Source organism: Lonchura striata, chromosome 6 (genome assembly GCF_050655825.1).
Source record: "Lonchura striata isolate lonStrDom1 chromosome 6, ASM5065582v1, whole genome shotgun sequence".
NCBI classification, from domain to species: Eukaryota; Metazoa; Chordata; class Aves; order Passeriformes; family Estrildidae; genus Lonchura; species Lonchura striata.
Genome location: NC_140708.1, coordinates 24,705,449 through 24,812,734, shown reverse-complemented (window position 1 = coordinate 24,812,734; position 107,286 = coordinate 24,705,449). Strand labels below are relative to the sequence as shown.

At 40.2% G+C, this 107,286-nt stretch overlaps 1 protein-coding gene and 2 long non-coding RNA genes across 3 annotated transcripts; 1 reads left to right on the top strand and 2 right to left on the bottom strand.

Moving 5' to 3' along the window:
• Positions 1 to 16,211: 16,211 nt before the first annotated feature.
• On the bottom strand, positions 16,212 to 38,785 carry LOC146767055 (uncharacterized). Its single transcript, XR_014956143.1, has 4 exons — positions 23,235 to 38,785; positions 19,582 to 19,661; positions 18,607 to 18,642; positions 16,212 to 17,264 (listed from the first exon to the last, which is right to left on the bottom strand). It is a non-coding gene; the product is annotated as an uncharacterized LOC146767055 (long non-coding RNA).
• A 772-nt stretch (positions 38,786 to 39,557) lies between these two features.
• HECTD2 (HECT domain E3 ubiquitin protein ligase 2) lies at positions 39,558 to 72,732 on the bottom strand. Its single transcript, XM_021539523.3, has 21 exons — positions 72,343 to 72,732; positions 68,084 to 68,213; positions 63,400 to 63,538; positions 61,895 to 61,997; positions 60,942 to 61,031; positions 60,321 to 60,385; positions 59,262 to 59,307; positions 58,020 to 58,129; positions 56,469 to 56,617; positions 55,435 to 55,558; positions 54,546 to 54,642; positions 53,898 to 54,005; positions 51,961 to 52,093; positions 49,007 to 49,095; positions 47,817 to 47,975; positions 47,454 to 47,528; positions 46,549 to 46,636; positions 46,193 to 46,299; positions 44,906 to 45,021; positions 44,140 to 44,283; positions 39,558 to 42,097 (listed from the first exon to the last, which is right to left on the bottom strand). The coding sequence occupies exons 1-21, from the start codon at positions 72,568 to 72,570 to the stop codon at positions 41,977 to 41,979; spliced, it is 2,421 nt and encodes an 806-aa protein (XP_021395198.3). The 5' UTR covers positions 72,571 to 72,732; the 3' UTR covers positions 39,558 to 41,976.
• A 9,802-nt stretch (positions 72,733 to 82,534) lies between these two features.
• Positions 82,535 to 85,341, top strand: LOC146767054 (uncharacterized). Its single transcript, XR_014956144.1, has 3 exons — positions 82,535 to 83,402; positions 83,767 to 83,846; positions 84,559 to 85,341. It is a non-coding gene; the product is annotated as an uncharacterized LOC146767054 (long non-coding RNA).
• Positions 85,342 to 107,286: the final 21,945 nt, after the last annotated feature.

Below are 107,286 nucleotides of genomic sequence, written 5' to 3'. Positions count from 1 at the left end.
CTCTCTTCGCGGGATTCCCAGAGAAGCAGCTCTCTCTCGCTCTCTCTTCGGCGGCACTCGCAGCGAAGCAGCCGGCGCGCGCAGAGGCGACGGCAGCGGAGCTCAGAGGCAACCCCGGCGCAGAGGAAGGCCGGCCCCACTGCCACCAGATCTTCAGAGGAAAACCATACCCTTCTAGAGATCACCACTGCAGCTACAATTCACCAGCCACTGCAAGGGAAGCAAATTGTCCCAGTAGAACTGATACTGGCACCCCGCAGGTTCTGGACTTTTTTTCTTTCACTGGTTTTGTTTGTACCGATTGCATTTGCCTTTTTAAATTGTTGTCTAGTTTTCTCCTAGTAAAGAATTGTTACTCCCACTCCCATATCTTTGCCTGAGAGCCTTTTAATTTAAAGATCCTGGTAATTCAGAGGGAGGGGGGTTTGCCGTTCTCCATTGCACAGGAGGCTTTGCCCTCTTTCACAGACTCCTGTCTTGTCGAACCAAGACAGAATTTGGCGCCCAACGTGGGGCCCGAGGGCATTGAGAGGGAAAAAGGATTAACAGTTCTTAAGTAATTTGGTTTTGTTGTGTGTAAAAACATCTTCAGCATCACCATGTGGTCTAGTTTACCTTGGTTTGGGTGGCACGTGATCGTAGCTATACTTTTCCCATTTGCAGACCCTTATCTAAAAATGGGTCCTATAACTAAGGCTACGGTGTCTGTTATCAAGTTTGGCTTCTGGGTTAATTGGGTGAGGAATTCATGGATCTTTAATTTCCTCTGGAAGGCAGGTACATGGATTCATAGCTATCACACGTTAACTGTATGTTTTTGGGGTTACTTTAATAACGGTACCTACTGCGAGGAAATAGCACCTGGGCAAACTTTCTCTCAACCTTTTAACCATCTTTTTGGGTCTGCTCCACCAGTTCTCAAAGGGTTAAGATCCTTTATAAGTGCTAATGATACCATACAATGGGTGGTGTTGCTGATAGTTCTGTTATATTTAGCATTCAGAGATAAGGGAAGGTTAACCTGGATAACTACCCTCACACCTACACCACAGACTCGAGATGCTGCTGCTCCAGAGCCTGACCCTGCCCCACAGCCCACCTCAGAAATGAACCGCCCAGATTGGGTGAGGGTTCTGGTTAAGGAGATACGAGAGATGCTGAAGGAGTGCATTTCCCCAGCTGGTGAGAAACCGGCCCTTTGCCTTGAGGAGGGACAGTCTAATAGTACAGCTGTGGAACCCACTAATGTTACAACTGTCCAGGTTCCAGCTGAACCACAAGGGCAGTCACGGTCAGCAGCAGTGGCCCCGGTAGAAACAAGGAAGTCTAAGGTGAAAGCAGAGCACCCTGCAGATAGGGACAGGAATGGAGGAACCTCACAACCCACAGGGGAGCCAGAGATTGCTATCATCACCGAGTCCCTGACGTACGAAAGTCTTCGCAATCTGCATAAAGACATTGTGCGACGAGGGCGTGAGGCTTATGCTACCTGGCTACTCCGGGTTTGGGATCTTATGGGTACAGGCGTGCAGCTGGACGGTGGTGAGGCAAGGAACTTGGGACCCTTAACCCAGGACTCGGGTATAAATCAGGTTTTTGTAAGGGAACCAGGGTCCCTTTCTCTCTGGGAGCGGCTCTTAATGAGTGTCAGGGAGAGGTTTATCCACAGAGAGAGAATGCAAGAGCACCATCATAGAATGCGCTGGAAGACCCTCGAGGAAGGGATCCAACAGCTGAGAGAAGTGGCAGTATTGGAGGTACTCTTTGGGAGGGATGGACGACACAATAATGATCCTGACAAGGTCAGGTGTACGGGACAAATGCTGTGGAGTCTGGCAAATCTTGGGCCATCTCAATACGCCACCTTCATTGCAACGATCAATGCTGACACCCACCGGGAGACAATAGGTTCTGTTGCCAACAAACTTAGGAATTATGAGAGTATGATTAATGGCCCAATGCAGGCTCATATCTCAGCTGTGATTAAGGAGTTTAAAGAGGAGATGAGGGAGGAGATAAGGAAGGTTAATACAGCACCCGTGAGAGTCACAGGCCCCAGAATCAGCACCCAACAATCCCCAGCTAGAGAGAGAGGGTACACCCCAAGGGCTAATCTGTGGTTCTTCCTGCGTGACCATGGGGAAGACATGGGGAGGTGGGATGGGAAACCCACTTCTGTCCTGGCAGCACGGGTCCGTCAACTCAAGGAGGGAAACTCTAACCGGGGGAGTTCCACCAAAGTGAAGGTAGCCTCAACCTCCCGTGACCAAGCTTGTGGGTACGATCTGTCAGACCCCCTTGAAGGGACCTCTAGTATGTATGCCCAGGGAAGGAATGATAACCAGTGTTAGAGGGGCCCTGTCTCTAGCCAGGGAGAGGCACGGGAAAACCGGATCTTCTGGACAGTGTGGATCCGATGGCCTGGCACATCAGAGCCACAAAAATATGATGCTTTAGTTGATACTGGTGCACAGTGTACTCTGATACCATCGGGACATGTGGGGGCAGAGCCTGTTTCCATTGCTGGTGTGACAGGGGGATCACAACAATTGACTCTGGTGGAAGCTGAGGTGAGCCTGACTGGGAAGGAGTGGAAGAAACACCCTATAGTGACTGGCCCAGATGCTCCGTGTATCCTAGGCATAGACTTCCTCCGGAACGGATATTACAAAGACCCAAAGGGACTCAGGTGGGCTTTTGGAATAGCCGCTGTAGAGGCAGAAGACATTAAGCAATTGAACACCTTGCCTGGACTGTCAGAAAACCCCTCTGCAGTAGGACTCCTAAGGGTGGAAGAACAACGCGTGCCAATTGCGACCTCGACAGTGCACCGCCGGCAGTATCGGACGGATCGAGATGCCGTGATCCCCATCCACAAAATGATTCGGGAGCTGGAGAGCCAAGGGGTGGTCAGCAAAACCCACTCACCCTTCAACAGCCCCATCTGGCCTGTGCGCAAATCTGACAAAGAATGGAGATTGACTGTGGACTATCGTGGCTTAAATGAAGTGACTCCACCGCTGAGCGCTGCTGTGCCGGACATGCTGGAACTCCAGTACGAGCTGGAGTCCAAGGCAGCAAAGTGGTATGCCACCATTGATATTGCTAATGCGTTTTTCTCCATTCCTCTGGCAGCAGAATGCAGGCCTCAGTTTGCTTTCACCTGGAGGGGCGTGCAGTACACCTGGAACCGACTGCCCCAGGGGTGGAAACACAGCCCCACCATCTGCCATGGACTGATCCAGGCTGCACTGGAAAAGGGTGAGGCTCCAGAACACCTGCAATACATTGATGACATCATTGTGTGGGGGAGCACAGCGGCAGAAGTGTTTGAGAAAGGTGAGAGGATCATCCAGATACTACTAGAAGCTGGCTTTGCCATCAAGAAGAGCAAAGTCAAGGGACCTGCCCGAGAGATCCAGTTCCTGGGAGTGAAATGGCAAGATGGACGGCGCCAGATTCCCACTGAGGTCATCAACAAGATCACAGCTATGTCCCCACCAACCAGCAAAAAGGAAACACAAGCTTTCCTGGGTGCCATAGGTTTCTGGAGAATGCACATTCCTGAGTATAGCCAGATTGTGAGCCCTCTTTATCTGGTTACCCGAAAGAAGAATGATTTCCACTGGGGCCCTGAGCAGCAACAAGCCTTCACCCAGATCAAGCAGGAGATCGCTCATGCTGTAGCCCTTGGCCCAGTCAGAACGGGACCAGAGGTCAAGAATGTGCTCTACTCTGCAGCCGGGAACCATGGGTTGTCTTGGAGCCTTTGGCAGAAAGTGCCTGGGGAGACTCGAGGCCGACCACTGGGATTCTGGAGCCGAAGTTACAGAGGGTCTGAAGCCAACTACACTCCCACAGAGAAGGAAATCTTGGCTGCCTTTGAAGGAGTTCAAGCCGCCTCGGAGGTAATTGGCACAGAAACACAACTCCTCCTGGCACCCCGACTACCGGTGCTGGGGTGGATGTTTAAAGGAAAGGTTCCCTCTACCCACCATGCCACTGACGCCACATGGAGCAAATGGATTGCCCTCATCACTCAACGCGCCCGTATTGGAAACCTGAATCGCCCTGGGATTTTGGAGATAATTACGAACTGGCCAGAAGGTGAAAACTTTGGTCTCACTGATGATGAGGAGCAGGTACAAGTGACAAGGGCTGAAGAGGCTCCACCATACAACCAACTACCAGCAGAAGAGACCTGCTACGCTCTTTTCACTGATGGTTCCTGTCGCATTGTAGGGATGAACCGGAAGTGGAAAGCAGCCGTATGGAGCCCCACACGCCAAGTTGCACAAGCTACCGAAGGAGAAGGTGGATCGAGCCAACTCGCCGAACTCAAGGCCGTTCAGCTGGCTCTGGACATTGCTGAAAGGGAGAAGTGGCCAAAGCTCTACCTTTATACTGATTCATGGATGGTAGCCAATGCTCTGTGGGGCTGGCTGGGAAGGTGGAGGAAGGCCAACTGGCAACGTAGAGGAAAGCCAATCTGGGCTGCTGATATATGGAAAGACATTGCCTCTCGGGTGGAAAAGCTGACGGTGAAAGTCCGTCATGTAGATGCCCATGTCCCCAAAAGTCGGGCTAATGAGGAGCACCGAAACAACGAGCAGGTAGATCAGGCAGCAAAAATAGAGGTGTCAAAGATAGACTTAGATTGGCACCATAAGGGGGAGTTGTTCCTGGCTCGATGGGCTCATGATGCCTCAGGTCATCAGGGCAGAGATGCCACCTACAAGTGGGCACGAGACCGAGGGGTGGACCTAACCATGGACAGTGTTTCCCAGGTTATCCATGACTGTGAGACGTGTGCTGCCATCAAACAGGCCAAGAGAGTGAAGCCCCTATGGTATGGTGGGCGGTGGTCCAAGTACAAGTATGGGGAGGCCTGGCAGATTGACTATATCACACTGCCCCAGACACGCCAAGGCAAGCGCTACGTGCTGACCATGGTGGAAGCCACCACTGGATGGCTGGAGACCTTCCCTGTACCTCATGCCACTGCCCGGAACACCATCTTAGGCTTGGAAAAGCAAGTCCTGTGGAGACACGGCACCCCTGAGAGAATTGAGTCTGACAACGGCACCCATTTCAAGAACAGCCTTATCAACACCTGGGCCAGAGAACATGGTATCGAATGGATATATCATATTCCCTATCATGCTCCAGCTGCCGGCAAAGTTGAACGGTGCAACGGACTCCTTAAGACTACCCTGAAGGCACTTGGTGGGGGAACATTTAGAAACTGGGAAATTAACCTGGCAAAAGCAACCTGGATGGTCAACACCCGGGGGTCTGTCAATCGAGCTGGCCCTGCTCAGTCAGAACCCTTACACGCAGTAGATGGAGATAAGGTCCCTGTAGTACATATGAAAGGTATTTTAGGGAAAACTGTTTGGATTAATCCCACCTCAGGCAAAGACCAACCCATTCGTGGGATTGTCTTTGCTCAAGGACCTGGTTACACTTGGTGGGTAATGCAGAAAGATGGGGAGACCCGCTGTGTACCACAGGGAAACTTGGTCTTAAGAGAGAGCTGGGTGTAAGATTTCATGGTGTACAGATGGAAATAGAATAAGGGGTGGATAATGTCCTGGGTTGTAAAATAAGCTTGTATTCTATTTGCCATCCGTCGAAGGCAAAACCTGTCGGACAGGTTTCGTTATCTCTCTCAAAGACAATGGTTTGCACCGTAAAGGCAATGGTTTGTTTATACACTATTGACTGACTCCCTGCCGGGCTGGTAAGTGAGGGGGGTCCCGCCCAGAGGGGGAAGCAAGCACTCTATTAGGGTTTAAAGGGGTAGCTTTTGGGGAGAGAGGCAGCTCGATCGCTCTCTTCGCGGGATTCCCAGAGAAGCAGCTCTCTCTCGCTCTCTCTTCGGCGGCACTCGCAGCGAAGCAGCCGGCGCGCGCAGAGGCGACGGCAGCGGAGCTCAGAGGCAACCCCGGCGCAGAGGAAGGCCGGCCCCACTGCCACCAGATCTTCAGAGGAAAACCATACCCTTCTAGAGATCACCACTGCAGCTACAATTCACCAGCCACTGCAAGGGAAGCAAATTGTCCCAGTAGAACTGATACTGGCACCCCGCAGGTTCTGGACTTTTTTTCTTTCACTGGTTTTGTTTGTACCGATTGCATTTGCCTTTTTAAATTGTTGTCTAGTTTTCTCCTAGTAAAGAATTGTTACTCCCACTCCCATATCTTTGCCTGAGAGCCTTTTAATTTAAAGATCCTGGTAATTCAGAGGGAGGGGGGTTTGCCGTTCTCCATTGCACAGGAGGCTTTGCCCTCTTTCACAGACTCCTGTCTTGTCGAACCAAGACATAAGCTAACAAGCAGATTCGGGGGAAAGGAGTGAGTATAGAACAAGCAATCAAACATAGCATAGCAGAAACTGTAAGGGTGCCAGGCAAAGAAATTGGTCTACAGTTTACTATATTGTAAAAAGAAATAAATGGGGAAGAATTAAATTAAATTATTTGCCTCAAAGGTGTTATTGGCAAAAAACATCTGCTATCGCTTCATATTTCAGGTCATTGTAATATTTTATATGCTTCAATCCTTGCTTTCAGGAGCAACATGAAAGTGGCTGTTGCTACAGACGTGGTGGCAATGACAGTGTAAGGACAATTCCCCTTGCTTGCAAAAATGGGAAAACAAAACAAAAACCTTCACACAGCAGAACTCCTGTCCTAAACAGTCCCCTCATCCCTGAATCACACACACAACAGTAGTTAACCATTAATTCCAATCTGTTATTGTTATACCAAATTCAAATCTGAAATTATTATACCAAAAGCAACTATCTCAATATTTTTTTTCAAAAAGAGTTCCTTACTGAATTCCCTTTGAGAAAACAACATTTTAACAGATAAATTCAGAGTATGCAGCAAGCATCATTAACTGAAATCAGCAGAAGGTCAGGGTGAGGTGTTTTTTTGGTTTTGTTTGTTTGTGTTTTTTTAAAGTGCTTTTCTTCACAGAGCTTTGTCTTTTTCTCCTGCCTTCCCACTCACAATCCCCCTCCAATTTTCCTTGCCTGGAGCTAAATCATTATTGAACCAGGAGACAGATAAATTCTCAAAGTGTCCAGCCTTACTTTGGCCCAAAAGTGAATAGAATTTATAGAGATATACCAACCCTTACAAACAAACCCATACCAACAAAGCTAAAAACCAAACTCACAGTTCAAAGCTAATTACACACTACAGGTCTATCAGGTGAGGTGCCAAGAATGTTTTGGTGCAGCACAGATATCTTTGACTTGGCTCAGAGCACCATAGCAAATCTACTGATCCCAGGAAAATAGATCTGTCCATAAACTCAGAGCTCAGCCAAAACCAGTAGCAGCCACCCCTCTTCTACCCATCAGAAATTCAGGTCACATTCTGACACAGCACGGAAACCCACAGGGGCTGCAGAGTAGGATGGGGAGAGTTAAAGAAGATTTTTGTGTTCAGGTGACACAATCATATGTCAAATATTGATAGCCTTCAAACACTCCATCTAGCAAAGGCAAGTAACGGAAGACCTCCTAATATTTTCTGCTTCACTTTTTTGTTTTCTTGGAAGAGTCATATTCTTCCATAGCCCAAACCAGTCCATGGTCTCTGTGTCTGTAAGTATCAACCCAGCAGCTGCACCACCAAAAGCATTTCCCTTTGCTCTGCATTGGGAAGTTAGGAAAAGTTAACTTCCAAATCACACTCACCAGTGCTAGAGTTTCTTTTCATTTTTTATCAGGCTGTAAAATCCTCCTTTTCTTACCTGCTGTGATCTGAAAGAGCGTGGTTGTCTGAATTTCTGGAAAATATCACTGTCATCATCTTTGTGCAGGAAGGAGGCCAGGCAGGATGTAACTCCAGTACAGAGGAACTGACTGCTTGTGCAAAGGCAACCCCAGCAACTGATAGGTTAAGATCAGTCATAACTCCAAAGAACAGGAACTAAGAGCCACTTCCAGTGGCAGGGGATGGAAAGGATGCTTTAGGGATAGCTGCTATTACTGAAGCAAATTTCCTGCAAGCTTGATGTCATCCTAGAGTGGGGTGGGTGAGTGCTGCACTGGCAGCACCTGGGAAAAATGGGCATAGCAGGTGCTGCTTGTATGGCATACATGGTGATTATTTACTAAATAACAGAATTACATTCCTCCTCCTGCAAATCAAACCTTTATAATGCTGAGGAAAAACAAGAGGGGTGTTTCACAGGCCCCTGTCTCTGCACCTGAGGTGTACTGGGAGCAGTTGCCCAACTCTCTGCATTGAATCATGGTGAAAGCATAAAGTCAGGTCACCAACAGAGAAGCAGCTGGGGCTGTGCTGAATGCAGTGCAGACCCTGCTGGAGTAACAGCTGAGGTACAGAGCATCTCTACTTAGCTGGAAGAGAGCAATCAGGCACTACACCATATGATAAGAGTCTGTTCCTCTATTGCAAAATCCATGAGCAGCTGAATACTAAAGAACTCTGATATTCATTTTATCTAGTAATTAGGGGGGAAAAAAAAGTAATTTTTACTTTTGGTGAACTGCAAATGTCAATTATTGTATTATTATTCTCAAGATCGATTATATAAATAACATTGCATTTTATTGTATACAGTGAAAAATATGCTACCTCAAATATAAAATGTCTTATAAATGCTGCAGGTGTACATCCTGGGCGTGTGCAAGTTAAGGTGTCATGTAGCTACAGCCTCAAGCAGCTAACTAACAGAGAAGGTTGTGCTGGATTTCTCCCAGCATACTTCAGTCATTATTCAGAAGGGAGCAAAAAAGGAGGGATGAAAAGTGTTTCTAAGATCACATCCTGTTAGCTGGTTAATAGAACTCCTATCTTTACTCCTGCCAGCTCCAGGAGAATGCCCAGGGCAGGGTCATGGTGTCTGTGAAGTCATTCACCCTGTAGTCTTTCTTGCCTCTTGTGGTAGTGTGGGAAAGAGTTACTTTCTGTCAGCATGGCAGGGATGAAGAATCACAGAATCAAAGGGAGATGATTCTGTCACAGAATAAAAAAGAGAAGTCTGTGTAATCATTTTATATAATCAGTCACCTTTCCTGGACTAAAAGCTCCTTAGAGCAGGAAAATTTTACCTCTTGGGACCTATGGTTCAGAGGTGTGCACTATATTCTTCAGCCACTGGTGAACATATTGCAATGCCTTTACAAAGAATAATTGGGCAGAGACATATATTTATAGTTAATATAAAGAGCAGAGTGAATTCCAAATGCAAAACTTTGCTTCCCATTCCTTTCCATATGGATTATATTATCCCCTTTGGTGTTTGCTTATTCCCCTTGGGAGTGTTTTCAAAGACTTCTCAGCTCTGAGATTTAATGCCTGGCATTGCTGACATGCAGAATTAAAAATGTAAAGCGTATTTGCTACCTTCTGTTTTTAGATTAGCAATAGAGAAAAGGGTCCTTGACCTGCACATAAAGCCAGAAGGGCCCAAGGGACACAGCTGCAGTGTGAGCACAGTGGGGAGAAGAAAGCCCATTGCAGGCAGCCCAGAGGGGTGGGGGCAGAAATCCCTTTGGAGCTGCAGGAGCAACTGGAGGAGAGGGAAGCTTTGGAGAAAAGCCCTATCAAATGTTCACTGCTGGCATGGAGACCTGTTGAAGTGTTATTTCAGGAGACAAGAGAAGAGTGGCTTTGTCTGTAGGCCAGGGCAAGTATTGCATCACTGTAATTGCATTACTGATATCTGCAGTTAGCGATTAAGTGGTTTGAGGAAAGAGTAAAACCCCATGATTTTTACTGGATGCACAAAACTAAAAATCTTCATTAAAAACAATAAAGAGAATAAGAAGAGTGTTTTTTCCACTTTCAGTGGAACATTATTAACAGCTCTAGTGTTTGCTTTTTGAAGTGGCCTACAGATAGTTTCCAGACACCATTCTACCTATTTTCCAATTTATCTTGTTTACCGAATGATTTTTAAACCCTGGAGGCATAACTATTAAAGCAGTACTTACAAAAAAGTTTCTCATTACATTTTTGAAGGATTTTCTCAGCAAACAGGGTTACCACACCACCCTTGCATCACTAGAAGCTAGAATAAACTCCTAGTATTTTAACTCTATTTTTGTACTGTTCTTTTGGTAAATAGAGCAGTGTCATTCACAGGTACATAACCTGAGGCTTAGGTGCCAGAGGCTTATTTGCCACTGGTTTAAAATAATCTTGGGACAGTGGTGCATTTTTTTCATCTATGGTTTCAATTTTTGTGAGAGCAATTTCCTGCCTTTCCTGGTCTGAGTCACAAGTTTGTGAGAACAGAAAGCAGCTCCTGAAGTAATTTACATAAGGGTTTATTTGTGCGTCTTTCTAGAGACAACTCTGCACAGTGGCTTGGGATGTGTTCTGTCTCAGCTGAAGTTCTGGCCCCTCACAAATAACCTTTCCTGTTACTATGAATTTGTTGGGTTTGGGACTTCTCTGGTGAGGGAGAAGTGTCAGTAGGGCAGCTCCTCTGAAACTCAGGCCAGTCCTGCTGGAAGTGACTTTGGCTCCTTATGTTCAATGGTCTTTTGTTCTCCAAAGGGCATTCCTTTTCAACACCATGAGCCCACATGATTTCTTGGACAGTTTGGATTTTCCTTCACATAATGGTGCAAATTAAGTGCCTCTGGCCTTCAGTAAATTGGGATATGTGTGACTGCCTCTCAAGCTGGCAAGAAGCACAAAAGTGAAAAAGGACAACTCGTGGACTGAAGTCCCTGGATATTTTCCACCATCCGGCCACAGCTCCCCACTTCCCACGCCGGCTGCCAAGCAGAGCCCAGTCACCTCCAAACACGGGGGAAGGGGAAGGCTCAGCAACCACGGGCTGGGCTGCAGCTCAGTGCTTCTAGAGGAAATATTTCTCTGCTCTAAGGAGATGCTGAAATAGTTCTACTTCCAGCATCTGCTTCCTCTTAGACACCTATTTTACTCCTACATTTGACAGATGGACCAGTGAAGGGGAGATGAGTGCTGAGAGCCTCCTGCTAATTTCACTGATTTGGAAACTAAACTGAGGATGTATTTTTATCTCTCACTTCTTTCACAGACATTCTACTCCTTCATTCAGCAAATCAAACTTGCATTTTGTTTAGCAAGGAGTGGAGTAGAAGATGGAGGTGTGGCTGATCTAAACCATTTCACCTGTTTTCACGTTTCTGCAGGCCTGAATATTTCAAACACAATTAAAAATATATTCTTGGTGCAAAGACTCCTTCTGAAGTAGAAGGAGCTATTTTTCAAAATCCAGCTGAATTTCCAACTCTATTCTGAACATGCAGTAAAGAGTTAAGATTTTTCTTGGATAGCTCTCAGTTCTGTAGGTCAGGTGACACAGTAATTCTGCTATTGTGCTTGCCCCTGTTCTTGGGCTTCCTGCAATTTTTCCTGTCATACACCCTCGATTCCCAAAATTGCTGTGGATCTATTCTCACCTCCTGCCCTGCCTGAAATTCACAGGCTGTATGTGCTAGTGTGAGTCAGCAGTAATTACACTTCATCTGTAGGAAAGACAGTGGTGAAAGAGTTGGAGGTGATTCAGCAGAACACTTTATTGGCAGTATCACTCTGGAAATCACCACACCTGAGTCCTCGGGTTGAGGGCTTCAGAGTCATAGATCATTGTGTAGTAGACAGCCATCCTAAAGAATTTCTGCAGCAGTCTGAAATTTGTTATCCCATTATACTTAGACTGCCAATCAGAGCACCATGGTAGGGCAGGGATAGTGGCTAAATGCTGTGAGCAATTTCCCATTTGTTCTTCATGTCAAATGTTCTCTCAATTCTCACAAAACACAGCACTGGAGCTGGAATTCATTTGAGTCTGATGAGTCAGAGCACATAGTATTATTCTGGCACAACGGAGGCACTAGCAATTAAACCTTATTCTCCAGTTGTTCTGCCCTTTTAATCACTGCCATTTCTCATGTGTTTCTGACTTACTGGTTGCTTTGAAGGAGATGGAGACAGCTGATAAAGTATCACAGAGATGTGCCATACTGATGTCAGACTAACTGCAGAGTTAAAATCTATTGTCTGATCAAAAATGATTGGATTTTTATTATGAATCCACCATAGGATTATGTTGCCACATTCATCAAAACAAGAGCAAACCAGCATTGCATACCAATATCATAAAATGAACCAGCATTTAATTGTGTGATTGGCTTAGTTAATTTTTGTTATAAATTACAGTAATTAGCTGTGTAAACCAAAGTCAAAGTAATTTCTTCCAAAATGTAACTATTGTTAATTTCCCCACTGTATGGCTGGGAATAGCTCTTTTTGAGGCTGAGGGTGAGTCCTCACTGGACTGGGCTGCACAGAGCAGGCTGCTCTGGGGGATGTGTAAGTCTGCATGTTCCTCTCCAGCCCTGCCAGCACTCCAGCCCTGGCTGTAGTGTCTTCCTTTCTGCTCTCCCCTTCCAAACAGAGCCTAGGAATTATATGATAATTTGTACAAGACAAATCAATAAAGGGTCAACACAAGAACAAGAAACTCCTAGTTTATGGCTTAAGAAATGCAATGCTTAGCATATTTCCCCTATAAGTATTTTGCAGCAATGACATGCTGTCCTTGCAGTGCTTTATAAGGCCAAGGCAAGATTATCTTTCCTTATCTCCTAAATATGTGTAATACCCTGAACAGCATTTGCAGATGCTAATAAAGACAGTGTATTTTATAGATGTTCTAATTTTACAAAACCACATTTCATTATTCATTTATTTAGTATATTCTCCAAAAATTCTCTTTAAGACTGACTGTATTTTGAACACATGTCAGAACTGAAGTACTGTGTGTTTAATGTCAACAGAAGAGACTGTGTGAAGGCCAAGTAGGGAAAGATGTGAGTGGAATGAGAGCACTGTGGCCATGCAGGGGGGGTTCACATTCAAGAGCAGATGTGAAAGCTGCTAAGCCTGTTATTGGATCTTAAACATACAACAATTTTTCCTTAAATTCAGAACTGAGACTTCTCTTCCAAAGGGGAGTAGAGGCATCTCAGGCATAATTCTGTAAAAGCCACAAGGTTATGGAAACCATTGAAGTTAGCCAATATGAAAGTGTGTGTTAAGTCTTGCTTCTCTCAATAACTTACTTTGCATTTACTAATTTGTGCTTCAAAATTTTCTCTTAATTCACTGCTGCTAAATGCTTTGATGCTTTTAGTTTTCCCTCTTTTTCCTAAAAGTCTGAATTAAAACCTACCCATCTCCTTTCAAGATTCCCATTTCTGTCAAATAAAATAAACAGAAAGAGAGCTATAAAGATAGCAGAGAGAGACTAAGATTAAATGGAAATGGGATTTTGGTAGCTTGGCTCTGATAACTCCATAATTTCCTCCCTCTTTGCCCCTCAGGCACTGAACCACAAAGTCCTTCTGCAAGCACAGAGCTATTGAGCTTCTGCTCAGCACTTTTCCTTCCTGCAGGACTCTGACAGCACTGCAGGCATCCAGTGCTGCAGGGAGCATCCACAGACACAGAGCCACTCAATGCCCTCATCACCCGCTCAGTGCTGCCCTTCACCGAGACCACACGGAATTCAGAGGGCAACAATAATTCAGAGGGCAATAATAATTCAAACTTGCCTCATGGAGAACAGGCTCAGGGACCTCCTGCAGCCACTGATGTCTAACACCCCCACTTTTAGATCCTCACTAGCTTCCTCAACACTAGTACAGGACATCCAGTTTGATTCCTTTTCAAATCTGAGAAAGCAAATAAATATTTTCTAGAAGTATCTCCTGCCCACAAGCTAATGTTCCCTTTGGATCTAAGTGGAAATTATTGGAAACAGCATTTTCAGGGTATTGCGCTATGTGTTATAGTAAAAAAAGCTTCCTTGCATACAATAAAAAAATCTATCTTAACTAGCTTATATTAGTCTATTGTTTAAAGCATTAGACTGGCTTGTCCTTCCCTATGAACACTTAAGTATTTTTAAATTGCCATTGGATAAAATGTACAAGCAATTCCTGAAGCTGTCCAGGGGAAACATATTCCTCCACTTACCTGCAACAGGTGAAAAATGGCAGAATCCCTCTCTCAAATGCATACAGTATTTACCTTTTCCAGCAAAAAAACAGAACAAATTTGTTTATATAGTTTTGCAGAATTCCTATACAGTTCTTAGTTGTGAAAAATTAAATTTTTTTCTAAGTATGTATAGATTAATTGAGCATTTAACAATGGCTAGAAACAGTCAACACTGAAGCATGTGTCTGAGCTCTTTATAAATATCTTGATTAAATGTAGTCGAGATACCACAATAGGAAATAAAACATAGTCATCTGTTTTAATTTCAGTGATACTGATGTAACAAAACAGGTATTTGTCAGTTCACTTTATCAGAGAGTGCCATAAGGACATGACTACCACATTTCCAAGGAGATCCCACAACAGATCACATTTAAACAATGCTTCAGCTTCATTTTTAATAAACAGGATTTTATTTTTAATTTAAAAATGAGATATGATCTGAAATGTACATACCCTTACTCAAGCTGTGGATTAATGAGGCCCTGTCTCCAGCTGATGCCTCTGTTATGGAGTGTTTTATGCTCACCTTGATGCCTCAGCCTCAAGCACAGCTTTGACTACTTTTGGTTAGAGCTCTTTTTAGACAGCTGACAGCAAAGGTGAACACACTCAGTATGTTCTTATAGCCTCATTTGCATATTTTTTATATCACGATTCTTTATCTAGGTTACCACACCTCACCCTTTTTCTGAATAATTGAGCAGTGAGTATACAGCAGAACTGGGTAAAGAAGAAGAAATATCTCAGGAAGAGACTGTACCCCTAGTAACTTCCCAGGGACCTCCAGGAAGACTGAAGGGAGCTAAAAGTGCACTAAGTCAGGTTTGCACCTTCTGGTTCTGGCCACAGGGTAAGAAGAGCTCAGCTCGGAGCTGCCCTCGTTCATTGTGGTTTTGAGGAGCAGGGTGGAATGCCTTAAGTTAGAAGCTGTTGGTCCAAAGAGCACTTTGACCTGATTCTATTCCTGACTCTCCAGCTTATCCTGCAGACCTTTCCTGAGGTCAGTCTGACTCAGGGACTTACACGTGGGACTACAGGGACAATGCAGACCTGCAGGCTCTTGGGCATCACAGCCACATAAGTCTTCACAAACAGAGGAGAAAAAGGGGGTGTGTGTCTTCTGCCAGACCACTTTATTGCACAAAGACTACTAAATCCCCAAAATATGCAGGGTCAGGTTGTGGGTTTAAAAGCATAGATATGAAAAGTATGAGAAGGACCCACAATTTTAACTTAATGCAGAGTCAGAAGATAGATGTATTTATAGCATTAAATCTCAGAAAAACGAAAGGTATGAGGCCTCCTTGTCTGCCCTCTGGACTCCATGTGCTTTTGGGACCTAGCAGTCATATAATATCTCTCAGAATCCAGAACTAAATGAACCTAAAAAAATATACAAGAGCAATTTAAGAGGTGAGGAGAAATGCCAGAAGTGTCAGTGGTAGGCATCCTTTCCTACCCCCAGCCCACCAGCCATGCTCAGTGGGAGGTTTTCCTTGCTGGAGCTGCATTAAAAACACTTTGTCCTGGACTTGATTTCCATGAGAAATATTCCACATGCCCATGCCAGAGCTTGGCCCCAAGCTTACATTCCTACTGTCAGAAGGTATTCTTATGCTCAATACAACTTGATTTCAACCTGCAAACCATAGAGAGTTTTAAACTAAAACAGGATAGATTTAGACAAAATACAAGGAAGAAATTTTTATTACGAGACTGGTGAAACACTGGATCAGGTTCCACAGAGGGGGTAGCTGTCACTGTCCCCAGAGGTATTAAAACGTTGTGTAGATATGTTGTTAAGGGACATGGTTTGGTGGTGGAATAAATAATGTCATGATTATGGTTGGACTCTATGACCTTAATGGTCATTTCCAACCTAAATAATTCTATGATTACTCCTGCAATCCACTGTAGACAGTGAGTCCTGATTGCTCCTTATGCTCCCCTCTCCTTCTAAAAAAATCCCTTGCATATACCTCATCTCAGTGCACACAAGTCCAAACTCTTTCTCCACTCCTTTGGATGCTACAAAACAAACAAACAAAAATTCTAAACAAAGTGTTTATTTTAATAAGGGAGAGAGTTCATGTGAAGACAATATGCTATGCAATAAGAAACAGTCTCTCTACAGAAAATCAAGAAAGGACCAGGGAGACAGTAGCATTCAAGAAGTGCTTTATTACAACCCTATGCTAGCCTCATTGCTTCCTGAGAAGCATCTTTGTGGGTAGTTCTCCAAACTGCTTCTATTATTCCACCCAGTAACTTCAATTTATTCCATATAAAGCCGTTACATTTGGAAAAGTTGCAGTCAAAACCATATGATGCCATCACTGATTTATGTGCACAGCAGCAACAATGAGTAATGAAGTTAAAAAGCAAAAAGAGAGGTCTAGCAGATGGGCAAAACACAAGAATAAACGTTCTGTTAAAAATGCAGATTCAACAAACCACCAAAACCAGCAGAATTTGGCTTTATTTGGGTTAATTAAGTAAATTTGCTCAGAATGTTGTTAAACTATCATGATATTAAGGCACAGAGCATGGCCAAGGACAGTGGAACATAATCTGGATATCAGAGGATGAGGATATCAAAAAGGCAGAATACACTGTAGCTCTGTTGCACTTTGCCTCCGTCATATAAACTTATAAATCCTTCTAGAAGGGCTGCCCTTTCCCACAGTCCATGCTACTAAAACTAGATGCAGCAGTGGTATTTGTGTGCACAAAGCCTCAGCTACTGTTCCCCACATCATACCTTCCCATTTTGTACGAAATTGCTTTTATTTCAGGAAACTGGGCTCAAACTCAGGGAAAAAAAGTACAATAATGTGCATAAAAAAGTGCATAAAATACTGAACTATCTTAATGGGACAGATAAATTTGACAAATAACTTCTCATTAACAAGGTTTTGGGTCAACTGGGTTCCTGTTTTCTGCACCAGGATAGGAAATATTAGTTTCATAATACTTTTGTATTGGGAAATGTGGCTTCATTATCCCTGGGGAATCCAATGCCTTTGCCAGGAGCAGCTTGGGTGAAGACTCTGAAACTCAGCAACTCCCTTACTTCCCATATCCAAGAACTTCGAACCTGATCACAGATGGGTAACCCCTCCTTTTGATCAGAAAATGACAGTCACAGGCTTTACTCTGTGATAATAAAAGATGATTTTTAAGTGGATAGCCCTGCTGCACAATCCACTGCAATCTGAAAATGAAATGGAAAGATTATGAGGAGAGTGGTTTTCTGGTATACACAGCTTCTGTACAGAACTAACATTTAATTATACCTTTTTGTGCTAAAAAGACCTGAAAGTAGCTTCCATCTGCAATTATAACCTGTGGATGGCAGAACATATTTCCAGAGATAATCATCTCTTCTGGGCAGATAATGAGATTTATATGGCCTAAGACCAAGATAGAAGTTTAGAAACACTTAGAGAAATAATTTCTAGCATGATGATTTCTCAACAACTCTAAATCAATCCAGTTGTAAGGCGTATTTGCCCTGCCATCCTCCACTACCTTTATGATTCCTGCTTTCTGCTGGACCTGTGGAATCAGACAGTGACAGGAGCAGGGCACTGTAAAACACAGCTGCAAACCAGGCTCTTCCTCATCTGCATTCAGCAGACCAATGGGTTTGGTTACAGCAGTGCTTTTGAGCCATGTACAATCCCAGTAGTTCTTTGAATGCTGTAAATGAATAACCTGCAGCAGCTCAGGAGGGTGGGGCTGCAGCGTGCCCACCCTCCTGCCCTGTGTGGTCCCTGGTGCCCAGAGCCCTGTGCCCACCGAGGGACCCCCAGCCTGGGCCAGAAACTGGGCACGACTGGACGCAGGGCTGGAGGACCTCTCTGTTTGCTGCCAGCTATAATCTCTGGGCCTGAGCAAACTTTCTAACCTGAAAATTCACAATGAATGCAGTGTTATAAAAAAATATGGCATGCAACTCATGTTAGTAGGTTTAACCAGAAACAAAAGCTGAATACTATATGAATGAGGAAATTTTGGTCACAGGAGACTGTATAGCACTTTTCTCAAATATGCATTTGTTGGCTATGGCTGTCTCAGTCTATCAATGCAACATTTTCTAAATTAGGAGGGATTTATATAAACAGAGTATGGTCTCTAAGGTGCTGTTTATGGTCTGTCTGGTATAAATATTTATGATCATTCTAAAATTAGTGGTTTTTCTAAAGTGTGCTTTTGTTTAATACAGCTCCTGACAGTCTCTGTGGTAAATACGCAGTTTTGTTTTTTATGAGAGAAACAGAAGCAACAGAGAATCCCACTGAAAATACTGCTACAAAGGTGGCTAATCAATGGAGGGCCGTTCTCAGCTGTCAACTGCAGACTCTATGCTGTCTGAGAAGAATTCCCTCCTACACACTTTTCCCCAGGGCATGCAATCCTTTTCCTACGTGCCATGCAAACCTATCCGTGCCATGCAGGAATATATATATAGGAACAGAGGGCTGGGAGGAAGTGCTGGAGCTGCTGCCTCCTCCAATAGAACACGTGTGATCACACGGGGTGCATCTGCTTACTCAGATCTGGTGTCAGAATGAGAATTCATGTCCTCTCTGCAGAAATAAAAATAAACTGGGTTCAGACTGAGTTCAACAACCTAAGGTTGCATATCAGCAGTTACCAAGCTTCCTGGGAGGTGAGGCATTTTTCAAGTTCCCACTAAGAGGAAAGAAACCAGATAAAAGCCTGGTGCAGGATGAGGGGCATGGTGCTCACAGTGACGTGACTCATAGTCATTGGTCGTGACTTCAGTGGGCTTTCGTGAGCCATGACTACAGCATCTTTTAGCAGGATTTCCTTGAGTCACTGGCCTGTCTATTACAGATCTATAGATCTGTGGAACCTTAGCAAGCTTATAGAATAGACTGTTCTGTTCATGTACTGCATTATGAATTGTAAAGTGCAACTGTGGGTAGACTGTCAATTCATTTCTATCTTAATCTCTCTTTTGAATAACAAAGCTGTTCTAAAAAGTTGTAACTATCTCATTGCCAGATCTTGCAAGTAAAATCTGCTCTTGGTCTAGAATCACCAAATAAGAATGACTGAAAATTATGAACTTCCAAGCCTCTCACCACATTCAGTCATTCAAACAGCGTCCCTTCTTCCTCTGCCTCTTTCCATTCTCACTATTCTCCCTTGTTACACTAGGAACATGGATTTCAGAACAAGAGTTCAGCAAGTTTTCTATGGTCCCCCATTTGAACCACTTCAGCAAATCTCAAACACAGAAAAAAGTTTGAATTCATTTATGACAATTTACCAGGAAGATGGAAAACTGGCAAACTGTAAAGAGGACAATTCACTACTATAATTCAACCTGCACAAGCTGACACGATGAATGATTGGTGTACTTTTGCAAATGGGAATGAATTTGTCCAAACTTGGAGAAGTCAGGCAGCAGTCATTGAAAGGGAAAGAAATGAGTTCTAAAAAGAATTTGAGGTCACAGGGAATAATTAACTGAACACTGCATTATTGTTGATACATACCTGACAGTTGTGGTGAGAAGGAAAGAAGAACGAATCAGACTCTCCTCTGCAGTGACAGGACCAGAGGCAATGGACAAAACCTGGAACATAGAAAATTCCCCTTAAACATAAGAGAACACTTTTTCATTGGGGTGTAGTGAAACACTGCAACAGATTACCCAGAGAGATTCTGGAGTATTCACCCTTGAAGATATTCAAAGCTGGACCAGGCAGAGAGCCCTGGACACCAGCCCTGGCTGCAGCTGCTCTGAGCAGAGGAATTGGATTTGACAGCTTCCAGAGGTCCCTGCCAATATCCACCTCTTGTGGTTCTTCAATACCTACACAGAGACCAGAAATATGAGAATAGAAAGACCAGAAATTTATCTGTGGGACAAGATTCAAGAAATAGGAGCTGATTATAAATGCTTGAAGTTAATCGCAAAGTTTTGACCATTTGACTTGCTGCAGCAATTTGATAAGGACTGTTGTGGACATTCCAACAATACCAACTTTAAAATCAAATTAGATTTTATTCTAAATATAGTGATGGGACAAAGGGGGATGGCTTTAAACAGGAGGAGGGTCTTTTAGCTAATGGTTTATTCTATACGAAGCATATTCTTATACTTCACAAAACACATTCCTGAATGGGATCTATGTCCCAGTGAATTTAAGTATCTTGGTGCATCTTTCAGGTCATGATTTTCATTACATTCTTCTGGCCTCAGAAAATGAAAAAAAAATGCAGAATATATTATTTTGCATAGCATTGTCACCAGGTAGAAAAATCCTCCAGTGAGAAGACCAGTGCATATGCTTTTTGAACACCATAAATATATTTTTAAAGAAATAAAAAAATATTTGAAAATGTAAATATAGCAAAAGAAAGCCCTATATGAGCAATATTTCTCCATGGGTTGCCCTGCAGGACTGGTCTTTGCAGGGAGAAAGTATTGGTGTATCTCTTAAGCTGAGGTTTTAAAAAGTTCTTAAGAAAAATTCTCCCAAAGTACAGCTATAACCATGATGCCCAACTTCGGTAATACTTGTAAATTTGTGGAAGATGTGCTTACTTCAGTCTGACTACAGAGGATGGTCAGGATGAAGGGCACAGAACTGGAGCTCAGGAAGACCTTTTGTATTCCAAGCTAGCTCAGAGCACAAGCACCTGAGCAGCACAATTTCTAGCTCACTGTGTCACTGGGACAGCTGCCAGTGCCTGCCGTGTGTGGCACATGAACAGAGTGCCTGAAGAGCCTGCCTCACTTCAGACTTTTATCTTGCTCACTGGGTCCGTGCAGCCTCTTGTCCAGCTGTAGTGTGCTGCAAACATTCAGGTGACAGCACCCATTTTGCTGCATGTTCAGCTTCTGTGAAAAGCAGAAAATCCTTCCCTTCCTTCCCTTTGACTGTGGCAATTTTCAGAAGTGAAGGTGGTACAGCTTGTCAACATTATCTGCAGGATGGCTGGGTAGTGACAGCCAAGGCTCCACACTGATGTGAGACAGACTAAGAGAGAGCTGGGGGCTGGTTCTTGCAGCCTTCTGTCAGGCAGCCAGACCAAATCCTTTTCGACACAAAGAGGGCATTTTTAGAATAACTAATGTTCAGTCAGTGACAAGCTAGACAAAGTGATGTGTTTCAGAAAATTGATGCTCAGGAAGGAAGATTTGAGATATCAGGGAAAGAGGATTCTCAGCTTTACAGAGCCATATTAAATATGTGCTAAATCTTTTCAAAATGAAAAGAAGTAAAAGTAAGTTGGCTAAAACCACCAAGTATGTTTGACCTTTCTTTTCTATAAGAAAAATCTTAGAGTTGAGCTAACTCATATGAAAAGATCTTGCTCCCTCTGGTATGTTACTCCTTTCTATATATGGGGAAGATTCCATTTGTAATTTATGTGATTCCAGATGCCATTTGTAATTTATGTGTGCCTTTGACCCTAATCAAGAGACCTTCCCACGAGATGGGACTGCATGGTAGATCCACCTCCCCACAGAAAGCAAAGCTGTGCCTTGCCAGTGCCTCAGAGCACTCTGGAACAGACCTCTGAATCTGCAATAACCAGGGCTCAGAAATGCCCAAGGCACCTCACCAGCCTTCCCCTCTACCCTTCAACTCAGCTTTGTTTAGCAGAAAACCAAACAAAGATGTCACAGACACACAAAGAGAAATACAAGGAGCGTTTCTGGCAGTTACAATTGCAGGGAGTCCCAGATCCCTTCCTCCCCACCCCCAGGGTCCCCAGCCCCCAGGACAAAGTGCCTGGAGAGGCTGCAGCAGCCCTGGCACAAGAGTGCAGAAAGGGCCCAACTCGCTCTCTCACGTGAGCAAATTTTAAAATACACACTGTGAGTAAATTAAATACCAATATTATTTGCTGGGACAGATGCTTTGTTTAAGTGATTCACTCACAGAGTTCATTTTGTAAAAGAAGTGCAAAGAAACACAGCCATTTCTTTTTTAATCTTAATCTGATGATGGGCAGAGTCTGTACCAGTTTCCTGGATTGATGAACAGTGGGTCACCTGCCCAGCACAGAGTTAAAAGAGTGACTCAAAACTTGTACAAAATGATTGGTTTTGGTGTTCTTTTAAAATTTTTCATTCCTTCGAGGAGAGGAGTGGAGAGGAGATGAAAAAGAAAAATAATTGCTAACTTATAAGGTTTTTCAAAATGTAATTTTTCAAAATGCACCAGCATCTTACAATCCATTAAAGATGAAATCATTCAAATTTTGTACTAAAAATGTTGCATTTAAGCCCTAGGGGAGATGACATTTTTTGATCAGCCTCCATGTGTTTACTAATGTGCAGATGTCTAAAAATATGTATTTACCAATCAGATGTTACCCAAGTTTAATAGATCAGATAGAAACTGTAACATCTGTTAAAATTTAACAGTCTTCTAGCTTGCATGGCTGCAGGCTCTGAAGCCATGGCCAGAATCAAGTAGGAGTTCTCTGGCACTCACCTGATTTGAGCACAGTTAGAGGGTAACTTTTGAAGGACTGCCAATACAAATGATCCTTCCTGATAACATCTGCCTTGAGTATGATGAAATGACTCTTGGATCCAATTCACTAAAAAATTCTGTACTCTGAGCACCTTTCAAGTTAAAAAACCCACAAAAATGATCAACAAAAATTCAATGGAATTTCAATGGAAGTTTACTCTAATGATAGGTCTAGATTAGACCTAAAATGGGATTGCCAAAGCACTTTTCATGTTTTACTAAATAAAGATATTTACTCTATAATGATCCTAATTAATAAATGTCTGATGGGCTGATTTGGAGAATTCATGATGGGACAGAACAATCAACAGCAGAGTCTGTTCTCATTTAGTTTGCAGGTGCTGTTGAAATCAGACCTCTGCCTCAGCTCTTCTAGGATGAATTTAGAGCAATGAAGGCTGTTTGCAAAATCAGTTAGTTTTGCTTGCTGGAGCTGGGATGTAAAGGCACTGGTATTCTCATTCCCTCTTCTCCCTCCTTTCCCCAATACAGTAGTACCATTTATTAATATGCAGCTTATGCTGAAAGTGCTACAGAGCTCAGATGTGGAGAACTACAGCTATGCAATAGAGAACTTTAGTTCACACTGAGCTTCCAAAGTCTCTTCTAGGTAGTACTTTGACAAATGGGAATCTGAAAGTGCCCTGTCATACCTTGCTTTGCATCTGGGAAGGTGAAGGGAAACACTAGGTACACCTTTTTGGTCCATTATTCTTATTGTTTCTTCCAATATGCAGATTTACAAAGGTTTTGTCTGGAAGCTCAGTAAAACCATTTCTCTTCAATTGTGGCAGGATTTCCTAGACTTCTGAAGGCTGATCCTCCTGCTTCAGGACAAAGAGCAAGGTCAGGCACTTGGCAGTTTTCCTGTGTGCCCTGTGTACTTCCTCCCCATCCCCATCCTGACCCTCTTTAGATAAACCTGAGGCATGTCACCATTGCCTTGGGCTTTGTTTTTCAAAAACACCACCTCAGATTGTCCTTCCAAAAAATGACCCCCCTGACAGTTTCTCTTTAATGCCAGTTTTTTTAAGAGGTTTGTTGCCACTGTGAATGTCAGTATTCACCTCGATACACTTTGTTTGACACAGATTTCTCCTGCTATCCTATTAGCAAAGTATTATGACATTTAAATCCAATTATCATTAATTCAAAAGACAGTCAGCAGTGAAAGCTCTTCTGTGGTTTTAGAGGCTGGAAATAAGTGTCACTGGTTCAATTTTATGTTTTTGTTTTTTTTTTTTATAATTAGGTGCTGACTTTATTCCCAGGACGGAAAGCATGAGCTCCTCTAGCTCAGGCACCGGGTCCCTAGGCATCACCAAAATGTTACAGGATCTCTGAAGCCCTGCAGCAAATTTCATACTCTGATGGAGATGCCATTCTGCCATTCCAGCAGAATGAAGAACCTCTGCTTTCAGTAAATTAACAGCTACCACCAAATTGTGTTAACACATACATAGTGCTTCAATTCCATCTGGTTCAAAAGCACATGTAAACTTGGATTTTAGGGTATGGCACTCAAAAAGCTGACGTAGGCATGTAAGTAGGTGGTAATAAAGCTGTAAACATTCCTTGTGACCTCTGCAGCAGAAAGCAGAGACGACTTGTCTGGTTATGGGAGAAATACAACTCCTGACAAAATCCTGTGCCATATATGAAATATTTCTGCATGAAATAGTTCTGAAATGTGACAACCTTCTTTTTCTTAGTATATTAGAGCAGCACTTGAGCACCCTGGCGCCTTGCTTTGACCTAGGAATCAAAGAAGTTGAGGCTGGCTGCAAGTTTGTGGTATTACTGTGCTGTCTCACAGATTCATGACATTATCCTATTTGCCCTCTGCATGAAGAAACATGCAGAGTCCTGAGATTATGTTTGTTGTAGCAAAAACAACCATCATATATAGATGCACTGGCTGCACTTAATCTGCCAGTGCAACACTAATAGTCCTGGAGACTATTTTCCTGGGGAAAACTTTATTTGGAAATATGAGCACCCTTCTGCTTAAATATGGTGAAGATTTTGGTAAATAATGATTCCATGCATAAATGAAGTCTGATGTTTTAATAATACTTTTAAAGGAGATGAATATGGATCAATCTTGGGGGAAGGTGATCAAGAACAACATATTTCTTGTGAGGGAAAGTGGGCTGCTCTAATACTTATTAGCATAATTCTTTATTGATGCTACCAGCTTTCAACAACCGACTAGAAGTCGTGGGTTTAGCACCCCTCAAGCATAAAAGCATCAGTGCCACATTCTTTCAAGAAATTGCAAAGGATGCCCAGAAACACAAAGTTTGTTTCTTAGGCTGCGATGACATTTTTGGGAGTAGGCTGAGCAAGATGCAGAGAAACATGAAACAACCATATAAAGGCAAAGCAAGTCTGTGGTAATCACTGGCTGAGTTAAATATGTGTTTTTAAAAGTGTGTCAACTCAGCCAACAGAAGCTGGCAGCTATGTGTGTGCAGCTAGTTTTTCCAAAGGAAGGCCAAAGCAAAACTAGAGTGTTTATTCTGGCATCAACACAGTCTCACTGAAATCTCATAGCTGAAATCTCAGCTATGTTTGCTCTAAGTTCAGCATTATCTTAATTCTGCTCAGTGTATTATTATTCCTTTCAGATACACAGACATTCTTGAAACAAATAATCATCTCCATCCAGAAGTAATGTTTTTGGGAAGGTTAGCTCTGGTGACCAGTCAGCAAGCAAAAAGGCAGCCAGAGTCTGCTGTCCTTCAGTATTAGAAGCTTTTATAAAAGCCTGCACTGCTCTCACTTTTTTATATGGAAAAACTGAAGCATAGGGAGGTCATCTGGTGTACTGTAGGGTCAATAATTACCAATATTGTTGCACCCTCATTTGAGAAAATTGACAACATACCATAGTTCCCAGGTAAAGGCTATTGGTTTTCAAACCAGAGCAGTAACAAAGCACACCAGTGTTTGCAAAAACCATCTCACACACAAACTATGCAACTCAGGGAATGAGTTGGCTATACCAAACCCAAAAAGCAAAATAATCACATTAACCTTATAGAGAGAGGTCTGTGGCTGCCTCCGGTTACTCAGGCATCATCTGGAGGAGTTGTCCGGGAGCTGCAATGAGATGGGAAGAGCATCACTGGAGCCTTGGAAAGAGCTGTGGAGAGTGAGCGGGACACTGCTGTGGTTGGGCTGAGTTCCTGGGAAAGGGACAGAGCCAAAGGGCCCCCACGCTCTCCTGAAGGTGGGGGTGCTGCTGTGTGCAGGCTCCAGCTGCTGGAGGTGACAGCTGCCCCAGGAGCTGTGGGTCTGCTCCCAGACAAACAGGCCTGTGGGATGCTGGGGACGCTGCCTAAGGCTGGGTGGGCACCAGCTGTGGTCACACCAGGAACAGCATGGTGCCCCAGGCTTGACCAGGACTGCTCCAGCACCTCCTGGCTGGCAGGGAGGGATGGTGTGGAGCCAGCAAGCTCTGCCCAGAGCCAGGCTCCATGGCCAATGTGCCTTGTAAATCCCTTACAGATCTCTGGGGCTTCAGGCCAATTCCTTCATCACAAATCACTTGCACTTACTCTCCAAGGTGTATGACTGTCTGTGAGAAGAAAAAAAGAACAGGAAAAATATTAAAAGAAACCTAAACATGATAATAAATATATGGAAAAATCTCACAGAATACAAAAATTAAGCCTGAATTTTATAGAAAGAGACCCACAGAAATTATAATGTGAAGTCTAAAGAATTTTATCAAGAATTGTTACTTGTTCTTTTTATCTAAACCTGTATTTGGGCTATAGATTTCTGCCACAAGCCTTAGAAGTCTACTTATAAAGCAATACATTATCATTTGGACCTTACATAATGATTTCCAGAGGAATCATTCCTTCTGCAAATCAGCAAATTCATATTTGAATGGGAACTCACCTTGAACATTCATTACTGTTGTTCTAACGGAACAGTTTTACAAAACATTCTTTTGGTATCTTGCAAATGCACTTCAGTGAAGTACTGCAAGATAGGAAAGATAATTACCTTTGTATCTTTATATGGCTACTCATTAAAGACACCTGCAACGGGAATGAACATTGTCATCTAAGTTCCCACAAACATATTTATGCCTAATAGCAGGAAATGAGTTACATTCAGAGCTAGATTTGTATCTTTATTCATAAAATGCGAGCTGAGATGCAAGTATTAGAGACATCAGTAACCAACTGCCAGTCCCAATATAGCAGTGGATGTAACAGCCTACTGTTCCTAGGTGGGAATTTAATGGGCTGCTAGTTTGACATAACCACGTAGAGTGTCTAGCTGGTGGGAAGAAGGACTTTGGTACCTCAGTGGTTCACAAGAGACTCATCTCCCAGTGAAGGCAGACACACAAAATGTATCAGAGCCTGAGTTTAAAATATGATATAATTTTGTAAATTGTATTATCTAGACTTATCACGCATGTATCAGCTTTGAATTTAATCTTGGCATTAGCTGAATATTCCCCAGAGACATACCTTGCCAAGAAGATGGACTTTCATTACTTTCCTATTTGATTTTTATAATACTAATCCTGAGGAAAGCTTGAAAAAGCAGAACAGTGATTAAATCCCCATCTGGTTTTGCAGAAAGTTTGTGGAGGCTGGAAAAGGGCTTACGAAAGGATAATTTACAACAGATACATAGCTTTCAGATCAGATTTAGCAACATGACCAGCCTTAGGGAAACAGGATAGGCCTTGCTGCCGAAATCCTTGCAGATTTATTGCTGTATTCATGACCTTACAGTTTGCATGAGATGCTGCCTCTTGCCATCAGCTGCTCGAGATGCTGATGCTCTGCCCTCAGCAGTAAACTGGCACCAGAGGGGTGAGCAGACTCCTGCGATGTGCTGTGGCTCAGGTGGCAGATGAACCATTTCCATTTGGTAGTTTTGGTGGGGTTTTTTGTTTGTTTGGGCTTTTTTACTTGTTTGGTTGGTTTCCTGGCACCTCATAGATGAATTGGCTTTTGTAATCTTCTGAATCCTGTGATCACTCACTGTCTTACTGAACTGGTAACAACACAGGACTTGGGAATGCATGGGGAAAGAATGGGATACTTTACCTTGTCTGCCATTTCCTTTTCATCTGTCTGTTCATGTTCAGAAGTCTGACTACAGCTGAAAGAAGAGTGTGAGCCTTGAGGAGTGGGCTCAGCCAAATAACCTTTGCTCATGGAGGCTCAGAGGCAGTTGCTGTCACAGACAAGGTCTAGTGCAAACCTAAATTCACTAAGTTAGAAATTTTAGGTAAAAAAACCATAAACTCTGGTTCCTTTTGCTTCATTCCCCATCTCTTCGCAAGCTGCTGTGCTCACCTTTAAGAGAAGTCTGCAATGAGACATGACAGTGAGAGTATTGGAAAGGTGCTCAAGAGTAGTTTGAAACAGCTTTTTGCTTGCCTGAAGCACGCCTGTGATTGCCAAGTCATGCTAGCACACTACCCCAGAGCCTTGTTACTGAGAGGGCAGGCTGATAGCCTTGGCACAAGAAGCTGTTCCTTCAGCTGCAAATCCAGTCCAGCTCACAAACAGGCTTTGGCTCCATCCTGGAGAAGCAATGTTGGGACCCTCCTCTGTGGACTGTTACCAGAAAACTTGAAAGAGCATAATCAAGGGGAATTATCTCCTTCTCAAAATCAGCAATTTCACCCTTGAAGAAGAGAGAGCTCACCTTTAACAAAGCTAAATTAAATAAAGACAAATTAAACTATAGTTCCATTTGAACACTTCTGTGGAACTGTAGGACTGGGACTGAAGGCACAGCCTCTGCCAGGAGAAAGCTCCTGATGATGAACCAGACCACTGGTGGGTCCAGAGCCCACAAAGCCAGCTTTAGAGAGAGAGTGCCAGACACCAGGTTACACTCTAAGTAGTCTGATGTCCCCAATGCACAAATCCCAGCATTAAGTGAAAGCTCTACTGTGCTTCAAGAATGCATTATTATATTTTAAAGGTAGAGGTAATTAGGTGGTGAATTTGAATTAAAGAAAACATTTAACAATGGTTAAAAGATTTATAACACAAGACTGTGTATATTCCTGCAGAGGAAATACTTTCAGAGTTTTAAGAACAGATATTTTTTTTAACATCCTAAAATGTCAGCACTCTTTTGGGCAAACACTCCATCACACTGAAGCAAGGATTTATGTGGAGATAAAGCCTTGGGGGCAGATTCCTGCCTAGTGTGAACTTGCACCTTTAGGATGGAGGATGGCCCTGCTTGTTTGAATAGATGTCTTTCTGCTAATACTCTGAGCCACAGCTCTTGGTGCTGACAATATACATTACTCCAGCAAGCTCTCCACATGAACTCTGTGCCAACTTATCAACAACATTTCTTGCCTTGGATTGACACAAAATTCTTTAACAACTTTAGTGGACAACTGGCAAACACCTCATCTATTGAAACAGAGGGAAAAACAGCAACAGATCAAGTGATTAGGGGACAAACACCCAACTATTTCAGAATAAATAAAAAAAACAGTTAGACTGGAAGAGTAGTCTATTTCTGTTGTTGTCTTTGAAGTATTTCCAAAATGTGATTTTGATGACATTAAAGGTGATGAGTTATACAAACCCATGTTGAGACACCAACACAAACACCTACCTGCAGAAACTGCAAAGGTTAAACATTCTGGACAATGATTTACTTTATTCCTTCACCCTCATCATTCCAAACTAAACATTCAAAAGTGGTCAATAGTTTTGCAAGAGAGTGTTTGTAAGGAAGGCACTGCCTGCAGATCAGTGCCAGGTCTCTACTCCCTGCAGCAGCCACATCCTCAAGGCAACTGCACCAAGTGATGCAGAGTCCTGGAAGGGAATGGAATGGTCAAACTCACCTCTGGCACAATTTCATCTATACCAGGATGGAAAATGAATAGGCACAGTTAAGCCCAAACACAGAATTTGAACAGCTAATTTATGATACTATTAATTCTGAAATAAATAGGATGCATATAATAATTTTTAAATGTATGCTGCATAAATACCCATGGGAAACAGACACGAAAGTGCTCATGATGCTTTTCTTTTTTCTTCATAGTATATTCAGAACCACAGTGTTCCTGCAGCTGATTATGGTCTCTCCCACAGACTGGAGAGTTATAAGCCCATTTCAATCTACTTTCCTTGTCTTGACAAAAATCAGTTCACTAAAAATTGAGAGGTTCCTTGAGAAATATGCATAGTATTTGGTGCAATAGTACTTCAAGGCAGAGAGGAAAACCTAGAGGAATGCTATTTACCTGAAAACAACAACCTCAATTAAAACTGAAAGTACTTGTGTTTCAAGGATTTATAAGAAGTAAATTAATAATAAGGCAATTTAGGAAAATACAGAGGGGATAACAGCTTTCTGTGGTTTTGGTGTGCTCTATGCTTTATATAAACATTTGCAAAACATCCAAGTTTGATAAAATGGAGAAATATTAGAAAATAAAAATTGAAATATGCCTTTTAATTGTGCAGATTTCAATTCTATGCACAAAGTTCTGATTTCCATAAATAAGGAAAGAATGATGAAGTTGTTAAGGTTGGGGAACATATTTTGTAAACCAGTGAGTATATAAATAGTTGTATTAAAGTCTGCCAATCAAGTTGCAAAACTGAAATTTCTACAGTCAAAACTTGAGTTCTGTAATGACAGCATTTTTACAAGTTGGCAAGTATGGGATCCATCCAAAGCCTTCTCAAATCAGTGAACATTTTCATGGGCTTGAATAAATACTTTAACATGATATGCTCCATAATGCAAATGACACAGCATTTTCAACACCTATCTTTGCAAAACTGCTCAAAGCTTTATAATAAAAATGGATTGTTTTCGGCTTAGAATTTTTCAGCATATTAAAAAATCAAAGTCTCATTGAAGGTCCAAATGCATATTTTTCAAGATAGTATTTTTCAAAGCTTTCTGTATTTCACTTACCCACATGAAAAAAGCCCCAGCTAATGAGTAGAACAGAGAACCAAAAGTCATGAAATCTAGGTGGGGTTCAAATCTAAACATGATTTTGTGCAAAACAGTCAAAACAGTTCAGTGATGGAGTTTCAAAGTGCCATAGGCAGGCCCTCTTCCAGCACTTGAAATGCAAAGACTTTTCAACTAACAAAATCTGCAAAAAAACAATCAAAGTTTTTTTTCTCAATTATCTGCAACCGAGTAGAGAGTTTTGCAGAAGAAATGGCCTAGAAAGCATTCATAAATTTTCACTGGCTGTTATGGCTCTTGCAAATACCCACTAAAAAATCATATATACAAATCCCCCCATATTTTATAGAAGTGGAAATTTTAGGACGCTTTAAATCTTGCTTGTTCACACAGAATTACTATGCAGTGTGGGATGTGGGCTTGAATATTAAAAAGTAACAGTAAGAATTGGTGATAAGGCCTCTTTCTCTCACACAAGAAAGCAAACTGGCATGAGGAAATAAATCCCACACCTGATATGAAGGGAGAATGAGTGTGTGAGGCAGAGGTTCCCTGCAGAGGTTCCCTATTGAGCTCGCAGCCTGACCTGACACCAGAGCTCCCCAGAGAGAAGGCAGCAACTCCAGAGAAAAGAATCCTTTCAGTGCTTCAGAGTCCAGGCTTGTTCAGAGGTCAATGAAGGCTTGAAGGCTAAACACAGCCTGGAGATTGTAGTGCTGATATTAGGATAAAACATGTAATTTTCAGAGTTCAATAATAAAAAAAGAAGTTAGTTCTATGTAGTAACTGGACAATTTTCCAGGATGGTTTTCACAGTATTCTCTGTATTTTCAGCAAATAAAGTATTCCTGGCTTGTTATTTTTGCACATTGCTCAGGAAAATTGCATACTGAGACTTACAGAAGAATAGTAATTTAGTTTTTAGATTTCTCAGACTTCCCAGAATACTTTCCCATTCTCATCCCCTTTTTTCCATGGTTCACACCTGGCTTGTGAGTAGGAAGGAAGGCTTCAGGCACGACTCCTGAGCATGATTAATATTTGGTTCGGCTAACAAATCATAAGCTTTACAGGAAACAAAGATTGTTATTAAACCACACAATCATAGAATGGCTTAGGTTGAAAAGGACCTTAAAAATCATCTAGTTCCAAACTCCTTGACATGGGCAGGGACACCTTCCACTAGACCAGGTTACTTACAGCCCCATGTAGCCCAGTCTTGGACATCTCCAGGGAAGGGGAGCCCACAGCTTCTCTGGGCATCCCGTTCCAGTGTCTCACCACCTTCACAGTGAAGAATTTCTCCCCAGTATCTAATCTAACCTTTCCTCCCTCAGCTTAAGGCCATTTCCTCTTGTCCTATCACCTCATACCTTTGTCAAAGGTCCCTCTCCACCTGCTTTGTAGCCCCTCAGGTACTGTAAGGTGTTCCTGGCACCTTCTCTTCTCCAGGTTGAACAGTCCCAACTCTCTCAGCCTGTCTTCATAGGAAAGATGCTCCAGGCTTGAGATCAACTTAGTGGCCCTTCTCGGGACTTGCTCCAACAGATCAATGTCCTTCTTGTGTTGGGACCCTCACACCTGGACAAAGTACTCCAGGTGGGGTGCCAAGATAAAATAAAAGTACAGTGGGGGCTGTTTTACTTTCCTGAGGTGAGGAAGTAGAAGGCCATGGTTCCCACTGAAGCAGGAATGAAGCTTTTATTCCACTTGGAGATGTTTAACAAGAGCAACTGCAGAAGTTAAAAGCTCATGCAGCACTCATGATGGTGGGAGAACCCTGTTCTCTAGGAGTGACTCAGTGTGCTCACCTGGAAGAGGAGAGGACCAGCCTCCTTCTGCCTGATTCAAACCACAGATTTATGAACTCAAGGGTTACTGACAACAAAAATTCAAGTCCTGCCTTCAGAATGTCAATTCCCCCCTCTCATTTGTAAATGCTGTGACCACCTGAGTGTTGAATGGGACAGATGCAAAAGCATGACACCTTCCTCACTTTGTAAATCAAGTATTTCTCCCCACAAAGCTCATCAGTTGAAATTAGCCATTAAATTTTATCAGCAACTGTGGATCAAATGAAAAACTCCAGTAGGGTCTGAATGCACAAGAAATAATTACTATAGGTTTGAAAAAGCCCGTAGCTGTACTTTATGGATGCTCTATTTATATAATGTAATTTCTGATGTATATTGTATATATATCTGTATTTATCTTACTGCAAAAATCAGACACCTTTGCTACAAAAGTAAGTAATTGGTGAAATAAGCACTTACACTTCTGGCTAGATATAATGCTGAAAGTCAGGAGCAGTTACAAAGTAGAACATTGCCCCAGAGTTACCTTGGTGTTTTATTTCCTTCAGCCATAGCCAGCCTGTGCCCTGCTTTAGGGCAGTCTGGGAACTCTGCCAATAAATTCACTGAAACAAAATCCAAATCCAAAAACCTGCCCTTACATACATAAAAATGAACAAATATTTTCTCCTTATATGCAAGATGCCAACATGTGGTTTGGTATTTTCTCTGGTTCTGTCTTCATATTCTGCCTATGCCAAAATAGTGGGGGAGATAGGAAAGGCAATTACCCAGTTTTACAAGCTATAATGGACATATAATGCCCAGCATGTTAAGATAATATGAGACTAATTTAGTTAACTGCTTTGGACTGGTAATATTCAACAATTGTGATGAAACTCTGATCTTAACAATAAATGTCTACAATATTTTTATATCACTGCTTTTAGGTTTGATGAGCTATCTGAAAAATTCTTTGCTATTACCAATAAAAAACTCTAAGATGGTGTTTGGTGCAGATGTTTTGTCTTTTAATCTTCAATAATTGAGACAAATGAAGCAATGATATCAATGTTGCACATTTCCAAAACTGTCTTGATTTAAAAAACTCAAGAGAAGTCACCAACCAGCTGGTATAGTACCTGATCCATCCAAAACATAAGCATTTCCTGCTTCCTGGTTTTCTCCTTTGGCCCTTGACCTGAAAAGAAACTGGGATTCAGATTGAGTGAAGTAATAACAGTGATACCTATATGTACCTAAGGGAAGAATGCTAATGGCAGAAATTTAGCACTCCAGGGTTTTGCATTTAGGGTATTTTACAGGACAGCTCTGTGGACACATACTACAAAGCATGAGCAAATGAAACCTCAAAAAGGCAGACAGATGATGGTTTTTTTTTAATAATTTATTTTCTTCAAAATAAATGGCTGGTATTTGACCTACTAATCCTATCAATTTGGTAACAGGCCTACATTTCAAATTTATTTGCTCACCTCCACATATCAATTCCTAGTAAAATTTGTTTGAAAAAGATTGAGAAATCATGAATGGAATACAGAGCCAAGGTACCCAGTGAGCCTCAGCTGTGATCTAGCCTTCACTGACTGAGTGACACAAACAAGTGGCAATGACTTCAAAGTGAAAAACTGGGAAGCATTCAGAGCTGGAGGCAAGGGCTGGAGCTGCCTTGCTGCACTGCCAAGCCCTGCTGAGCCTCTGCTGGCTCAGCAAACAAGGGCTCCCACAGCATTGATCAGGATAGCTTAAAAACGGGTCCCTCTAGACAGACTTGAGACAGATGCTGGCAAACTCTTTAGCTTTCTACACATTGTTGAAAAGGCTGGGATTTCATTTGGTCCAAGACAAGCCCTGGCTTCTTTCTCACCTCCTAAGTGGGGCTCACTTGCTCAATTCTGACACTCAAAGCAGGAAAACCCACAACTAATAGAAATTAGTTAAGCATGGCTATGACAAGGTCAGTAGAGAAAAAAGCAAACATCCCCAAGGTAATTCAAATAATAAGCTCGTGGCAACAAAAAGGAAGAGCAGATTGAGATACAATGACTGATCTGAAGCTTGTAGTGTTATCCCTCAGGGATTTTTGTCCCAGGATATCTTCAATATGTAGCATCTGTCTAGTTCCTCAAAAATGAGAGAACAGCACAGCAATTCTCTCCACTTCTCTCTGCCACCACCTTGAACCCATTGCTTTTAATCTGCCTTTCTTTTTCTTCTTAAGAGGCAGAGACACATTTACAAGTTGCACCCTAGAGACAAAAGTCATCCTTTTTCAGCAGCTTTATGTATTCTTCCTTAATATTAGAATCACTTTGATTTATGAAGTTGTGCTGCAAATAGAGGCTTGTAGCTAGGATAAGGACAGATAAGCAAAAAATTTCATGAGTGCAAGTGACAACTCTCAATTCTAAAATGACTGTTAAATTCCCCTGTGTTTTGAGAAAATACAAAATAAAATCCGATATTTAGTGAAGAAAAAACCAAAAACCTAGAAGAAATGGCCAATGGGATGATTTTCTAGGAAAATTCAAAGTGAAAGCCTCTATTTCTTTATCATTCTACAATTACATATCTACTGTATTATGAATGACAGCAGATCTTCAACATGGTGAAAGGCAGCAGAACTATACAAAGAATGCAGATTGTTGCTATAAGTAATGACAGGAGAAATTAATCAAGGATTGGTTGTGCTGCATGAAAGTAGCAATTTCATCTTCCCAGTACACCTACAAGTATGAAAATGCTAACTGAATGTATGATTAAGCATAGCAGCTGTGCTTATGTCACATAGAATTAATAAGCCCTACTAATAAAGCCAGCAACAAATAAATTTAGAAGAAATTCAAGGGCAAAAGATAAAGTGAGACTACCTTTGTACATAAAATAGAAAAGCCTTGATGTGTCTAGGTGCCCTGAAGAGGGAAGAGAAACACAGAAAGATATTTTTTTTTCTTTTGAATAATGATGTGGAAAATGAGGCAAGCAATTACACCTTCAGATCCCCAGCTGCAGTGTACCCACTGCCAACAGTTAGAAATGAAAACCATACAAAACTACAGCTACCACATGAGGATGTAAGCAAAGAGATAAAAAAATTCCAGTACTATCACTTTCATGTAAAAACGTATTCCTAACAAAACTCCCATGTTTTTGTTACATGCTTACAGCAGTTTGCACAAAACCAACAAGGGAATGAGGAACAGAAGACACAGCTGTTCATGTTGCCTCAACACCTTTGACTGTAAGATGCTTTATGTTAAAAATCCGGTATAGGAAAAGAAAACATTTTCTAAACTAATTTAATTGAGATTTTAGTTGTGTACCTGAAAGCTCTTGGCCAAGATCATAGGCTGCTGAAGAAAATGACTTCCCTTTCTGAAAGGAAGAATTAATGGGCATTTAATAGTCAGTATCAGAAATACTTTAAAACACCCCCTGTAAGGGCTTGAAACCCATCCCCAGTAGCAATTGGGCCAGCATCGCTGGGAGACGATCAATAGGAAGCAAGCAAACATCCCCTGGTAATCCAAACACAGCTTGGTGGTAATACCCCAGATTTCAGCCCCTATCTAGCAACTAACAAAGCAAACAAAACAATTATTAACTTGGAATCCTTTCCATATATTTGCAGTAACTTGCAGTAGTACAAGCTACTGGAAGGAGAGTTTTCACCTTCCAGTATGTGCCATTTGATGTAACAGCTTAATGCATTTCAATCAATGTGCAGAAATGCTATATTGAATAAATTCTGGATCCTAAATAAAACCACTCAAAACAAAATGCAATGAGCTTGCTTATATGCAACAGGAAAAAAAGTCTGTTATTTAAAACTTTCAGTTTGAATGAATACTGACTGCTTTCAATGTTTGGGAAAGCTTTTCTTTCATTATAAAAGTTGCCAGAAATGTTGGAATTTCAAAAGAAAAATGATGAAGAACACTTTAGTGGTATCAGTACAATCAGACAATGCAATAAGCAGTGCACAGAGGTGCAAGTAGGAAAGTAATATACTTTACTCAAGTTTTAGCTTTATCTAACACCGTTATTGAATTAAAGAAAATATTTTCAGTTCTTAAACTCTCTAAAATATTCTACCCTAGAAAAATTTAACCTCATCAGCTAAGGAAATAAAATTAGATTTCTCCAAATAAAAAGCAATTCTATCAAAATGCTAAGGAAGTAAATTTCTTCTATTCTGCTACTGTACTCACCTCTATTTTACACAGGCCACATTTATCTGTTATGGTAAAAAAATTTCTATTAATAAAGAATGAATATGCATTTAATATACAAAACATGTCTTGTCAGGGTTTTCAAAAATCTGGGCAAGATACATTTCTATCTTGGAATCAAGAAAAAGTAGTTGAGCAAGGTGACAAAATTAAGTGCTTTCTCTTCTCAGTGTGGCACATTACCACTAATCAAGGCCAACTATTAAAAGCTGCAAGCAGTACACAGTCTTTGGAAACCAGGAATGTGAGGTTCATAAATTCACCAGAAGACAACCAAAACCAAGACCCACACGTTTGAGATTAAACTCCGTGGCTTTCAAAAATGACTGTGCTTTAGTTGCTTTATATCCAGCTGGATTGATTTTTCCAGAGGACAAAACATGGCTCTTGACTTCCACAGTATTGACACAAAACAAATAGCAAAAGAAATTAATGTTCTAGCTCTCTGCTAGAGCAGAGATTGAATGTACACTGAGTAAACTCACCCTTCGACAACATGTTTGAATTACATAACATAGCTACAAATAGTTCTGTTCTGGTAATGCCAGTGGAGGCTGGACTGTTCTTATCCATAGTATGGTAACAGCCAGAGATCCTGGTAAGAAGATAACTAATGACTCTGTGAGAACAATCCATCTCTCCTGGTTAACAAGAAATCATGTTATAGAGTTAAATCAGCAAATAAACAAGAAGCCCTTAAATTAAACCTGAACATCATATATCTACAGAATCTAGAACCCCTCTCATGGGAAGAAAATACTGCATCAAAAAGTAAGTCTCACTCACTACAAGTACCAAATCATTAAATTGATGCCAAATAGAAAAATGGTAAATGAAGCCTTGCTGTAGCAGAACACAAAACACAAGATATTCATTGGTATATCCTTTCATAATGCATACAGGTATTAGTTAACTCTATTATTAACTCTAGTACTGCAGAAGAGCCCAGAACTGAACTTAGTCTGCCCAGCTTATGTGAACTTCTCCCACCTTTCCAGAGTCTAATGAGCAACTGCTTCCCAAGACCATCAGAACAAAATCTCTCCATCCTCCTTGACCTTATGTTTTAGATAAAGGCATTGGGGTTCAAAGAATTCAGTAAGAAATTAATTAACAATTTGGAAGGTGCAGATCACTGGGGGCCATTTTTGCTCATTAAATTAACAACAAAACCTACTTCACTATTAATTAGAACATTTCTAACACAAGTGAAACTACTGTGGCAGTCCAGGCCACCTCATTATTTTCTTATACACATGAATATTTAGAACTGCAAGGAACTTCAACAACACATAGACCAGTACAGACCACCCCCACTGCCCCCCCCCCCCAACCCAAAAAAAAAAAAAAAAAGAACCAGAGTGAAAAATTACTTAAATTTCTTGAAAGAAAACTAGGGGCTTTAGGAGAAAAAAGATATTATTTTTTGACAGTCAGGACATGAAACCAGAGGCATTGAGGGACCTTTCAGATATTTTCATTTTTTCAAGAAGGAGCTCTGAAAGCACATTAAATACCACAGCTATGAAGATTAACAATGGGTATTAGATTTGCTTCTGGAGCAAGTCAACCAGTACCAACACCAACTACTACTACAGAGAAGGAATCTCACCACTTTTGGCCAAAAAAATCAAAAGGAAATAAAGCATTTCAATTTTAAGCCACAGTGCCAGCCTTCTGGTTCCTAGCTGCCTAGCTGAAACAGGACAAGGCAAGCCAGGCTTTCTAACCTCTTTCCAAATACCAGTCTTGAGGCTATTGACTGGTCAGAGAACACATATAACCAATCTCCTGCCAGAGGTTTTGGCAGAGTCTTTCATTTTATCCAAAGCCACATTAGGAACTCTTAATGAAAAGAGAGGACATTTTCAAAACCCAGCACTAGAGCCAAGAAGCTGCTTCTCCTTTCTCCATATTTGTTTGCTATAAGTCAATTTATATTTGCTGACTTTGCAAATTTGCGATTTACAATATAAATTTTTAAGACATTTACTTTTTTCTTCATTATGTGCATTTATAAATCTACTGTTACCTAAGAGGAAAGTCTGACCTCTAATTACATCGTTTCAATCTCCATCTTTGCTGCCATCTGTAGGTAGCTTGAGTGGTACAAAGGTAACAGCTCTGTGATCAGGACCTCTGTCCATGAGAAAGCACGATGCTCTTGTTACCTTTCCATCCTGATTTTAGTTCTTGTTACCTGTCCATCCTGATTTTACTGTTCAAATTAGGCAGAAAAATGTACAACAGCTTGTGGCCTTGCACTTCCAAGTAATCTTGCAACGGAGGTAGTTAAAAAAAAAAAAAAAGGAAAATTAAGTTTGAATCACAGAACCATGAATGGGTTGGAAGGGGCCTTAGAGATCACAAAGTTCCACCCCCAGCCATGGGCAGGGATGCCATTCACTGCATCAGGCTCCTCAGGCTGGCCTTGACCACTTCCAGGGATGGGGCATCCACAACTTCTCTGGACAACCTGTTCCAGTGCTTCACCATCCTCTGAATAAAGAACTTCTTTCTAACATCTCATCTAAAGCTGCCCTCTTTCAGTGTAAAACCACTTCTCCTTGTCCTGCTGCTACCTGCCAATACAAAAAGTCCCTGTCCCTCCTTTTCATGAGCCCCCTTAAGGTCCTGGAAGGCTGCAAATACAAGTCCCCAAAGCTTCTCTTCTCCACATGGAACAACTCCAGTTGCTGGATCCATGCTGAGCACCTGTGCTATTTTACAGCATTATTACACCATGGCATGCACCAGAACACCTGTAATTTTGACTGTAAATATGAAATATAAGTCTTGGTGCATTTTGGGTTGTTGGAACTTAGTTTCCTCTCAGTGAACGACGCAATGTTTTAGCAGAATTGTTATGGTAATGAAAACTTCTCAAGAGAAAAATAAACCAAAAGAAGAGAGGTTGATCATAGTTTCAAACCCATTATGACCAATTCTGGAAATCTGAAATTATACAAGTGAGGTGTCAGCATTTGAAATATTTGATTTAATGACCAGACCATTTTGATACATAAAAATAGATACTTAGTAGTGAACAAGTTTATACAAACAAGATTTCTTTTGTATAGTACAAAACAATGATGGAGGTAAAAAAAGATTTGCTGGGTTACAGGGCAAGACACAAGAACAACAAAACACCATTGAATAATTTTTTTTAAATTATCAGTCTTATTTCATAAATACAGTGTAATGCTTTCATTTAACAAATACAAAATTTACTATTTAATTTATCAACATCAGGAAATATATAAAATGTCTTTGAATGACAATCTTATTTAAAAACTGATGCAAATACAATAGCATTTTTAGAATTCTGAGGTAATATTACACATTATTTCAAAAAAAGCTTCAATAAATAAAACTGAACAGAAGGCAAAGTGCAATTCAGTGAAAAGGAGAAAAGATAAAGCTTTTATTTTAACAATAGTAGATAAATAGTTATTAAAAGCAGGTTTAAGCCTTAAAAAATATTTTGGCTAATTTGCCATGTTTTCAGACTGTATAGCTATTTATTCATAAGCCAACCTTTCATTAATCCAATTCTACAAAGAGAGGAAAGGCAGTAGGTCTTTCTTTCTGGGTTTCCTACTTGCAGCCACATTCAGGTGTTAGAAATTTAACATTGCTTGCAGCTATCTAGTTCATTCAGTGCAACAGTGAAAGCTTAATGTATTTCTCAACATCTGAAATCCTGCAAGTTAAAATTTATTTTAAAATCTCCATTTGGGAGATACAATGTAAAAATGCAGTTGTTTTTTTTTTTTTCAGTGCTGCTTTTAGCACGCTTTGTGCTAACCTAGCATAGTTCCAGGCTAAAGCCAGTGGAAATTTCAGTACTGGTTTCAATGATAACACTATGAATGAAGTGTCAAATATTCTAAAATATCCTAATATTTATCTCTGCCTTAATAAAACAGTAAAATCACCAGTAAATTTTCTAGGAGAAATAAAAAAAGTAAAATTTACACTTAACTACTGAAGAATATCCAGAACAGCTTTGAAAGCATGAATTAGACAGATTAATTTGTTAATAATTTCTAAATCTGTTGATTGTATGTAAATAATACAGAGAAAGAAAGAAGACTCATACAGTATTTGAGTACAGACACTACAAGGTAGATATGTATCCATGCCCCAGCAGAAGTCAAGGGGGAAAGCTGACAAATTCGATGCCAAAGTGCTTCAAATGATCTGGGCCTTATTCAGCTGAAAGAAAAATCTACAGAACACACAGTAGCTGTCCATATTTAAAACTATTATACTGCATGCTGATAGATTCTTTCCATTTAATGAATAAAACCCAGACTTACAATCATTTCAGTATTTTAGAACAATTTTTTCCCCAGCTGCTAATCTACTAACTCAGATCAGACATACCAAGAATTCTTTTCACAGAGTTTGTGCAGTGAAAAACACAAAACATTTTCAAATGCTGGTCTCCAAGTTAATGAAAGTTGCAACATTCTTCAGAAATGTTACTGTATTCACTTTTGTCACAGCTTATTTAAGACTTTCAACAAAGTTGCTGCAAAAAAAGGATATCATGATACACTATATCAGTTTTCCACGAGTTGTGAATATAATTCTCTTCCTAAAGCATTTCACCAGATGTGGAATTTATTTTAAACATCTAGTTTTGTTTACTATAATGCTACAGTAGCTCTGGCTAGTTTGCTGTTAAGAATGAACATACAAATTCCTTAATACTTATAGTGGGAACTTGAATCCCCTCAAGCTGAAAAAATACCTTTTAACATTCTTGTACAGTCAAGTGTAAAAGCTGAATATACAACATCTAAAACCTCTTATTCATAAAAAATAAATTTTTAGCAGTAAATGGCACTATCAAAATCCTATTTCTTCACAGGCAGTTATTTACATACTTCTTAGACAGCTGGTTTCACCAAGCAGGAAAACCAGAATAATAAAACTACATACATTTTATAAAGACTAAAATTCCTATTTGCCTTTGTGAAAAAAAAAAAAGGCTACATGCTGATGTTAGATTTTTTCTGCCACTGGAATTAACCAATAGAGAAATAATGTGTATTTTTTCTCCCAGTGGGATACCTTGATGGAAAGGAATTATGATTAATGATAAAGTGCTATTAAGAAAAACCTAACACTTGGGAGTTGTCTTAGGTGGGTTCCATTTATCAAACAGATGAGCTGTTTGTACAAAGAAAGCTACTTTCTGTGACAAAGCAAGCAGCAAATGTATTGCCATTCAGGAAAAAACCATACACTTAATTTTTAATTTAAAAAAAAAATCTAAATGCGATAAAACTGGCACAGTATCAAGAGACGTAACAATGAAAAGCTTAAAGGCACAATCAGAAGAGAGTGAATGCTACATAAAAATGCTGTTCTTGGAGTATTTAATCTTATTCCAGACCAAACCCCTCTGCATTTGAAATTCCAATTATTAACTTTTGCTTCAGTTCCTTCTTGTTCTTGTAAGGAGGGAGACAAAGCTGGTTGAAGCAGGTATGGGCCACAGGTAACCTAAAATGATTTTAAAAACACCCAGCAAAACACATTTAAGAATAATGCCACAGAACCAGAATGCTGCCAATTGCCTATACATTTTCAGTTAAACATTTCTTAAATAAGAAATCCTATAAAAGAAACATTTATCACAATGTTGGTTCAAGTTCTGTTGAATGCAAGTAACATCACTGCTGGTCATAAGTACCTCAGACTAATTTTTTTGCCTGCAACTCTTTTCTTCCTCTTAATTTTTTTTTTTTTTTTTCAGAATTGGAAACATCTCCTTCCAGATTTTGGAAACTCCAGGTACCACACAACTTGTCGTAACACAAAATCTGGGTATAGTAAGAATCCACAACATGGAAAAGGCAGGTGGGTTCTGCAGTAGGTACAGCCACACCTGGAAGAACCACAGTTCTGTGTCTGTGAGGATACAGAACTCAGGGCTCAGCCTGGTAAAACAAGTCCTTACAGACTTCAGTGGGGAGCTCTGAAGAACTGACTGAAAATTCAGCTATACCAACACTTCCAGTTCCAAGTTTCTTCTGAGAGAGAGCTTGAATATATGTACTGCAGATATGGCTAAGGAATGCCTGACTGAAACACTGGAAACTTTGTTTCTCACTAGAATGGATTAATTTGATGAGCCACAGGTAATAAAAAGCTACAGGAACTTCTTGCCATTTAAATTCTCAAGTGACATGGAGGACACAGCTGAGGATATATACTTGTCCTATAGCTGATAACTTTGGGGGGAGACAGGAGAAAGACAATGAGCTGAAGCTCAACCTGCCATTTGGAAAACACACTCAAAAATGTATTACAGTTGGACACACATATTTACTTATGTGACTGAAAAGCCCTCTAGGTCTCTTTTAATTTCATCCCTTTGTCTTTTGAATGGCACCAACTTGGCCTTTGATCATTGGCAAAAAATACTCAAAATGGGGTGGAACCCCCAGATCTGAAAACCCAAGTTACTTTTCCCCTCTCTGCCCTTTAAATGATCAGCACAGATCTGTTAATTGCACTGGAGTCACGGCTTCAGAATTTGGAAAGTTGAGAAGCTTTTATTAAATTTGCCAATTTTTGTTGCTATTACGTTATTTGATCCTATTGTGTGAGCAATATGATGATGGTGTCTACATTTATCCCTGTGCAGGCAGTCTGACAGCAACAATTATCTTGCAAAACACAGACCTACAACAGTTTAAAATTCACACTATTTCAAAACACATTTTCTCATTTTTAAGAACAGTTTACAGAAAGAACATAAAGAGTGATTCAATATTGACTGATTTTTCTTCATTTTTCATCTAATCTTCATGTTCCTGGAACCAGTTATTACCTCATTGAGAAAAGCATTAGAAATATCGCAGTGATGAGATAAATTAAAACAACCTCAAAAATTATTATACTTATGCCTTTAGATCAGCTCTTCACAGAAAATCCAGCAAAATGCAGATTTTGTAAAATATAGTTCCATATAAGTATTTTGATTACACAATGTGTTTGAGAAATCTAGGTAAAGTCAGTAATTATTGCTTCACAGTGAGCTTCAGAGCAGCAAGTTTTTCTATACAGCTTTCAAGTTATTTTAATTTATTTATTTATTTATTAGTTATTTAATTTGTTATTCAACTGACTTTCCCCAGTCTTAAGAATTAAAAAAAATACTAACTGACTTGCTGCGAATAATGCCACCAACTCAAAAAATTCAGAAAAATTTATGGTAGTTCAAGTTATATTTTCATTAGGTCAGCTGTCATTTTAAGAATGATTAAATAAGTAATTTCTTTGAATTGAAAACACATAAATAATCCCTATAAATAATTACCAGCCTCAAATGTAAATGCTGACTGGAAAAACAATTTCCTTGTTTTTTTAAATTTATGCAATCAATAAATGGGTATAACATTTTGAAGGCCTAAAGGAGTCCATGCAGTTTCTTCCTTGTACATTTGTTTGCTCTTCTGTAAAAAGTCATTCAAGGGCAATAAGGCCTCTTGGGAAAAAATTTAATGAAGAAAATTTTAAAAATCCAAAACATTACTTACCAATTAGTGGATGTTTCACTCCTTGAAATCTTGAAATTCAGATCAGCCATTCCTCCCACAGGTACTCTATCACTTCCTGTAGCAAAATGTAGCAGCTTCTTTTGAAGATCCAGAGAAAATCCAAGTACTACATCCCAGAAGTATCTATGCTCAGGGCAGAGGGAGAAGAAAACTTTGAAAGATGCAACATCATAAAAAAACCAGTATGAAGATAATAATAAAACTGCAAGTATTACATGATGAATATCACTTACTGAGAGTTTAATTAATATACTCTATAGGACATCAGCAGTACTCCAATATACAAGGTTAAATTCCCAAGGAATTGATAAGTACAATATTTTATTAATTTTGGAATAATGTCTTACCAAATGATGCCCCAACCCACTTCCACTTACCTATACAAATATAAATGTCTTCTACTCACTAATATAAATGTCCTTAGTATCAAAGAGAATTGAGTATAAAAAATATTTTTAGAAGATTGGATAATAAAAATGAGATTTCATATGCAGGATTTGGAGTTTTTCTTTTCAAACTATTCCACCTAATGTGGTAATAATCTTTGAAGGACATTCAGTAAATACATATCATTAAGGATCTAATTCTTCCTACTCATGACAATTTAGTAGTGTCTTTGTCTTATTTAGAAATAGGTTTCTAAAACTTCAGTCATTCTCAGGTTATCCTTGAAGAGCTTACTGCTGGAAGACTAACATTCCATGTTGTTTTAAACTCAGTAACTAGAATAAAAACCCAGGCCTACCTTATAGTCATATCAGTTTTTTGGTAGCCCTCATATTGGGTACTTCTCTGTAAAGCAGACATGTCCAGTTCAGGACTGCCACAGACGAGAATTTCAACCTCCTCTGGACGAAGTAGCTGCCAAAAATCAAGGACAAAATATTTAATTTTTAAAAAAAAGATGAGAAATTATACCACTAGATTAATTTTTTATTTTGTCATTACAGAAAAATTAACAGAATATCATTCAATGTAAGTCTCTAAATGGGATACATACTGATTATAGAAAAATGAATCCCTCAGCACTTTGAAGAATCTCTTACTGCTGTATATAGTAGAAAGTTAATTTCAGGATAACACAATATTTCAGCACATTATGTTCTTAATTTCTTCATCATTCTTACATTTATTACACTGGCTTGCCTATCATGTGATCAGACTATGAATGGGTCAGTAAGAAAATTAAGTTTGTACATATGGAAATCTAAGGGAGGGTCTTGATGTCAATTTTGATTTCAAATTCCATTTCATTTGCACTGACAATCCCAGCGTGGATAGCTGAGCAGCAGAGGCTGACAGAAGTTGACCCTCAGTTGTACAGACTGCAGTGCAAAGCCAATACTTCTAACAATAAGCTATGTTTAATATCTACTAAACTTACACCTGCAGAATCCACTTATTCATTTAATACAACATCATCAAGTTGCATAGAAGTATGCCATGGCATTTCAAGGGGTTCTCATTGTCCTTCCAGAACCTTCTCTGAGGTTGGGCACCCCTCACTTTGCTGCATGGTGTCACAACTCTTCAGTTTCACTGGAATTTAGAAAATCCTTGACAAATTGAAATTTTTCTTTCTCAGTGCAGAAGGGATGCTGTAAATTAAAAAAGTCATTCCAACAGCCAAACAGGACTGAAAACAGAAGAATATTTAATCTTAACCTCACTGACTGTTCTTCCTGCAAAAAGCAATTTATGTTTTCACAGGAGTCACTCAGGAACACTCAGGCACAGTTGTTCTGCAGTTCCTAAATGCAGGGAATACACAGAAACCTTATAAACCTTCACTGGAGAGCCTGTGATGTGTCTGTGAATACACAGTGATAAATCCTGTCTTCTGGAGCTTTATTTACCTCTTTTCAATTAAACAGTACAGAGAATAGTTGATTACCTGATTAATTTCTTCTACTTATACTGGATTAATTAAGTCTATCAATCAGTCAAGATTCTTTCCACATCTTAAAATCATCCAGTGCAATTTAATTTAGATAACTCATTGTTAAATATTTGAAATTTCACTTATTCTTACCAGTAATGCATATGAAGCACACACACTATGAAATCCATAGTAGAAAGCTGCAAACTGTTTGTATATCGATCTATTGAGAAGAAAATCAACATAGAGCTGCACATATTCTAAAAAAAAAAAATTATTTTGTTACATTATAGTAATTTAAATCAATAACTTATTTGCTACAATTTTAGAGGGCAGAACATGAAAAATTAATGCATTCAGTTTTAGATACCATTAAATTGATAGGCATACCAAAAAGAACTACAGCCATTTCATTGTCACACTGTTTATGGAAGCATAGGTATATAGAAAGTACAGAAAGGACAAACTTAAATCTACAAAGTATGTGTGGTTAATATACACCAAATTACCTTTCCTATTCCTATTTGTGACTGGAATTTTATCTCCATTTGGCTTTAAGTTGTAAGATTTTATGACACCAAATTCTTCTTGAAAAACCTACAGAAAAAGAGGAGTCAAGATCAGCACTGGAAAATAAATTAACATACTTAGAAATGACAAAGCTTATATTACGTCATGTATTCCCTTCCTCTCTTCAGCACATGCTGTAATTCTGAGGGTCGTGAGATTTTTACAAGTTAAATATTATGGTTTTCAACAAATTTCTCAGAAAATTAGTATTCAAAGAACAAAAATTGAGCCTGTTACATAGTGGCATGTCAAACTGACCTGCAGGCTCTGGAGCCAAAGAGCTTTTCATACAAAAGAACAGCACTGAGGCAGCAAATAAAATTAAGAAGGTATTTGCTCTGCTGTAGTTCACCTAGGAACTAAGTACCACCAATTTGAAATTTCATTAACTCATATGTTTGTGTATTCTGAAACAATGAGTAACTGAAAAAGACTTTCCTGACTGAAATAGCAGTTTCAACACACAGGTCGAGCAAAACTGTAAAAACTTGAACTAGCTTCTGAAGTGAGATTTCCTGAACAAAATGTATAAAATAACCGAGTAAACTTTGACTATGTTCTGGGTTAGACAGACAAGCAGAGCTGGAGATGCCCCAGCAGCTGGCCAAGTGACCCTGGTGCTGAGCACTGGGACCCACCGAGGGGGTCAGGGAACAACAGCCTGGAGTCACCACGGAGCCGAGCGCGCAGCGGCAGCGTGGCTCCTGAGCCAGCTCTAGCCCCGTGCAGTCACATTCCAAACAAGCAGCAATCACACTGCAAGAAACCACTCCACTGCCATTCTAACATTGGAAAAAATCACTGAATGAGGTAGAGAACCACTTATCGTTGGGCACGCAATGACCTGAAAGGTTGAGTAAAAATCCTCTTCGACATTGCCTTCATAGGATAGAAGCTCACTTAGTCCATGCGCCAATTCCTACAATATGAGTAAAAAAACTCTTTAGTAAATCTACAAAACTAAGTGATGCACTTTGCAAGGATAAGTCAGAAGCATTGTTTTACACAGAAAGTATCTTGGAAAAAGCTGTATATTTAAAATGCATGCTATGCTAGAAAATGCAGAGATTTTCTGTTTCCATCAGAAGACTTTATCAGCCTGTGCTGAAAAAAAGCTTTTTTCTAACAGCTGGCAAGTCAAGCATCAAATATGAATATATCAGGTTTTATACCAGTGATTTTGCCTCTTGGAAAATGTAATACTTACAGGCATAATCTGAAACAGATCATCTAATGTGACACCACAGATGCCTACAAGTGTGTTGTGATCACAGGGAACAATGGGAGGACTCAATAATTTCTTGTAACAGCAAGGTGGGAAACGAATATCCAAGGTGATACTGTTATATACAGCAAGTCCCATAAGCTATATATGTCAAAAGTTAAGGGCAAATGTGACACATCATGAAAAACACTATAGATAGTATTTTTCTAGCTTGGAAAAAATACTTTAAGATTCATGTTCAACAAACAGAAGGCATGTAAATGACTTCATTGTTTCTGGACTGACATTTTTAAATTCAGTTTTTCATTACAATTAAGCAGTGGTTAGCATGGTCAAATGATGCACATTGACAGAATGCTTGAGAATCTTCTTCATAATATTCTATACAAGCATTTCTATCCATTTTTCCAAAGTATTGTTTTGAAAACTATAAAGATAAACATGTATTTTCTTGTGAGAGATCAATAAAGCAATGTTTCTTTTAAATAAATCTAAAAGCATTAAGACATACCTGCACTGGTACTACAGTTCATCCACTAGCACATTTAAGTGCATTCCATGAAACAAATTTGAAACTATACCAATTCAATTCTCACAAGAATAGAATGGATCTGTGAGAAAAGACTTACTTACAACCACGATCTGATCCAAGTGCAATCAGTTAATGGCATTATTACATCATCTCAGTGGAGATGAGAAGCATATACTATCATAAATAGCTTGCTTGAGGTTTTCATTTATAAACACAACAGAAAACCTAGAAAATAAACTAGTCCTCAAAATAGCATGTGGCTTCCATTTTGTAATAAAAAAGGCAAAAAGCTACATACTGCTCAATGGGAACTTAAATGAACTATACATAGACACAGGCACATTGATGTTTACTGAAAGAGACTCCGAGGTACATAGAAAATTACAACTTATACACAAAAAAGCTGGATGTTTAATATTGACTTAGCATTTTTTGACTGTAAAATGTACTACGTACCCCCACACCACCATTTTCTTCCTATTTTTAGTTCACTTGCTTGAACGATATTCAAAAAAATACATTTAAAATGGAACATAGGTGTACATACAACCTTTGAAGGAGCTTGAGCCAGTGCCTTATTTCATCCCCACACCACTCATCGATTGTCATTCAGAACATTCTAGTGGACATGAAAGGATACGGCTCCAACCAGTCGGAATTCTGAGTAGTTGTCACATTTAAAGCTGCTGAACCAGTGGCACTGCGAGTCCTTGTGGTAGGTGAACATGCCTGCAGAACGGTAACATGGCCCTTAAAAAGGCACTGAGCTTTGTAAGAATTCGTACAAAGCCTCCTCTTTCCTACCCATGCCCCCTTGGAGTGCTGCTGGGGGTGCCCACATCCCCCTGCTTGTTCTCAGGAGCCTGTTTGGGCAGGAGCACCAGGAGCAGTGCCGAGCCTGCAGCAGGCTCAAGCCCACCAGCCCTGCTCCGTGCTGCTCCAACACGTTCTTCAGGGCCTCCAGCTGTGGATATTTTGCATTTTCCCTAAGCAATCTGTTTCTTCATTGCACTCCAGCATCAGTGCTGCCATAAATATTAACTGTCTAACTAAAAATTTCCTTACTGCAACGTAAACTCACTTACTTCCTCCTCTCTTTCTAGGTCAATAGCAGATGACAATCCCAAAAAATGCTGGCATGAATCCCATGATACAAATACCATAAGTTTACCTTCTTAGAATAGAAAACTGTAAATGGTTTATGTTATACACACACTACCAGCAAAGGGATATGTTTCATATTTTCTGTCAAAAAATTATACCAGAAAAGTTAAAAAAGCCCCAAACCACACATACCCTAAAAAAGCTGCTCATGGGTCTAAATGACAAGCTAGTTCCTACTGAAATCATAGATGAGTTTGACTGCTATTTGTGTCAGATACAGAACATTCTGTTTTAAAGAGTGACAGAAAGTAAAAACCTACATAATAAAAGCAGATAACAACTCTAAAATGCCTAGGAAGTATTGCTCAGAGAAGTAAGACACACTCCACATAGCATCCTTTAACGCAGAAGTAAACTGGATAAAATGTGATGGGCTTTTTGAATTTGTTGGGATTGAATGGGCCAGGTTTATTATTTTTTTCCATGGTCTATACACACCAAAGCACTGACTATTTCTCAGCACATCTCATATGCAAAAACTCACTCTATCTCTCTTTGAAGATGAAGCTGGTGAAAAAGAATATTTAAATTAAGAAAAACCCAAAGTCCTTTTGATTAAAAAAAAAAAAAAAAAAAAAAGGAAAGAAAATCCAACTTTGCTCAGGGACATCTAGTTCTTATGATAAATTACAGGCAAAAAGCTGCCTCCATATTCCCTCCTCCACTCTCCTGAACAATTTATCTCTTGAACTGCAGCTCAAAAAGGTGCTTATCACAAAAGGTTTAGACACTGCCATTAGACATTGCCAGAAGCAACAGAACAGCTGCATGTAAGGCAGAGCAAGGTTCACATGCTAAAAAATCATAAGGATGTTGAAACAAAATAGATTTCTAATCCCATTTGTGAATTGTCCACACCAAGATAAAGAAAGCATTGCAAAACATACAGGCTGGCAGACAGCTGACTTAATTAAGAGTTTTTAAATTCCAGGAGTTAAACCTGAAGAATCAGTTAACCTAGAAAGGGTAATAGCAGTGACATTTTCCCTTCCAAGTTTCCTACATGTTATTTGCATCTTAAACATTAAAGACAGTAGAGGATACAGTCCCTTTCCAAGGGACAAGAATATTTCTGAACTCCTCCCACACTCGACTGATAGTCGTAACAATGAAAGAATTTGCAGTTTGAAGTAAGGAAGCCTGCCAGAGATAGTGAAAAAATAAATTACTCTGAATGTTTCCAAACTCATCAGTTACCAAGCTCTGCTGACAGCTTTTTTACCAACAGAACTGTCAAACTTACAGAATGCTTTCTGCAGGATAAATTGTTTCCTATTAAGGTTGCTATCACCAATGCCATGTCTTCACAAAGACCCCTTTTTACTGGAAAAAGGGCTACAGGCAAATATCTCAGCAGATATGATGACATAGTTATGACTTAAAAGTCTGTACCTTTAGAAGTAGTCCTATAACCAATAAAGGACCATGACTTTAAGGGACATGAACACCTCCAGGCAAAGACAGGCAAGCCCAATGACTATCAGGTGTTATGCTCAAGTCCCTGGAAATCGACTTAAAAGCCATCCTGGCCACACTTTAATGCACTAAGGCATCAGTAATGTAATCAGTAATGCACAGAGGAAAGCACATCAGAGTGGTGAATAAAACACACCCAGATCCATCTACATCTCTATAAAACAAGTGGATAGAACTGCTTGTTTATGACTGCTCATTTATGTCTTACAATCTCCTATTTGATCAAAAAGCCTTATTTTTTTTTTCCCCTTGGGCATGAAATGCCCTTACAGTCTCACAAGTCCTGCTAACAGCAGAGGCAGGTTTTTTTCATTCAGGCTCACACCTGCCTATACTGTCTCTGCTCCTGACTGAAGGACCCTTCTTTTCTGAGATTCCCCCAGACCCCTTTAAGAATACTGACTACATAGATGGCATAAACAGAACATATGATGACAAAAAAAACCTAACCTCTACCTATCCTAGTCACAGAAATAGCACTAGAACATGCAGGCACTCTCAGTGCAACTATCAGCACCAAAAAACATCCCAATTGATGCATGGGAGACCAAGGACCAAGGTTGGCAATTTGTCAGAACTGAGCATACTAACAGCACCCAACTGCAGCTACTGACAAAACCCAGAAAAACTCCCTCCCTAAACTAGCAATATGAAGATAACTGAGGGCAGAAAGAAAATGCAGCATGTGAAGAAATAGGGAAGGATGGTAAATGATGGTAAAAAAACCAATACATTTGGCCTTATGTCCACTTGAATATTTGCTAAACCATTGACCTGTTTTAGGCTGAGATAATTTCCTTCATAGCTAATAGTTAAACTATTAGAAAGTTTATGTTATGGATTTGTGCTGAAAACAGTGTTTATAATGCAAAGAGTTTTCCATTATTGCTGAGCAGTGCTTATACAGAGTCTGAACAGATTCTCACAATCTACTTAAGAATCATGAGGACTCACCATAATCTGGGTGAAAAATCTGCCGAATCAGGAGCAGAAACCATTCTTTTGTCAGGCCACCCATATCAAGACCAGCTTCTCCTACAAATGTGACTTTCAACTTCTTTTTCAGATCTGCCTTCTTCCTTGCTAGCTATTGTGAAATAGGTAAGGCAGAAGAAAAAGGAGATTTAACATATTATCACTACCACTAGCCATAGAGAACACACCTCAGCCTCTACTCTACTGCTCTTGCTTTGCTTAAACCATTAATTTGCATAACTTCCTACTAGTAGGTCAAAACTATATTAAGACAATGACTGAATTGCAGAAGCAAGACATTTATGACTACTTGACATCATCAACTACTTTGCATACGGTGTCATTCTCTGGGCTTGAAAAGAAGTTAGGTGGTGTACAAACAGGCTTAATAAGCAATTAGATATAATGACTTGAGTTTGTATGGAATATTTCAGACCTATATAATTCTTTACCTTTTACAGAAGATGCGCTACCAGGAGTAAATTACAAATTTAAAAAGTACTTAGACATAATTTGGAAATATTTAGTAACAGGGAAGTAAGATAACACTTTCAATATTTGGACACCATTTAGTTCTGTGTAAGATGCCTTCCAGCAAGTATCAGCTGCTTTTTAGAGCTGTTTTTTAGACAATGGTAACAAGCTCTTTTCACTGCTTTGTCCTAAGAGACAGCATTTCATGCAGGTACACAAAAAATCTGCAAATAATTAGATTACAGTCTTTTACAATTAACAGTGATCTTTCAGACTGAGTCTCTATACAAGCTTTCTTTAAACCATTAATTACTGTCCAGCAGAGAAAGTGTTAAAACCAGCCAAGAATATATATGTGCTAAAATAATCTCCATGTTGCTAGTTGCTCAAGTAAATTCCTATTACATAAATTTTATAACTGCAGGTATTTGTGTTATTTGAAACAAGCTATTTATTAGCTGAAGTGATTTTCCTTTGCAAATTGTTTAAACTTGAAATACAAGTAAGCCATCTTCCCTCTCCACCTGCCATTCCCCATACAATTTAAAATATTAATATGATACATTCTTAATCATCTTTGAGATGGGTAGAAGAAAACATTGGAAATAAACAGGAGAATATTTTGACAATAAAAAATTTTGAATTTGCTCTTGGTTATTTTAGTGTGGTTAAAAAAATGACAATGCCTGAGAGAAAGCAATATTACCAATCATATTTCTTTTGTCTTAGGAGAAAATGCCAAAAAATAGACAGGTTTTAATATAGGAAAATAAAGTTTAAACTTACATCTTATGACATAAGTAATCAGAATTTGTTTGACGCTGTTTTCACTACCTGGACTTATTTTTCAGTATCATCAGGCTGTTCTCAATGTTGAGAAAGAGAGGCAACTAAATTTCACTAAATAATGTTAATTAGCAAGGTTCAGTGGATACTGAAGAATTGCCTACTTGAATGAACACATCTATTTCATTTCTAAAAAAGGAAAAATTACATTGAAGACTGTGAGGAATTAGTTAAAAGAATTTAAGAACAGAAAGCTGAAAATTATTCTTAAAGATTGAGAAGGAAAAGAATAAAAATATTCAAAGAATTAGAACAGAACAATCTTATTAGTGATTAGTCACATACTATTCATGCGGCTATAACGGAATCAAGTCCTACAGAAATTGATAATTGTGCATTGTATTTTTAATAGAAAAATTGCAAATACAAATACAGACCATGTGCAAGTATGTATGTTTGTTATGGTTTAGCTATGGAGCAGTATGAACCCAATCTGTTCTGCAGCACTACAATTTTGAAAGTTATATCTTTATTTAGTATTATGTAGCTATATTCCAAATCTCTTAGTGCAAAAGATTTAAATATGACTTATCAAATTGAAATCTAACAATACCTACTCGACAGCAACACACAATTTAGTTTTATGTTTCTGTTACCTCATCAAGTGAATCACTAACGAGGTGTGTCCTCCTCACTTTCACATTTAGGAATAACATATTCATGTCAGGCTTCTGTCTGCGAGAGACTTTATCCACAAGGCTTTGCTATTTGATGGAAAAAGAAACATCACACATGCAATATCTTAATTTGAAAAAAAGCTGTCACACTTTTTAACTGTAAAAAGGTGTCAGTATCGTGTATTGAAGACATTTCCCTAACACTGTAACTGCTTCAGTCTCTTCCAGGAGATGAAGAGCAATTTCTTTCCTACTGCAGATACCTTCCACACTACATTTGAACTAAAGTATTGGAATTTTTCTTCCTTAATCATTGTGTTGATTTAACATGCTAGCATGTTATGCTGGTTTCTCAAAGGAGGAAAAATTAAGTCAACACTATAAGTTATTCTCTAAAACACTGCCCTCTATAAGGATCCTGACACTAAGTATACAAAAAGAAAAAAACACTCAGAGAGCCCAACATGGACATCTGTAGACTATTCATAGTAAAATGGTTTAAGCTCTTTTTGAGGGTAGTCAGAAATACTAGAAATTGTAGCGACAGGTCACGTGCAATATCAGTCTAACAAATACTCATCAAATACCAACGGATGAGACATAAACATTTATCATTGAGGGACTTACCCGTGCAATACTTATCATTTGTTGTTCTGAGTCCCTTTGAATAATAACTTTTTTTGCTGCTATAGAAATAATAAAGGGGTATTGACAAAAGGAAAACCTAACAAGAGAAAAGAAGATTAAATATTTTCTTTCTAGCATCTAGCATACTATTTTCATTTTAAGAATATAGGAGTGAATTATCATTCAATAAATAATTCCTCCACTGATAATTTCCAAATAGCTGCTGGTTTTTTTTCACTTTGTATATAGTGATACTTGACTCACTAGAACAAACTGTTATTTGCAAATACTGCTAGAAACTGAAATTAGTAATACTTATCTTTTCTCATTTGGGTTTTTTTGTGGTTTGTTTTTTTTTTAGTTGTGTTTTTTTTTTCCTTCTCAAGTAGAATATCAGGTATCAGACAGAAGAGCAGCCTGAAATACCTGATTCAGTGGTGTAAATTATGGTCTCCAAATTTTTCCCAACTGCTGCTGAAGGCAAGGAAAATGCCTATGAACATACTGGAGGCTAAAATATGTCTGTAGTAAGACACAGTCAGAAGTCTATGCCAATAATTAATAAACTTACTTTATTATTAACCATATTTTACATATTTTCTCTAGTTTGCAAAGGCAGAATGAGATTTATTTCAGACAATCTCACATCCATGCAGTAGCAAGTAATTAGTAGCTATAATATGTTTTTACAGTTCTACATGTTTTATAATATGTTTTTACTGTATTATTTAAAATAATACAGTATTTAATGTGGCTCTATATAGACATAAATGGTGTGCATACCATATATAGACACTACATATCCACTACATTAAATACAGATATACATAACATAGATACAATGTTTTCAAGTACTACTCAACAAGAAACAACCAGTAATTCCTCTTACCTGTGAGAATTCCCATAGCATTGCCAGTTATGATATTCTTCCATAAGATCAATATGATCAAGTGTAGAATTATAGAAATCCGTATACGAAATAATAGGAGGGCTAATCAGACTATTTGCAGCATCTACAAAGAAAACACAAAGTCTTTTAATATAATGCCTAGTTTCAGCATATTTCATTTCTTGGCACCATAAGCACCAGTGATCTCAAAATCTTTAAGCCAAGTCTAAAATAATACAAAACATGAATAACTTACCTCAGTCTTAGCTACAGAACTATAGCTACGACTTAACAGTATATAACATCACATTAATTGCTGTAGAAAACAGTAAATCCCTAGAGTTAAGCCCATTTATGATAAGGGAACCTCAGTTTGACTCTGGTTTCCTTACTGACATACACTAAATTAAGGTTTTATAGATAAAGGGTGCTATGTTCTGATGAAATGTATGAAAAAGCAGTTTGATAAATGGAAGTGGTTAAGAAATCCATATAATTTCAAGCATCTATGGCTAGAAAATCTACATTTTTTCCAGTATACTATCTAGACCTGCACAAAAATTAAGTACTTGACCAAAGGAAGAAACCCAATTCACATTTAAGCTATCTCATTATATAATGACATTGATAAAATGTCCAAGAGCTTGTAAGTTTTCTCTATTTACACTTCAGCATAATTTATTTTTGATCAATCAGACAAACTAGTGTTTTTTGATTGACTAAATAGCTCTGTGAATTTCTGTTTGAACAGTCTTCAGTTGTTGTCACGGGAAAACTCTGCATAGCAATGATCCTCTACAGGAAAGCAAGTAGGAAGATTTGCCAACAGAAGACTCTTGCTTACTACATTTTAGCATTTTATTGTAGCTTGTACTGTGTCACCACCATTATCAGTCTTCCCCAGAAGAGGTGCAGTAAAAACTATTCTCTCCCAATATGCACGTGTGTGTGTATATAAAACAAACCCTATATACATACACAAATATACATACAAAAATATATACATGCCCACACAGTTCAAGAAAAATACCTACTAAATAAAGCCAGGACTTTTGCTGCTGATGGAATCCACCAGGTACATTTCACCATAGGTGGAAACTCTTCAGGTTTTGCAGGAAACAGCCGTAAAGAAATAAATTGCAGTAACCTGTCCACCACCTGCTTGAACCTCCTCTGTGAAATCCTAAAACAAACATGCTGCACTTACTCTCATGTGATCACTGTCTACACTAGAGTTGGTTATCAAATTTCAATGCTTTTAAAAAAACTCCATTAAAATTTTTAAATTCAATTTTAATTGTTTAAATTATTTTTTTAAATGCTTTTGCCCTGTACATAAAAACAAAATTCCAAATGTAAAGTTTGAAGAAGCATGCTTTTAAATATTGACACATGATAATTCTTTTCAGTGCACCCCTATGCTCTTTAAGTCTGTGGAAAAACAAAAAGAGCAATGGAATCATTATCTATTCTTGACTTTTAGTGAACAAAACAAAAGCCCTTTTCAATTTCACTCCACATTCTGAATACTGACGAATTCTGATTTATTTTGAGATATGTGGTCCTTTCAAATAAAAAGTAGTACATGCTTCATATGCTTGTGCCACGTGCACATTTTAAATTACACACTACACCACTTCCATAATAGCACAACAATACACATGTATGTGTAGACATGTTAAAATAGCCTTTTCTAAACAAGAGCTCTCCTGTTTTAATGGTTTCCATTTATAATACATGCTTTAAGACTAAAAATAATTGATATGACTATTGCATCCTTAACCAAAAGTGGAAACCTCATTTGTAAATGCAGTTCAAATGAAGTAAAATTTTACCACAATTTTAAGCAAATCTGGACACAGGAAGGGGTATTGGAATTGAATTACCATCCTTGCAGAGAAGAAAATTCTTAATTAAGATTTCCTAGGAGAACTGGAAATTGCGAATGTGTCTGAACTTTGTTTTTACCTCAAGCAGAACTTTTTGCTCAGTCAATACAAGGAAGGCAATCTGCATACAAACTTAGGAGCTGCTCTTGGGCAGTTGCACCCATGTAACTGTTTTAGTGAGGTGCTATTGGAGTTATTTCAATGAATTACAAATCTAATGCCCTAACCACACTCTCTCACCACCTCTATTGCACTAGGAAGCCAGGTCTCTAGCTCCGTTGTGGCTTCTGTACATTACAGCAACATTACAATATCTTTTGCAACTTACCCCAGATTAAACTTAATTTAAACAAAGGTCATAAAGTTGTTTGTTTTAATAATACCACGTAAACATATAACTAAAACTTTACACACAAATTATTTTGCATATGTTATCAAAAAAAAAAACCTGATAAGTAATTTTGCAATTAAGGCTTTTTTTGCAGAAAAATAGTAATTTTTATACATTATGTACATTTTGCATCTATAAATCAGTATCACTTAGTGGACTATGTCCACATGTATGTAAGCAACAAAACCAATCTCTTTAGTCAATTAAATTAGCCTTCATATAATTTATAAAGCAGTCAACATCAATGGAAATACACATCCTAGAAATGGAATTTGTAATGTGGAGTTTTGTTTTGGTTTTTTTACTTTTTAGACCAGTGCACTAGGAAATGATGGTCAGCTTCTGTTAAGGCTGCTATCTGTCTTAGCAAGTGAGCATAGATGACATAAGTAGAAGTGTTACTAAATTGAGGATTCTGAAAAAGATTAAAAAAAGTGTTAGGTTAATAAACTGCATAAAGGGAAAAACATCATTAGGATTTTTTCCTATGTTTGTTGTTGTCAGTACAATTACACAACGAAGTAGTTCACCAAACAGCTGTGACAGTGGGAAAACTACAGGAAAAAACAACTCACAACTTCTAGCCAAGTAAAAAATACACAACTTCTGTATTGTAAAAGTATGATTTTTTTCTTTTCCCCCCAAAAGAAAGCCCACCGGTAGCCCAAAGGCAGTACTTGAAATTCTGGATTAATCTTTACATTGTAACACAAACTACACTCCTCTAAGTGATGTAGTTTTCATATCAGTAATACAAATTCTTATAGCTCCTGTCTATCCCATTTCAATCCAAACTAATTTTCCTTCTATTCCATGTGTTCACATATTCCCTCATTTTAGCAGGAGACATTCTTTTTAATTCACAGCCAGTATATACCACCCCATAGAAGAAAACTCAACAGTTTTCTCAGTAGAGAAATAAATAAATCAATCAATAAATTAAATTTCCATTTGATATTCTCAAATAATAGCAGAAACTGCTCCTTGTGTGCAGAGGTGTTAGGTACACTAGCAAAATATAAAGGGGAAATCTGTTACAAATGCAAGCCAACTACAGCAGCAAAGGTAAGAGGTGACCACAGGCAAAAATCAGACATTGTAACCACTCAAGACAGACTGGAGAAAGTCAGCCAGACTGGATAAAATGCAACACTGGAGAAAGTCACAGCAATATCAGAAAGTGCATATACTGAAACTTTCAGAGTTACAGAATCCTAATACAGCAAGTCTGGGAATAAGGACAACATAAGAACAAATAAGTAGACAAAATATTTATTCTTTCAACCCAGAAAATAAAGGCAAACAATTACTTGCCTATTAGTGCAAAGTTTTAATCTATGCAATTTTTCCTCATTAACTATCTTCCATTAAGCTCCCATTCCCATCATGCATTATATTTCTTCCATATTTTAACACATTCTTACAACAGGAAATTGGATGTGAAGTATCCATAGCTATACAAACTATCTTGCTTGCACAGTATACTGGTTTATAGATTGTAAGTTAAGTAGACACATACTTACATAAAAGTACTGTATTTTTCTTACCTGTAAAAGTATACAATATGCTCTGAGATCATCCTTTGTTCGTGGCCTATGGATGAATGAAACAATAAACATATGGATCCATAATTTACAGACATTAAGAGTCATGAAAACATGGATGATTTTATTTTGCTTTGCTAATATGTACAGAATACCATATTTAAGAATCTTCACTGCTCTCAAAAACTGAAAAGGTCATTTACAGATTCTGACAATTCTCTGAAGGTAGCAGGCTATTTATTATTTGTCTTTTTAAAACATGACAAAAGGCCAAAAAAAAAAGGTCAGAACTGAAGAGTCAGAGGTGTTCCAAAGAGGAAATTCCGCATTATTGTCTATCTCAAGTGACACCACAAAAGAATTTATTTGCTCATCTTTGACATTTCCTGCAAGAATTCTCCATTCACTTCTATCATCACAGCCTCTGTACTTCTTCATGTTTATCAAGGCTTTTACATAACCACAAACACACACAGCAACAGCACAAAAAGCAGCCTAAGTTGGACAAAGGGGTAGCCAAGACCTGGGTCACATGTGAGTTACAGCAAGCCACTGTCCCTTTTTATAAATTACACTATGCGTTCTCACTTCATGCCAAGATGTTGCCATCTCCAAAAACATTCCTGCTTTTGGACTGGCCCCTTCTGCATCCTGCACTGCTCTTTCTGTGGTGCTGCCCCACACAAACACTATTGTGAAGTAAACTGTGGATCAGGGAATTGTACTAGTTGCTGTTGCAGGGGTGGACAATGAGAGTAAGTTTTAACCTAGTTAAATTCTTAAATTCATCTCACAATTAAGAAGTCCAAAGAAATGCCCTTGCAATAATCAGCTGAGATTTGGTGACAGAATGCATGGCTGGGTATGGATCTGTCTCTCAGAGGGTTCAATGCCAGCTTACAGAGTTCAAGATGTATTTCAACAGATTCACCGAAAAGAATTAAGTTATTATGTATCAAATAAGTTGCATCACATTTTCTTTCTTTGCCTAAAACAATAAAGATAAAACATATATGTTAGTGCTGCTGGTGCAGCACTGATGCAAACATTTATGATAATTACCCTGTCCATTCTTGCAGTAGACCATTAATTATTCCTTTTAGGACTGACTTCTGAACATCTTGAGGCTATGAAGACAGGAGAGGAAAAATAATATCTGAAGTAATAACACATATTCAATACAAGGTATTGTACAAATAAGCAAGTTTGCTTTGCTTGCATTTTAAGACAGCTAAGAAATCTTTTGTGCTATGATGCTGAGCTCCTAAATATCTTCCTCACAGATGTAGTAGGCGAGTGTGGGGTTGTGCCAATGGTGCCTTTCAACACTTATACCCTGTAAATATAATTTCTAAAATACTCCTGTCCTTTGTATACTATGCACAGGACCTACATTTTAGTATTCCCATCCTCACATTTTCTTTTCTTCTCACCATGCAGTCCCATCACAGCCATGCAATATCTCTAAGATATGCAATCTTTAAGAACTACCACAATGTAAACTATGCTTTACTAGAAGGAAAAATTTCCTCCTCTTTTACTAGAGCAGCTGTCCTGATTCTATGACAATTCTCATGGGACCATTTGAAGTATGTTTTGAGAGATTCTTCAGAAATCATGCCTATATGGGAAATAAATTTTGGTATAAATGGTATAAAACATGAATTATTTTTCTCTACTTACAGTATTTAATAAGGCATCATAGACAACATTCACAAATTCTGCATCGATTCCAGAGTCCTCAATGGTATTAAATGGAGAACTGGTATCTTTCTGTAAGTTAGATAATACATGAAGCATTTTGAATATTTTATAGCTATCTTTGAAAATGTAAATTTAACAACAAGCTTAGGAAACATGTTCAGATACAAGTATTTCCTTTATCAAAACGTAAGATAATTTTCCTTAACTAGTATGCTAAAGACAGACCAAAACAGTAGTAATCCTACACATATTCATATTGTCATTCTATTTTAAAAATGCAAGAGGGTTTCAAGTAATGAATTACACTGAACTTTCATCTTTGTTGTTGATCCATTATCAGACAAAGGCAAGAAAATTTTAAGCATTCAGTATTTATTAAATAACTAAAGGTCACAGGTTATTTTGTCCAGCCTCAGATCCTACAATCCATATTAAGTATCATGAGCATATTTTGCTCTATAATAGGCAGGAAATAATAATTTAGCATGAATTCAGAAACACAAATATAACATTCCCTAGGAAAACCAAGTATGCCATCATAACACATGAACAGCTATAACAGAGCTCATACCACGCCTTTTTTTTAGGGATTGGGAATCTCTGTTCCCAAATTTGCCTGGGCCTCTGCATTAACACAGCCAATGTTTTAAAACTGTAATTTGTTTAGAAAGTACCTACACAGTCACAGTGTCACACAAACAAACTACATACTGCAATTTTAAAGCTCCACAAACTTGAAATAAAATTGCTTAACTGCTTAATCAATAAATCAATGCAATAACACATTTTCCACAAAAGGCAGGTGAGATCATGACAAAATTATCTGAGTGACCATGAATATCTGGCTGAAAGCCTTTAAGAGATATTTTTTGATACATTTTGAAGATACAAAGCACTGTAATTACTAAATAGTATTAGGAATTATTTTCTACCTTAAATGCAGCATTTATCTCCAAGAAAGAATCAAAAGTTGTAGAATAAAAATTATGTACAGCTTTCCAATCTCCCGATGCCTTCGACTTTTCCATATCATCCCTAGAGAAAATATATTCAAATACTGGTAATGGTTTGATCTTGCCAGCCACTTAGACTTTAAAATGCATTATAACTTTAAGCTTCTCTCACTAAGCACACTTAGAAGACTGAGGAGTATAATATCCATATCTTTCTAACCTCTTCCTTGTCATTTAAAGATCACGGTATTATAAGAGAACAAAAGCATAGTTTGTGTTTGATACACCTGAGCAATGTCTTTTATTCAAAATGTTAATTCACAATGTCACAGTTCAGTGTGTTAGGACAAATAATTAGCAGAACAGAATTAAGTTGCAGCTATACTTACATGGTAAAGTTTCTCAGAATAAGTATGACGGCTCCTAAACGACTCAAATTCACTAGATTGTCTTCAAAATTTTCTTTTAAAATTTTTCAAATAGAACTTAATCTGAGGCACAGTTGGTCAGTCTTAGGTAGTTATTCTTAGACAAGGTGATCACTGGTGACAGTCAACGTGGCTTCACTAAGGGCAAATTGTGCCTGACAAATTTGGTGCTGGTTGATGATGGAAGAACGGTATCATCTACCTGGACATGTGCAAGGCCTTCCTCTGGAAGCTGCTTCCTCCTGCTTTGCTGCAGGCTGTGCAAGAAATCTTCAGCATGGGGAAATCCAAACCCAGCTCAGCACAGGGAGCAGCTGCCAGATCCAACTGAGAAGGACCTAGTCCTACCTGGAGGATGGCAACCGTGGCAGAGGGGAAATGGAGAGGTGGTGGGGGCTCACAGCTGGGGATTCAAATGGACAGGACAAAGGCTAATGGCTTTAACCTGCAGGAGGGTTGATTTAGATCAGATATAAGGAAGAAGTTTTTTACAAACACTGCCACAGGTTGTCTAGAGGTAATAGTCAATAGATACAAAAATATTAATATGGGAAATAATTCAGTTCTTTGGATCATCTGAATACAGGAAAGGATCACCTCTGCAAATTTTCCTTTATATCGCTTTTTTTCTGTCCCACCAAATACACACTGAATAATCAAAAAGCTCTCTTTTTCCTCCCTGGAAGCACAAAATTTCAAACATAGGAGAAAGAAATAATTGCCAGTATAACCAAAACACCTAAGACTGCAAGGAATTTGCCAACCTACAATAAGACATACATACTTTTTTCCAAAACTAAATGTTCACTGCACTTCTAATTCTGAAGTATATGTTTTGCTATTTTCTGTGTGGAACAGCATTTCAACCTAGAAAAAATATTTTGATAGTTTTCACAGTAACAGAGTTATCAATCCCACCATCATAACCAGACTAACTCCTTGCCAGTCTTACTGAAACTGTTTCCTCATTTGAGATTAACAAAATCAATATGAATTAGGTCAAAATGAAAAGAATTCTAAAGAAAGCACATTTCTAGGAACACCAGTATAACTTACTGAAAATCTTTCACAGTTTTGGTTCGAATTGGAAGGGAAGGTTCAGGAGGAATCGGTGCTTTCAGTTCTTGGGGTAATGCATCCACAGACATGCGCTGCTTTTGCCGTACATCGAGGCAAAGAGGTGGTACGTCCCTCCCTTAAAAGAAAGGTAAAGAAGAGAAAATACAATTCATCTAACACAAATAAATTGGTACTAGGAAAAAAAAGAAACTCCAAAATGTTTGATTCTAACTCTTTAAAAAAGTATTTTTCTTTCCATGTGCACATGCAGACATGAGGGAAAATTTGGCTAACTAATAAAAATAGCAGTGTTGCCCATTACTCTATATCCAATATAGATTGTAAATTTTCAATATACAAATTGCAAAACTGCTCCTTACAGTTAAGAAAAATCTCACTCATGACCATACCAAAGTCCAACTCTCATATAAGGACAAGACTTCAGTCCATTTTTCTACACTGTGATATAGAATTTTAGCTAGAGATGACTGTGGATCATCTACAGTTTCAATAAAGAATCTATTGAAAAAACTAAATGGAAAGGCAAATTTTTTTGTCTTACAGAGAATTACTGGTGAAACAGAAGCATCTTTGAATTATTTTCAATACATTTGGCTACGTATTCTAGTACAATCGGCAATGCTTTGATAAGGTCTTTCTATTCTACTCCTTCCTTTCTATTTGATCTGAGAATATTTGATCAGATTAGCATGGCAAGACTTGGCAACAGCTACAGTGAGAGATGAGGCTGCCTCTGTGTCCGACACAGCTCCAAAACACACCCACCACAGGTCAAAGCTGTGCCCACCAGTGACACTGGTAGCACCCCTGTGACAATATATTTAGGAAAGCATAAAAAACCTGCACAGCAGCTGAGAGAGAGGAGGGATTAAAAAAAAAAAACAAAAAAAAACAAAGAAAGAAACTAGCCTACAGACACCCACATCAGTGGAAAAGAAGAAGGAAGGAGGAGGTGAGCCAGGGTCTGGAGCAGAGATTCCCCTGCAGCCAGTGGAGAGCCCATGCCTGATCAGGCTGCTGGCAGATTTGGAGAGAAGTTGAGAACAAGGGAAGGTGTGGTAAGCATGGAAGGGGAAGGTGTTTTGAGTTTTGCTTCTGATTAGTTTAACTGTCAATAAATTAATATCCTCAAGTCTGTTCTGCCTATGACAATAATTGGAAAGTGTACTCCCAGTCTTTATCTCAATCCATGAGCTTTTTCATCTTATTTTTTCCCCATGTCCTGTTGAGGAGGGGAAGCCACAGAGCAGCTTGGTGGGTGTCTGGCAGTCAGCCAAGACAAGCCCACCCAAAACATGAAAAAATATTTCCACTGTGTTTCCAACACTCATTTTGACAGTGTCTTCACAAACATCCTCAAACACTCTTACAGTCTGATTTATGCTGCTCATTTTTAAAGGCATTTACATGAATTGTGACATGTTTGGGATAAAAGACACTATATAAAATAAAAGTGTCCTCAAAAGTCATACATATTTAATGAAAATCCTCTATGAATTGTATAAGACCCCTCTAAGCTTTTTTGAAGGTTTGCTTTTTTTTAAATTAATGAAACATCAAAGGAGAATCACTACACTGCTGCCTACTCCATTTATCACAGCAGGGAAAGAGATGCTAAAAAAGTCCCATGAATCCAAAAGCAGATTTTTTTTCCCCTCACACTCATGACAGAGTCATTGTCCGTGTGACTTAACCCAGGCATCGTTCATGAGATAACAGCTCAGAGCTGCCCTCAATCCCCCAAGGATGGTATCAATCACTTATATGGAACCATGTCCATTCTCACAGATGGAATTTTAACTATTTTAAGATAAGAGTAGCAATTGAAAAAAACAAAGCAGACATACAGATAAATTAATCCAAGCCAAGGTGCCAAACAGTCCAACCATGCAAATGCTCTGCTATTGAACACCATTCTCTAAAAGCAGAATGGACTGGTTTTAAAGATCTAAGAATTTGTCTTATTTTTATACTTTGAGAATAACGAGATTTTTGATTTAACTCTCATTTTATCTTCTCAATTTTAAATGGATCAAATATTGAGTTATAACTAGCTGAACACACCGAAATGAGGAAAACATTCTTTAAACGTCTGTAGAAGAGACATCTGCTGGCAGACACTGCTTCTCAATTCAGTAAATTGAGGCTGCAGGTGGTAAGCTGGTAACTTTCACCCTGTCAGCAATGCAATTTTCTTTGAAACGCAGTTTAATTTACATATACTAAAATTGATTTTTAATAGTATCTTTAACACATATGGTCAGCTTCAGTATGTTTTGTCATCATTCAAATTTATTTGTACATAGATTTATTTGCTCTTCTGCCAGTAAAGAATCCTAATTAAGATCCTTCACATGAGTTTCATTGAGTAGAAATGGGAAATTTTACTGAGTTGATAAACAGCAATAACACAGTATTACAAGACAAGAAAAAACAGTAATTTCTGGCTTCTTGCCCAGTTACATCAAGTAAAAAGATTCAGCAATGCATGAATGCTTAGGGAAATATCAAAAACTTTGGTGAAGAAAATTGCATTGATACAAAGCAGAATTGAGTAATCCAGGGAAGTTCAGAGTAAATGAATGCTGCAATTATTTTCATTGTGACCAGCACAGCTGCTGCCCAATGAAGATTTTCAAAGAAGATAAAGCAAACAAAACTTACGGTAATTGTAACATTAGAAAATAACTAGAAAAATCTATTTAGTATATAAATTTCATACCAGATAATTGTTACATTAGAAGTGTGGCACCTATGTAGCACATAAACATCCCCCTACTTTTCATGCTGTATTTACCAGCATTAGGTTTTCCACACTTTTTTTTTTTCAATGAAATTAATGTTCTTTGAAGCTGAGCCTGAAGTATTACCAGTATATACACCTATATATATATACAGCTACACATGTTCAGAGATAGCACATGTATAGATAAACTGCAAAAAGACCCAAACACCAATCAAGCATTATTGCTAAAAGCCAGATTAGCAAAAGCAGAATTTTCACTTGATAAATTTGTTCAAATTGTTAATTTCTCCAAAGAATACACATACTGCCTCAAAATATATTGAATTCACCTTTGACTGATAATAAAAATACTCTGGTTTTACATAGGCAGGTTACTCTGATCCTGAAACTACCACAGCATCTGCTCAATTTTACACACTGAGCTCTAGCTCAAGAATATATCCCTGACTATAAGTATTGCCATGCAATAGTGTGGTGAAAATTACCAAGTAAATACTTATGAGGCAGTAATTACAACTGGGAGGACACCATTTGCAGCAAAATTGAGGGCACTTCAAGAGAGTGATATTTAGGGTTTATCATTCTTGCCAGGTACAAAAAAAAAAAGAAAGGATGGGGGGTCAGGAGAGAAACAGACTTTTGGTATGTTTTGGCACAGTCAGAGAACTCTTTACTGGCCATCTCCAGCCACTGTGGTTTACTTTGTGTAGTACAAAGCAATTTGAACTAAGCAAAAAAACCCTGTCTGAGATGTAATTCAAACCTTTCGTGTTTCAGTGATTGCCTTTGTTTTGGGAGTAGAAAGCACCTCTTTACCCCGTAACAAAAACTGTTTAAAAAAAAGAGTCTTGCACTGACTTTTAGTTTTGCAGTATAGCTAACAGGACTAATAAAAGACTATTTTAGCAAGAATCTAATAATATACCATCTTTTATATATATATATATATAATATACCATCTAGTAATATACCATCTTTTCCTGCACAACTTTGAAACTAAGCATACTTGTCAACAGTTTTGTTTCAAAGTCACACTACTGAGGTCTCTCAGTCAAGTCTCTTTCTTGCCTCAAATCCACTGAGTGGCTTAGTGAACCACTGCACAATAAGCCTGAAGGGGACTTCTTCAGAGACAAGATCAATACAAACCTGACAAATGTTTCTAGAGTCTTTTATGAATAAAAGTCCCAAATTACTGAATTCCTTGCCCAAAAGCCTAATAAAAATTCCAGGTCTAACCACAACATCATCTCATCCACACTTCATGATTCTAGCCTACCATACTGAATACAGAGCTACACTTTCTATCATTCCCTCAAGTATTGTTACCTCGCCACAGCACAACAATCTTCCTTCTCACTTATAAAGCTATTCAGAACTTACTAATTGCTGCCTGTGCATTTTACTTTCTGCCCTCATTGGCCTTCATCTTCACTGCAAAACACCATCTCTCTGCAAGTGCCTCTCTTAAAAGCCTTACACTTGCCTCATTCCCACCATCCTTCAGATAGCAAAAAAATAATTTTCTCCAAAGTTCTGACAATTTCTAGAGACACTGATCATTCCATTGAATGATTTCAGCTAGACAAAGAATATCTGCAGATAGACTGCCAAATCAGTACCTTTCTTTAAACTTTCAGACTGCCGAATCAGTAGCTTTCTTAAAAATTTCAGATAGTTACTCCATTCTCCAGGTCTGTTTGTTTTTTCTTATCAAATTTGTCTGTATGACACAACCTCTACTGAGCATGGGCTATGATATGTTTCACTGCCTGTACAATGTACAACAGAGCATAATTTAATGAAATCTAGATTTCCAGATTTTCTGGCACTACCACAGTACAAATACTGGCAGAAAATTGAGCACCTTCTAAACTTGGTAACTAAGTAAACACAGGTCTTTTTTTCTCTTACCGTTTTTGATGTTGGGTATAACAAGTTGAGTAAGTGAATTTCTGTTTCCGATGCCTTCTTTCTTTTGGTTGATAGTTGTGATGAAATTGCTGAAAGTGGAAAACTGATTTTTGGCTCCTTCCTCCAACCCCTGTAATTAAGATGACAGTATGGGCTAAAGGGCTAATACATTACCGCTAGAGTAATCTTCCTAGTGAGGTTATTACACAGAATTCTTAAATACCTTTTAAATCAGACTGGTAATAACTGAATAAAACATAAATAATGATTCTTCAAGTTTGTTTCAAATTAATTCAGGAGAGGTACCATAAAATTCCTTTCAATTACATAAAAAAATTCAAGTATTAATTTGCAGGATATGAAGATATGCTTGGATTTCTGTGAGGAAAACACAATACAATTAGGATGCTGTCAATAACATTCTAACTTTCTGTATCCTAGTGTCTACTTTTATACTCAGCTCAGTTTAAACAGAAGAAAGTGTCACATATTCCTTTTTCCAAATAGCCCTAATATATTCAAGTAGCTTAGACAAATTTCCCCAGACTTGAAATGTGGGGCCAAAAATTCTAACTTGTAAAAACAGTTCAATACTGACTACCTGGGTAAAACTCCCTAATGATTCAAAATGGTCAGCATGTGCTGCCACTGAAGAAAGACTGACCAACAAAACTTGGTTAACAAAGTGATAAAAGACTCCATGCTTGAGCACCTGTACATGCTGTCACCAAGGAGCCTGCACAAGTCTCTGTTAGGAAGTGTTGATCACTAATGTGTTCTAACAACAAGCAGAAGTGAAATCATGCTTCAGACTTCCTAAGGATTGTGCCAATTAGTCTGTTGGCTAATCAGCACTGGGTGCTATTAGATATAGTTATTTACTACAGAATCTGCAAAGCATAGGCGAGGTTAAGAGGCTTGCCCGAGATGACAGAAGTCTCATGATTAATATTTTAATTTTCATCTCCATTCCAAGTCATCAATTGATATCAGAAGAAGGTAAATCAGCTCAAAAAAATATACACACACTTCCCACACATCACGATTTTCAACCTCACAGTAACCTAAAGACTCATTTTCCTGATACCTGGCATTCGTGCTCTCAGAAAAATGTTTCCATACAAATCAAAACTTTAATTCTGCAAATGAGAATATATGTTCTCATGTAATATCCTGTCAAATTTTTTGAATCAGTACATTTCCCTTTTCCCTTAACAGAAATACATTTAAACTAAGACATGCAGAGTTCTAAGAAAAGCACTTCACTTTCATCACAACATCCTGAAAAAACACCAGAAGAGTAATAACACAGCCCATAAACCCACCACACCACAGTGTATACAAGCTGGTGCACTGCCAGAAATTTTAACCAACTGTGGCTATACAGCTATTTTTTCATGGCTCATAACTCACTAAGCTGTAAATTTGAACAATCATCAGGACTTCTTGCTTTAAAAAAATCAAATTTCAATTTATAAAATTTGTATTTTTACCAATTTTCAATTTCTAGTTCCAAATTCCATATACGCAAGAAACATTCCAAAATAAAATGCAATTACCAGTGTAATTTTCAGATTAACATTTCTTTTTAGTTTATAACCTTTGAAATATCATTACGATGATTCTTAAAAGTCATCTAGCACATGACTGGAGAAAAATAGACCCTGAACAAACATTAGTGACTGAAAAAGAACTTTTAGAAACTCCATCTAAGGTTAATCGGCTCTGTCACAAAATGTGTGCTCTGGGCAGAAAAGCTGTGAAGCACAGATTAGTCTAACTACAATTAATAGGGAATAGATATAATTGAAAAAAGGAGTATTTATTAAATAAATTATTGTGACAGCCTTTTTGACTGACTTAGCGTTCTAGGTTTTACTCCAGCCATGTGACTGAAATACTACAGGTGAACAGTTTCTTAAAAACTTTCTCCTTACTGCCACCTCCCTCAGCAGTGATCATAAAGAACAAAAACTGCATCCCCTCTTTAACTCCATCATCCTATTTCAAGTACAGTTCCAACAATATTAGACAAACATATGGACAAAGACTTTATTGGGAGGGCCTGGAGGGAAACTTCATGTTCATTAATGAGAAATTCTGACAACCCCTGGGGGAGCAATCTAGGGCAAGTGCACAGCACAATGTCATATTTTAAAAATTTGTAGGTGGTCACTGAGCTTTTAGAACCTAAGACTCTCTACAAGCACACTGCCACCAGGAAACTGAACATCCACCATCCCCCTCCCACCCACCAAAAGGAATGAATATGCTTTGAGGGAGTAAAGGATCAAAGTAATCTTTAGTCCTGTTTTAAGATCATATTAATAACCCACAACTCTGCTGGCTTCTCAGTGGAAGTTTTCCAAAGCACTAAGCCCTCCATAGGACTGGAGAGTTACTGGCATTATACTTATAAAACTGTATTTTTCATTATTGAAGTTAAATGAAATGGTGAAAACAAGTCAAAATGTTTGCAATGAGCACATACAGACTGCTTTCTGGGAAGGGACAAGAGATTATCTAGAAGAGCTTCTGGAAAATCCTGTGTTAGCCCAAACATTGCTTACTCAAGACCCTTATGTATATGGCAAGCAAAGACTAGCGAGGACAAAAAGATTTTCTTCCCTGTGCAAGAAGACATGGAGGACACTCAGATTTCCAAAAGACATCTGACAGTGCAACAGGTTGCACTAGAAGCAGGATTTTCCCTTCCATTCATAGCTTCAAAGGTGTAACTTTGGACTGTTTTTCCTTTCCAGAAGTCTCTAATTATTCCTATTTATTAGGGAGCAAATTACTTAGCTTTCCACAAATTTATTTCCAGAATCTGAATGCTGATACCCAAACTATCACCTCTTCGGGGATAGTTTATGACATTTTCCCACAAAACTCCCTCTCTATCTCCACTCCCTTGTAACATGCTCCTGAACCCCACGTTAGGCTCTTGGTAAATTCAAACCCTGCCCTGCACCTGACTCACAACCACACCCAGCCAGGTCTGAGCTCCTCTGGGGCAGGTCCACTTAGACAGCTCCTGCCTGTGGGCAACACTTCAGAGGTACACGATGGATGCCCAGCTACAAAGAAGTTCTGATTCTTTTAAGGTACCTGGAATTCTACATGGCCATCCAGGGGCACACATTTTTCATTCACTGAGCTAAGCCTGACACATTTTAGGCCAGCACTTGTATCTTTATTCCAAGGGACTGGCTTTTACCATTCCAAGTCTAAGGTGGAGATAGATTTTCAAAGGTAAAAAAAAATCCTGGGCACTCATCCATTACAGACTTCTCCCACCAAATTGATATTTAAATCACAAGAATAAACATATTCTTGCACATTCTGACAAAGCTGAAAGTCTTTCAGAAGATTGGAACGTTTAGGCAAAACACAAAATTGGCAGGATTGCTCCAAGGAGTTTGCATACAATTCCTTAGTTTAACATCACAATTATTTCCTGACAGGCATAAATATTATATGGGCAATCTTTTAAATTCAAATTATGAATTTAAATAAATGATAAGTTAAATGGTAACTTCTAATAAGTCTGATGCCTATCAGAACTGCTGAACTAAAACCTCCTAAGTGCATTACTACAGGATTAGTGACATTTTTATTCTGTTGTTGGACTGAAGAAACTTACCACAAGTTCTATTGTTAAGCTATGTAAGATATCCAACTCATGTCAGGAAAATTTTATGTTCTATAATATCGTATGGTCAGCAGAAAGAAAAGCACAACCCTGGTATAATTTAAAAACCTGAAAAAAAGGTTTCTGAAAGGAAGTTATTCTGGCAAATATCCTTTTCCCAATTTTTTTTTCTCTGCATTAATTCATTAATCATTTAGAAAAAACGGAAAAGATTTTTAAACAAAAAGTCAAAACCACAGAAGTATTTCCCAGCTACTTCTCTTGCCATTAAGTGTATTAGAGCTGAAACCCTCCACCCCCGAGAACCCTTAATGAACATTCACAAGGCTGCAAGCCCTCAGTCATGACTAACCCGACAGAGCAGACCGTTGTAAAATGTTAACTATAAGTGGATGGAGAATTTATAGCTTCATTATGTCATTGCTTACAGATGCACTTGTTATTTATAAGAAACTTGAATGAAAGCCTCCCAGCGGAAAGGAACATGAAAGAAAATGAAGACGACGATTCCCCCCTTCCCTTTCTCCTCCCAAACAAAGCGGCAAACACACCAAGCGAACGCGGAGTGGCACAGCCGGGCCCGCGGGCAGCCGACGGGACTTACCCCGACAGCCGCGGCGGACGCCGACGGGGTGGGCGGCAATTTCTCTCCCTCCTTTTCTTTTTCCTTTTCTTTTTCCTTCTCCCCTTCTTCCTCTTCTTCCTCCTCCTCGCCGCCCTCCTGGGCTGACGGGGCCGCGGCGCTGCCCTGGCTCAGCTCCGCTCCGGGCGGATGCCCCTCGCCGGGGCCGGGGGGCAGCTCGGCGGCGGCCGGCGGGCTCTGCAGCGACATGGTCCCGCTGCCGGCAGCCTCTCAGCGCCGTCGGCACCCGCGCCCTCCTCTCCGCCTCCCTCCGCCTGCCCCCGCGGGCACCCTCAGCTCCGCCGCTCCGCTCGGCCGCCGCGGCACTGCAGCAGCCGCGCTGCTCCCGGGCGCCCAGACACCCCCGCACGGCGGGGCGGAGCGCAGCGCGGCGCAGCCCGGCCGCCCCCGCCGCGGCCCCGGCGGGCAGGGGGAGCGCGGGACGCGGCGCGGCGGAGGCGCCGCCGGAGCCGCTGCCCGGGAGCGCCGCCGGAGCCGCGCCGCCTACAGCCCGCGGGCAGCGGCGGGGGCCGCCGCCGCCATGCTGCCGGGGGCGGCTCGTGGAAACGCGCCCGGCGGCCGGGGCGCGGCGCGGGGGGAGCGGGGACACGGCGGCGGAAACTCCGCGGCGCAGGAACCGGCGCGGGGCTGCGGCCGGCCCCGGCGCAGCCGCCCTGGCAAGGGGCGCCGGGCCGGGTGTGGGGCGCTGGCGGGATCCGGGAGTGGCGACGAGGAAATAGATGAGTAATAAACAAATACAAACATAAATATTATATATAAAAATATTACATATAAAATATGTATAAATATATACAGCTAGACGAAGGCCCTCGGGGCGGATACCGCTAGGCACGGCCGCGCCTCTGTCACGCCGGGTGGTGCCGGGTGCTGCTCGGCTGGCACAGACCGTGCCCGCAGGGGCACCCCTCACACCGCCCCGGGGCCGTGCCCGCAGAGCTCTCACACCGCCCCGGGGCCGTGCCCGCAGGGGCGCCTCTCACACCGCCCCGGGGCCGTGCCGGCATTGCTCTCACACCGCCCCGGGGCCGTGCCCGCAGAGCTCTCACACCGCCCCGGGGCCGTGCCCGCAGGGGCGCCCCTCACACCGCCCCGGGGCCGTGCCCGCAGGGGCGCCCCTCACACCGCCCCGGGGCCGTGTCCGCAGGGGCGCCCCTCACACCGCCCCGGGGCCGTGCCGGCATTGCTCTCACACCGCCCCGGGGCCGTGTCCGCAGAGCTCACACACCGCCCCGGGGCCGTGCCCGCAGGGGCACCCCTCACACCGCCCCGGGGCCGTGTCCGCAGAGCTCTCACACCGCCCCGGGGCCGTGCCCGCAGAGCTCTCACACCGCCCCGGGGCCGTGCCCGCAGGGGCGCCTCTCACACCGCTCCGGGGCCGTGCCGGCATTGCTCTCACACCGCCCCGGGGCCGTGCCCGCAGGGGCACCCCTCACACCGCGCTGTCGCCCCACGGCACGTTCCTCGCCGCTTCAGGTCACGCTCCAACGAGAAAATACAGAAATCGTCGAATCATTAAAGTAGAAAAAACCCTTCAAGGTGATCGAGTCCAACCTTCGACCAAATAACACCGTGCCCACTATACCATATATGTGGAGTCAAAGCCTTATTGCGAAGGACTGCACCGTATCGTGAGGAATGAACGTGTAACAAATGTGTGAGCCTGGTCCGGTCTCTGATGGCAAAGCCAGAGCGGTGCCAAGGCTGTGCAGCGGTGGGTCCTGGCCCTCCTTTGGGTATGTCGTGGGCAGTACCCGCAGCCAGAGCCTCAGAGTGGCTCCCTGGCTGTGCTGAGCTTTGCTTAAGTATGTGAAGAAATACCATCTTCAGAAGAGGTGCTGTGTTGAACTGGTTGCAAGACAAAATCTAGACCAGATGTCACACATACTGGCTTCGTACTGACCTGCTGCTTGGCTTGGTATGTGAACCTGCAGGAGCCCTGCTGAGTGAGAGGGGCACAATGTTGTGTACTCTAACCTACATCCAATTTAAGCTCTTCAAACCACTAGCTGCCAGATGAAACAAGCTGCCTTCAGACCACTCTAATTTTGTGTCCGAAGAAGAGTTTTTCTCCCAGCTTCAGGAACAGAGTGTGAATAGCATTACAGACCATGTGAAACAAATTTTCAAAATTGTTTTTCAGGTGGAGAAAAACCACATGATGGTTTTTCTGAGTATTGGCACTACACAAGTAGCTCCTGCAGGAGCCGTGGGAAATATTTCTGTAAGAGTCATAAAAGCAATGGCACAATAGGTACTGCAGTGTTAATCTAACACACTGAAAAAGGCTTTTCCTTTTTGAAAGAACTGGCAGACCTGGAGTTTTTTAAGGTTTCATTAAGAAATGGCTTTGTTTCCTTACCTCATTAAATATGAGATCTGGTTTTCCAAGAAGTTCACTCTCCTTGCTGTGTTTACTTCCCAGTGGCTTTCAGCAGTTTGTATGAATAACCGGCCTGCTGCACTTAAAACAAAGCCCCCCAAACATTCACTCATCTTTTTCCTTTCCATGCCAAGAAACAACATAATGATAGTAATTTCATCAGCTTCAGTACAAGCAGCTTTACACCCAGTGGCAGTCCCCAGCTAGAAATAATTGGCACAACTGTTTTGTGGAGCTGTGCCAGCTTGAAACATGGAAGGATTTGCTCCATTGAGCGTACAAAGAGGGACAAAATAAAGAAAAAAATATATTTAGAAAGGCAAGTATAGAAGAAAATTAGTATTTTTTCAGTTCCATTGAGCTATAAAGCCCTGACTTTTGACAGTGTCAAAACCACAGAAATAATTTTCTACCAAGATTATCTCACAAAAAAGCTAATGTAACATCAAAGACATCAACTTCTATTGTCCATGCTCTCCTGTGCTATTTGAAGCTGAAGTGCTTTATTGAACTAAACTAATTCAAGTGAATATTTTGACTCATGACAATTGTGAAAATAGGCACAAAAAATTCTTCCTATTTTTGTAAGAGACCAAAATGACCATATACTGAGCAAGCAAACACATTTTCTTACTTTTAACTAATGTAGCATACATCTGGTGCCCAGGTTGAAACTAAAAGTATTTCAATATCATCCATAGACCCACAAGGGAGTCAAAGATATAACCACAGCTGGGAAAGACGTATTGGCTTTCAGTTGTCTAGCATGGATGGATGCTAGCTGGGAGCAGCAGTGCTGCATGTAATGAGGTGATGCATGTAGACCCTGCAGTAATTTGTTGTCAAAGTGATGAATTGGGGTAGTGGGCAATGGAATAGTAAGAAAACAGGATAAAGACATTCTAGCAGTAAGATTTGTGGGATATCCCACATACACAATTTTCAAAACTAAACAGAAGTATGCAACTGCCATTCTACAGGCTTCATGAATTTGTTGGCCAGATGGCCTGGGAGCCTTGACAAAGGACCAAACACATTCAATGCCTGTATTTCTAAGGACACTTCCCTTGTCTCTTGTAAGCTGCTTAAAAATCTTAAATCACATGCTGCCAGCTACTTTACTGAATTTTTTGGTGAAAGGGGCCAAGTTAAAGTTCAGCTGAGAACTGCTGCTCATGCCCAAGTACACGTTGGCTGTGTCTGCAGTTCTTTCTGTTCCCAGAGGAGTCTGAGTCTCACTCGACCCCATGCTGGCACACCATGCTGCTGGCTCAGATAAACATATGCACACTGCAGTATCACCCCTAAATAACTGTGGGGGGACACAAGCAGCATGTGACCCCGGACAGGTTTTCTTGTACTTAGGGAAGAACAGTCCTGCCTCAGCAGGATGTTGACCTTCTAAACTGGAATAAGACCTTCTTGACACCTTATTTTAAAATACTTCACAAATATTCTGTTCTATCCAATGAGTTTGATTTGTCAGGAAGGGGGAAAAGTCACTGACACATTTCTGTGCAATGATGTGGCCAGGCACAGACTGCCACTAGGAATGACAGATGGAACCAGACCAAATGCTAACATTTGTTCACAAATGATTAGTAAATGCTTACAAGTAATAGATACACTCACAGAGACTGGCATTTAGGAGTGAAACACAAATATAAAAAATAAAAAGGGATAAATTCCCTAAATTGCCTAGTATTGTCATGACAAATACTGATTGGATCTCACTTTTTTCTCTGCAGTCAGAAGTCAAATTCAGCAATTGCCCCTGGTTTAAGTCAGTAACATTAGAGGATAGGTTTGGGCTGTTATGGGATATTCCCTGATCCTCAAATAGCTTACTAGTGTTTGCCATCAAATGGTGTCAAACATCTCTGTGCAAACTGGTATTTCAGGAATCGAAATGACATGTGTCCTTCAGAAAAGGTAGGCTGAATTTTCCCATTCAGTTGCTGATGTACTCCCATCACACATCTGTACTGTGTCTCTCTTCTGCAGTAGTACTGTTTCCTTTTCTTCATGCCTTTTGAAGGTCTCGTACACTACCCAGTACAAAATATTTGGGCTATTTAAGAGATGTGTCCTTTGTGAGATGGACCCTGAGTGGGCACGAGGGGAAGCACAGGATGGCTGAAACATCAAAAGAGGAAGCAAAGGCTGAAGACAACCCATTTCCTGTCTATGGGAATAGGAGAGAAATAAATGGCTGGGAGTTTTCCAACACAACAGGTTTTCAGCAAAACATTCTGTTTCAACAGAAAGATCTGATTCATTGACATGGAAATGTTTTACAAAGAAGCATCTTTCTCAGTGACCCGTTAGCAGAACTCAGGCAAGATGCCACTGAAATCCACCTGTTACTCTGTCGACTCAGTTAGAGAGCTCACCACACTTGCCATGTGAATCACCAAATGAGAGATGCTGTAGCTTCTGGACTCCCTGGCCTGCTAACTCCCAAGCTGTGATGCCCTCCTGTCCTGCCTGCCCACATCATCCTTTAGGGGAGATGGAAGTGTGGGTCTGCTCACAAGTCATGACTGCTCTGAGACTGCACAACCTCAGAGCTTGTAAGGGATTACCCCAGTTTTGTCCAATCTCCCCTTTTTGAAGCCACTTGTTTCTCTTGAAGTTGGACTAAGGTATAAATTTGAAGAATTTTGTTCAAGAGAGTCCAAATTATTGTGAATCTATCTGCTATTCCTAATAAGCTAGTCCATTTATATTTGTTATTCTTGCTGCAAATTTGAAAATATGTCAACCTTGAGCTTGGCTTACTGTTTTAGTCTCTGTATCATATGCCTTCATTTGCAAGAGAGAAGAGCTCCTTTTATTCCAGAAGCACATGTGCAAGGTGTACTCAAACCCTCCTAAGCTAAGTCCATGTTATTTCCCCTATGACTAACATTAGATGAATCTATTGCTCTCGCTTACCCTTTGGCTATCCTTCAGTACTTGAAAAGTCTCATTTAAGAAATAAAATTATAAACATTTATAAAAAAATGGTGCAAATAACTTGGATAATCATATGAAGCACTTACATGCAGGTTGGGTTGTCTTGGCAGACAATCATATCTCTTGGGCAAATGGTAAACGTTTGATTGAAGGTATATCACTAGCTAGGATGCATCCAGCTTGGGCATTCCTAGTACAGAGAAGGAAGAGGTAATCACAAGTTCTGTCTTATTGGCATCATTACATTTGCACTTTGAGTTCCTTGTCATCACTGACTGGTGAAGTATAACAGCTGTTCCAGCCAAATTAAAAAGGCTTATGAACTGTGGTGCCTAAGCCATATATTATCTTCTAGGTAAGTGATTAACTCGCTTTTGTCTGCCTGAGTAAGGTGAATATTATATTACCTCTTGCCATGGAACAGGGCTTTTGGGTTGAAAGAAATCATTAGCCTCCCTTTTAGAAATGCAATGGCTTTTTCAGAGGGAACTTATCTGTGATAATGCAGTTTATGCAAACATTGGAAGAAAGATATAGCAAGAGACAAATTCACCAAGTGAAGAGCATTCACTTAGTGACCTCTCAACTTTACTAAGATTTCAATTTCTTCTCTCCAGAAAACTGGTGTTGGTTATTCAATCTAAATTTAAGTTAATTTCATTTGTACAGAATGCCACAGTAGCATGGTCTTCTCCAAGGTATAGCAAGGGACAGCTGTTAAGGCTGGGTGATACTCCACTACTTTCGTCACGTCTGATTTGGAATTTATTTTTAAATGAGATAGAGGCAGATAATAGGCACAGAATTTTATCCAATTTCTATTCAAACTGGAAATAAGAAACAAATATGCCATGCTAAAGAAGGTTCAAATGAGGTAGCAGGAGTAATGTTTAATTCAGAAAGTAGCTTCTGTACTTTTGTCATGTAACCTATAAAATTGCAAACCACTGTTAGAATTAACATTTGTTTAGCATGGCTTTACAAACCTCCTCTTACTTACTGGTTAACAAACGAGTCATATTTCTTTAAAAAGACAGCGTTCTTGAACCGGAGTGACATCGAGAGACAGTTTCGGTAACTGCAGCGCGCTCCCCCTTGCCCGGGCAGCCGGAGCAGCGGCGGTGCCGGCAGCGGCGGTAGCCGGGGCTGCAGCTCCCTCCAGCGCCGGCTCGGCGGCTTTCCCAGCGCGGGGCCTCGCTGCAGCGTCGCGCTCGGGCTTCCCGCTGCTGGGAAATCACTTGCTAGCTCACAGACGTGTCTGACGGGGTGGAAGTACCTACATTTCGAACTTTAAAGGTAATAAATATGGGATAAGATCATGTATACAGTGATGTGCGTCAGTATCCTTGGAACTGTTAGGGCAAATGGCATAGGCAGTATTAACCACATAGGTTGGTTTGGGCAGGATTGAGAGCTGCATGCTTGCAGACTGTCAAGACTTCCACATTTTTAATGCAGCCTGTGGTATTTCCTTTGTAGTGTCTAAATGGGATGGGTACAGAGCCTGCTTCTTCCAGTATCTTGGTTAGCTAACTCTAATTGCCTTTCCTATTAATGGCTAACTTCTACAAATAGGAGGGATGTCTGAATTTGTTGAGGTCTTGAGTCTCCCAAGGAAGAAAGGCCTCTGGCACACATGAGCTGATGGTAGCTAGAATCAGAGGGCTGGGGAAGATGCTGATCTATCACTGAATGGTGCAGCCCTTGCTGATGAATCTGCAACCTTCCTGCCACACTTCTCAGGCTGGTCTGTAAGATAAATCACCTCTGCTTTTCATCTGTGGCTACAGCCTTAGGGGAATTCAAAGTAGAGGTCCAACCTCTACAAGTCTTAGGGGTGCTGTTCCTGCAGCAGAGCAAGTCCTGAGGACATCTGTCCCAAAATCTGGTTCCTCATGTGCAGCAGGATTCTGGTTTGGATGCAGCGGCAGAATTGCAGCACAGGCACTGTTGTGTCCCAGCTCAGGAGCTGGCCAAGCAGAGCCTGTGGGTGCTGTGCCAGCATGGCTTTCCTAAGCTCAGCCTTCCCTCTTCCAGAGCTGCTTCACTTTCCCATCTTCCCTGCTCAGGGCAAGTTGCTTGAGAAAGCCAGTTTTCTTTTCTAGAAGTGTGAGAGGGCTCTCTCCCCTGTCTTCTGTAAACACCATCAGTTTCATACCCAATTCTTTCACCTTCCCAAGATTTTCTTAACATTCCCCCACTGCTATTAGTTGCAAATTTCCTGTTAGGCACTGCTATAGACCCAGTGGCTGCTTTCCAGCAATTTGCCTGGAGTAGAGAGTAGAGACAAGGAACGCCCTGCAGTGCTATGCCACGGCCACAGACCAAAATCACAGAAGGGAGAGAAAAACTCCCAACAAGACCCCACACTGTTCTGTAGTGTCACTACAGGCCCATCACACATACAGACTGAAATGTTCATACCTCTGACAAGCACACCTGAGGTTCCACAGCAGGTTTGGCCAGAAGCAGCAGCTTTAGGATATTTCTTCAGTGACACAACTCATGATTTTTCAGAAGCCTGGAAGTGCTTATGGGTAGGTGCCAAGGGTATAATAATAAATAAATAATGCTGTTTTGCTTCTCTCACCTTCAGAGGAAATGTGCACCAAGTGGTTAATAATCCATCCTCTGTCCTTGCTGCTCACTGTATTAAGAAAACTCCACCACAGTGCTTAACTGTGGGGGTAGAAACATTATAAAAGTAAAGAATTGGTCTAGATAATAGGGTTCATATATCTGACTTTCTCCTGAATTATCTTTCAAGAAATGCTTTCCCTTTAAAATTTTCCTGCACTTATTTTCCTTAAAACATAAATATTTTGATATTTCTTGCAAAAGCCTTCACCTTCAGTGGAGTTCCTGAGCGCACACACAGTAAGGCAGTAGAGAATCCTGGAGTTACAAAACAGTATTTGAATATAAACAAGAGATAATAAACAGCTGTACCAGTTTCCTGTATAAATTATAATACTTGTTGAAAATACACTGGAGCAGGAGAAGGACTCCTCTCTCTGAGAAGCAGCAGAAACAATGTGTGATGAACTGACTGTAACTCCCATTCCCTGACTCCCCTGCTTCACTGCTGGGGGTGGAGCTGGGAAGGAGGGAGGGGTGAGGGAGTGTGTTTTGAAAGTCTTATTTTATTTCTCATTATCCTGCTTTGATTCTGTCAGTAATAAATCAATTAATATCTCTAATTTGCACCTGTTTTGCCCATGATGGTATTTGATGAGTGATCTCACTCTGTCCTTATCCTCAACCCATGAACCCTTTCTGATATTTTCTCTCCCCTGCCCAGCTGTGGAGGGGAGTGATAGAGAGGCTTTGGTGGGTGTCTGGCATCCAGCCAGGTTCAACCCAATACACACAGTCTCCTACATTTTCAGCTGATATTGCAGAATTTACTGTTATTGAGTATAAAGGTGCTTGATTTGCTGGAGAGCATTGCAGAAGTACAGACTCCTTCCCAAGACAGTGATGCCAAATTATAATGTCATTTGTATTTATCCAAGTAATTCTATTTATAATAACCTTTCAGGTGACCCAATTGTACACTTGGTAAAGCATGTCTAAAGAAGATTAGTTTCTATCTTTTTGAGTATGAAGTAGAGTACTATATAAATACTGCAGCTTAGCTACTGTCTGTTTTGAATGTCAGTTAGGATCAGGTAGTGTTTATGTGCTCTTGAGATTTAGCAGTTTTTATTCAGGATTTCTCAAATTTGCATCAAGCTGAAACTTGGCATGTAAGCTGTCAGCACAGATGCTAGTTTTATTCCAAAAATAGAGTAAGTTGAAGCTTTTAAAGGTGTTAAGTGGCTTATTTATGCAGTGGTTGCAGATCCTTTAGTTTTCTCTCTCTTTCAACTATACAGAAGCTTACTCTGTAACCTTCCTCCAGCATTATTCCATTCTCCAGCATTACAGTCCTGAGCAGTGAGGAATAAGAAGATAAAGTGATCACACTAGAGTGATAATCCAAGGCTGGTGTACCCTGGAAACAGGTGTAAATAATGGTAATTTTTGGTGAAACAGAACCACCTTCATGGAGTCACCATAAAAAACAGTAACTGATAAAACATCTGAAATGCTGCCCAAAATGCTGACATACTGCCTGATAGCACAGTGAAAGGACAGGCAAAATCCCCAGCACTGAGAATGTTCCCTAGCACTCCCATTTAGACAAGGAAGGACCTTTTTTCAAGGATCACTGAAACCTCCTCCTCCAGGAATCATTGCTGGGTACAGCTCTACCTCCACCATGGTATTTACTGAGCATGTGTATTAAAGTCTAAGGCATAATGACTCAGAAAACTTGTAGTAGTATGGATCATTTATGTTCAGTGATCTGCAGCACGGTTTGAGTGGTAACAAACTGCTCCTCATGGAATAAATCAACCCAAATATATCTAACCACAGGTGGACCCCTTTGCTCTATTTTGTGCAGCCAAAGAAATGCCCTCTGCCATAACCTAAGCTCTGGTAGAATTAGAAAACAAAAGTAGGAGATTGTAAAAGATATGAGCTTCCCTGCAGAGTGTCCTGCCAACAGCTGAAGAAGAGGGCAAGTAAATGTAAACATGACATACATCCTGTCCTCTTTCCTTTCTAAGAACCCTGAAAGACAGGAGAGGGCAGGTAAAACCAGGGAGGGCCTGCCTAGTCAGAGATCTGTCTGCAGCTCAAGTTTCCATCTGTAACAAGTGGAGACAATATCCAATAATTTGCAATAAAGTTAATATATATAAATATATAAAAATAATATATATTATAATATAATATATATAATATGTATATAATATTATATATATATATATATATATATATATAAATAAATGATATGTAGGTTTTTGTTAATTTTGTCAGTTTTAAGAATACTCACAGGTTGCAAGGACTGTGATCAGGTTTCAGCTGAAGTTAGTTATTTAACACAACCTTCAAATTCATAGCTGTAATTTTTTCCAGTGAGAAATTTACTCTTTGTAAGAGCACTTGTGCCAGTACAAGTCAGTGTGCATGACTTCTTTATTCTACTCTTCTTGGGGAGGCATCCCCATCTCCCATCTGTTTAAGAAACAAAGAGAAGTTGTTTGCAGGAAAATATTTTTAAGTTTAGATCCTTTCCTTCAACTGAACCAAACTAGATCCAAATTACGAACCAGTAACAAGATTATAAGCTTGAAGTATTTGCTTATACATAATACATATTCAATGCTCTATAATTTTATATTCTCTGAGGAATTTCAACACTCACTGGCTATACCTCTGTTTGGAGGTCTTGAGCAGTAATTTCTCTTCTAAAATCTACTCCATAAAATGTTCAGGTGTATCAAAATAATTTAGATGAGACCATATCAAGCTCTACATCTACAATACTCATGACATGAAAACATTTTAGTCTTTCCTGTCAGAATGAAGCAATGTGAAAAACCTGAGCTAATTTATTTGGGCCTTAAACAGCTGTGGATGAGAACTAATTTCTGGTCAGGAGTTGAAATCATGCCAGCAGGAGCTTACTCTTAAACAGATGCTCCAGAATTCTATATAGAGGCTCACATATCTCATGTCATTTAATGGGTACCTGGTCAGAAGTCTCTTCCCTTCCTGCTACAGCTGTCCCTGTGAAATAGCAAACCTGTTTTCTGGTCATTGTGTGCTCTGTGAATAATTTCTCTAAAAGGTTATTTACAGGGTCCATTTTCTTAACTCTAAAAATATGGAGGTTGAACTTTGTTAAAAATCCTATAACTCTCAGTGTGATACAATTCTGAATTAAAAAAAAAATTCAAGATGTTAAAATAATTGTACAGATAAAAAATAAAAATCCCCAAACCCACAAGAGACTCTTCTTTATCAATCCCTCGGTTTTGAAAAAAAAACATATATAGAAATTTAGAGGCTGTATTTTTCCCTAGTGAGCATAAAAATGAGACAGCCCAGAAATATACATGCAGAAGAATGCATGGAACACACCTTGTCTAGATGTTTTTTGTGTCTCTTAAGCCTTCATGAACGTCAGGTCTCATTGCAATGTTTCCCCTCAGGAAACATCAAGGTTTATGCCAGAGATTTCCATCTTCCAAGGGTTTCATCTGTACCTGTCTTCAAGCAAGACAAGTACAAGGTGGGTATTTTTGGTAGGCTGCTCATGCTGTTGATAATCAGCAGTGCCTATAGTTTCATGAATGCTTTCAGTTCTGGTGTGCTCAGTTCTGTTTTTGTAAGAAAGGACCTGTCCACCCTCGCCCACCCTACAGCTACGTCTGTCATCCTTCCTTCCACTGCGTTTGCAAGAACATTTTGTGTGGTCATGTGGAGCTCTGGCTGTGCTTAAGCCAGGGAAAAACTCAGAAAGGTTAGTACATCATCCTTTAAAAGATGGTGAGGGCCAGGAGCAGGGTCTGGGCTCAGCAGTGGCTCAGTGCAGTACCTGAAGGTCAGGCACCAGCTCCAAGGCTGGAACTCACCACCCTGAGGTAGGTGCAGTGCAGGACAGAGGGACTAAACCAACCCCTGCATTGCCTCAAACAAGGCACCCCTGGATTCAGAGCCCAAATTCACTTCTGGTGCCTGTCTGCTTACACATGCACAGAAGGGGAAGGTGCACGTAGGTTACATTTTGCAAGAACTGCCCAAAGAAGGTAGAGTGAATATTTTTTGCTTGTGGTGTGATTTGACATATGACATGCCACAGCAACCTTCCAGGGCACAGAATGTGATCCCACTATGTATCTGATATAATTAAGGATGTATGACTTAAGTACCAGCTCATGGCTGTGGCCTGAAGTGATACCACTGGACTGAGATACAACATTGTGGTTTTGCTTTCCATCTAGGGAATTGTAATACGTGCTAAAAATACTGTTTGGCACGTGGAAATGCAGACTGTTATCTCATGCAGCGTGGGACATGGAATGTCAATGCCAGTAGAAGTCACCGCAGAAGAGGAAAAATGGACATTTTAAGGAAGCCTTATTGTGTTGCCAGCAAGATAAACGGGGGCTGGATTGATATTCTTTATCCCTCTCTCCACTCTGTCCCTTGCAGGATGAGGAATGATCTGTTTAGAAGTGAGTCATAGCTAAATAAAACCAGCATAGGCAATCATTTGCACCATATTAGGCATCAATTTTCCATCACACATTGTATCTATGTAGCTACTGTGTTTTCTTCCCTGTGTTTTCTTATGGGAAGATGCATTTATTTTTAAGCTGTATTTAAAGTCACTCATCTCTAGGGAAACATGGAGGGAATACTTGAAGGAAAGCACTTCATCCTCTCTCCAAAGCTCCTTTGTGCCAAGGGTCTACTATCCCAACTCTGGGTGGCACACCATGACTGTGGTTAAGGGAGCAGCCAGGAGAGAAGACTTGTTCTGAGAATGTTTTTAGAAAGTGTATCCAAGATCCTGTCTGAAATTATGGTTACAGAGAGCAGTGTCTGCTGAATTATTTAAATTGATATAATTTAGGTTCAGGTTATATAATCATAGAATCAGAAAGTTGGAGAGGAGAGAAATTTATGCACTAATTTACTTGTGAAGGGCAATAAAATAATAAACAAAACATTCTGGATAAATAACAAATTAACCAAAGTGATTGAATTTCAGCCTTAGAGAGCTGTAGAGACAAGTCCTTCCCATTTTACCCATATGAGTAGTTTCATTAACAACAATCTGCTTCTTAGTAAATTGCCAGTTGTGATAAAAACAAATAACTTGTTCTTTTGTTTCTCTGCTGCTATGCATTTTAATAATTCCAGACATACTCATTAAAACTGGTGCTTTTATACTCAAATGTTGTAAAACACTCTTGCATTACTGTTAAACCACTCAATCTCCCTTTTCTGTCTAAATATCTATATAGCCACAGAAAAGGCAGAGGAAAATAAAAACCTCCAGAACAGGTGCAAGAGCAGGATGATGCAACTGTCTGCTCACTCTGCCCACAGGAGCAATGTGGCACCTCGGCGCCGTGAGCAGGGATCCAGAAAGTGGCACTGAGTGAATTCCATGCCAAAATGTTGACAACATCTGATATGTGCAAGAGGGCCACTGAGTGCACAGAACTGCGTGTCCAGCGGAACATAACACCATGCAATCTAGCATGGGGTTAGATTTGCACATAGTAATCATTTATTCGCTATAAAAACAGATGTGCCCTCTAATTGCATCTAGAAGGTACACTACCAAAATTAATGATCCAAAACCTCTATGAAGATAAAGGTTTCATCACCATTATAATTTATTTGAAAAAGTTTTCCATTTCCTTATGCTATAAGTACCAATTTTAAGAAAGTGACATCTTGTTATGGGTTTTAAAATATTTTTTCATTTGTCACATTTTAATGTTTATAATGTATATTATGAGGGAAAAGGGGTGTCAGAGCACCAAGATTGCTTTAAAAACATTGTTTGTTCTTTATATTATTTGTGAAGTACTTAAGGCTATTCAGGAGAATCATGATGTTTAATATGCATATGTACAACACTTGGTCTGCAAAAACAAGTTGGCAGAATTTTGCACGGAGCTGCTGCTAACATCTCTTTCCTGAGCAATGGTACATTTAGCAATCTGTTGGCAGTTTTTTATTCTGCCCATGAGAAGTGACACCACAAGAGGCTCACTTTGTGCCCATTCTTCTCAGGAGCGTTAGTGAGAGGGCAACTGGCTCAGCACTGCAACAACTCTGGAGGGAGAGATCTCACTCCACTGCCCCTGTGAGTGGAGAAAACAGAGGTAAAATAATATGAATTTGGATTTTTGGCCACATTTCCAAGAGCTACACTTCAGAAGCTAGTGGAGTTCTGTACAGGCATTATTCATCCCTGTTTCTGAAGCCCCTGAATCTGTCATGGTCACTGTTGTTCAGATCTGGAGTAGAAAGGCCCAAAGACAGCTGGCAACCTGTGTGTGATAGAGCAGATCAATGAGTGCTAATAGATGGAAATAGGGAAATAACTGTTATGGGCTGCTCAGCCTTTTGAAGAATTGGTATACAGGGAAGGTGAGAGAGGGTAAAAACTCACTGTTTTCTAGAAAAAATATTGTTTCCAAATAGAATAATTGCTCAGTGTCTTTTTCTAGTCTATTTGAAGATCCAGCTCAACACTGATGGGTCTCTAGTGAGTTTGAAGTATTTCCTCTTAAACTTTGAGCCTTTTTGATGAATGACTGTGGAACCCTGTTGGATGGCTACAAAGTTGTGATCTCTGGGTCAAGGAGGGTCCCCTTAACCTTAGGGATCTGTCTGTTGAAGCTGGTCCCACCAGCGTTCAGCATTTCAGTGATGCTCTGCAGACAGAAATACAGCACCTCTGGTTCTTGTGATTTATCAAGAGAATAAAATGGACACCAAGATGCTGTCAGTGTCCACAGGTCATGGCAAACACATTTCAAGTGGAAAAAAAAATCACTTGACTCTTTGTACTGCACCAAGGATAACACAGTCCCAACCCAAACAAGTAAGAATTATTAATGGCAACAGACAGCTGGAAACAGAGGTCAAGGACAGAAGACATCCCTGCCTCAGGAGTTTTCCATTTGCTCATGATGCAAAGTGACCACCTGACTGCTCTCCTGGCTTGTTGTAGTCTCATGGGCAGAGCACTAACTGTGATGCACTCGGGGTTCATGTGAGCTCAGCTCACGTGGTAAGCCAGACTCCAGACTCCCAGTCTGTGGGTGAAACTCCTCTGATGGCATTTCCTTTAAAGCTGTAGCACTGTGCCCTTTTTTCTCTGCTGCATAAGCTTGGGCCCATTTAATCAAAGGCATGGTGCTTAAAACTGGTTGGCAGTGGAGTTTCTGCCTAAAGATGACTGAAAAAAGAGAGAACTGAGTGATAGGAAGTGAAGCCAAACTATAAGTGGTGTGAATCTTGTTTTCCTTTTCAAAGTAGAACTAAATGTATGTGATTTAATTTAAAATCAAATATATAAGGCGTCTCATTTTAATAAGAAGAAATGCTGAAAATCCTTTTTATACCAAGCCAATGTGGATGACATTGGCTGGCATGACAGTAGTACAATGGGAATTTTTTCAAACATTGCCACAGTACATGTTTTTTTTTTTTCTATTGAGATCTCACTACTGTAATGCCAGCCAACTGAGAAGAATTTCTCATGTTTTGGATGGTAATAAATTTTCCACAAAGTGTTAACCAACACCTTGGGCAGCTTTTTTGGTTGATACTACTCTAGATCCCACATTACAAATTGCTGAAACAGGAGAAGGGCCTTAGTTACACAATTCAAACATTTTTTTCCTAGTTGTGGTCAGCATCGTGTGACTACATGAGTGAAATAGCAAGGGATTCATCAATAATAGTGGTAAACTGCATCTCAGGCTTTGAGTTAAAAAAGAAAATAAAACCAGACCAACTTTTTATTCCCCACTCCCCCTTTTTATTCCCATCTAACAGTTCAACAGACTTTGTGAGAAGTCTTGGAATGTTTTCTCTTTTCAATGCTTCTAATTTAAATTACTTTCTAGAAATGAATATTTCATGACATTACAGGACGCTCCAAGGCTTCATCTCTTTAGTGCTAATTATTTTAACAGGACCTATATGAAAGGCAAAGGCCATTTTTCTATATTGTCTGCATTAACACTATAAAACTATCTTCATTTGACAGTTAAAGTTCTCATTTCTGTATTTCCTCATTTTCACTTTTTAGTGTCAGAAAGTGACAAGTCCAAATTATCATGGGGTTAGCCCTGCAGTCAACCAATTATGTCCTCATTAGTAAAAAAGATTTAAGACTACTAGCACTTAATCCTTAGCTTTTCTCTCTCTTCACAAAGCCACCTTTGATTTCCATACAGGAAATTCTCATAGCAGTACCCCTAAACAAAACACTGTTTAATCCTCCAGGTCAGTTTGATATAGTATCCATTGCCTGAGCAAGGAAGCAAGATCTGCTTAGGCACCTACATGTTTGGAGCTAAGGAAGTTTCCACTTTGGAGTAAATAGTTTCCACTAAACCTCACTTCTCTTGTGGTAAAAAAAAACCCAAACCAAAACCCAAAATAAATCAACCTTCCATCTGCATTCCTTTCACATTCTGATGGGCACAAACTAAATAAAATAACCTCCAAAACCACAAACTTATGTCATTTGATCAAATGGAAGGACATGCAGTACAAAGCTGGAAATCTTTTCCATGTACCTTAGCCAAGGTCAGGCCAACTCTGTGTACAACCTGCTGCCTGGGGTGTCAGCATTTCAGATGTGCTTTCAGGGGCTCTTACCACAGTTCTTTCATGCAACATCCACACTGAGGGAAAAAACCTGCAAGTCCAGGCTCTTCACCCTTTGAAGTTCCCTCCTGTTCCTTAACTCATACTCAACCCTCAGCAGCCCATCTCTCATAAGGTGCAACTTGCAATGAGATTCTTTCTCTGTTCTGGTTTCTGCCTGACTCTTGAATTCTGGCTGAGCATCCAGGTGGACCCTCACACTGAGAGCTCGAAAACAAAAGCCACTGGGAATGGACTACAAGAAAGCAGCCCAGGGGGCTCATGGTGGCTTCTGCCTGCCCCTGGCTGGTGAAATCCCCCAGGTGAGGACCCTGAGAGCTGCTCTGGGATGCCAGAGCAGCATAAAGCCAGACCAGTGCAGCCAAAGAGAGTGAATGCTTTCAGCATGTGGCAATAATTTCTCCAGCCTATTCTGTGTCATTGAGCAGCCCAAGGGTGGGGAAACACCTCAAAGGAGGAAAGAACCAAAGTCTCAGACTTCTACTACTCATCCTCCAACTTCCGAACTGAATGACCTTGAAAATTTGAATTTCTAAAATTCACAAGTGTGGCACTTCACAGCTCTAAATACTCTGGGCAGCTTTTCCCTCAATACCTCCATATGGCCTGGTGCCACCCACACTAAGTTTTCTGAGGAGGGCTAGGTGGCTTTGCACGCCCTTGCCCATCCCCACAGCCAGTCTCCTGAGCACCCAGCATCCTTGTTCACAGTAATCAGATGCATGAATCTAACACAACAATTCCAGTTTTATGAAGTGCAGATTTCTGTAAAGAAGTTACTAGCATAAAAGGACCCAATGTTTATTGTCAGGCCCTATAGGTTTTGACAAGTTCATTTGTTTTAGATGTGGATTTTAACTAACTTCCATTCTTTGGTTATTACAAGAATTTGGCCTCTTAAACATTTAATAAACATCATGAAACAATAAACTAGATGAAATTAAATGTTGTGGAATTATCTCTGCATTTGAATTGCACTTTTATTGTATCATTTAGCAACCAAAAGGATAAGTTTGTAAAGTGGTTCTTTTGAAACAGGCAAACAAGTAAGATGATTTGGGGACACATGGTGTAAGTAGGATGAAGTCTTATAAAGAAAAATCCTTCATGACATTGTAGATGAATTAAGCCAAGGCATAATACTTTCCATTTGTCCAGACAAGCTACTGGCATGATTTCTGCAACAGAGCTGAAATGGTATCTGCAGATGGTGATTGGAGTGCAAAGTTAATGTTTTTATGCATGGAGCATCCTGGCATGCACAGGTGATCTTCAAATGCCAAGGATTTCCTCTCTCTTTTGCATTACAAAACACCTGCAACAGTCCTACAGCATTCAACAACACTGTTTATGATCAAGAGCCAGATTGTGATATTTGTGTACACAGCTATTTAGCTTTTGCCCTAGATTCCCTTCCCAAATTTTCCTTCATTTTATCCTGCTTCTGTTGGGCTTGTAACCATATAAATTAAATGAACAATTGCATTTCTGTCAGGCTAGTCACCCTGTTAGAACTGCCAGAATCTCACTGGGCTGGTAAATCACAGTTTGGTAGCTGCTGCCAGACATAGCAAGGACATTCAATGATGTCCAGGAAGCTATTTGGGAAGTAAGACTGCTCAGAGGGAATATGGGTATCTCACAGTTGTTAGGAATATGAAAGCAAGGGGAGCAAAACCACTCAGAAATATTAAAAAGTCCTTTTGTATGGTTTAATACTTGTTTTGGGATTGAAAAATACAGGAAAATAGGGAATATATATTTTTTAATCCAACAAAAAGTACAGCAATGAAAAAGGTTCTGCACATAAAAGCTGAAACACAATGATGAAAAAGTATATATTCCAGCAAAAGCTCCATCACTATTTACTTCTCTCTATTAATACAATCATAGCTTAGTCAAAATCTGACGTAAAACTGAACTGGAAATGTGAATAATCTGTTTTGCAACTGTTAAAACCAATTGAATGTGATGTTAAGTTCACCACAGGTGTTGCCAGCAAGTCCTTGCTCCTTGAGACTCCTATGTAAAGGCTTTCTATTCTTTTGGAGTGGGGAATTTAAAAAGTCATTAATTTGGTTTAGTTTGCCTGGGAATTACACAATCTGGACAATATGGAGAGCAACATTTGAAAGACATTGTTTGCAAGTTGTGCTGGGTGACAGCAGCATTTCCATCTGGCAAATGCCTGAAATGTGTGCTCAGTGTGGGAAAGACTGGAATAAAAGAGGAAAATAAGGTGATATTGGCCTAACCTGGTATGTTGCAGAGATTTTGGGCAGGCTCAGAGTATACAACAACATATATAGAGTTGTAGGCTCAGAGTATATTGTATAATAACAGAAAATGCAGAAATAATTCTCTCTTTGTCTGCAGTGCCTAACAAACAAGTTTCACTAATTTTTCTTTAATCAGATTTGTAACTTCAGTTGCTTCAGTGCAACTGAAATAAAGACTATTCTAAAAGCATGACCAACTGATAAGACATGAATAAAATTACTTCCATGTGTATGAGATTATTATAAATGGGACTTATTTCAACAAAGAACACTGTAAACAAATACATGATCCAGTTTATTAACTGAGATTGGCTGGATTACATTTTGAAAATAAGATACATATGTTGGCAATTATCACACTTCACTATAGTTACGCCTTTGAAAAACATACATCATGTGTTTTTTCCTGTGGAAATTGTAGTTATTTAGTTTGCCTTACTAGAACATTTTGAGAAGTATCTTTTCAAAATGTATGTACCAGCCTCATTTCTGAATCCATGTTGAGACATGAGAGGGCAGATCCAGATTCCTCAGGTCCATGGGCTGAGGTGGAAGTCAGGAAAGTCTTCCAGCCAGCTGGGATGCACCACAGAGGGGCACTGGCTGTAAATGATTCAGTGGCTGCTGTGTTTGCCTGTAGCTTTTGTCAGGGCATGAGACCAAGAGAGGCATTGCCTGGTTCTACTAGGAAAAGAACTGCATCAGTGCTGTTTTGTTAGGGTTATTCTACATTGCAGGATGGTTGTTCTCATGTCCTGGTTTGTAAAATGTGGCAAAACAAACCTTCCCTACTTTGTATAGCTGTTATTAGGGGAACTTAAGCTGCTAGACTCTTAGGTAGTCATTGTCAAAGAAAGACAGATTTTTTTTTTTTTTTTTGTAGCTTTGAAATAAAAATCTTCTCTGCTTGATAGAAATAAAGATATAAACCTTTTGAATAACAGCAGCCTGGCATTCAAGGCACTCATGGCATGTCCAGACCAAGTTCTTGCTCCCTATCAGGTAGAGTCCTTGTTTTGCCCTGGCTCTGCTGCCTGGCTGGTGCATTAAGCACTAGGCTGCTGGCCATTCTGTAGCAAGTCTCTCTCAGAGTGAGAGACTTCTCTGACACACACAATACATGATTTAAGCACTCCACACATTTTTAGAGAGCTCTGTGCTGGGATGCACTGGTTAGAGTGGAGAGAGACAAGTTAGATTACATAGAAAGTGATATAGATCTTAACCAGAGCACCATACTCAGTCTAAATGTTGCCCAGTTTGGACAGATAGCTGGCAAAACCTGCTAGGGGCATTTCAAAGATAATATGTGCTGTCCCATTTCTCCATGTTAAGAAAATGCATGTTAATGTTAGCCCTGGCACTAATCCAGTGCTGGGCTCTGACATTAGAAGGACATACACAGCAAGTAGGAACATGTCTGCAGAGATTAGAGATGAATCTTCACTCTCACAATACAAGAACTTTGTGCAACAGCTGTAGGGAAAAGAAGAAGAAACCCAAGCCCAAAATCTTTGCTTCAAGCCCATTATAACTGCCAACATGTCCAAGAAATGGTGACAAAGTATTTTGCAGACATTATTAGATTCAGGTGCTGTTGGTCCCATTCTGGCATAGATAACACACAGGTCTAACCTCTCTTTCCTGTCATGCAGCCTAGAAAACCAATGAACTATTGCAACACATATGAACAGCAAAAAGTAATCTCCTTATCTAATTGACACTAGTATGTGAACTTATAATGTCAAGTGTAGAAGATAAAAGAACCCTGGCCTCAGCTAAGATTTTCAGACAGCAACTCCCCAGGTAGAGAAGTACCACAGTTCAAGCTTTATTTACTTCAACCAAAACTTTGCACCTTTACAGTATGAAGAATTCCCCCAGTGAAGGAGCTGTGTCAGTCCTGTCCCTCCTTCCAGCACATCAGAGACAAAGATGGCCAGGTGATGGGTTAACTTCATGTACTGCACCTCAGGCTTCATTGAGGGGGTTGTAAGACCTCCTTTTTCAAACAAAGCCCGGGATAAAATTACATCAGAATGCCATACAAATCTTAAGCTGCCTTGAGCAGGCCAGTAACATGGGAAACCTTTTATGCCTATCTTATGTTACAGAAAACCTCAGATTATTTTTGGGTTTGCTGCTGATTCTAATGTCACTTTTAAAAACCATGAAAAAAGGAAGAGAGTTAAAATCAAGAACTCCATAAATCTTACTAGGAAAAATTTTGTTTAAATTACATGAAATGAAAGTATGTTCTGAAAACTCTCCAAGGGGTCTTAAAAACACAGTAGGGGGAGAGAGAAAGATACCATCCAATTAGTCCTCTAGTCCTACCCACAGCAAAATGACCACACTAAATAGCAAAGTAATCAGTTAAGGAGGGATCAGAAGGCCTAGGGCAAAGGACTCAGCAAAGCTGGCACCCCCACCTCTCTCGTGTTTCATTTCATTCTACGAGGCCAAAGATTGTTTTCTTGAAATTATAAAATGAAAGCCAGCCCCGCCCTGTTTTGTAAGACAGCATTGATCTTTTTATATAAGCTACCTGTTCAGAGAAACAGAAAATTTCAGAGCCTTTGAACAGGCTCTCTCTTTTTCTTTTTTTATGTTAAGTCCAAATGAATGGATGAGGCATTTAGTTTTTTGGAAGAATGAAAGAAGCATTTCTGCTCTGCCTCTGTTTGTGACCACTAACTGGTGACAGTGATCAGAAATTACTGCCTGGTAAATTTTTTTCCCTTATGAGCCCAGTTCCCGTGCTGGAGGCAGCAGAGCTCAGCCAGTGCTGGGGCCAGCAGCAGCAGCAGAGCAGCAGCAGAGCAGCAGAGCAGCAGCAGAGCAGCAGCAGCAGCAGCACCACCACCACCATTGCTGCCGTGCCTTTATTGCTGCCCTGGCCGTGTGCTGGGGCACAGCTCCATCCTTGCAGCTCGTGCCCCTGCAGCCCCAAAGGGCTGACCTGGCTGTCTCTGCTGTCGTGTTCCCATCCCTGCTGCATGCCAAGCTAAGCCACAAACCAGCTCAGGGCTTTATCAGCCACCTGCAGAGGATTAGGTGGACAGCCCTGGACTAAGGTTTCAGGGCAAGCCCAGGCAGCGGCTCTGGCACGTGGTGAGCTGAACCACGGTGTCCCATGGGCCCAGCAGAGATCAAACTGCATTTGTACACCCAGGCCTTGCAGAGCAGCCATCTGTCACTGTGCAGCCACGGGGGATTGGCAGCTGGATCCAGCCCCCATGTACTGTACAGTCTAGATGGGACCAGACAGTAACCATAGTGTTGCAAGGCAGTGATGGAGACCTAGGGAGCTGCTCCTGGGACAGACCCTCCATCACAGCAATGCCCATGCCAAGAACTGCAGCAATGGAAGGAGAGAAACATTTATCTTACTACCTAGAAGGTATTAAGTCTGTGTTTCATACAGTAAGAAAGTTACTATCACCAGAAAATCTGTCCCTTTCTGTAAGACATAAAATCTCCAAAGCTATGGAGCCAGGTGTCTGATAATGTGGAAATCACATCAGAGATGAACACCACCAAAACTGTTTTTAACTGTCATTCTGGAGGAGCTTCCAAATTTTAAAGTGATTGTTTAGGGAAAACAACAAATTTTTCAGATGACAATAAGGTTACCTAAAATAGAATTTAGAGTTTGGATGCTTAGTACAGAAATGAACAGATAGGATCATAAATTTCTTTCATGCTGGATGCCTCTCCAGGGAGCCTTAGATTTTAATTTTTATATTTTCTAATGCTTGAGTTCCATTCTGGCAGGAATTATAGTACTGTAATTTTGTCAGCTAGCAGCCGCTACTTTGAATAAACCCAATGGAAAAAAGATTAGATGCAAACAAATTAGATTTACAACAAAGCCAACTAACCCAAACAAACCTCAAAACTTGCAACTTATAAAGCACTTTCTCTGATGCAGCTCATGCCCAGCTCTATGGGAACCACAAGGGAATATATTAATACCTCTGAGAGGCCAAAGAAGGCAAGTATCAGATGGACAACACTTTACAGTGGATCTGCTCTAAGTCATTCAAACTTCAGTAGCTGTTTGAGAGATCTTCTGGTTCTCTGACTATTCTTTACAGAGCAAACATGAGAATTCTAAAGTCAAAATGTCATTCTAATCAACATTGAAGAGGATTAAAAAAAAAAAATCCAAAGCCCTTTCTCCCCTGCAGAGTTAAGGGAAAGCTCACAACAAGTTACTGAAAATCAATATGCTGCTTTTATACAAAATTTCCAAGAAATTCCATACAGGAGTGGGGAAGAAAGTATAATGAATAGCCAAGGAATGGTCTTCAAGGAGGATGGAATATTAGAGAGTTTTCAAGCTTAACCTAAGCAGATATCATTGTAAATGCAGCTTCAAAGAGCTTTTATTGGTGTTACAAGTGTAACTAGAAGTAGAATTCTATTACGGTAATAAAGCTGCTACTGTAAATGTTTTGCAATAGAGAAACAAGCTTTTTGCAACTAATAAAAATATATATATTTAAAGAAATGGTCAGCATTATATTTCATCTGATTTCCTTCCTTTCATACCCCCTGCATGTTTCTTCCTCACCAAAAGCTATAATCCTTGAAGAGGAGGTAGTCATGCTCTGCACAAGTGTAATAGTCTAAACACGTCGCTTTTTTTCTGCAGATTGAGACCTGAGCATTTAATTATTTACAGAACACCTCTGCTTGAGGCCTTCTTCCAGCTTTCATTAATTAAGAGTACATGTCTTTGATACAAAGTAGAATCTCTGAGAGGCCAGAAGCATTGCATTCTCAGGTATATTTAACACACAGCAATGTGATGGATGCAGTTCAGGGCTCTACGCCGCTTGTGTCTTTGCTAGCATAAATTTAGAAAGTGTTAAAAGGTCTAGTGCCTATAAAAGTTAAGCATGTTACAGCAAGCCAAGAAAAGGGAGATGATGCACTCTCTCAGGAATCTGTCTAAGGAAGTTATGGGTGTAGCTGCTGCACTCTTTGGCTTTGGTGAAAGTCTAGAGCAGGAAGTGTTGTGGGATGGCCCTGGCAAAACCTACAGGAACAACAGCTCTAAAGTAACAGCGAAATTTAGATAAGAGAACTGATATAAGTCCTTAGGACAAATGCATCTCCTATTGGACTGAGAGTCTAGAAAGTAACACAATTCACAGTTTATTGCAGAAAAATGAATGAAATGCTGTAGCAATAAGACATTCCCCCAGAGTGGTCACTGGGACTTCTCACTTGGAGAAGAAATGAGAGGAATTTTCTTTTTTTATTCTGCTATTTTGTCAGTTATGGCTGTAACAGGAATTTAGACAACAGAAAAAGATTCCAAACCTCTTGGGGAACTTGTCAACATGTTGTGATTATACAAAATAAGTGGGACAGTGCAGTGGGACTCCAAATCTTGTCCTCTTCACCACTCACCTCAGAACTGCTCCTAAGGTGGTGCTGTAAAAGCCTGCACTTAGTACTGGAAAAAGCCATTACTGACAAAGGAGGTCCCAGAAAATGTTTGAAGAAGTCATGTAACTGACTTATTTTCCTAAAAGCAGAAGTCACTCTCATTAAGTCTATTCTGGAACAATACTGTCAGTTGTTTTCTGAGTATTCAGAAAGTTTTGTTTTCAAAATTAGAGCAGAGAACAAAGAACAGTAAATTGTCAGCTTCAACAAAAACATCTATTTCAAGCTGGAGGCAAATATCAGGATACCTTGTTGCCTGAACATTTTGGGCCAGACTACATCAAATGGTGAAACTCAGAGTCAAGTCAGGTTCAGCAATGCTATCTTGCCCATTCCCAGTAACAAACTGACTCCTTGCTGAGCTGTCCCGTTGCCAGACCGCAGCACTTTCACCTGCAGAGCTGCAGGAGTGCCCGGCTGCCCTGCAGATACATGTGTTAAATTGCAGCTTCGGTGTCTGCAAATGGAGACCAGTGCCTCCACTTACATAATGCTCAGGCTCTGCTCAGTGTTGGAAAAAAGCATGTTTAGCATGCTGTGATTCTTTAGGGAAAAGGCTGAATAGAATTAACCTCATTGAAACTCTTTTTTTCCCTGCTGCAGCAGCTTTTTAAAATAAAGAATTTATTGGTGTCAAAAACCAGTCACATTAATTGCCAAATGCCAGTGCCCATGCTTTATATCTGTGTTTACTTCACAGCACCATTCAAGACCTGGTCCATGTAATCTTAATAATGATTGCTTGTTAATATTAAAGTAGTTCCTCAGGAAGTTTCCACATGAAAAAACACTGCAGACAGATTGAGAAGGGAGGAGGTTCAGGTAGAAATTCTCCCTTCTGCGCCAGCACTACAGGATTTGCTGTGAACCTAAACATGTGAGGAATATAGCGTTCACCTACAGACGGAGATGAATACAGTCTGTGCCTTCCCAAGATAGAAGAACACAGATTTAGGCTCAAAGAAATGCCAACACACAGCTTAAAGAAAGGGGCTCTAGTTTATGTTAAAACAGGATAACCAGCTTGGCATGAAAAATGTGAGAGTCAGATTGGTATCCACCCATCCATCAGGCCCAGAGCAAGGCAGGGAGGCGCAGGCTCAGAAGAAAAGTGCCTCATCCTAAAAAGGCAGAGCCGCCCGGCAGCGGCATTGCCGGGATGCCTCCGGAACGAGCGAGCCGAGGGCGGAGCAGCCGCTCCTGCGGCTCGGCGGCTGCATCGCCCCTCAGCGATGACCGAGCGCCGTCCCCTCTGCGCGGTCACTCGTGCATTGTGCGCTGCAGGAAAATCTCACCTTACAAGAAAAGCCGCTTACCAATGTCCCACGTTACCCTCTGCACCTCCTCCAGCGTGAAAGCCCGGGGAAAATAAAACAGTCATCATGACTGACTAGCAAGCATTTTTTTTTTCTGCCCCAAGGGATATAAAATTATAGCAAGTATTTTATTTATTTTTTTGACTTTGTAGTAAAATGATACTGCTTCTTTGCTTGACTTGTCAAGACCTTCCTTTGTTTAGATTTAACTTGATATGACTGAATCCTTTAGAAATAATGGATTTAAAATGTAAGGCAACAGCTCAGAAGAGGGGCATCTATGCAAACAGCCATGTTTCTGCCTGCTGCTGAGTGGAGATGCTCAGGTGAGGTTGGAGCTGCTGGTCACTTATTTGGAAGAAAAAATCTTTTTTCTTAATGTATTTATAACATTCGTATCCAGTAATGCATTCCAGAGCAAGGCAGATCTCCCTACTGATGTCAAGAGCATAGCCTGAAAACAGGCCAATAACAATTTTTTGACTTTACAGCAAGCTCTGTGGCTGTGCAGGAAGAAGGAGATTTAGCATTATAAGCACAAATAAGAAACAAATAATTTACAAAGAAGAGAGTAAGTATCTCACATTGAAAATTATTAATGTAGTTGATGTTCTTATACTTCAGAGCCAAAAAATGACCCTGCAGCAAGATTTCCATCAGAATTTTTAGGGTATTTGCTTGATTAAGTACTGCAAGGTTTGTCTCTTGGGACAAAACCTCATTATGGTCTACTGGCATTGTAGACCTTTGTCATTCAGTCATAAACATCCAATGTATTAAAATGAAAATCAACACTCAGCTGCCACTATTACATCTTACTCTTTTCTTTCAATAATTTTAAATATTGACCCAAAATATGGTGGCATATTGGCAGTTCATACTTTTGCAAAGCAGGAAAATTAAAGCAAGTGGTGACCTTTTCTAACCATGTACAATAACCAAATATGGCTTTACTGGCCTCTCAATCTCCATCCATGCCCTCCTTCCAGGCTTTGTACTACAATGGGATATTAGTGGCTAAAAAGAGAGTGAGAAATTGTGGTGAGGGACAGAGAATGTGCTGAGGAGCTCTTGGGTGAATAAACAGTGCAATTGGAAAGATTTTGTTGAAACACAGATGTCTGAGCAGAACAAAGTATAAACTTATTCAGCTCTCAATTTAGGAGATAGTTTGGGTTTGTTTAATCATCATTGAGGCTCTCTAAACTTCAACTACAATTAATTTTCAGTTTGGAGGAGGTGCTCTCATTCAGTCATCAATTACTCAGGAAATGAAGGTAACCCTAACATTCCCATACAGAGAGGAGCTCCCACCACAAACCACCCAGTCAGTGCAAGCAGCTCCTTTAATAGTCAGCTTCTGCAAAAGCATAAGGCACTCAAGAGGTGCATCAGATCAAGCGTAAATACACTTCTTTAATTTTCTGCTAATAATGCAGAAAAGAAGTTGGAAGTTTGAAAGGTACTCCCAAAAATCCCTTCTAATTCACGTACATCACCAATGTAAATGGTGACAGACTCCTGTGACAATCCATCTCCTACAGACATGTCTGTTCTCTGCCATGTCAGACTCCACCTGTGGCAGGAGAGAAGCTGGGTGTGACTAGAGGTCTACAATTCACTTACAAGGTTCTTATTTCATGTGCAATTCTTTAATAGTTTCAAGTTTCTAGCCATATGGTTTCAACAGTGTGCAACTTCTCTGCATGAGCTACAGCTTCCACTTCAAATTGCCACATTTGACTAAGGGGACAGAACAAGTAACTTGAATTCACAGACCTTGGAACAGTCCATTCTGTTGGAGCAACAGAATGGACTGTTGAAGCACAGATTGAAGTACACCCAGCAAAGAGACCAGAAACGTGAGCAAGTGTGAGGCAGTGCCACAAGAGCATTGTCAGGGTGCCCTGCCAAGCCATTGTAGGGGTAGTCAGTATAGAAACCCATCTGAAATTTTCCAGAGAACACTTTCCACAAAACTGACATCTTTTACAGGTCAAAACCAAAAAAAAGTTCATTATCTCACCTCTCAGTCCTAATCAGGCAGGACAAGAACACATACTGAAACATCAGCATTTCACAGGAGAGAGAAATTGTAGTTTATGACCACCTCTGCATTTTTCTCCTTTAGATAAAGGATTTCTTCCCTCTGCACCAGAATCTGTCAGCACACCCCAAACAATAATGACATATTTTACTCAGCACTATGCACCCAAGCACCTACAGCTGAGAAAGCTGTTCATTTACTAAGCCAAATTTGGAGCCTCATTCTGCTTACCCTGAAGAAATGCTCCAACAACATTCCACTGTGTGTGCTCTTGTTCTGCATCCACAGAAAGCCTGGTGGCTCAGAGGTTCCCACTTTTGGGCAAAAGAAAATGGAAGACGCTCCAAAATGTAAGCCCAAGAAAAAAGTCTCTCCAAGGGAGGGAGATCACTCATTTCCCACACCAGTTGTAATGCAGGTTTGCTAGCCTGAACTCCTTCATTCTGATTGAGAAAACAGATCCTTCATTTCACTACTTCCTTTAGTTTCACTTTGCTCTCTCCATGTCACTATAATGAAAGAACAGTCAGCCCAGTCCCAAACAACCATTCTGAGTGTGTATTTCAACATTGCTGTGGTTAATAAGCTTGTCAGATAGCAATGCAGGAGCAGCGGATATATATAGGACCTTCAGGCATGTTGCATATTTTATCTTTGCCATATCACTAATTATAACCATGGTTATGATTAGAATGCTGAGATTCATGATTTTACATGTCACTCTTTCCTTGCCTATCCTAACTTTCATTTCAGCCTCCTGTCTCTGGCTCCAACAGCAAAGAGCCATCAGTGACAGGGAGTGCCTGCCAGTGCAGCAGGAGCGAGCCAACGCCGATCCCTCTTCCTGTAACATGTCCTGGCTGAGCACGTCCAGGCTGAAACATCACTGCACCCAAACTTGCACATACCCAAAAGCAGTATTACTTTGTAGCACTAAGTACTAGTATAAACAGGAATCTTCACAAGCTTCTTGAACAGACAACATTTAGATTACATAGGGGAACTGGAAGCAGGTTTTAGACTATCTTTTCCGTATACTGGAAGACACTTCTTATGTTTAGTTGCACTAGAAGTACCTAATCTCTTTAAATTCTTATCCTTTCAGAGATCTGTTAGAGTGCTTGAAATGAGGGAATTCGGACCAAGAGACCTGGGATAATTAAAAAAAAAAAAAAAGAAAAAAAAAAGAGGGAGATAAAAAAGGCATGAGGCATACAAGGCCATAAAAATAGAGCTGTGCAGGATACAAATATCCCATCCCAGACTCTTTGCCTTATTGCCTCCTAGAACTAGAGAAAACTCAGTTTGACAGATACTTACTTTTTCTACTTCCCCATCCAGGTGCCCTGAGCTGCATTACTTTATACATCCAAAGCTGCCTCAGCTGAGGGCTAGCAGAGATGCTCACATCCTGCTCTGCTTCAACCCACTCCACACCCAGAAGCAGAGCTTTAGTTCATCCCAGGGACAGCAAATCCAGCTATCAGGCAGTGGGTTCCCAAGTCTCAGAGGTGCAGATAGATGTCATGGCACCTCCTGTCTTCCTGCAGGACAGAGAATGAGGTGGGGTGCTATCAATTACTGAATGTGATGCTTGGCTGCTTCTGCCTGTGGGCAAGAAAGCTGTGATTCTGAGCAGGATGCCTCTGTCACTGGGTGAGATCTTCATCCTCCATGAGACAACACTCCTCATCTCACCAGCTGAAGCCCTGGGACTGTCCAGGGAAGAACTCACCAAGCTCAGGGCACTGCAGGGTGAGTAGGAGTTGTGGTTACTCTCCCTGCTGCCCCAAGTGCTGAACATTACTCTGCCAAACACAACTCATCTTGGGGGCAGGAACCATGGTTCAGAACTCCCCTCCTCCTCATGAGTGCCCTAAGTGGTAGCTCACAGCCCTGCAGTCTTTTTGGTTCTTTGTATCCATGCTTTCTCTCCATTTAATCGGTGAGAAGGGTGTTCTTCCGGGATAAGTGGTTGCCTTGGAAATAGGACATGTGGATTTGAATTCTCTCAACTTGAGAAGAGAACCAAATGTGAAGCCCCTGCTTTATCTGCAAGGGCAGTAAGCAGCCACTGCCATGGGAAAGGTGCACATCTGAGACACACAGCAAGCTGCAGACCACTCCCTGAAGAAATGGACCATGGAAGCGTCCTCAGGGCAGAGCCAGGAGCAGGCTCCTGCAGGAAGGCTTTCCCTGAAGGTGTAGTAGGAGATTTTACTCATGTAATCATCCAGTAACTTCTTGCTGAATTTATAGACTTTGCATGATTCTTTCCTCAGGCTTTCTGACTGCTAATATAAAAAACTCAGCAATTTTGCCTAAAAATTGGTGTGGTAATAATGAGGCTTTCTGGATTGAGCCAGTAGATATAAGTTCAAGTAAAATTGTTATATATCTGATTTAGTTGGTTTGTTGTTGTTTTTTTTGTTTGTTTGTTTGTTTGTTCTTTCCTGAAAAGTGCTTTCCCCCATAGCTTCTTTTCAAGCAATGTTAGCATTAGGTCTGGATTACTTTGAGCTAGTCAAAGTGCAAAAAGGTTGTCTTAGGGTATGATCTTTCTGAAAAAATGCCAAGAGATTCACAAGCTGGACATAGATCACTTGCTGAGTGTTTCAGGCTACTGTGAAGGTGTCAAATGAAGATCACTTCAGGCATCCATAGCAAAGGCCCAGGGGCCAGAGAGACTGTGACCCTGCCCAACCTTTAAGCCATACTGTCCTGTATGCCAAGGATCAAAGGCAACAGAAATAACAACTATCATGTTACATCATGCTGTTCCAATAAACAAATGCCTGTCTTTTCACTACAGCTTTTCTTGTGCTTTAAGAAAAGTGCATTTTAAAAAACAAACCCCAAAAGATTATGAAATTAAATTGTATATGCCCAAAAGCCAAGGCTGCTATATTTTGCTACTTTTAGTTAGTTTACACTAAGAGGATTTTTAGGAGTTCAACATATCACTGCTGTCCTGTAATAATATTTCACAGTGTAGTAAGAGATGCTGTCTTATTTTTCGTCGTGGCCCAGAGTGAATAATTCAGCACTGCATGTTTCATAGTCTGAGTCATAAATGTTGAAATTGATTACACACAGGCATTGAAGCAGTCTCGCATTTTGTTTGCTTAAAGAACCACTGAAATTCATTGAGGCATTTACAATTCTCATGAAACTCAGGCTTCAAACTTGAGGCTTTTTATTTCTCCCCACCACTGTCAGGACAGCAGTTCCAAGGGCACAGTACATGTTCAGAAATCACAAGAACATTTAAATTACCCAAAATTCTGAGAAGTGAATATACAAGGAACATTGCTTTATCTGGCTTGCTTCTAGCAGTGAACAGGTATTACCAGTACAGAGGTATATCCTAATTCTCAGTATTGTGTAACATCAGTGGCAGTCCCTGTTCTTCTGCCTACAAGCATTTTACTATTTAACAAAGTTTCTGTTCACTGAAATTACCTTTTAACTCTCTAGCATCCCTTTTGATAGCAGAAGAATGGATCCTCCCAATCTCTCCTCTCTCAGGACAAACCCACCCTCCTTTGCCTCTCTTCTCCTCTGTCATATGCTCAGCATCCTCCTCAGACCTCATTTTAATGGCTTTCCATTGAATTAATATAGTTTTCAATAACAGCACTTAAATAAAAAGAAATATATATTAATTATCTTCCTACTGGGAGTAAGCCCAAATACACCAGAATGCAAATGAAAGACATTAAAGTCTTTTTTATTTTTCAAAAAAATGGGATTTTGCTTCTCGCCTATGAGATCAGTTTTGGTCCACTCTAGAAGAGTCATGCCCCTGTTGAAGACCAGACAGAGCTGGAGTAAATCTACTACAGAAAATGCAGCCAATCCAGCATTGTTTGAGGTACTTCAAACAGGTATAACTGACCCCATCCTTACACCAAATCCAGCACAAAGCAGATCAGTGTTTGCCATTTGGGTATGGAGATCAGAACTGACACTTGTTGGACTTCCCCGAGACACTTGCAGTGGAAGAGCTCCCTAACATATAACTAGAGTCCAGGGGAAAGGGTGCAGCTCAAGGTAACGTGGCTGGCATGAAAAGGCACCAGCAACACTCAATTCTGAATGTACTGCCTCTGGGAAAAATGTCAGTGGAAGCCTAGGACCTGCTGCCCCATTTAAACAATTGAGTTACACTACGTTCAGTAGAGCAGATCTTCATCTGCCTGTAAATACTATGAAAACTTTTATTGCAATGACCAATTATTTTCTCTTCTGCAAGCTGATGGAGGCTCTGGAGCAGATCAGGGGAGCTGATGGAACAACCTCAGCAGCCCATTTATCAGATCTTTATGACCTGGACTAGGCAGGATTTTCTGCATAGAATGTTCCTCTTCCACAACCTCACAGAGCAAATTAGAGTACATCCAATTAACATATAGAGGACACTTCAGTTGGAGGGAAATAACCTCGTTCATATGTCTCTGGGATGGGAGAATGATACACCCATCTTTATTAAAGCAAAGAGAATAAAGATAAAACCACTCTGCAATCCAGGGCAGGAAAACAACCCTCACTGTAAACAGAGGGTTTAGATATTATTTGAAGGATTATTTTTCAAAGAATTGCTGAAATGTTCATTGGCCCAAGCTGGAGCCTTCTGATTTGTAGGAAGTTGTATGTATTTAAATGTTTTGTCTTTGTGATAACTTTAGGAAGAGCCATCTCACACCTCATTCTGTGCTTGTTCCACACCTTGCATTCTTCCTTTTGTTGGTTCTATTTACAGCACTGTATTTCAGTAGTGCTCTGATCAACTAATTCCCTATAAGAACATTTGGAATCAGAATAATGGAATTGTTTTGGTTGGAAAAGACCTTTAAGATCACTAAATCCAGCAGTTACCCTAACACTGCCAAGTCTACCACTAAACTATGTCCCCAGGCGCCACATCTACACTTCTCAAATACCTCCAGGGACAGTGACTCAAATGCTTCCCTGGTCAGTCTGTTTCAATGCTTGCCAATGCTTTCCTTGGAGAAATGTGTCCTAATATCCAATCTAAACATCCCCTGGTGTAACTTGAATCCTATCACTAGTTGCCTGGGAGAAGAGGCTGATCCATACATGACCATAATCTCCTTTCAAGCAGTTGTAGAGAGCAGTAAGGTTTCCCCTGAGCCTCCTTTTCTCCAGGCTAAACACACTCAGCTGCTCCAGACCCTGCACCGGCTTTGTTGCCCTTCTTTGGACACACTCCAGCACCTCAAAGTCTTTTTTGCAGTGATGGGCCCAAAACCGAATACAGGATTCAAGGTGCAGACTCACCAGTGCCAAGTATAGGAACTTAAGTCTCTGAAAAATCCTACAGCGAAACCACTCCAGAGAGAGTTTTCAGGTGGGCTAGGAAACATTTGCTGTCACTGGTGAGATGGGAATTTCATGGAAAGGGGGCAGCACCTATGGAGAGGGAAGGGCAGGGCAGGTGCGCTGCCAGGTCCCTGCTGGTGCTGCGCATCTGCTTTGCGAGGCCCCAGCCACTCACGGCGCTGCCTTTCCTTGCTGCAGGCTTGACTTCCCGTGTTAGGGAACTGGTGGGGAGGGATGTGCAGTGAGAACAAATCCCACTGGTGTAAACCATTTATACCTTCCAACCCAGGGCCTCAAAGCATTTCCCAGCTGCCAGGGTCCCTCGGGGGCTGCTCAGCCCCAGCGTTTCCCTGCGCACGCCTCTCTGCTGAGCTGCTCTGGGCTTTGCCCTGGCAGGGAGCATTTCAGTTGCATCAGTGCAGAGTTATTCTGTTCCACGGGCAGCCTCTCAGGCCAACGTGTGAGTTTTAAAAGCTTACTTAGTAAATATCGGATTTCACATTGTTTCATCTACCACTTCCCACCCCAGTCTCAAGGCTAAGGACAAAAGCTGTAATTTAACTTCACATCAATTTGCTGCTGCTGGTCTCCTTTCCCCTTCCCCAAGATTTCCAAATAACAAGAATTACCATTTCCCTAGCAGGCACTCCAAGCCCACAGCATCATAAAAGCCAAGTGAGGCCATGACATCTCTTCAGGAACACAAGAGGAAATGAGACCCAAGACACCCACGGACTGGTAGAAAGTAGAAACTATTTGTCTGCTCCTGGGTTTAAAGAGTAAGCTGCCAGGAAAAAGACTGGGGAAAATGTTCTCATATAGAGACTCGCAGTAAATGAGAGAGGTCAGCAGCGACAAAGCTGCCAGAGAGACAGGAACTGTAGCTAGTTAGGTGGGCTGCTGCCTGGGTCTCTGAAACCTAAGGATTTGCCTGGGAGGCGTTTTTTTCAGGGTCTTGCCATCCTTCCATAGTATGCTGAAGTAGTTAATACAAGAAAAAGATGTTTATTTTCCCTTTCTTTTATTGCTAATGTCTTGAATACATCATGTCCTCTTTTAGTTTTTGTTTTTTTTTTTGAAAAAGCAGGTGAACATAGGTAAAGGATAGAGCTGCAAAACCCTGCAGGTTTTGCATATTTTGCAAAAACACATATTTTGCAGGTGGGCAATCATTTCCATGGAAGTTTTCTCATTAAAAAAGATTTAACATTTAAAATGGTCAGTTCCAGCACTTTCTTAATGTGGTTTTTTTTGGTTTTTTTTTTTTTTTTTTTTTTTTTTTTTTTTTTAGTTAATAACGAAAAAAAATTCCTATTAGGGTCATTTTATCTTGTCATCTCCAAGTCAGCACCTATCTTCCTTTCTTAGCACAATTCTGTTCTTTCCCTGCTGGAGATAAGCTGGTGGATTTGCTTGCTATTTTCTCACTGACTCATTTTCCAAATATGGTCATTTAACAAATATTATTTCTGCAGGCAGCCAGCCCATTTAGAGCCTTCGTAAAGGAAATTACTCAATCAATAAAGTTAATTTTCCTTCTCCCTGAAGCAGCCACCCACCTTAGCAGATGTTAAGAAACAGACTAAAACAAAACTGGAAACCTACTCAGATCCAAACATCTCTTGCCAGTGTCCTCCTGCAGCTAAGGTTGAAATTAATACTTTGTCTATACTAGGAAGCATTGCAAAGAGCAAGAATGTGTTCTGCTTCTTTAATTAGCTCACTGAAAGATTAATGAAGAGCAGTGATGAGCTCTGGTCCATTCTCACTATGTTTAGACTCAGCCCACTTCTATGATAAATAATGTTTTCATGTTGAAACAAATTCAAAGTTCAATTAATGATAAAATTAAGT

What these genes read in the sequence shown, in the direction of transcription:
- HECTD2 (XM_021539523.3), bottom strand. Translation starts at nt 72,570, where the DNA reads ATGTCGCTGCAGAGCCCGCCGGCCGCCGCCGAGCTGCCCCCCGGCCCC. An exon ending in TATACCCAACATCAAAAACG is followed by an intron (nt 63,539 to 68,083) that starts GTAAGAGAAAAA and finishes CTTTCTTTTAAG; the next exon opens with GGAGGGACGTACCACCTCTT. An exon ending in AGTGAAACATCCACTAATTG is followed by an intron (nt 42,098 to 44,139) that starts GTAAGTAATGTT and finishes AAATCATTTTAG; the next exon opens with GTTACCTGTGGCCCATACCT.